This window comes from Lithobates pipiens, unplaced genomic scaffold (genome assembly GCF_037356315.1).
Source record: "Lithobates pipiens isolate NorthernLeopardFrog02 unplaced genomic scaffold, aLitPip1_a1.2 Scaffold_16, whole genome shotgun sequence".
NCBI classification, from domain to species: domain Eukaryota; kingdom Metazoa; phylum Chordata; class Amphibia; order Anura; family Ranidae; genus Lithobates; species Lithobates pipiens.
The window spans coordinates 593,879,356-594,023,534 of NW_027507748.1; the positions used below are offsets into that span (position 1 = coordinate 593,879,356).

At 44.0% G+C, this 144,179-nt stretch overlaps 1 protein-coding gene across 2 annotated transcripts; it reads left to right on the forward strand.

The window, feature by feature from the left end:
* The first annotated feature begins 11,080 nt into the window (after positions 1–11,080).
* LOC143983843 (keratin, type II cytoskeletal 80-like) lies at positions 11,081–90,883 on the forward strand. Of its 2 annotated transcripts, none has more exons than XM_077483941.1 (9): positions 11,081–11,620; positions 24,651–24,859; positions 38,951–39,011; positions 52,547–52,642; positions 57,598–57,762; positions 59,372–59,497; positions 76,681–76,901; positions 86,931–86,974; positions 90,074–90,883. In XM_077483941.1, exons 1-9 carry the CDS (start codon positions 11,351–11,353, stop codon positions 90,145–90,147), a joined length of 1,266 nt encoding a protein of 421 aa, XP_077340067.1. In that variant the 5' UTR covers positions 11,081–11,350; the 3' UTR covers positions 90,148–90,883. The 2 variants fall into 2 exon arrangements, with proteins under 2 accessions (XP_077340067.1, XP_077340068.1); XM_077483942.1 differs by having other exon boundaries at positions 11,082–11,620; positions 90,066–90,100.
* Positions 90,884–144,179: the final 53,296 nt, after the last annotated feature.

Here is a 144,179-nt window from a genome sequence, read left to right on the forward strand (position 1 = left end):
TCCGAACGAGCGGACCTGCCCACACACGACCGGACTTTTGCGGCGGGCTAGGCCCAGCGGAAAACCTGGCGGACTATGGCAGTAGTCCACTTTTGAAATGAACGGACTTGCCCACACACGGAGAAAAGTCTGTTCATTTTGGACGTCGCTCCAGGTAGATGGAACTAGCGAAGGAGGTCAATGTCGCCACCTCTATCAGCGAGATTGACACCTCGCTGGCCCCGTCACCTGGTATGGATTTAAAGGGGAAGCCCTACGCCGAAAAAATGGCGTGCCCCCCCCCAAAGTCCATAGCAGCACACAGCCCAGCCAGTCAGGAAAGGGGGTGGGGACGAGCTAGCCAGGATACCTGGATCTTTCAGCCTGCTTGGCGATATCCACAAGACCGGATTCACTCGGTTACTTCAGCCCTTCCAGGCTCTTGTTAAGAAAACCAATCCGTACGTGGTGTTCTTCTAAAGAGTCCTCCTCTGGAATGCTCGAAGTACACTGGGTCTCTCCCAAACCGGAGATGGCACCCAACCACCTCAGAATCCTCCTTTAGTTTCCTTGCCTTGGGCTAGCCAGCTCCAAGACATTAAAGTCGGGTGGATCCGCACCCCGGGCCATGGCCTTCCTGGGGGCTGGTCAGGAGGACCAGGACCATGCAATCAGCACATCATACTGGACAGGAACCCCGAACCACGTGACGTCCGCATCTTATGTACCCTCTCCCAGAAGCCCAGCGAGAGCGCCACTCCCACTGGGCGGGCTCCGAGAGAGAGAGTAACTTAAGCGCCTGACCAAACCACAGTTCTATGCCTGCCAGAAGAGACAGTGCCCCCTGTGGCCAGGCTGAACATCTCACAGTCCAGTCAGACTGATGCTGAGGTCCAATTTAGATAATTACACCCAAACCAAACTGCAGGTTAGGCAACTTTAATTTTAGAAAAACCACATAGCACGTGCTCTTCAGGAGCCACCACTACATGAGCAATACAAAGAAACATGGATGCTTCATGGCAACACAGACACATATCAGAAACATGAAATGTTAGGGTAAAATACACTTAAAGTATGTCCAAAGCGAAAACCTTCTGTACGGCTGTTTCCTTGCTGTGTTGATTTACCCTCTCACTATATATTTTGGTGACAATTGTCACTGTGACAGAAAGTGATGGGAAAATCAAACTTTTTTTTCAGTTATCAAGAAAATAGGAGGTAAGAGGAAATATTCAAATAGAAACACTTGTTCTGGTGACACATACGTGATATCTATTCACTATAGAAACATTTCCTCTTGCCTCCCATTGTGTCTGTGAGACAGGAAGCAAAGGGATAGTAGTAGGATACAGATTGCAAAAAAAAAAAGAGACTTATACCCATTCCCGATGTTACCAAAAAAGAATAAAGGTTTTTAATTAACATTTGTGTAATTGGTACACAAATATGAAGCCACTAGGTACCAAGGACCACTCGCCGAGAGGCCACATATTTGAGTAGGTGCCTAGGTGTTAAGAAAGACAAAAGTTCAGTTGTTAGGTGGAGTCAGGATAGGCTTCTCTCTAAAGAGATGAGTTTTCACGGATTGCCTAAAGGCAGACAGAGAAAGAGATAGTCGTACAGACTGGGGTAGAGAATATTGGAGGATGAGAGATGCTCTGGAGGGGAGCATGGGAGGAGGTGGTAAGCTACAGAACAGACAGGAGGTTTAATGAGGAACAAAGAGAATGGTTTGGGTGATATTTTGAGACAGGATTAGGGATATAGCTGGAGTTGTGGGTGGCTTTGCATTTAATTATTTGTATTTTTGGGTGATCGGAAAGCCAGTGGAGGGATTGGCAGAGAGGGGTAGTAGACACTGAATGGCTGGTAAGGTTGATGAGTCTGGAAGCAGCATTTATGAAAGACTGAATGGGAAGATGGGGAGGTAGGCCTATGAGGAGGGGATGCAAAAGTTGAGGTGAGAAATATTAAAGTGGTTGTAAAATCTTTTTTTTTTTTTTCATTAAAAATAACAAACACGCTATACTTACCTGTGGTTTTAAATGAACAAGAAGTGGCGCCAAACAATAAAAATTGTGAATAGTGAGTAGAGCCGCCCCTTTTGCAAGTGAATAAATCACCTAACAAATCATTGGAAACTATAAAAGGTTGGCGCTAACTCAAATATAGATATAACTTAGTATCTAATAGGGATGAGCTTCGTGTTCGAGTCGAACGTACGTTCGACTCAAACATCGGCTGTTCGTCCGTTCGGCGAAGTCCAAACATTTTGGTCCGTTCGCGCCAAATTCGTGTGGTGCTCACGGCCCACAATGCACTCCGATCGTTTTCGGCCGATTTTCGATCTTGCTGTTGTGTAGTGGTTATTGTCTGCGTGCCCTGACTGCAGTATACACCGCTATATTCACCTCACCTATATAGCTAGTGATCTATCTTTTATAATAGAGCTTGCAGTCAGTAGTGTTAGGAGATAGTGCGTGCTGTCTGCGTGCTCTGTACCCAGTACATACCGCTATATCCACCTACATAGCTGTTCTCTATTTGAGCCCACTTGCCATCTGCAGGAGTTATTGGATGTTGTGTGTGCCTCCAGCACAGCACAGTATACATCTGTATATACCCCTTTATCTCTGGTGTTCTATAATAAAGGCATCTGCAGGAGTTAGTGGGTGTTCTGTGTACCTTCAACACAGTACACACCGATCGTTTTCGGACGATTTTCGATCTTGCTGTTGTGTAGTGGTTGTTGTCTGCGTGCCCTGACCGCAGTATACACCGCTATATTCACCTCACCTATATAGCTAGTGATCTATCTTTTATAATAGAGCTTGCAGTCAGTAGTGTTAGGAGCTTGTGCGTGCTGTCTGCGTGCTCTGTACCTAGTACATACCGCTATATCCACCTACATAGCTCTTCTCTATTTGAGACCACTTGCCATCTGCAGGAGTTATTGGAAGTTGTGTGTGCCTCCAGCACAGCACAGTATACATCTGTATATACCCCTTTATCTCTGGTGTTCTATAATAAAGGCATCTGCAGGAGTTAGTGGGTGTTGTGTGCCTCTAGCACAATATACACTACCCAACAGCTTTTTTACCCAACTCCCTTCAGGCCATTACCATGTCTGGAAGGCCAGCAAGGAGAGGCAGACAGGCGCGAGCCGATAAAAGAGGGCAAGCAGGCTCTGTGTCTAGAGACAACAATGCTGGTCGTGGACGCGGTGCATTGTCATCAGCACGTGGCCATGGGACACGCTTGTCCTTCTTTTCGGCAGCTGGACATGTTGAGCCGCAACATGCCAACGACTTGGTAGAGTGGATGACCAAGCCCTCTTCATCCTCCTCATTCTCTCTCACCCAGGCTCAGGGTACTAGCAAAGCAGCTGCCAACGCATCGTCTTCCCTCCTCTCAATGTCATCATCAGTGACTCCTTCCCTAGACCCACCACGTTCTCCTGAGGAGTCTCCTGATCTCTTTGAGCACAGTGTTGGGTACATGCTCCAGGAGGATGCCCAGTGTTTTGTGGGCTCTGATGATGACACTCAGCTAGAGGAAGGCAGTAGCGTGAGCGCAGAGAGAGGGGATGCTCAAGAAGGACAGCAATCTGGCAGTCATGTTCCACAAGCTGCAGCATACTGCAAGGTTTGCTACAGCGATGAAGAGGGAGGGGATGATGAGGGCACTGACTCCACGTGGGTGCCTGGAAGGAGAGAGGAGGAGGAGGAGGAGGATGAGGCACATGTCCAACGAGGCAGGATGCCCTCCGGGGGCCAGCTTAGGGGCAGCACACCGACTGAATCACACCGCAGAGCTCCGCCTGTGCAGAGCGCTGCCTCTGCGCGTTATTCTAAAAGTTCTTTGGTGTGGGCCTTTTTTGAGACGAGTGCATCAGATCGCACCGCTGCTATTTGCAACATATGTCTCAAGCGTATCTCACGTGGCCAAAACATCAGCCGCTTGGGCACCACATGCTTCACCAGACATATGTTGACCTGCCATGCAGCTCGTTGGCAAGCGTACCTCAAAGACCCACACCAAAGAACAAAGCGGACCTCTCCTTGCTCCTCATCAGCTGGCATCTCCAACCCCACTAGACCTTCAGTCCTCTCTGAAACCTACTCTGAGAGGAATGAAGGTGTAGAATTAGGTGTGTCACAGCCAAGTGCTTCCGGGAACTCTGCTAGCGGTACACCCACGTCCGATTATAGCAGGCAAATGTCCCTGCCCCAGCTGCTGGACCGGCGGAAGAAGTTCACTCCCAGCCATCCACATGCCCAGCGGTTGAATGCTAGCTTGGCTAAATTGCTAGCACTTCAACTGCTGCCTTTTCAGTTGGTAGACTCGGCCCCCTTCCGTGAGTTTGTACAATGTGCGGTTCCTCAGTGGCAGGTCCCCAAACGCCACTTTTTCTCACGGAAGGCGATTCCGGCTCTCTACCGGCATGTGGAAGGCAATGTCCTTGCCTCGCTGGACAGGGCGGTCAGCGGTAAGGTGCATATTACCGCTGACTCATGGTCCAGCAGGCATGGACAGGGACGTTACCTGTCTTTCACGGCCCATTGGGTCACTCTTCTGGCAGCTGGGAAGGATGCAGGACAAGGTGCAGTAGTGTTGGAGGTTGTTCCGCCACCACGCCTCCAAAATGCTACTATTGGTTGTGATACACCTCTCTCCTCCACCCCCTCCTCTTCTTCTTCCTCCATGGCCTCTTCCAGTGCTCTGTCCTCAGAACCAGCGGTGCTCCGTAGGCGTTCCAGGGGCTACGCAAGTACGCAGGCAAAACGATGCCATGCCGTGCTTGCGCTGGTTTGTATGGGGGACAGGAGCCACACTGGGGCGGATGTTTTGTCAGCTCTGCAGGGGCAGGCCGAGAGGTGGTTGACGCCACGCCAGCTTAAGCCAGGAATGGTGGTTTGCGACAATGGCACCAACCTCCTCTCCGCCCTCCGACAGGGACAACTGACCCATGTGCCCTGTGTAGCTCACTTCCTTAACCTGGTGGTGCAGCGGTTCTTGGGCAGGTACCCCGGCTTACAGGATGTCCTGAAGCAGGCCAGGAAAGTCTGTGTGCATTTCCGCCGATCATTTAATGCCTGTTCTAGGCTGGCTGAGCTCCAAAAGGAGTTGAACCTGCCCAAGAACCGCCTTATATGTGACATGCCCACCAGATGGAACTCAACATTGGCCATGCTGCAGCGGCTGCACACGCAGCAGAGGGCCATCAATGAGTACCTGTGCGACTACGGCACCAGGACAGGGTCAGGGGAGCTTGGTTTTTTCTCACCACGCCAGTGGGGCATGATCAGGGATGCATGCACTGTCCTGTCACCATTTGAGGAGGCCACAAGGATGGTGAGCAGTGACAGTGCATGCATCAGTGACACTGTATCTCTTGTCCACCTCTTGGAGCATACGCTGCGTGGAATAATGGACAGGGCACTTGAGGCAGAACAGAGGCAGGAAGAGGAGGACTTCCTTGCCTCTCAAGGCCCCCTTTATCCAGACAGTGTTCCTGCTGTGCCACCCATCACACAGGAAGAGGATGAGGAGGAGGAAGAGGAGGAGGAGGATGATTGTGTCAGCATGGAGGTGGAGGCTGGCACTCAGCATCAGCATCAGCAGCAGCAGCAGCAGTCTTGTAGGGATGATTTACAGTCCCAAGAAACATGTGGACTTGTACGTGGCTGGGAGGAGGTAGCTGCGGATCATGTTGTCCTTAGTGACCCAGAGGACTCCGGACCGAATGCCTCAGCTATCCTACGCTGCATGGCCTCCCTGATCCTGCAAAGCCTGCGGAAGGATCCTCGTATTCTTTGGATCAAGGAGAGGGACCATTACTGGCTGGCCACTCTCCTTGATCCACGGTACAAGGGTAAGGTTACCGACCTTATCTTGCCATCGCAGAGGGAGCAGAGGATGAGACATCTCCAGGAGGCCTTGCAGAAAGGTCTGTGCAACGCGTTCCCAGAGACTAGGAGGTTACAAACTCCTGGTCCTGGACAACGTGTTGCTGAGGCATCGGTCAGAAGTAGCGGTGGAGAAGGTGGCCGTCTGACTGATGCTTTCAGACAATTTTTTAGTCCGCAGCCCCAAGATATGATCGGTTCCAGCACCCATCGCCAGCGTCTGATTTACATGGTGCAGGAATACCTAGGGGCAAGGTCAGACTTGGACACCTTTCCCACCGAAAATCCTCTTGCTTACTGGGTCTTGAGGATGGATCACTGGCCAGAGCTTGCACAGTATGCAATTGAGCTACTGGCCTGTCCTGCATCCAGCGTTCTTTCAGAACGCACCTTCAGTGCTGCTGGTGGTTTTGTTACCGATCAGAGGGTGCGCCTGTCCACCGAATCAGTTGATCGACTGACCTTCATCAAGATGAATCAGTCTTGGATCACCCACAGCTACCAAGCACCTAAAGCTGATGTAACAGAATAATTTTTTTTGAAATATCACATCCCTTCAAGACTGCCTATGCTGATGCTGAGTGACTGTCCTGTTATGTTGATTGTCTATCCTCTTCCTCCTCCGCTGATATGTTGGAAGAACATTTCTGGTTCTGGTTGATGCCATCAGCCCAATTTTTCTGCCCCTGTTTAACAGGGGCATTTAAGTACAATTTTTGATGCAATGCTTTGCAGCAGGGCTAATTCCTGCAATCAAACTAGAGTATATTGCAGAGGTTGCAGTGTGGTGGCACCAGCACCAGTGCCTAAGGCCCAATTTTTCTGCCCCTGTTTAACAGGGGCGTTTAATTACAATTTTTGATGCAATGCTTTGCAGCAGGGCTAATTCCTGCAATAAAACTAGAGTATATGGCAGAGGTTGCAGTGTGGTGGCACCAGCACCAGTGCCTAAGGCCCAATTTTTCTGCCCCTGTTTAACAGGGGCGTTTAATTACAATTTTTGATGCAATGCTTTGCAGCAGGGCTAATTCCTGCAATAAAACTAGAGTATATGGCAGAGGTTGCAGTGTGGTGGCACCAGCACCAGTGCCTAAGGCCCATTTTTTCTGCCCCTGTTTAACAGGGCGTTTAATTAAAATTTTTGATGCAATGCTTTGCAGCAGGGCTAATTCCTGCATTAAAACTAGAGTATATGGCAGAGGTTGCAGTGTGGTGGCACCAGCACCAGTGCCTAAGGCCCAATTTTTCTGCCCCTGTTTAACAGGGGCGTTTAAGTACAATTTTTGATGCAATGCTTTGCAGCAGGGCTAATTCCTGCAATAAAACTAGAGTATATGGCAGAGGTTGCAGTGTGGTGGCACCAGCAGCAGTGCCTAAGGCCAAATTTTTCTGCCCCTGTTTAACAGGGACATGTAATTACAATTCTTGATATAATATTTCACAGGGGGGCCCCTTCCTGTGCCCACCCAGAGTAACGGTGAGGACTTATAGTGTTGTGGCACCAGCACCACAACCACCAAAGGTCAATTTTTCTACCACTGTTCAACAATGGCATGTAATTACAATTCTTGATATAATCGTTCCCAGCAGGGCGCTCCAGCGCCCACCAAGAGTCACTTTGAGGGCTTAAAATGTTGTGGCAAAACCAACACCTTGTTCCGCCATTTCTGCAGAGCATATAGGGCAGGCCCCTACTTTCAAACATCCAATTTACAAACATCTCCTACTTGCAAACGGAAGGAGACAACAGCAAGTGAGATGAAAAAAGATGGATGACAAAACAAATTATACAGGGGTGATAACCCTTCCCCATGTTTTCCAAAAAGCTTAAAAATAGTTTTTTTGACTGGAGCTACACTTTAAAAATGTACCAGTTGAAAATTACAAACAGATTCAACTTAACACAACAAACCTACACAGTCCCTGTCTTGTTTGCACCGCCTGTATACTGCTGTTCTGAGTATATAGGGCCTGGGGGCCACACGCATTTCCTTTTTTTAATATGGGTACGGGGTTCCCCTTAATATGCGTACAAGACCTAAAGGGGCTGGTAATGGACAGGGAGGGCTACCCATGCCACTTTTCTCAATGATTTTCAACCATATTGCAGGAACCAGATATAACATTAAATCCACAAGCAGTTTTAAATGGTGTTATTTCCGTTTAATGTCATTTTGTGCAGGGACTGTTCTAAACACGGGAAACACGTGGCACTTCACAGGCATACTACAGACACCCCCCAGGCACCATATTTAAAGGAATATTTCACTTTTTTTTTCACTTTAATCGTCATTAAAATCAGTGCTCCCGCCAAAACGGACATTTTAGGCATTGACCCATGTCCCCTGGGGCAGGAGCCAGGTCCCCAAACCCTTTTTAGGACAGTATCTTGCATATTAGCCGTTAAAATTAGCACTTTTCATTTCGAACGTTCGAGTCCCATAGACTTCAATGGGGTTCTAAAGATCGTTCGAATTTGGGGTTCGTTCGAAAGTTCTGGTGCGAACCGAACCGGGGGGGGGGGGTGTTCGGCTCATCCCTAGTATCTAAGTGCATAAACAATAACCACACACATACACGTATGAACAGGTACTCTTAATTAGCCATGCTTCACCTTCACTCGTGCAGGGAAAAATGCAGACTCACCAGATGGCTAAATCATGGGAGCCTTCATATGCTCAGATCCTTTGGAAGGTATAATGTATCCCTTGATGCATCCTTATGCTCGTAAGACAATATGGCTCAGTTAAAGCAAAAAAATCACATAATGCAGGCATAACGCAGGCATATACAGTGCCTTGAAAAATATTCATACCCCTTGAAATTTTCCACATTTTGTCATGTTACAACCAAAAACGTAAATGTATTTTATTGGGATTTTATGTGATAGACCAATGCAAAGTGGCACATAATTGTGAAGTGGAAGGAAAATGATAAATGGTTTTCCAAAAAAATATATGAAAAGTATTGCATGCATTTGTATTTAGCCCCCTTTACTCTGATATCCCTAACTAAAATTTAGTGAAACCAATTGCCTTCAGAAGTCACCTAATTAGTAAATAGAGTCCACCTGTGTGTAATTTAATCTCAGTATAAATGCAGCCATTCTGTGAAGCCCCCAGAGGTTTGTTAGAGAACCTTAGCGAATAAACAGTATTGTGAAAGCCAAGGGACACACCAGACAGGTCAGAGATAAAGTTATGGAGAAGTTTAAAGCAGGGTTGGGTTATAAAAAAATATCCCAAGCTTTGAACATCTCACGGAGCACTGTTCAATCCATCATCCAAAAATGAAAAAAGTATGGCACAACTGCAAACCTGCCAAGACATGCCCATCCACCTAAACTGACAGGCTGGGCAAGGAGAGCATTAATCAGAGAAGCAGCCAAGAGGCCCATGGTAACTCCGGAGAAGCTGGAGAGATCCACAGTTAAAGTCGGAGAATCTGTCCACAGGACAACTATTAGTCATACACTCCACAAATCTGGCCCTTATGGAAGAGTGGCAAGAAGAAGCCATTTTTGAAAGAAAGCCATAAGAAGTGTCATTTGCAGTTAGTGGGAAGCCATGTGGGGGATACAGCAAACATGTAGAAGAAGGTGTTCTTGTCAGATGAGACCAAAATGTTACTTTTTGGCCTAAAAGCAAAACGCTATGTGTGGCGGAAAATGAACACTGCACATCACCCTGAATACCCCATTCCTACCGTAAAAGGTGGTGGCAACATCATGTTGTGGGGATGCTTTTCTTCAGCAGGGACAAGGAAGCTGGTCAGAGTTGATGGGAAGATAGATGTAGTTAATTTCAGGGCAATCTTAGCCCTTGTACACACGGTCGGACATTCCGACAACCAAATCCATTGGATTTTGTCCAAAACTGGGGTTGCATACACATGGTCGGACAAAGTTGTCAGAAAATCCGATCGTTCAGAGTGTGATGATGTTATTTCGTTACAACGGGACTACGTTCAGGCTAGTAGCCAATAGCTTTGGTCTAGGAATTTGATCTGAGCATGCGTGGCACTTTGCCCGATCGGAATTCTCTACAAACGATCGGACAAAGTCCGATCAGATCATGTTGTCAGAAAATTTTACAGCCCAGCTCTAAAACTTTGTCGGTCGGATATTACGACGGAAACAGTCCGATGGAGCCCACACACGGTCGGATTATCCGACAACAGGGTCCGATCGGACATTTTCCGTCGGACTGTCCGACCGTATGTACAAGGGCTTAGAAGAAAACTTGTTAGCCCTTGTACACACGGTCGGAGATTCCAATGGAATGTGTCCGATCGGACCGTTTTGTCGGATATTCCGACTGTGTGTGGTCTACATCCGACTGTTTCTGTCTGACTATCCGACGGACCAAGTTTTCCAACTTGTTGGAAAAAATTTCCGACAAAATGCTCCGATCGGACATACTCCGATCATGTGTAGAGAATTCCGATCGGACAAAGTGCCAAGCATGCTCAGATCAAATTCCTACACCAAAGTTATTGACTACTAGCGTGAACATAGTCCCATCGTAACGAAATAACGTCATCACGTCGGATTTTCCAACAACTTTGTCCGCCCGTGTGTATGCAACAGTTTCGGACAAAATGCATTGGACAAAATCCGACGAACAAAATCCAACGGATTTGGTTGTCGGAATCTCTGACCGTGTGTACAAGGGCTTAGAGTCTGCGAAAGACTTGAGACTGGGGCTAAGGCTCACCTTTCAGCAGGACAACAACCCTAAACATACAGCCAGAGCTACAATGGAATGGTTTAGATCAAAGCATAATCATGTGCTAGAATGGCCCAGTCAAAGTCAGACCTAAATCTAATTGCGAATTTGTGGCAAGACTTGAAAATTGCTGTTCACAGACACTCTCCATCCAATCTAACAGAGCTTGAGCTATTTAGCAAAGAATGATTTCTGAGTGGTGTCTATAGACTTGTATACCCCCATTTTCCATCCTATCAAACAAAAAAATGTAAAACATTCCTCCAAATTAAACAACACACATGAATGCACAATTTTTTCTTCGATGATTGATACACCATAAATAGTGTGATTTAGTTCCTGTAGAGATGAGATTTTTTTTTATAGTGCTTGTGAAATACCTCTCCCACTTGTCTTTTCACGCACAAGTGCTTTGTGTGAGTAGGTCTGTCTATCGGAGTGCTTATAGTAACGACTGCTTGTGTTACTGTTGCATTGCTCTAATAAAGAGCATATCACTCAAAGTGGGCATGTGTACATTAATAAACCGCTTGTGAGGGATTTTGTATATGCCGCATTAGCATACTGAACGGCTGACACCCCAGTGTATTTTTCAGTCCGCTGCTAATTGCAGCCTCTCCCTGTGTCAGGCACACCCAGACAGTGTGTTCTCCCACTCTGGAAGAAGCTGCTCATCACAAAAAAAAAAGATTTGGTTACCGCAGCTCACGACAAGCTTACTAACGAAGCTCAATGGCTACTTTCTCTAACGCCTTCGGCTATGACGTGCCCCCCTGGCAATCTCAAAATGGGGAGAATTCTCCATCTCCAAGCCCTGCGCTATCCGAAAGTTACACAACAGGATCCTGTACCACTACTACTAATGGCTCCTATTCATCTCAGACATTTGAAGAGGTGTTTACATCCAAGCTCACGCTGTCTTCTGATTCCCAGACTATGGTCGGCCTTCAGGATGATGCAGAAAACAAGCTAAGTTCTGCAGTGATGTCTTTCAGAGACAAGGTGAGTGCAGAGGGATGGGCAGATGGTGACAATACTCTACATTTTTCTATGCTGAAGTAATGCAGGACTGACATTCAGGAAGCCAGTGTGATGCAGTACACTACATATATTGTTCGTGTGTTTAGTGTATATTTTATTGACCTGATGTGCTAAATGGGTGTCCAACCTGTGGCCCTTCAGTCATCAGTCATTTTCCTGGATGACAGTTTGCTTAAAGGGTAACTCCACTTTCGTGGGGAAAAAAATAGCAAATAAAAAAATAATAATATAGTATATACAATTGTAACTCAAGTCATATTGTAACTGAAGGTTTCTTCACATTAAGAGATGTAAAAATGTTAAATAGATTCCATCCAGAGGTGGTTCTGGCCAGCTCACGAGATTGTTTTAAAAAAGGCCTGGATTATTTCCTAAATGTACATAAGATAACTGGGTACTAACATTTATAGGTAAAGTTGATCCGGGGAAAATCGGATTGCTTCTCGGGGGATCAGGAAGGAATTTTGGCAGTGTGAACTGTCGTGTATGCCGGGTGCGATGCGGGGACCCGCAGTTGATTCTCAGGGTTCTCGTATCGCAATAGTGTGAAGGTGTTAAGCGCCTGAAAAACACCTCACATGCCTCCCCAGTGTGAAGGCCCGAGGGCTTTAACACTGGGGCAGTGAGTTTGTGGGACGTTAGAAAAAGTCCTGCAAGCAGAATCTTTGGGGCGGTATGGGGGCACCATATACAGCGCTCCTAAACCACCCCTGGCGGCAAATCGCTTTGGCAGCGCCGCGATACTGGCGCTTTTAACCCTCTCTTCGGCAACTAGTGGGGGTTAAAAATACCCCGCTAGCAGCCGAGCAGTGCCACTAAAACTAGTGGTGCTTTAGCGCTAACGCCTCAGGCTACTTTCAGACTGAGGTGCTTTACAGGCACTACAGCACTAAAAATGGCGCCTGTAAAGAGTCTCACCTGTCTCTCCAGTGTGAAAGCCAGAGGGTTTTCACACTGGAGCATGAGCTTGCAGGACGGTAAAAAAGTCCTGCAAGCCGCATCTTTGCAGCGCTGTAGGAGCGGTGTATACACCACTCCTAAAGTGCCCCTGCCAATTGAAAACAATGGGGCAGCGTCGCCAAACCACCGGCAAAGCACTGCTGCCCCTTTAAAACCGCCCCACTAGCGGGTAAATAGCGCAGTTAAAATTACGCTAAAGTAGTGCTAAAAATAGCGCCGCTTTGCCGCCAGCACCCGCCCGCCAGAGTGTGAAAGTAGCCTAATGCCACGTACACATGAGCGGAATGTCCAACAGAAAAAGTCAGGCGGAAGCTTTTCATCGGATATTCCGATTGTGTGTATGTCTCATCTGACTTTTTTTTTTTTCGAAAATTTTGGCGGACCTAGAAATGGAACATGTTCTAAATATTTCTGACGGAACCAATTAGTATCAGGAAAACCGCTCGTCTGTATGCTGTTCCAACGGACCAAAAACTACACATGCTCTGAAGCAAGTACGAGACAGAAGCTATTGGCTACTGGCTATTGAACTTCCTTTTTTTAGTCCCGTCGTACGTGTTGTACGTCACCGCGTTCTTGACGGTCGGACTTTTGTGTGATCGTGTGTTCGCAAGACAGTTTCAGCGGAATTCCATCAGAACTCAGTCGGAAAAACCTTCAGAGTTTATTCCGACTGGAAAACCGGTCGTGTGTACAGGGCATTACATTTTTTTCCTTTAGACCCCTTTCACACTGGGGCAGTTTTCAGGCACTTTAGCACTGGAAATAGCCTCTGCTAAGCGCCTGAAAACTGCCTCCCATTCATTGAAGTGTGACTTTTCACACTGGGGCGGTGGGCTTGCTGAACGTTTTGAAAAGTCCTGCAAGCAGCATCTTTGGGGCTGTTTGGGCGCACTCTATTTAGCACTCCCAAAATATCCTGCCCATTGGAATGTGCAGCAACACGGGAGTTTTAACCCCTTCTTTGGAGTTAAAAGCGCAGCTTAAACAGCGCCAAAGCGCTGCTAAAACGAGTGCCACTTTACCGCAAGTGCGGTCGTGGCCCCAGTGTGAAAGGGGCATTAGGCTAGGTTTTCACTATTGCGGTCTGATTTTTTGCCACAATTTTGCTGTTTTTTTTGCAGCGATTTTGATGTGAATTGAAGCAATGTCTGTTTATTCTTGAGGTCTATGGAGTAATCAAAGTGGGACCAAGGTAGCAGGGACTACTTTGAAGTCGCACAGATATGAACAGTACTCATTGTAATTCATGGGGTACGACTTGTCATGCGACTTTGTAGTCCCAAGTCACATGAAAAGTCGCACTATTGGAAGCCAAGCCTTAGATTCACCAAAACCATATAACATGAGGCCAAACCTAAACGCTTTCAATTTATATGCAATCAGGCAGGCCCTTGCGCTACATCAGTGGTCTCCAAACTGTGGTCCCTTGCTTGCTATTATCCAGCCCTTGGATCACTTTCCTTCCATTGATACAAGACATTATTCCTCCCACCGATATAAACAATGGGGCACTATTTCTCCCATTGATTCTAATGATGGGACACTATTCCTCAAACTGACACCAAGGGAACTGATCCTTCACTTCCTGTCCCATAGCCAAAACAGGAAGTGAGGGAAAATTCCTTCAAATGGAGGGAAATCTCTGGTGGTTCCCAGGGTCACTGGAACTGGAGTTTCTAGTTGAAAGACGTCCCCTATATTCTAGTTCTGGAGACCACTCAAAATGTGGGATTTTCTTTCACTTTCACTTTTGGTGTCACCAAAAGTTGCTGTCTCAGGGACACTGACAGCAATAAAAATCTGATAGTTGTTCTAACCCATCCACTCTATCCAAAACCGAAAGAACGTTTTTCCATCAGTTACAGTGGGGTGACAACAGAGGATTACAACTGGGAGACAGGAAAAGAGCATTGTCCCCCCATAAAATAATACCCTATCGTTTCTGAACAATAAACTGGTATTATTTTAATAACCGCTGTAGATTTTAAAAGAATAAAAATTATCTTTTTTTTTATTCTCTGCCATTTAACTATCACATGTATTAATGTGTCACTGAGACTCTGGCATTTGACAACTTGACAAGCATGGGCCTAATATCCAAGGGGCACCTCAGGGATGCAGGGATGGGTGTGAAGTCTAACACAGATACCTGCAGGTCCTAAAAGGGGCTTCACGTCATCACTCTCATTCTTTTATGAACCCATTTTTTTATTTTTATTTTTTGAGAAAGGGTGGGGCCAAGCTCAATTTATATATAATAGTTAAAGTATATTACTAATCTCTCACATTTTATTTAAGCATGTTAGTGTAATTTCAAAAGATGTTTTCAATCCTTTTAAATCTTCAATTTCAATTAAAAGAATACCTAATAATCCTGCTGTTCCAGATGGGTAACCGGACAGAAAACCAAACAGGGAGTAACTGTAATCTGAGTTCATTAAACAAGTAAAAAGTTAGAAGTAACACTGTAAAACAAGTTTAGGATGTCTAGCAGACATACACTCAGAATTACTCAAAGCAGGTCATGAAAGCTGCACAAACATGGACTCTTTGCAGCAATGTCTATGTGACTCAATCAGGGTAACGTGCATAGCATAATCTGTTTAAGGCTCTAGTAATTAGTACATAATACATATGTCCGCTTGTGCCCTTATAAAGAGTGTCCCTCAAAGATGAAGTATAGAATGGCTCTTGTAACACAGGTGAACAGCTGGAGGGATCCCAGATTCAAGGACAAAGGGGGGTTACCCACCACAGTATTATTATTCTTCTTCTTCTTATTATTATTATTATTATTATACACAATTTATAAAGTGCCAACAGTTTACGCAGCGCTTTGCAATGTATAAGGGGGGATAACACAATTACAGTACAATACAAAAGGTACAGGAGGGCCCTGCTCATAGAGCCTACATTCTAAAGAAAGGGGGTGGTGGTACATAAGGTAATAGCTGCAGAGAATGATTTGATGGGGGTGGATCAGGCAAAGTTAGGTGGGTGTAGGATAGGCTTCCCTGAATAAATGAGTTTTCAGGGATCTCCTAAAGGTGGACAGGGTAGGGCCTGATTGGACAGACTGGAGCAGGGAGTTCCAGAGGATGGGAGAGGCTTTGGAGAAGTCTTGAAGGTGAGCATGGGAGGAGGTAACAAGGGAGCTAGAGAGCAGGCGGTCCTGGGAGGAGCTCAGTGGAAGATTTGGGCGATATCTGCAGATGAGGTTGGTGATGTAGATGGGGGCGATGTTGTGGATGGCTTTTTATGTTATGGTTAGCATTTTGAATTTTACACTGTGGGGTAGGGGGAGCCAGTGAAGGGATTGGTGGAGAGGAACAGCAGTCACGGATTGGTTAGTGAGGTGTATTAGTCTAGCAGCAGAATTCATAATAGACTGAAGGGGGATAGCCTGCTTAAGGGTAGGCCATTATGGAGAGAGTTGCAGTAATCAAGGTGGGAAATAATCAAGGAGTGAACGAGTTGCTTTGTGGTGTCATTAGTCAGGAAGGGTCAAATTCTGGAGATGTTGCAGAGGTGAAGGTAGCAGGATTTAGCCAGTGATAGATGGATATGGGGGCTGAAGGAGAGGTCAGAGTCAAGGATTACACCAAGGACCCTGGCATGTGTGGAGGGACCAATGGTTGTGTTGTTGATATTAATGGTGAAGTCACGGGGGGGATCGTGAAGGAGGAAATATAACAAGCTCAGTTTTAGAAAGATTGAGTTTGAGGAAGTGGTGTGACATCTATACTGTATCCATCCATCTACACAGTACTCTGGTAGCACCTGGGGAAGGGCTTTATGAGAAGCTGTATGATATTCAGATCTTCCCAGCTACTTTTGCCTCATCAGGTGTAGCTCATCTAAGCTGCAGAGTGAGGGAAGCTGAGAAACGTACCTTCCCTGGACCTGTTCAAAAAACTCAAGGAGTTGTAAGGCCCCTTTCACACTGAGGCGTTTTGCAGGCGCTAAAGTGCTAAAAATAGCACCTGCAAAGCGCCCTGAAAGAGCCGCTCAGTGCACTCCAATGTAAAAGCCCTGAGGGCTTTAACACTGGAGCGGTGCGCTTGCAGGACGGTCAACAAAGTCCTGCAAGCCACATCTTTGAAGCACTGTAGGAGCGGTGTATTTACCGCCCCTTCCCATTGAAAACAATGGGGCAGTGCTCCAAACCCTTTTTCAGCCGCTAGCGGGGGTTAAAACTGCCCCACTAGCGGCCGATCAGCGCCGCTAAAACGACTGTAAAGTGTCGCTAAATATAGCAGCGATTTACCGCCAGCGCGCTGAGCGCCCCAGTGTAAAAGGGGCCTTAGGGAGTTAAAGGAGTCTGCACCTGCACATGAACATAGCAAGTAAATGGGCACTCTGCTACACTGCTAAGAAGTAGACATGTGCAATTAGTTTTGTACGAATCAAAAATTTGTATGAATTTCCAGAAATTCCTACATTCGTACGAATCCAAAATATGAATTTTTATGCATACGAATTTTGTGCGAAATACGAAATTTAGTTTACGAATTTCGCATCCAAATTCATAATGAAAATTTGTAATTGTTACGAAAAGTTAACGAACCTAAAAGTTCAAAACGCAGGAAGTCAGCACAGCACAGGGATGGTGGGAACCCCTCATTATGATAAATTCATCATAACGAACTTTCATTATTTTAATGAAAAGTTTACCTACCTAACATACACTGACCTACCTACCTGACATACACTGACGGTAGTGACACACACTGACCTACCTGACCAGGAGAATTCATGTGCTCGGCAGCCCCATCTTCACAGCAGGCAGCCGGAGGAGGAGAGCCAAGCACTGATCTCACGCGGTGGCTGCATTGTCATTCCCGCCTTCTGGAGCCTGCAGCACCTATGATGGACGTCCCGCGGTCCCACCACAGGACGACTGGGACGTGCATCAGCGCTGCAGGCTCCAGAAGGCGGGACCTGCTATGTGAGTCGGCGGCACTCAGCGGTGCTCGGGATAAGATCGATCCCCGCTCAGTGGCGCTCGGGGCTATAAATAGAACGGTACCCACTCGAGACTCAGGGCTTTTTGGGACCCACTCAGGGCTTCAGACATGGTGACCATCCCCCCCCCCCCCGCCCTGACGCCACTGCACAGTGCTTTTTTATTAAACCAAATGTAAGCAAGTCGGGGTTTACATCTACTAAATGACCATTTATACTATACATAGCTGTAATACAAGCTAATTCATAGAGCACAGGACCTGATTATTTTTCCTGTGCAGTACACATGCTGTTCTGCATTTTTTTGTGTGTTGTAGTGCAGGTGCATAGGCTGCTAATGTTATAATGCATTGGCGTGTCTTTCAAAATGAATGTCACTGCAACAACTGAATGGGCCCAAAGTTACCTATAACTCTGATTTTCCTGAGCATTTTGACATGTGGTTATTACTGATTGCTGGTCATAGATATATCAAAATTTGGCCAGTTCTGCCCTGGCGGAGGGGAGGGGATTTTTCTATCCACCTCACTTATGTGGATGGAGGAGTCAATGGTGGAGAAGGATCTGGGGGTTTTGGTAGATCATAAGTTTAATAAAAGCATGCAATGCCAAGCTGCCGTTTCCAAAGCGAGCAAAGTCTTTTTTTGTATTAAGAGAGGCATGGTCTGCTGAGAGAGAGATATCATTTTGCCCCTGTACAAATCTCTAGTAAGTCCTCATTTGGAATATGCAGTTCAGTTTTGGGTACCAGTTCACAAAAAGGATATCAGGGAACTGGAGAAAGTGCAGAGAAGAGCAACCAAACTGATAAGAGGCCAGCTATGAGGAAAGATTAGAGGAACTGAATTTTGAGAAGAGGAGATCAAAGGGGGATATGATCAACATGTATAAAAACAGTGCTTTGAAAAAGTATTCATACCCCTTGAAATGTTCCACATTTTGTCATGTTACAAATAAAAATGTAAATAAGAAGGCCAGTATGGTGGCCTGAATTTATTTAAATACCCGGAGGGTATTTAAGCAGCCCCCTCACCCATGCTTTTTGTCAGTTCAGTGCGCGATACCCTCCCCCCTTCCCTTTTTCAGGGCACTTCTCAGCACATCCTTCTTTCATAAACTACCCATTACTTACATTGGGTATGCCCCCTTTTCTTGGCAAACCGACCCGACCATCAAGGCACATTTGAGGTCTATTTATGTTGTAAGACTTGTCGCATGTTCATGTGAGCCACATCTCTCTAGGGGGAAAGACCATAAACTTATTTTAGTGGAATTTTATGTGATAGACCAACACAAAGTGGCACATAATTGTGAAGTGGAAGGAAAATGATAAATGTTTTTCAAAATGTTTTGCAAATAAATATCTGAAAAGTGTGGTGTACATTTGTATTCAGCCCCCTTTACTCTGATACCCCTAACTAAAATCTAGTGGAACCATTTGTCTTCAGAAGTCACCAAATTAGTAAATACAGCTGTTCTGTGAAGCCCTTAGAGATATGTTAGAGAATCTTAGTGAACAAACAGCATCATGAAGGCCAAGGAACACCCCAGACAGGTCAGGGATAAAGTTGTGGAGAAGACTAAAGCAGGGTTAGGTTGTAAAAAAATATCCCAAGCTTTGAACATCTCACGGAGCACTGTTCAATCCATCATCCGAAAATGGAAAAGAGTATGGCACAACTGCAAACCTACCAAGACATGGCCGCCCACCTAAACTGACAGGCCAGGCAAGGAGAGCATTAATCAGAGAAGCAGCCAAGAGGTCCATGGTAACTCTGGATGAGCTGCAGATATCCAAAGCTCAGGTGGGAGAATCTGTCCACAGGACAACTATTAATCGTGCACTCCACAAATCTGGCCTTTATGGAAGAGTGGCAAGAAGAAAGCCCTTGTTGAAAGAAAGCCATAAGAAATCCAGTTTTCAGTTTGCAACAAGCCATGTGGGGGACACAGCAAACATGTGGAAGAAGGTGCTCTTGTCAATTGGGACAAAAATTAACCTTTTTGGCGTAAAAGCAAAATGCTTTGTGCGGCGGAAAACTAACACTGCACATCACCCTGAACATACCATCCCCACCGTGAAACATGGTGGTGAAAGCATCATGTGGGGATGCTTTTCTTCAGAAGGGACATGGAAGCTGGTCAGAGTTGATGGGAAGGTGGATGGAGCCAAATACAGGACACTATTATACCCCGTACACACAATCGGAATTTTGGTTGGAAAAAGCTCTGATGGTTTTCCTGAAGGAATTCTGCTGGGATTTCGCTCAAGTTGTCTTGCATACACACGGTCACACCAAATTCCGACCGTCAAGAATGTGGTGGCATACAACACGTACGACAGGACTAGAAAAAGGAAGTTCAATAGCCAGTAGCCAATAACTTCCGTCTCTTAGTTGAATCTGAGCATGCGTGAGTTTTTGCATGTCGGAATTGCATACACACGCTCAGAATTTCTGATAGAAACTTTTTCCATCTGAAAAATTGAGAACCTGCTCTCAATCTTTTGCTGGCGTAAATTCGGCCAGCAATATTCCTATGCAGCATACACACGGTCGCATTTTCAGACAAAAAGCTCTCATCGGTCTTTTGCTGGCTGAAATTCCGACCGTGTGTATGCGGCATTAGAAGGAAACCTGTTAGAGTCGGCAAAAGACTTGAGACTGGGGTGGAGCCAGAGCTAGAATGGAAGGTTTCGATTAACCACTTCCCGACCAGCGCACGACGATGTACGTCGACAGAATGGCACGGGCAGGCATATTGGCGTACATGTACGTCCAATATTCGTTGCCGCCGTGCCATCGGGAGCGCGCCGCCAGCGGCGCGCTCCCGCGCTGGTCGGGACCCCCGTGAGTCCGGTCGCGGGACCCGCGGACTCGATCACCGCGGGCATCCCCGCGATCGTCTCACGAAGCGGCCGAATGGAGGAAATGCTGTATAAACAACATTTTTCCATTCTGCCTAGCAACTAGTGATGCTGATCTCTGCTCCATGTGATTGGAGCAGAGATCAGTGTACACTAAATGAAAGCCCAACCCCCCCACAGTTAGTAACACACCCCTAGGAACACTTAACCCCTACACTGCCACCCACTGGTTAACCCTTTCACTGCCAGTGTCATTTACACAGGAATCACTGCATTTATATAGCAGTGATTACTGTATAAATGACAATGGTCCCAAAAATGTGTCAAAAATGTCCGATGGGTCCCCCACAATGTCGCAGTCACAATAAAAATCGCAGATCGCCGCCATTACTAGTAAAAAAAAAAATAATAAAAAATTATTAATAAAAATGCTATAAAACTATCCCTATTTTGTAAACGCTATAACTTTTGCGCAAACCAATCAATAATCGCTTATTGCGCTTTTTTTACCAAAAATATGTAGAAGAATACGTATCGGCCTAAACTGAGGGAAAAAAATGTTTTTTTATATATTTTTGGGGGATATTTATTATTACAAAAAGTAAAAAATAATGCGTTTTTTTCAAAATTATCGCTCTATTTTTGTTTATAGCGCAAAAAATAAAAAACGTAGGGGTGATCAAATACCACCAAAAGAAAGCTCTATTTGTGGGAAAAAAAGGACGTTAATTTTGTTTGGGAGCCACGTCGCACGACCGCGCAATTGTCAGTTAAAGCGACGCAATGCCGAATCGCAAAAAGTGGTCTGGTCTTTGACCAGCAAATTGGTCCGGTCTGAAAGTGGTTAAAGCATATTCATGTTTTAGAATGGCCCAGTCAAAGTCCAGACCTAAAACCAATTGAGAATCAGTGGCAAGACTTGAAAATTGCAGTTCACAGACGCTCTCCATCAAATCTGACAGAGCTTGAGCTATTTTGCAAAGAAGAATAGGCAAAAAATGGCACTCTCTAGATGTGCATAGCTAGTAGAGACATACCCAAAAAAAGCTGTAATTGGAGCAAAAGGTGGTTCTGCAAAGAATTGACTCAGGGAGGCTGAATACAAATGCACACCACGCTTTTCTTCCACTTCACAATTATGTGCCACTTTGCATTGGTCTATCACATAAAATCCCAATAAAATACATTTACGTTTTTGGTTGTAACATGACAAAATTTGGTAAACTTTCCAGGGGTATGAATATTTTTCAAGGCACTGTACATAAGTGGTCTATATAGTGAACTCGGTGTTGAGTTATTCACTTTAAGGTTGTCACAGAGGACAAGGGGGCACATCTAGTGGAAAAGAGATTTCATCTCTGTCTTGGAAAAACCACTATACTCTTGCGCTATTAAGCGCTCTTTCAGCCTTTTGGTATAATGCATCTTTAAACAACCTGTGTCTCCCACATTTCCCCATATAAACAGACATAATCACCATCCTGATGTTCTTAGCTCCATTGCTCGACCAACTGACCTGAACCCCAGAGCAATATTTATTCATATAACAAATACAGCCTCATGGTTTCACAATTGACCAATCAAGCAGAGGCATTCCTTCAAACAGGAGGGGTTATACAACAACCAAAGAACAATGAGTAGGGGAGTCTTATGGGTGTGGCTGGGCATGGGCAGCGTGTATGATTTCCTGCCCCCTGTCTCTGAGACAAAGGAAGCCACATAGCTGGTCTCGAAATCATGGACGCTGTCCAACCATAACGCACATAAAGTCTCCCGTTTTTACTGTTGGTGTGAATTCTTATTCTGCATTGTTCAGAGAAGAACGCATACCCGGATTATACTACCGTCCCTGTGGGTGAGAGATTATCTGCAGGGGCAGGACAGGGCCCCCCCCCCAAATGTGTTGATCTGGCACACAGGGGTGACACGAGCGAACATCCGCAAAACCGATAGCTTGCTCTTTACAGAGTGAACACAACCCCCCCATACGATTGTTCTGTGCATCGCACAGGGGCCCTTCACTGGCGGACATATCCTCATTCTGCAAACACTTCTCTACATCCCCAAAGAGCTTTTCACTACCAAACGGATCTCAACCAGCATCAGTCTGCCCCAGTAAGCTCTTTAGTGTGGGTTGCAGGAGAACTAACACCGGGAGACACTATGACAATACATATTAAATACATCTTCATAAAATTTCCACAACAATCTCCAAATACAGAAATGTTTCTTTACAATGAGAGCTGTGAAAACGTGAAATAGATTCCCTCCAGAGGTGGTTCTGGCCAGCTCAGTAGATTGCGTTAAAAAATGCCTGGATTCTTTCCTAAATGTTCATAATATAACAGGGTATTAACATTATTATAGGTAAAGTTGAGTCAGGGAATATCTGATTGCCTCTGATGCCGTGTACACACGTATCAGACTATCCGGCGGACTTAGTCTGGCAGACAAACCGCTGGACTGTCCGCCGGACTTTCTGAACGAGCTACCTGGTACTTTTGCGGCGGACTAATTTCGCCGGACTATCCGCCGTACTTTTGAAATGAACGGACTCGCCCACACACATGAAGGAAAGTCCGTTCATTTTGCGCGCGGCTCCAGGTAGCCGGGACCAGCGAAGGAGGTGTTGGGGAGGCGTTTAAAGGGAAATCCCTACCCCGAAATCAGACCCTTATCTGAGCACGCTATCCGGCCGGCCAGGAAAGGGGGGGGCGAGCAAGCCCCCCCCTCCTGAGCCGTCCTGTGCCCTCAACATGGGGGGTGCCTTGGGGAAGGGGGGGCCGCGCGGCCACCGGATTGTGTGATCGTGTGTACGCGGCATGAGGGATCAGGAAGGAATTTTTTCCCCTGCTGTAGCAAATTGGATTATGCTTTGTTGGGGTTTTTCGCCTCCCTCTGGATCAACTGTAGGTATAGGATTGTGTATATGGGATTGTGTGATTTTTTTTTATTTTTTTATTGGTTGAACTAGATAGATTGTTTTTTTTTTTTTTAACCTGACTAACTATGTAACACATTTAGCTTTGATAGCACTTTTGTGGTTTCAAAAATGATAATATTGTAACACACCAAATAATTAATTGGTGATGTTCATTGATGATGGAGGAAATTCTCCTCCAAAAAAGGGGAATAGGCTACTGGTTGCTGGCTGAAAGGGGAATTTTACACAGGTAGAGTGTTCATCTATTCTCTGGGATCTGAGACAACTAGTCGTTGTCTCAGACCCCAGATCACTAGATGATCCATGGAGGGAATATTTTGGATTTTTTTTTGTTTTACCATGCTTAAGTATGTGCCTGATCATGGTCTACTAAATTTTGTTCAACACACAATAAACTTATAGAGCGATGAGCTGTGGCTCAATTCCTGTGTCTCCAGTGGTGGGATAAAATAACTCGTGCTTAGGGGTATGAAATGATTTCCAATAAGGGAATGTAAGTTATGCCAGATCGCCAACCTAGCATGTACAGTATATCTTGTAGGCTGAGTGGCTCATCAAAAGCTCCACTGCAAAATCTCAGGGTGATGGCCATAGCTCATTACATTCAAGCTAATCAGTCATAAAAGGAAATTACTGGCTGCATTCTAGGCTGCAGCAACTTTTCTAATTTTTTGATTAGTAGCAGGGGTCACTTCTGACATGTTTTCAGGTACCTGGTATGAAAGAATGGTTACACAGGAGGTGAGAACCAATGTTTTTTGGTCTACTCAACTATTATGAGCATCGGAGATCTCCACTTCACACTAATGCCCCTTGGGATAACCTTCTTAGTAGAGGTATGTACCAGGGGACCATCTGGGGTTAAAGAGGGACCCCATCCAACCAATAGTAAAAAAAAAGCAAATAATGCATTATTAAAAGGAGTGTTGTCTGAATGAGGACATGAAGGCTGTATAAGGACAGCAGTGCACGGCACTAGTGATAAATGGTTAGTGACGCATTGAAAATAGAAGTGGATGTTATCTATCCGGAATGTGATGAGAAGTTTATTTACAGTATGAGTACAGCAAGTTATTTGGAAAATATGAGATAAAGGGATACATGTATACATCTGCTAGTGAAATCTGATGCAGATATGTGATATGTAGAACTGATGACAAGCATCTCACGGGAGGATAATTTATATAACTGACAAATCAAGGAGCGGCATTCACACTAATGTTTTAAATATGCTATCAACCCTTGTTTTACAGATTCTATATCTGGAAAAACAGCGTGAAGTCCTGGAAGACCGCTTGTCTACGCTGAAAGTAGATGATACTTCTGAAACAGACCTGGAGCCTCTTTACCTGTCCTACATCAGTAAACTTCTCAGCAAAGTCAACAATGTAACCAAGAAAAACAACCAGACCCAGGGGAGCCTACTGGAGATGATGGATTCAATCAATGATATAAAAGACAAGTTAGTGCTGGCTGTTGGGGTGTACTGATGGACGTTTTATAAAAGGCAACTCTAGTCAAGAAAAGACCCCAACTTTAGAACTTGAGAATGAGGGAATTCTCCTTCTCCCCAATGCACCCTCCCAGACTAAATTCTCTTCCTCCCCCCAAACCTTACCTCCCAGTACACCCACCATTCCAGTACAAATCCTCGCTCACCCAATTCTCCTCTGCAAATCCCCAAGCACAAATCTCCCTCCCCACAATCCCCCCTCCCAACACCACAAATTTCCCCAAAATTCCTCCTCTTGGCAAAAATCTCCCCCCCCCTTTAAGCACACATTCACCCCATCCCCCTTCTAGGACAAATCCTTTCCCCACTTCTAGCACAAATCTTCTTCTCCAAATCTCCCCTCCAGCACAAATCTTCTTCCACCCCCAAATCAATCCACCCCAGTCTTTCCCTGCTGACTTCTCTACCTTGTAAACTCATCTAAGTATCCTGGCCATCAGCTTACAGTGAAGCCCCCATCGCAGAGCTAATTTCAACTTTCAGCTATCATGCAACAGTATAAAGATGCATTGTAGATTTTGAGATAAATGTACTAGCCTAAAAATAACACTACTAGTAGACATTTTTCAAATTTGTATAACAACTATAAAAATTACACTTGACAATTACAAGTCACTCTGCCATATAACAACTTTTCTTTCTAGAAGCTTAATACACTCTATATACTCTCACGAACAGGGCCGTCCTGACCCTCTTGTCTAGATATGTATTGTAACTATACTGTTTTCTTTTATATTGTAAAGCCTTTTTTCAAACTGTTGGTACTATATAAATCCTGCATATTATTGACGATAATAATATTACCCCAGCAAGGCCCATTGTAACACCTGTCAATCTGATAGAGATAACAAAGCCGTATTCTCTACTCGTAGCTTTTGAAGAATGTATTTGACCTTCCCACAGCAGAGATCTTTTTATCTTATTGGAAAATACATCTGTCCAATCAGAAAGCAGGACCTTTGATACAATTATGGAGTGAGAAAAAGTGACAATTTCTGTAAAGATCCCTTACCAAGTTTATTGCATAATATATTCGCTCCAAAGAAAAATAGGAAATGATAACCTTTAATCCCTTCAGCTCCCTTGCCTCCATTCCAAACATGAAATTGAAGTAAGCAGAGTGTACATATATCCCTGACACCTTCCTTGTTCTCTCAGCCCCAGCCTGAAATCATGTCATTTTCCTACCAAGAGGCTACATTTATGCAGAGGGATTAGCTTCTAGCAGTTTTTGCTCTTCAGTGATTACACGATTGCACTGAAACCCTGAAAACATTATTTATTGTATCTGATTCTGAAGATGGGGCACAAGTGGCTGCATATGATGGGGCACAAGTTGCTGCATATGATGGGGCACAAGTGGCTGCATTTGATGGGGCACATTGGCTGCATTTGATGACACAAGTGGCTGCATATGATGGGACATAGTGGCTGAATTTGATGGGCACAATGGCTGAATTTGATGGCACAGAGGCTGCATTTGATTGGGCACAATGAGGCTGCAATTGATGTTTTTTTTCAGTATTCCCTGGTGGGCAGATTCCTACTTCATTGTCATCATCTTGCCTGAGCCGACAACGGACATCAGCCTGCTGTCTGCTGAAAATGGTTAGAACAAACTGTACTCCTGTGATCCATAGTATCATAAGTACAGCCAAATGAGCTTTAAGGCCCTATTCACATCTGAGCATTTTGTAGTTTGTTTCCTTACACCTGACTACACTCAACATTTAATTGTGTCTGTTCACTTTGCAAAACTCAGTTGCTTGCACACTACACTTGAAGTAGATGAGCTATTTTTTTTAGCATATTCAGACACATAGACTTTGAAGGGAGCTCATCTAAAAATGCACTATATGCTCGTTTTCTTGCACTTTGCCAAGCTCAAGAAACAATCTCCTAAAGCTTGATACATGTGCAAAATGTTTGCAGAAAGCTTGTAAAGCACATTAAGGCTGGGTTCACACTGAAGCGATGCGGGAACGCCGCAAATCTGCGGCGGGTTCCCGCATCGCATGCCTCCCGCCGGCAGTTCACACTGCCCTATGCGGACTGCTGGGAGTGTCAGTGAAACCTTAATGAGATCAATTCGCATATCGCAGTGCGATCTGCAAACTCGGACAGGAATAGGATCGCATGGTGTGAACACCCATGCGATCCGATTCTGCTGCGGACCAAAAAAAGGTCCTGTGCGAGTTTGGAGCGGGAGCGATGTGAATTCAGCCATACTATCTGTATGGCTGAACTCGCATCGCACAGAGATCGGATGTGATTTGCACTGCAGTGCGGTGCGAATCACATCCGGGTCTCCCAGCCGCACCAGTGTGAACCCAGCCTTAAACCACCAGGAATAGGCTCTGCTTGGGTATGAATACAGGCTAATAATCAGATTAGATTGTCTGACTGCAACATTAAGCTTTAGGTTCAGCTATTCTATAGTGAAACCATACCATGATAATAAAGGTTTAAGGGTCACATTTATTTACACTATAGGCTTATTCATATACTATAGAAAACTTTTTGTTGTGTGATTGATAAATCTACTTCACAAATTGTATCATATATTCTTTTCTTGACATATACACACAGAAATTGTTATTCAAACATACACAAAACACACAGACACACAAAGGAATTCTACCCGCAGTGTTTACCCAGAACTGATTTATCCATTTAAGTAGGGTATGGAGAGATCACTCCTAGTCTAGACAGCTTTTTGTTATATAATAAGATTGTGAATTTTTGCTACACTTTTGCTCTTTGCATGAAGCAGCCAGCCACACATAAAGGTGGGAAAAGATGGCAACAGGTACAAACATATTATCTAGGCTTACTATATAAAGGCACATAAAAGAAAAACAATTCAGACTATAGCTCAGCCTTTCTCAACACAGAGGAACCCTTGACATAACTTTTCAGTCTCAAGGAACCCCTGCTAAAATGACTAACACACGATCAAACAATCGGGTGGAAAAGTCCGGCAAACTCAAGTTCGCCGGACAATCCCTCCGTGTGTAGCCTCCGGCGGACTTTTTTTACCCGAAAGTACGGCGGACTTAGAAAGTAGTTTTGCACTCCAATCTTCCTGCCGGACTTGCATTTCGGCGGACAATCCGGCTGTGCATATGCCAGTCTGCCGTACTTTTGAAATGAACGGACTTTTACCGCCTGCAGAAAAGTCTGCTCATTTTGAACACGTTTCCAGGTAGGCGGGGCCCGCGAAGGATGCGTCACTGGCCCCGCCACCTGGTATGGACTTAAAGGGGAACCCCAACGCCGAAAAAACGGCGTCCACATCTGACCCTTGTCTGAGCATGCTACCTGGCCGGCCAGGAAAGGGGGGACAAGCGAGCGCCCCCCCCCCTCCTGAGCCATACCAGGCCGCGTGCCCTCAATATGGGGGGTGCCTTGGGGAAGAGGGGAGTGCGCGGCCCCCCACCCCAAAGCACCTTGTCCCCATGTTGATGAGGACAAGGGCCTCTTCCCGACAACCCTGGCCGTTGGTTGTCGGGGTCTGCGGGCGGGGGGCTTATCGGAATCCGGGAGCCCCCTTTAATAAGGGGGCCCCCGAATACCGGCCCCCCACCCTATGTGAATGAGTATGGGGTACAATGTACCCCTACCCATTCACCTGTAAAATAAAGTAAAAAAAAAACACAACACACAAGGGTTAAAATAGTTTATTGCACAGCTCCGGGGGTCTTCCATCTTTGGGGGTCTTCTCGCCGGACTCTTCTTCCGACTTCTGGGGTCTTGTCCCCCTCTTCGGTTCTTCTGCCGGGCCTTCTTATAGCTCTTTTACAGGCTGTGGCCCGGTCTTCTGTCGCCGCTGTCCCCGTCTTCTGTTCTTCTCTTCAGATGTTGCCTCGTCGCATCCTCCGCTCACAATGGCACCGACGCTACGTGCGGCGACTTATATAGGGACATCACCGGATGATGTCCCCGCCCATTAGGGTGTCACAGTCCCAGAGGATGCTGGGACTGTGACATCATAATAGGCGGGGACATCATCCGGTGATGTCCCTATATAAGTAGCTGTGCGCCTTGTCCCCGTCATTGTGAGCAGAGAGAGCGACGAGGCAACATCTGAAGAGAAGAAGAGAAGAACAGAAGGCGGTGACACTTTGGTATCACATATGCATAATGTGTAGTCTATTTTGTATTTTGAAATGCAGCGTATATATTTCATTTAATTTACAGGAGTGGATGGGCTTTCCCATATCTGCAGGAAGCCCTGTATATTGCTTAAACTTTGAGAGCAGAAGAAGGTCAGGGAATGGACCCCCTCTGCAACTAATGAACCCAGAAGTGACAGGCATTACAGTATATCACTTCTGAGTTCAGAGCTTTCATTCCCTGGTTACTGTAGCTGGGGTAGCAGTTAATCAAGCACAACCTGTGCATGATTAGCTGCAATTGAGGGCTAGGAAGACCTAAGATCTAACAGACCCTTGATTTCTCCTTAACTGCTTGCCAACCAGTGAACGACGATATACGTTGGCACAATGGCACGGTAGCCCAAATGGGCATACAGGTATGTCCCCTTTGAAACGCTGCATTGTGGGTGCACACTCCACTCCGTGACCGTGCTTGATGTCCGTGCCGTGTACTCCATGTCTGCCGGTGTCCTGCGATTGTGTCACGGAGCAGCAGAACGGGGAGATGTAAACAAGGCATTTCCCCATTCTGCCTAGTGACATGACAGATCTACTGCTCCCTGTTATTGGGAGCAGTGATCAGTTGTAGCCCATCCCACCATAGTAAGAATCACTCCGTAGGACACACTTAACCCCTGGATCGCCCCCTAGTGTTTAACCCCTTTCCTGCCAGTGTCATTTATACGGTAATCAGTGCATTTTTATAGCACTGCTCGCTGTATAAATGACAATGGTCCCAAAATAGTGTCAAAAGTGTCCCATGTGTCTGCCATAATGTTGCAGTCACAAGAAAAATCGCAGATTATTGGCATTACTAATAAAAAATAATAATAATGAAAATGCCATAAATCTATCCCCTAGTTTGTAGACGCTATAACTTTTGTGCAAACCAATCAATATACGCTTATTGCGATTTTTTTTTTTTTTTTTTACCAAAAATATGTAGACGAATACATATCGGCCTAAACTGAGAAAGAATTTCTTTTTTATTATATATTTTTTGGGGATATTTATTATACCAAAAAGTAAAAAAAATATAGCTTTTTTTTCAAAATTGTCGCTCTTTTTTTGTTTATAGCGCAAAAAATAAAAAATGCAGAGGTGATAAAATACCACCAAAAGAAAGCTCTACTTATGGGAAAAGAAGGACGTCAATTTTGTTTGGGTGCAATGTCACACGACCGCACAATTGTCAGTTAAAGCGGCGCAGTATCGTATCACAAATAGTGCTCTGGTCAGGAAGGGGATAAATTCTTCTGGGGCTGAAGTGATAGAAAAACGAAATTGTAAAAAAAATCGAAACATCCACTTCATCCTGTACATCACATTGCAAAGTGCAGTGCAGGGCACACATGTATGTAAACATCAACTGTACCCCACATGTGAGGTATTGCTGCAAATATTAGAGTGAAAGCAATAATTCAAGTGCCATAATCCATGGTTAATGCTAAACTGATAACTTGTATAGGTTTTAAAAACCTCACCTATGTAGAATTTTGGGTACCATAGTTATTTTTCCATTTCACAAGTGTGCAAAACTTTAACTTGCCATTTTTGGTGTCTGTTTACTTAAAGCGGAGGCCCACCCTAAAATAAAAAATGAAATTAAAATTCTACAAAAAAAATATAAAAAAAAAAATGTGAAAAAAAATTTTTTTTTTACTTACCAGAAACCCCTGTTGCTAGGCAGTTTTCCTAATCTGCCTCTTTCTATTCTGCGGCGCTGTTTTGTCACTTCCTCCTCTTTGGTGAGCTGGCCCGTTGTATTCTGGGACATGTGTGTGTCCCAGAAAACAACAGGGCCATTCACAAAGCGCTGTGCGACTTGCGCATGCGCAATAGGAAACGGGCAGTGAAGCCGCAAGGCACCACTACCTCTTTCCCTTAGTTAGGATGATGGCGCCGGCACCTGATCCGATGGACAGATCGGCCCTGGGGGGGGGTGACAGCGCGGGCTCGTTGGACAGGTAAGTGCCCTTATTAAAAGTCAGCAGCTACAGTGTTTGTAGTTGCTGACTTTTTAATTTATTTTTTAAAACGGCCAGACCTGCGCTTTAACGTAACTCCATCTTTTAGGCTCCATGCACACTGGATTAAAAATTGCTGCTTATACAGGAGTTTAGTGTTTTGCCTGTGTGTCCATGCATTAGGACGATTACAGGCATATTTTGAGTTCAATGTTTAGAGGCAGCAGAAATGGCCCTTCTGGTTTGCATTTTTGATTGGAGCTTTCTGGCAGAAAAAACACAAAACTCTCTTAAACTCGTCTAAACTTTGTACAAAATGCTCTATATGAGTGTTTTCTTCTGCCAAGGGAGCTGGCGTTTTTTTAAGTCCAAAAAATTGTATAATATTGTGTTTATTTGAACTCAGATTTATTTTAGTGATTTTTTTTCCCCCGAAAATATGAATTTGAAAAACACTTGTGCAAATATGTGGCACAAAAAAATTGCAATTGCTACTATTTTATTCTCCAGAGTATGTTTTTGGAAAATACGCACTTCTCTAAAGTAGCTTTTAGCAAATATGCAGCTTTTAGCATTCTGTATACAGTAAGGGAGAGTTATATCACTTGTAAGTTTTTTTTTTTTTTTTTTTTTTTTGCCATCAGTGTCCCATTGAGATTTTCATTCTCTTCCTGTGCCATAGCCAAAACAGGAAGCGAGAGGAAATCCCTCCAGAGTGAGGGAATCCCTGGTTGTCATTAGCATCACCAGAACTAGCACCCCATTAGAATATTTCCAATCTCATACTGTCCTGATGACATACCTCCCAACTTTCGGGGATAGGAATGAGGGACACCTATTAGAAAAAGTATGTAGACATAGGACACACCCCTTGCCACGCCCCTTAAAGGAAATTGTACAAAAAAAAAACGATTGGTTAAACCCATAAGTTCTTTTTTACCACTACTATTCCTTTATATTGGCTTCTGGAATTTTCAAATGCAGAAATTAAAAAATGGGATGACAGGTTTAGCACTGGGAAACACTTTTTGAAAGCTAAATAGTGCATTTTATATATAACTATATAGATCAGACCAAAATGAGGGACGAATGAGGGGGAATGAGGGACATTGCTCCAAATTGGGGGCAGTCCCTCGAAATCAGGGACAGTTGGGAGCTATGTGATGACAATCAAAAAATGTGGGGCTTTCTTTCACTTATAATGTAATAATAACTGTAAACAGGAAAAGTACAGAGGGTGAATCTCCCTAATAGCAAAGTTTTTTCATATGTATAGGTTCCTTAAAAATTATGCTTTAAAATTTTAAGTACCTGGTTGCAATACATACTGAATGCCAAAGTTACCACTGTCCTTATTGGCCCCTAAACCTTAGGTTGTGACGATGCACACCAGTGTCTTCCACCACCAGCCTCTCTACAACTGGTAATGTTGAAGATGGTTCACAATGCTACATTGGCTTGCTAAGTTTAGGAACATACCTTGGCATTCTGTATATATCCATGCTTAACCCCTTCAGCTTCGGTAGCTTTACCCCCCTTCATGACCGGGCCATTTTTTGCGATATGACACTGCGTTAATTTAGTTTCAATGTTTTTATTGGTGTTTTTCACAAAAAGTAAGTACAAAGGTACAAGGTAACAGCAACACTCTTTGTGCTATAATTGAACATATGAAGAATGGTCCATTGAGTAAACATCTTAACACAACTTAAGTCATACAGAAACTTTAACAATGAGTAGGTAGTAACCTTGAGCAAGCTGGACGGGTGTTGCCCCTTCACCCAGACACCCCTACTGGAAACAATCTGTGTCGGATGGTGGGGGAAATCACAGCAGCCCTTATCTTTGTTTCTGAATTAAATTCGCACAGACACTGCGTTAATTTGACCAACAATTGCGTGCTCGCACAACGCTGTACCCAAATAATATGTATGTCATTTTTTTCCCCACAAATAAAGCCTTCTTTTGGTGTTATTTGATCCCCTCTGCGGGTTTTTATTTTTTTCATAAACAAAAAAAAGACTGACAATTTTGAAAAAGTATTTTTTACTTCCTGCTATAAAACATGCCCAATAAAAATGTAATAAATCAAATTTCTTCATCAATTTAGGCCAATATGTAAGCTGCTACATATTTTTGGTATAAAAAGTTCCCAATAAGTGTATATTGATTGGTTTGCACAAAAGTTATAGCGTCTACAAGCTATGGGATATATTTTTAGAATTTTTTAATTTTTTTATTTTTTTTACAAGTAATAGCTGCGATCAGCGACTTATAGCAGGACTGCGACAAATCGGACACCTAACTGACGCTTTTGACACTTTTTGGAGACCAGTGACACTAATACAGAGATCAGTGCTAAAAACAATATGCGCTGTAGCTGTACTAATAACGCTGGCAGGGAAGGGGTTAACATCAGGGGCAATCAAAGGGTTAAATGTGTTCCCTGTGAGTGTTTTCTAACTGTGTGGGGAGTGTTTTCACTGTGGCAAGGCAGAGATCGATGTCCCTGCTTAGCAGGAAGACAAGATCACTGCCTTCCCTTGTCACAGAACGGCAAACTGCCTTGTTTACATAGATAGATCGCCATTCTGCCTGACTTCCAAACGCTTGGTGAATCCCGGCAGACATCATGCTGCTATCTGATCCGATCCTGTCCGTGAAATCCAGACGGATGGTGACCCTATTTTCCATCTGTCTGGTGGATCAGAAGAAAACGGACAGGCGGTCTGTTTTCATCCGATCTCCCCATAGAGGAAAGCGGGACTCTGACAGGTCCATTTCAGCACAGTGGGTGGAGACGGACCTGTCGTCCATCTGCTCAGCAGGGATCAGCAGATCGATCCCTCGCTAAACAAGCGGACAAGCCCGTGTGAAAGGACCCTAAAGCCCCGTACACACTATCAGATTTTCTGCTGATTTTCTTCCTTCAGATTTACCAAAACCATATAATATGAGGTCCAACCTTAGGAGTTTCAGTTTGTATGCAATCAGGCAGGCCCTTGCGCTACATGGTTTTGGTAAATCTGAAGACAAAAATCTGCAGAAAATCTGATAGTGTGTATGGGGCTTTACACTGATGAGTACATCAACAATAAACAATATGAAGCTCATTTTAATGAACTCCAGCAACAACTTTACAGCTACGGGTAATGTGGCCTAGTGCTTCTGATACCTAAAGTAGCTGATTGTTGGATGAAACTTGGTAAGGAAGGCAAGTATGGCTTTGGCTTTGTTCCAAGGTAAAATGTTAATAAATGTAATTGCAGTGTTTAGGGTGAGTATTGCTTGTAATTAGAAAGTGTGTTAATATTTATTCTGTTATAATTATACTTAGGTGATTCATGGTGTATTAGTTATATATAACTTCTAACTGGTGAATCTTCTATGTGAAAATACCAAATTAATGGGAGGAGCTGGTTTTGAAATGAATATTAAGTCCTGAATGAAATATTATTTTAATCTAAATTTCCATTATTAACATAATAACCATAATCATATCATGTATTTATAAACAGCTGTGTTACTCACTCTATAATAAGAGTGCTAGCTTTTTAATTTTTACACTAATTTGTATAATGATGATAATTATACCATTGCTTTAGAATGAACATAGAATTATTCATGCTTCCTTATAGAGAATGTAACCAATTGGCACTACTTCTGGAGATGGCATGTTATGTATAGTCACTAGCATGGCACAGGGGATTTATTTGACTGCTTTCTGACTCGAGAAGAGGTCCCTCAGGTGGTCAAATCAAATTTCAGAGATGAAAATGGCATACCATAGAAAGCATACAAATCCTGTACTTTTGTACCTGATCCCGCATAATTTTACTAATGCACAGGATTTAGTCCATCATGAAACTAACAGAAAAATCTTGAAAAAACATTGTCATAAACATCTAAGAAAGACAGGTGTATAGGTGCTACAACCTTCCCACATTAAAGCTCTGCCCGGTGCCCAGACCTTGAGGCTGATGACATCTCCAACGTACCAGAGTAAGGAGAGGGATGATCGGCACTCAGGATGACATCCAACATAGTATTTCTTGATTAAGTATACATGTACAAAGTTGCAAAACAGCCTATGCGTTTTGGACGTTAGTCCTTGTATAAGAATGACCTGGTACCTTGAGAAACAATCATTGGTATGTAGATATTTGTATCCTAGTTTTTTCAGGTGGAACACTGGAGTAATGTCAGCAGATTAACAAAACTGCATTGTATCAGGTCCAAGAGTGTAGAAACCAGTCCCATCAGACCCCTCCTTACAAGAGCTTACAACCTAAGGCCCCTGCTACAGTCATACAAAGACAAACATACATACGCACTAGAGTCATTCTGGCTAGAAGACAGTCACATCATATCTAACCAGTATGTTTTTTAGACTGTGGGAACCTGGAGTAGCTGAAAGAAACAATATAGATATGTATTCAAACTTCTGTGCTTCAGATTCGCAGTGCTTCCACTAGGCTCCCATGCTGTGCATGTAAAACCAGAAATAAGTATTCTATTGCATAGTTCAGTGAGTAATGGTCTAAAAAAGGTATGGACACTTTTACATAAGGGGTTTATGCAGCAACTTTACCCCGTTAGGTTGTAAGCAGCAGAGCAGATTTCTCAATCTATTTGATTGATGCCCTGGAAACAGTTAGCCAACTTTGTCTCCAGGGATTTCTATAGACAGAGAACCTCCCCCAAGCAATCAAAAAATGTATAGGTACCATAAAGCTAACCACACGCTCGTAAAAAATGTGTTAATTTTTGTTTTTGTTTTCAGAATCTTTGCTCAATTTTCTAATGGAATCATACATACAGTGGTGTGAAAAAGTGTGTGCCCCCTTCCTCATTTCCTGTTCCTTTGCATGTTTGTCACACTTAAGTGTTTCGGAACATCAAACCAATTTAAACAATAGTCAAGGACAACACAAGTAAACACAAAATGCAATTTGTAAATGAAGGTGTTTATTATTAAAGGTGAAAAAAAATCCAAACCATCATGGCCCTGTGTGAAAAAGTGATTGCCCCCCTTGTTAAAACATACTATAACTGTGGTTGTCCACACCTGAGTTCAATTTCTCTAGCCACACCCAGGCCTGAATATTGCCACACCTGTTCACAATCAAGGCATCACTTAAATAGGAGCTGCTTGACACAGTAAGGTCCACCAGAAGATCCTTAAAAGCTACACATCATGCCGAGACCCAAAGAAATTCAGGAACAATTGAGAAAGAAAGTAATTGAGATCTATCAGTCTGGAAAGGGTTATAAAGCCATTTCCAAAGCTTTGGGAATCCAGCGAACCACAGTGAGAGCCATTATCCACAAATGGCGAAGACATGGAACAGCGGTGAACCTTCCCAGGAGTGGCCGGCCGCCCAAAATTACCCCAAGAGCGCAGCGACGATTCTTCCAAGAGGTCACAAAAGACCCCACAACAACGTCCAAGGAACTGCAGGCCTCACTTGCCTCAGTTAAGGTCAGCGTTCATGCCTCCACCATCAGGAAAAGACTGGGCAAAAATGGCCTGCATGGCAGAGTTCCAAGGAGAAAACCACTGCTGAGCAAAAAGAACATCAAAGCTCGTCTCAATTTCTCCACAACACATCTTGATGATCCCCAAGACTTTTGGGACAACATTCTGTGGACCGATGAGACAAAAGTGGAACTCTTTGGAAGGTTGTGTCCAAGTATATCTGGCGTAGAAGGAACACTGCATTTCATAAAAAGAACATTATACCAACAGTAAAATATGGTGGTGGTAGTGTGATGGTCTGGGGCTGTTTTGCTGCTTCAGGACCTGGAAGACTTGCCGTGATAAAAGGAACTATGAATTCTGCTGTCTACCAAGAGATCCTGAAGGAGAATGTCCGACCATCTGTTCGTGTACTCAAGCTGAAACGAACTTGGGTTCTGCAGCAGGACAATGATCTTAAACACACCAGCAAGTCCACCACCGAATGGTTGAAGAAAAACAAAATGAAGACTTTGGAGTGGCCTAGCCAAAGCCCTGACCTGAATCCTATTGAGATGTTGTGGTATGACCTTAAAAAGGCCGTTCATGCTCGAAAACCCTCTAATGTAACTGAATTAGGACAATTCTGCAAAGATGAGTGGGCCAAAATTCCTCCAGGACGCTGTAAAAGCCTCATTGCACGTTATCGCAAACGCTTGGTTGCAGTTGTTGCTGCTAAGGGTGGCCCAACCAGTTATTAGGTTTAGGGGGCAATCACTTTTTCACACAGGGCCATGATGGTTTGGATTTTTTTTCACCTTTAATAATAAACACCTTCATTTACAAATTGCATTTTGTGTTTACTTGTGTTGTCCTTGACTATTGTTTAAATTGGTTTGATGTTCCGAAACACTTAAGTGTGACAAACATGCAAAGGAACAGGAAATGAGGAAGGGGGCAAACACTTTTTCACACCACTGTATTGTAAGATGCATGTTCTAAACACAAAATCTATTGAGTTAACTAATGACCCCGTGAAAGCAAAATTGAATGCTCTGACGGTTCAGAATTTCTGCATGAGTGTTCAAATTAAATTTTGCTAGTATAGGCCCAGCTTTGTTGTTTAGTTCATAAATAACTGTCTAACCACCCTAAAGCCACATGCACACTGACGAGGCTACCTAAATTCAAGGTAATTAGCCAAGGGTGCATATTACCCTAAACTTACATACTTTCAGCTCAGTGCACTATCCAGCCCTGTCCAGGAACATCAATGGCCAGCCTCCCATAGAGTTTGACAGGCTGCCAGAAGAGAGGCTTAAACCTGCCCTATAAGATCGCCTTGATTTTTTTTATAACGAACATGCAAGATAACAACAAATTATAGTGGAGCTAAACTCTGCTATACTTTCCTCTTCCAACAATATGAGCCCCCTTGCTAACACTTCCATCTTCACCTGGCGTCTTCTGGGTTTGACATCTTCGGCTACCTTAATAGACGTCCCTAGATGTGGTAACAGTTAGACATGGCACAGAGCTGGCTTATCTCCACACTAAGGCATATCAAGAATGTACTGTATATTAAGCTGCACATGCATGGCTCGGTGTACATGCAGAAGAACATTGCTTTTGATGCATTTTATTTCAGAAGAGTCACTAAATCAAGAATAGCTTGCTTGCCAGCATTTACTACAATTACATTTTAGTTTCTTGGGTATGAATGTTTCCATTAAAAGGACTTTTGAATGTTCTAATTGGAACCAGCTTTCCAACAACATGCAAAAAAATATAGATTCTCCTCTCATACATTAGTAAATGCACATCCTTTATTCAGTGCACACCAAGTAAAACTGTTGGGCAAGTATTCTATAAAAAGCCAAGGTAGATGTTTTTACATATCTGCACAGTAGGGAAAAACAGACAACCAAAAAATTTTAAAAGCTGTTTGTTAAAAAGCTGTTTAAAACTTATGTTTAAAAAAAAAGAAAAGCTGTTTAAAAAATCATATGGTCAGTTCTCTCTTCATAAAAGTACTAAGAGCAATTATGCTCCATGTATTAAATTGTATTGGAACTGTGCTGTCTGCCCTCAAGTTGTAAAACGCTGCGGAAACTGTAGGCGCTATATGTTGGTTTTTACACTATATAAATCCTGTATAATAATAATAAGAGTGTACTAAAGGATGCCCGTTGTATCAGAACAGAGGCTGCAGCAGGACCTTTCAGTAAAATAAGCCATAACAGCTGACATGGTGCTGATATCATTATACATTATCCAGGACATCCCTACTTTTTCATCAGGGTCCAGCTGGAATAGCTACACCACCTTTCTAACAAAGTGTGCCAGTCTTACATTCTACTTCACATAGCCCAAAATTAAATGAATCCCTAGCCCACCAATATATCACCATAGGGCAACTAGCCTGTACATCTCATATTATACCATCTGTCTTCCCTAGGTATGAAGATGAGTTCAATCTACGCACAGACATGGAATATGCATTTGTAGGACTGAAGAAGGTAAGAGTGATGTTGTGTATCTAATACAAGTTTTGTTATAACGAGAGTATCCAGCATCCGTTGACTCATCCAAAACATCTTTTATTAGATCAGCATAGAAACATACAGGGCAACCTGCTAAGACGTTCCAGCTTGTTAGGCTCTTAGTTGTAGCTCCTAATAAAATAAGTTTTGGCATTGTACAATCATGTCTTATAAGAGGACGAATGTCTATGCTGTGTGCTATGAGAGGGTAGAGGAAGTGCAGTAGAAGGTGAGTTGTATGTTTTTCTTTTTTATTGAGGTCAAAGGAGCTGTTCATAGCAAATAGTCTGATGAGAGTGAACATATAGGATTACTTGTTAAAGTTACCATCTGATTGGTTGCTTTGGACAATATCTCATGCTACCTTTACCAACCTTAACTAGGGGGAAATTCACAGGTATGAGCCTACCTCATCCACCAAATCTAACATATCTGGAGAGTATGTAGATGCAGCCAACCCACTTTGAGTAGAGAACAAGCACTACTACTTCTACTATTACTACTACTACTACTACTACTACTACTACTACTACTACTACCAGAAAAGGCAAACACAAAACAGCTGCAATCTCTAAATGGCTACCAAGCTATCACTCTGCACTGGCGTACAAGGTGTTTGAAAGATATTTCATTGAATTGTACTGCCAATATTATTGCAATATTATTGTATTAATCCTGACAAAGCTGCAAAACCTGTTTAACAAGTCACTGCTAGCACATGGGCTGTCTGAGTACCAGAAAACTTTTATACAGAGTAGCCAATGTACAAATTAAAAGGACATAAGGAGGAACTGGCACAAACTGATCTTTTGTTCCCAGTTTGTTTTCTCAAAGTCATTTAAAACTAGTCCCCAAGAGACTTTTTAACCTTATAAGAGAAGCTGAAACTCGTTAAATTGTTAAAGCTTGACCCAAATAATTTTGTAGTGTGTTATCTACCTGTATGAGGAGCTGAGGTGACAAAGGTGGCCTTTTGCACAATTCCCTTCTGAGCAGCCTTGGAAACGAAGATAGCGACTGAATGGGTGATAGAATGGCACAAGTGTTAAGGTGCAATATCTGGTGATTGGAACACAGGAGCACTGCTATCAGATTTACAGAAGTACAGCGCAGGTTTGAGTCAGTTACAGATAGGCAGAACCAAGGCCAGGAACATGCAGAGGTCAGCACTGTGCATATCTGAGTGTGGATCCCTCCTTACATCAGGGTCCCCAGAGCCTCCCTCATTGCATCAGGGTCCCCAGAGAGCCTCCCCTTACATCAGGGTCCCCAGAGAGCCCCCCCTTGCATCAGGGTCCCCAGAGAGCCCCTCCTTACATCAGTGCTCCCTGGAGAGCCTCCCTACTTAAATCAGGGTCCCCAAAGAGCCTCCCCTTACATCAGGGTCCCCAAAGAGCCTCCCCTTATTACATCAGGGTTCCCAGAGAGACCCCCCCTTACATCAGGGTCCCCAGAGAGCCCCCCCTTACATCAGGGTCCCCAGAGAGCCCCCCCTTTACATCAGGGTCCCCAGAGAGCACCCTTACATCAGGGTCCCCAGACAGGAGGGCCCTGCTCATAGAGCTTACATTCTAAAGGGAAGGGGTGATGGTACAAAAGTTTATAACTACAGAGAATGATTTGATGGCACTTGGCTTGTCTCCACTGTCTGTGTACCTCCAACCCCCAGCAAACTCTGTACCCCCACCTGGGATGAGGTGGGAAGGGGCGATCAGCCGCTCTATGGTGCCCGTGGACCATGCAGTCTCCATGGGGCTAGTAGTTCTCCTCCCCAGTGTATATAGTGGAGAGAAGAGGGACCTCTCAACCGAGCATATATCAGCAACAGTGTAGAAGCAGAGTGACTCACTTGTACACTGAAGAGTGAACTGATACCTGCCCGGGTCAGAGCCCCTCCCCTCTCCACTGTATATACTCAGGAGGAGAACTACTAGCCCCAGGGAGATCTACCATAGAGCTGCCGATCATCACTTCCCACTCCCCCCACTGCATCCCAAACTGACAGTAAGAAGTGCAGGGGAGATGTTGGGTCTTTCGGCCCCCACAGAACACCAGGGCCCAGTCGCAAGTGCGACTGCTGCAACCCTTAAAGTTCCGCAACTGCAATTAGATACAAAGCCAGTGAGCAAAATCTTGGTCAGAAGTCCAGGCTGAATTCAGTAATGGAGGTATTCAGCAATCAATGGCAGACAAAGAAAATCCAAGGGCAGACCAGACAGAAAGAGAGTCAATAACAAAGGTCAGGTAAGTCAGAATCAAAGATTAGGGGTCGCAGAGATACAGCTTAAAAACCATGTAGCACTGAACCTAGGCAGGACTTGGATTTAATTCTGAAGTTTAATCTGATAATATTTGTCTTCCCTTGTTCCTTCTCTCACCTAAAGCCAGCCATAGATGGTTCAAATCTTGCCTGGTTCAGCAGGAACCTGGACAAAATTTGAAGCATGTATGGGCATACTGAAGGTACCCAAGTCGAGCGATCGATCAACTTGGGTACAACCAGCCTTCTGGATTATTACTGTCTTCTCCAGGTGGGGGGTGGCTTTCCCCACCCTCCCATCGGGAGAACACAATGACTCTGTGGGAGAGGTACCCCTGTTGCAGGCCCAAAAAACCACCCCCCCCCAAACTCCATACCAGACCCTTATCCGATCATATTATTTGACAAATTCCAAGGCATCAATAAATGTAGAAGTTTTACTAATAATTCTTATAAATGCCTGAATGCTTTTACTTGCGCACCCATCCCCTCCACCTGCTTGCTGATTGATGGACATGCTAAGGATATTTAGCAGCAATTACACGCTCAACATTCTACTCAAACAACCTTGAATAAGAAAGAGATAAATCAATACTGTATCTGACATTATTCACATGGGTGATGCTAGTAAAACCCAATAAGTAAGCAAGATTTTGTTAATCTTTGAGTTTAAACCAATTAGATCGCCCTCTGCTTGCCTTTCAGTTATTTTTTGGCAGAGTTTCCTGAGGTGAATTTAATGCCGGTGCTTAGTACTTCCTGGGAATAGTACTTCCCATGTACATCTTCCTTCACAGGAGACTACATGGTCCCTTAGCGATAATGTAAGCAGCCGGATTTTTGGTTGGTTGTTTGTTTTTGGTAACAAAGTTTGATACAAAATACATATATATTTTTCGGCCCCACTCCGCTGACCTAACAGAGCTCACCTTTTCCATAGATGCATTCTTGCCAAGATCTCAGGCCTGTGGCCTCTAGGGATTGTTTACATTGTCTCTCTGCACATCCTTGCTGGGAGCTGGAGGTAGAGGAGCACCATAGAGGTTTATGGAGCCCCACTGCGTAGGTGTGGGATTTAAACAATCCACAGAGACATCAGGCATCACATCTCAGTTAGTAAACATCTTTAGACAGGGAAGGTGCGCTCTGTTAGATGAGTGTAGGGGGAAAAAAAGAATAAGTGCAATTTGTATGAAAGTGTGCCAATTCTTTGTTAGGCAGACCATGGCAAAATTTTGCTTTAACAGGAAAAAAACTATGGAATTTACATTAATGCCCCGTACACACGATTGGACATTGATCGAACATTCCGGCAACAAAACCCATGGATTTTTTCCGACTGATGTTGGCTCAAACTTGTCTTGCATACACATGGTCACACAAAGTTGGTCGGAAATTGCAAACATCAAGAACGCGGTGACATACAACACCTACGTCGAGCCGAGAAAAATTAAGTTCAATAGCCAGTGCGGCTTTTCTGCTTGATTCCGAGCATGCGTGGAACTTTGTGCTTCGGAATTATGTACACACGATTGAAATTTCCGACAACAGATTTTGTTGTCGGAAAATTTGAGATCCAGATCTCAAATTTTGTGTGTCGGAAATGCCGATGGAGCCTACTCACAGTTGGAATTTCCAACAAAAAGCTCCCATCGGACATTTTCTTTAAGAAAATCCGACCGTGTGTATGGGGCATAAGAGTGCTAAAATCTAATTTTAGGAATTCTAGTGGAAAGAAGTGAGCACAAGGATCCTCAATAGCTATTATTCGGAGGTACCTGACTAGCAGATGTAAGTACTGTTTGTAGTAGAAATCCATTTGAACATCAAAAAGTGTAACATTAAAGTTTATCTAACAATTATTTGCATTCAATTCAAATGAGGATATGATAAAAGACAAAGCATGGAGTACCTTTTGTTTTCAAATGATCACACAAATGTAAAAAAATATTAGCCGGTTTAAAGCTGAACTCTGGAAAAGTAAATATCACTTAAGCAAAAGAAGCATGTACGTTCCTAAAGTGGTTGTAAACTTTCACATATACCCAGAAAGTGCACACCTTCAGATTAGATACACAGATATGAAATAAATCATCCTACATAAGCTTTACTTGTTTATCTGCAGCCCTCTCTTCCCTGCACCCCTTCAAAAGGGCAGAAAAGTGTTAAAATCCTTCTTGATCTGTAGGTATTACAGAGGAGGGGCGGAGAGGCTGCAGTTACAGTGTGTGAGAGCTGACTGAAGGAAAGGAACACACCACCCTTCACACACCAGAAGAACCGTGTTGTGAACAGACAAGCTGTTTGTTGAGCTCCCTCTCCAACCCAAATTTATCTTGTGTGTCGGGAACACTTTTTAGAAGTGACTAATGCTGATAACAGAGGAACAATTTTTTTTAAAATATTTACAGAAGGCTGTGCTTAGGTCCAAACCCCCCTAGGTTGCAGCCTCCCCTAAAAATAAAGCTCCCCTATCGGAGCCTTACATACAAAAGTCTATACTAAGTTGGGGTCAGTGGCGCTACCTATTCTATGGACGCATATATTATACTCTAGATATTTTTAATTGAGCTGCACAGTACTATATGCCTATTATAGGAGAAGAATAAAATAAAATGAATTAGAAATAAAAAAAAGGTGTTTAACATGTATGCAATAAAGAACACCCCAAAGTTTTTTCCGCGAGTGTGTATATACTTAATGAAAAGATATGTGGTGGTTATAAATATATCTAATTTTATAGTAATGTGAGCCTAAACCCACAAAAAGTGCAAAGTACACACCAGAAGTTTTTTTTTTTCGAATCAAGCGGGTCGAACATAAAAAAGAGAGATCATCGTACAAGTGATGTTAGTGCGCCAATCTCACCCACTGTGCTTTTATGTTCTGAAAGGGGGGGGCTGCCCCTCCACCAGAACTCACTGGCTACCAGCACTGATCGGATGCAGCATGCTGGTTTTCCAGCATACCCATTCGACAAAAGCGAGACTGGCTTCTGCCGGTTCCTGCCGAATCAGCCAATTTTCTGCCTGTGTGTACAAAGCTTTACTAGAAACGTGCGTTGTATATTTCTCCCAGATCTGCACCGTAATCCAGTATGAAACTTCTATCTGCAAATACAGCATAGATTGCAAAGTTCAAAACTGGCCATAAGCACAGCAATTTTCTGGAAATTTTAACCATTTTTTATCAAGTTGGAATGAAAATGTCAAGCTTTTGAATATTGAAATTAGGGGTTTCGATTGGCCTCAAGGGCATAGCATTAAAATTGCCTTGATCTAACTATTTGCTTTCAGTGACTTTGCCATAGTTTTTCTAGTTTCCAAAGATTTTTAAAAAACCTGTACTGAAGCTGTTAATTTGTAGCCTGGTTCGATCAATTACTGGTAAATTTGTGGATGGTAGATTGCTTGTTTTTAGGCATCCACTTTGGATTGTATGTTCAGTTCCAGGTCAATTGAAAGTGGTTAAAATTGCCTGAAATTTTCCATGTGTATGGCCAACCTTACTTTCTGTTGTATGTAGCTGCAACAATGTTTAAGTCTGTCCCTCACCAGGACACTGTAGAAAGGACTGCTGCTATATATGTGTAATCAGTGACCTTTCTGTATCAGTCCTTGCAAACCTTTTGTTTTCTTTCACATTAAAGGGGAGCTTCAGTCAATTATGCAAAAATGCATAGTCAGCAGCTACAAAAACTGCAGCTGCTGAGTTGTAATAAACAGACGGTCACGGTCACCTGTCCAAGGATCCAGTACCATCTTCACCCGACCTGGTTCTTCACCAGTTCTCAGGTCCCCGATGCTGGTTAACTGTGGATAGCTGGCTGTGAATCCTTCCTGCTTCACAGCTTGCTGCTCACCCTGGATTTAGCACCCCCAAGCACCCACCTGCTCCCCCGCAAAAAAATAATCTAAATGTGTGAGGTTGGGGGAAGGAGGCAGAAGAGACTAACGTCTCCATTTGGGAGAAGTTTCCCTTTAACTTTTACATGAAAATTTAATAGGATTTTAAATGTGAAGGATTTAAGGTAAAGCTCTGCACAGTTGGCATACTAATCTGATATTTGCATGATTTACCAGTAAAAAAACACCTTATAGATCACCTGATTTCTTATTTCAAAAGTAATAATGATGACTGTCTGATGAATTAATTTCCAAAATGGCACATTACAGAAAGAGATAAAAAATGAATCAGGTTTCTTGAACAAGCCAAAATATCAGCACCTTCAGATATCAATGCAGTTGTGTTTTGAAGACCTAGCTAGTAGCTACCCTAAGGAAGAACAAGGACAGCCTCTTTACAGCCTGTTGTATCCATATACACTACAGTGATAACAGGCTGCATATGTTTTTTCACAACTTTTAGAATACTGTATTCTTTCTTGGGAAATGTGCATCATCACAGTAGTTTATACAGTAATTTCCTTTGAGAGAACATATGGCAGGGTCATTTACAGGCAGGGGGCTGTGGGAGACAATGGCACACTTGTAAATCTAACTCTGACAGAACCCAACACATTGCCCTCATCTCTCAAAAAGTGTGCTACGGAAATTTAAAAGAGATACCCACTCTGATAATGAGACTTCCTGTGAGCAAACAAGTCTACTTCAGAGAATCACCTTACAACAGTGTCCGTGAAACATCTCAAAATACTACTGACAGTTGAACTTTCAGTTAGTGTCCACAGATCTACTAATGAGATGATCTGAAGAGGTGCTAGCAAGCAAACAAACGGCTCTGATGCGCTCTATAGTTACAGCTGTGCCTTGAGTATACGCTTTTCTCGGTCCTCTGTAGTGGGGGATCATGGCTATTTGGTAAAGAGTGACTCCCTGTATAGTGGTTATGGAACACACACGTTTATGATTGGTTGAAGATACACCTTAGCAATTGATGGACTTTACTTCTGATTTCGGCACGGGTGGTTGTGACACTTTTTTTCACAGGCTGTCTGACCAGATATGAACTGAATTTTTGTTTATTATTTCACCATTTGCACTCTTTACTATGTTTTACAAGTGTTTATGATATATTATTCATTCATACATATACGTTATTTATATTGTATTTTAGGTTGATATGCACATTCATGTATGCAACTTAGTTTTCACATTTTTTTTTTTACTGTATCTTGATTGATTTGCATATTTTGAGCAACACATTTATGGTTTCTTCATTTGTAGCCACAGGTTAGCGCGATTCTAATTTTACCAATGCCAAGATCATGTACAACAATACTAGCATTCATCATTTCATGGACTGTGTAACTAGTGACTCTAAACCACTATCTCTTTCGGTGTATATTCACTGAAAAGCTGCAACCTCATGCTAGTCCTTTTATTGATGGAACTATACCTAGGGTTGCTACCTTTTCTTCAAGCCAAACCCGAACACTTTAGTGGCCTGGGGCACCTTTGAGTGCCCCAAGGAGAGTATTACTGCAATGCATATAGCCTGCTGCAGCGAACAGTGGGTGTGACCAAATTGCTCTTGCTGACATCATCACCCTGCATCCCAGAGATGTCGAACCTGCCCCCAGACAGTCGTCCGCAGCTCCCGGACAGCAACAGATTTGTGTGCGACTATCTTGGTTACATGGGGAGCCACAGCCCGGTCTGAATAATGTGTCCAGGTTTCAGTCTGCTTGAAACCTGGACACATGATTCAAAACCCAAACTGTCCCGGTAAATCCAGGTGACAACCCTAACTACACCTGGCAACTGCAAACAATAATGTGACTTCACATGAAGAGTCACAATGAAAACCCCAAAGACTTGACTCCATATTACTGCCTGTCTCTGACTTATGAGTCACAATGAAAACCCAAAAGACTTGACTCCATATTACTGCCTGTCTCTGACTTATGACTAATAGCTCAAGCAGCCAAGAGTCTTGCTAGCAGTTAGGGACCTAAAAAATGCATCCAAGTCTTCTACCCCAGTCTTCAAATCAGAGCATTCTCCACAGGCTTTAAGTGGTTGTTAAGCCACTCTAACCTGTATACACTATCAGCAGCCCCTCTTATTGCAGAAGCCCCCTCTGTGTGTGATTTAAAAAAATAAATGCTGCAAATACCTAATTTCACTGCTGAGATTGCGATCACATGACTGTCCAGCTTTCTCCTTTCCTCCTCTGAGAGATGCAGCAGGCTGGGTTGAGATTCCTCTGCTGATGTGAGTCTGGAGGGGAGGAGGAGAGAGCTGGCTGGTCATGCTGGTCTCAGCTTTACAGCATGCATAGTTATTAATCATTCACAGAGGGGGACCCTGAAATAGGAGGCAGTGCTGATGGTGTATACAGGTTAGTGTTATGAGAGCAGCAGGAGGGTGGAGGGGCGGCTCACACACAGACAGAGAGGGGAGGGAGGAAGAGGACACAGGGGAAGAGAGGAGAGCAGATAGCAGGCTGCTGATGACAGAGGCAGGTAAATTGACCATGGTGTCAGGGCTAAGCAGCCATGATACACCGTGGTCAGTTTATAGAGGGGTGGGGAGAAACTGGCAGGATCGACCAGGTTTTTAGGTGTTACAGGGGGCCAAATGACACAGGACAAGCACTGTGTCATATAACATGCTTTAAAGGAGCAGGGTCCATTTTTTGGGGGGTTAAAGTGGAGTTCCACCCACTTTTGAGAGGTGGTCTTAAATGAAAGACCACCTCTCCACCGCTTGTTTTTGACTAGTTAAAACATTTTTTTTCCCTGTTACCTCTTTATGAATTACAGCCTGTACTTCCGATCCATCCAGTATGCGGTGCAGGACGTCATATCCTCTTCTTCGGTGAGCCAACCCGATGTCTTCTGGGACATGTGAGTGTCCCAGAAGACATCCAGCTGGCCATTCACAAAGTGCCACGCGACTCACGCATGCACAGTAGGAAATGGGCAGTGGAGCCGCAAGGCTCCACTGCCTGTTTCCCTTAATTAGAATGGCGGCACCTGCACCCGATCCGATGGATGAATCAGCCTTGGGGGGGGGGGGGGGCATCACTGGCTCCCTGGACAGGTAAGTGTCCTTTTTAAAAGCCAGCAGCTACAGTGTTTGCAAAAAAATTTGAAGGTGGAACACTGCTTTAACAAACGCTTTAAAGCAGAGCCTCTGGAGGACAGAATCATCTGGAGTTCCTGATAGTGATACTAAAGTCTCTTGCTATGGGACATCTGCAGCTCCATTTGTCAGTTCAGACATGGAGCCACGGATAGGCCCTGCCCCCTCTCTCTCTGGCTCACTGACTTTTATTGACAGCAGCAGGAGCCAATGGGGCAACACTGTTGTCTCAGCTAATCAGGAGGAGAGGTCCTGGGCAGCCGAGTCTCTCGTGCAACATCGATTGATAGAGATAGGCTCAGGTAAGTATAAGGGTGGCTGCTACACACAGAAGGTTTTTTATCTTAATGCATAGAATGCATTAAGATAAAATAAAAATAAAAACCTTCTGCCTTTACAATCACTTTAAGATCAACAAGAGAGGCTTTTCCACGTCTACCTCTAAATGGTTACGCATGCTTTGCATCCATAGGTAAGTGACTTAATGCTTTGACTTGAAGAGATATCAAAATGATCCCAGTTTCTGATGTTTTCAGGCTTGTGCATGTTTTTCCTCTCATGTTTGTTTTTTATTGTAGCACTACCCCCCTAAGACTGGCAGATGAAAGGGATCCCCCACTCCTGCACAGCCAAGCACACCAAATCTTCACAAGCATCCAGAGTCGGAGAACAGTCCATGTTTATTTATTTTTTATTATTCATTAGAGGGTTAATAACTTGGATAGGGGTGGGAGGTTATGGGGTGCCCACTTGATTTCAATAACTTCAGGGACAACTCCCTATATACAGTCTCTGCTCTTCTTTCCTCCTGCACGGAAACTTGCTTTTGCCAGCTGAATCACTCTTGAGATGATCTGACAGGCTCCCAGTCAGATTTAGCAAGAGCCCATTACAGGCAGGAACTCACAGCCTGTCATGATTATGCTATAGTTTGTCTGCTTACCTGTTCCCATGTGTTCATCTAGAGACCTGCCGACCCTCACCTGTCTGCTTTTGTAATCCATCCTCTGGCATGGCTCCACCCTAGCTCCTATCAGGGAGCTAGGCCATCCCTGCTGATCAACCATTGTGTGTTAGCTTCCTGTTACCTGCTGTGTGCTCTTCTGTTGTTCCGTTAACCGACTTTGGCGTGTCTTTGACTATCCCTGTTTGCCTGCGATCCTGACCTTTTGGCGTATCCCTGACTATTCCCGTCTGCTTGTGGCCCCGACCTTGGCTTTGTCCCTCACCATCCCTATCCTCCTGTTGCCTACTGTGGGTGTAAGCTGGGGGACCCTGGGGGTCGCGACCTGGAGCCAGTTGCAGCCAAGTCCATCCTCACCACTCAAGGCGCTGGTGAAAACCTGCTGGCTCTTAGACTCCGCGCCCCAGGGAATCTTACGCTCTAACCCCAGTGGGATCTGTCCCCCGTCTGCAGCAGTCAGCCGTAGGGTCCACAACCATGTGGTGCACTCCTGATCTCTACGCTCTACGGGGTGCATCTGTCACCTCGCCTCAAGGTGACCTGACACAGCCCTCTTGAGTGTATCTCTGATATAGTGAAACAGAATATAACTTCTTCCCTGTGGCCACTAATCCAACCAACCTGGCTGAATCTGCCCCTTTCATCACCCTTTCCGGCTGTCTGTCTACACCAGCTCATCTGGCTGACTCTTCACCAGGCGACCTAGCTGACTCTCAGAAAATCTCTCCGGGAAAGGACTGAAGACGTAGGCACACCGCTGTCTTCAAGGGAGACTGGCTACATATGACAGTCTCCCCCCTTGTTAGTCCCAACAGTGTTGACTACTCACTCTGTCCTCTCTTGCTCCCCTGCCTCCAGGAAGAATTCCTCCTCTGTGTTTTATCAGGATTCTTCCAACACCCGAGCCCTGGCCCACAGCAGGACACCCCCCCCCCCCCCAGACTAAGGGGCATCCCTGAGGGCCACTGACAGCCTCCTCAACACTGTATCTCCATCTTTCACCCCACTGGCATGACTCATCAGTGTTTAAAGGCTCCCTGCCAAGCCCACACTCGGGGATTGGCCAGAGACCTCCAAATGGGCTGCTCAGCTCCTAGTCTCCACCCACTATCTTTCAGAAAGTTATTCAACATTCTGGAAACAGGGGGAGGCACCAGAGAGCTGCTGAGATGAGTCATTCAGACCTGACCTTTAATTAAGCCTGACACAATTAATGCCCTGTACACACGTTCCGATTATCTTAAGACCGATCGTTCACATTTTGTTGTATACAACTAAGATTGAATACAACAGTGCAAAATGTGTGTAACACTTTTGTCGTACGATTCTGGAAAAATCTTCCGTCGTGCGTAGCTACGTATTTTAAATGATGTCAAAAACGTGTGACCTGTGTGTCCTTCTGGTTTATTTTCATGTTTCCGATCATGCGTGGTGTTTGTCTAATGACTTTTATCGGACGCATACTGTACTGACTACACGACTGTCGTACGATGGGCTGTCATCTGACCAAAGTTTTCCTGTTTGTTCCTTCGGATTTAGTTGGACGGACTGTCGTGATCGGCTGTCGAAAGCTGCGTACTAACGATCAGATTATCGAACGATCTGTCCGAAAGCGACTTTTGTGGTCCGATAATCGGAACGTGTGTACGGGGCATAAGACTCACCACCAGCTTAAATGTGAGTCATAGTATGGTTTGCCTACACTTACTTCTAGCACACACTAGAGGGTGCTACATTATGTCCAGGGATAAGTCATACTTTATCTATTTTACTGGGTTATAGCGAAATCTAAAGATTTCAAGCAGATAATATTCTGCCCCAATTATGTGTATTGTTTTCTGTGTAACTGTATCAGGCTGTCTTTGTTTGATATTTGCCTTCTGTAGGGGTGGTTTTGGGCCACTACATTTATGTGAATTGGCTTCTAGCTTTGTCCATCTTTCCTGTTGGTAGAAGCTAGATTCTCCCTGTTGTTATTAAGGTTCCCTGTGTATCTGCATTTTACATATACAGGACTTCGGAAAGTCATTGCCTATTTGCACTTCAACGTAAAGGAACAACATCCTTTGTACTATAAGTATTTGAAGTAATATTGCATTGCAATCAACACCTGTCTTATTGAAGAGTTAAACTGCCTGTGGATGGCGCCAAGTCAACAGTTGACCATGCTGTCCATAGTATATGGAGGTATGGTAATACAAAAGCAGTGAAATAACAATCCAAAATTCATATATGTGCATTAATTGATTATGTGAATATTGACTTTGTTTATTATAGCACTTTATTTGAGTTAGCGCCACATTTATTATATTTAATTATTATTGGGTACATTCAGCCTTTCCCATACATGGCTCAAATCTTGGCCGGTTCAGCAACCATTTATGGCCTGGACTAACACAATAGACAGATGACAAACCCCCACAAGACAAATATGGGCACATTTGCCCATCCCTAAAAGCCTTAAAAAAATGCTAGAGATATACAGTGAAACCTTGGATTACGAGCATAATCCGTTCCAGGAAAATGCTTGTAATCCAAAGCACTCGCATATCAAAGCAAGTTTCCCCATAAAAGTCAATGGAAACTAAGATAATTTGCTCCACATTGACTTTTATTACATGCAATACTGCATATGGCCAGAGGTGGGGGGCGCCGGAGAGCCTCGGAAATACTCGGGGACAGCTCGGCTGAACTCGGAAATGCTCGGGAACTGAGTATTTCTGAGTGTTTACGAGTATTTCCAAGTGTTTTTGAGTATTTCCAAATGGCTCCGAACTGTTCCGAGTGTCCCCAGCGATCCCACATCTCTGGCCAAATGTGGTACTGCACACCCCATTAGTTTGCAAGTGTTGTCTAGCAAAACGAGCAGGATTCAAGCTAAGTCAGAAAAAAAGTTGCTCGTCTTTCAAAATGTTTGTTTACCACGTTACTCGTAAACCAAGGTTCCACTGTACAGCAGGTGATCTAGAAGGCTATTACAGGGCCTCTTTCATGGAGCAACAATAGATCGCTCATCCAAGTCACCCAAATGTGTAGTTAGTTTATATCATATGGAAAGTACTATTGTTTTTATCTGTGTCTGTCATCTAAGCAAAAAACGTACTGCCGTGTACCAAAAGCACAATACCAACCTGGCTATAAGCCTATAAAGATGAAGTGGTCTGTAGTATTGTAAATAGTATTATGGCTAATTTAAAAGGGTGATTTTTATAATCTGCTTACATTTCTTATTTTACAGGACGTAGATGCTTGTAGTTTGGACAAAACTGAACTCGAAGTAAAACATGGTCACCTGAAGGGAATTATAGAGCTGCTGACCAATGTCTATGAGCAGGTAAATAGAAATGTTTCCTAAATTCTATGTGTCTGTAACCTTACCTTGTCCTTTTCTTGTGTTCTGCCCCTGAACAAAACTCAGAGTGTATGCTATGATCTCCTCCACTTTGCATTTCTATACTGCATATGCCTGGCTGTATTTTCATTTCTGTTGCTTTCTGTAGACAGTCACTGAGGATTCTATTGCATTTCTCCCACTACACCAGGGGTGTTAAACTCAACTTCATTGTGGGCCACATCAACATTATAAATGCCTAAATGTCCACAGCACCCCATTGCCACTTACATCAGATGTCAAGAGCCTCCCCACCATCAGAAATCAAGAGCCTCAAACCTTACATCACAGTGACCCCCACCCCCCTTTACCTTGTGCTGCTTCTGGGAAGGAGCTGGGGCAGAGCTGGGAAGCAGAGAGTGCAGGGTCTGGAGGAGGACCAGAGGAGGGCTAGAGTAAGCTGCAGGAGTCTGCTGAATGTGACTAGGGGAGGCGAAGACAAGGGGGTGCTACGCCTGCTCAGAGAGGCACAGGATCTGTAAGAGTTCTGTTATCCTCTCTGCCTCCTACTGCTGAGATGGGGAGGGGGACAAAAAGAAAAGCCTCCTTGTGGCTGCACGGAGAAGTTCATGATCTGGTGGAGGACGTCTGTCCTCTTCTCTGCTGCTGACTGCTGAGACAAAGTGGAGCAGGAGAAGCTTGGGTGCTGCAGCTGCCAGAGACGTGCAAGGGCTTCCATGAAATGACCTGGTGGGCCAGAGTCGACCCACGGTCCTTGTATTGACACATGCTCTAGCACAGGGGTCTTCAAACTATAGCGCTCCAGTTGTTCAGGAACTACAATTCCCATCATGCCTAGTCATGTCTGTGAATGTCAGAGTTTTACAATGCCTCATGGGATGTGTAATTCCACAACAGCTGGAGGGCCGTAGTTTGAAGATTCCTGCTCTAGAATATCCCCACTTATCTTATGTCTGTCTACATGTCTACAACTGACTGCCCTTTAGAAATCATAGTCATAATTCCGTTAGTCACACCAGTCCATAATTAGAAGGCAAAGCTATAGGGTTACAGGATACAGGAGATTCACAGCTAGTTTTATGTATGTCTTCTGTTTGGTACAACAAGAATTCAACTAAATTCCAAGAGCTTTTTTGTTTTCCTGCTCTAGTGAATAGGAAACAAATAACAGCCATGCTGTATTTTCTTTTCCCAAAAAGTCTTTAGCGAAATGCATGTAACCTCATCCATCCACATGTACTGTAAGTATCCTATTCCATCTACATGGATTTTTTCTTTTTACTTTTTAGTGACAGAAATATTTATTTAGCATTTTAGCCATGTTTTGATCCTCGTCTCATTGAATCAGACACCCAATATCCCAAGTACACTGTTAAGTAAAACATAAAAAAAATGTATACAGTACATCATTATTATTTCAGTAGAGTAGGCCAGCAACTAAAAAAAAAATGTATCCTCCTGTAAAAAGAAATATGGAAGTAAAGGTGTCACTGAAAGCATTTAATTTTTGAGTGCCACCCCCACCCACAATAGAAGTACTGGGCTATCAGCAGCATGAAAATTATGCTGTTTCCAAGCATGTTACAATACACCAGCAAACTAATTCACTGCCTGCCAAGAACCTTGCATTGTCAGCTAGTTTGTACTTCAGTTCCAACAAAGTGATGAGAAAGTGCCCTAGCGCGCCCCCTGTTGAGTTGCAGTAGTGTGTTGAGTGCAGTAACACTTGCTGCACTCCAGCACCAGACACCGAAAAAAGCCAGAACCATCAGGTGGAGTGATCTCTTCCCAACAGTCGTGCGATGCAGGTAAGTAAGCCACTGAACACTAATGCTTGGGGGGGGGTTATTGTAATGTCACAGCCTGCCACTGACCACAAATGCAATGGGGAGGGCAGTTATTATTACAGCTCGGGCATGCCACTGACCACTAATGCTGGAAGGGGGTAATAATTACAGCCTTCTACTGGCCACCAGTGCTAAGGAAGTTTAACATTACTGCCTCTGACAACCAATGAAGCTTGGATTATTGTGACCACTTACACAAATGTTGAACATTAATATCACTGCCACCAATGATGGGGCTTATTTTCTCCCACACTACAAGCTATATACTATAAAGTGAAACCCACTTTATTTTCCAGTTTTCCAGGTGCTAGCCCTTGTACACATGGTCGGACATTCCGATGGACAATGTCTGATAGGACCATGTTGTCGGATAATCTGACAGTGTGTGGGCTCCATCGGACTGTTTCCGTCGGAGTATCCGACGGACCAAGTTTTCCAGCTGGGCTATAAAATTTTCCGACAACATGATCCGATCGGACTTTGTCCGATTGTGTGTAGCGAATTCCGATCGGACAAAGTGCCACGCATGCTCAGATCAAATTCCTAGACCAAAGCTATTGGCTACTAGCCTGAATGTAGTCTCGTCCTAACGAAATAAGGTCATCACGTTAAGTACGATCAGATTTTCTGACAACTTTGTCCGACTGTGTGTATGCAACAGTTTCGGACAAAATCCGTCGGACAAAATCCGACGGATTTGGTTGTCGGAATGTCCGCCCGTGTGTACAAGGGCTTAGGCAGGAGGCATTCTATGTGCCATAGATTATTCTTCTTGATCCCTTCGAGGCATACCTCTTGAATATTTTTAAATTGTAAGTTGTTAACTATGCAGGAGATAGCATTCCTGAGCTTCTGCACATTGGACAGATTGATATGCTAATGTTGGCTGGCCATAGATGGACAGAATTTCGAACAAAAAGTATTAGGAAAATTGGTACGACAATTTTTAGAACATTCTCTAAAAAACATTCAAATGTCTTTTTGAAAGACTTAATTTGTTTTTACATTTGATTTGGAATGAATGGACTTACAAATTAAACCACATACTCTGTTAGAAATGTCATTCAAGAAAAACTTTTCAGCTTGCCCCTTCAAATTTCCTCATTACTATGGTCAAAAATGAATGCTCATTAGAAAAATGAACAAACTTTCTTAGAACACTCTTTTCCTAAGAATTTTTGTTCGAAATTCTACTCATCTATAGCAGCTTAAGTTCAGTATCTCCACATAAAATTGCAACTGTACTCACAGCTGCTGCTGTCCGCTCTCCACTGGACAATTCTATTCCCACCCCAGCATGCATGACATCTAATTTCATGATTATTACTAATAATTAATTTTGATTTATTGTGTGGGTGGGGGGGGGGGGGTGTTTAGTGAGTACAAGTTATGCTAGGTACACCACTGGTTCACTTAATTCTCAGCTAGTCCCTAGCTATGGTTGTTTCTGCTGAAAGCAACAGCAGCACTGTTTCCTTGAGATTAAAGTAGGTCATAATTGAGAAACAGGCCTGCGTAGATAAAACATGGAAGACAGATGACAAAGAAAACACACAAAAGTATATGCGGAGAGGTCTGCTTCTATAATGACAGGTTTTCTTGTCTCCTTTTATCCAGCCTTGTTGGGAAGCAATAGCATTGAAGATCTAAAGGCTGAACTTTGGCCATTTTTAAATTCCAATATTTTTATTGAGTTTTTATTCGTTTAACAGAACAGAGCCCCCACGAGGGGGAAAAAGTAAACAGACGCTTGCGTACAGATTACCTTCATGGGATTACTAATATAGCAAAGACAGAGCATTCAATTAGCGCACAGATGAGAAATACAGTACCATTTTAACAGTTGCTAGAATGCTAGAGGAAAAAGCAGGTTCATCTTTCTTTTTCAAAATTCTCATCTGCTGTTTTACTTGCACCAAATCCCTAAACAAAAACAAATTACCATCAAGTAGAAATTTTACTTGGCCACCCAAAAGAAGGAAGAAGGAGGTAGAGCAAACTGGGAGACAAGAAGAAGGTTAGAGAAAGGACAAAGGTAAAAAAGATGTGAGCAAGATCCCCAGGCCTCACCAGATTCTCTCCAGGTGCTGCGGCAAAGGCTTCCAGGACTTTTCAAACTTTGGGCATTATTGAGGGTACCCAAAAGTTAATAGTTAATCATTATCCGGCTTAGTTTTTGAATAACGTATTCAAATGAGATCCAACACCTAGCAATGGCAATTCTAGCAGCCATGATAATGTATGATATACATTTTTTGCGGTCTAGTTTCCGAAAAAAGGCAATTTCAGATCTTCTGCAGACGTACACCTCCATTACTGAGTGTATTAGAGTGAAGATCCTTATTCAAAATCTAGTGATTTGGGGGCATTGCCACCAAATGTGACACATGGTTCCCAGTTATAAACATTGCCTAAAGCAAGAAGAGGAGTCTTGTGGACATGTTTTATCAACTTTGGTAGGGACCATGTACCACCTTAACGGCATTTTGTAATTGGATTCTACCAAGGTTGTGTTAAGAGATACTTTAGCCAGATTTTTAGCTACTTCTTGCTCTAAGGTACTTTCCAAATCTCATTCCCATTGGGTCATGCAGGGAAGTTTGTGTGTTGGAGTAACTAAAAGTTCATATAAGGTAGACACCTGGATCCTCGGGAGTGTGGCAGCCTTGCAAGAGAATTCAAAGGATGTTAGAGTAAGCTGGAGAGTTGTCCCTTTTAGTTTGGATGCTAGAAAGACAAAATCTAGCAGTATCGAAACCTTTGGCCATTGACAATCATCAGCAAAGCGAATGTAAAGCTTTTTGTTCATCCTTCGAATCAGTTTGGTGGTCAGCAATAAAATGAGTATTTTTTTCAAGTAACGAAAGCAAACACAAGGAACACACTTCCCCTACAAAGGTAAGGTGGATATATAGTGATTACCAGAAGGTTAAAATGTTGTTGCCTGGAATTTTGCTTTAAAGCTACCACCTAATTAGTTATTTTGGGTAACACCTCCACTACAAGAGCATGGCACATACGGTTGGAATGTAAAACCAACACTGTTCAAAAAAAGTAAGAATCCATTAATTGTGTCCCTTTTTGTCCTAGGAGCTGAAAGAAGTGATGGCGGAGTCTGGAGACATATCAGTGCTGTTGAACATGGACAGCAGCTGTCCTTTGAAATTTGAAAAATTTGTACAAGAGATAAAGGAACGATATGAAAGTATTGCAGCAAAAAGTCGAGAAGAAGCAAGGGCTCTGTCCCAGAAAAAGGTAGATATATAAATATATAACGGTCACTGCATTTGTATTGAATCATTATAAAATTAAATTATGCCCCATGTTATATTAAATTCTTAAGCAATAGTATATTAAACATTAATAAATATTCTTAAACAATAATAATAAGATAGGTAGAAATGGAAAAGTTCTCCTACCGTCTGTACCTGCAAAGAGTCACATACGCAATAAGATATCATTCATCATCAGAAAAATCCCATTAATTCCTAAGGAAAGTTTTACATTTGGGATACATGCTAGACCACCTCTCTATAGGAATACATTGGCATGCACAAAATAACTACAGGACCTGCTGGCAGAGTTTGCTGCAGTACGATTGTGGCTTGGCGTGGACCTGGCAGGAGCATGGAATAAATGGGCATGCACCAAATAATTACAGGACCTGAGAGTTTGAAAGTTAAAAAAAATAAATAAATAACAGTAACTTGGATAGGACAGACTGGAGAGGGGTTAGAGGCTTTGTTCTTGACTAAGTCTCAGTGGTACAGAAAATCTCACTAACAGGGACGGAGGCAGCAAAAAAAAAAACTTCCACCTGTGAAATGAACGAATGAAAGAATGCCCCCCCGTTGCCTTATTGTGTTCTGTAAGTAGTGAGATCTTACTTTGCTCAATCCCCAAATGTCTCCACCGTGTCTCCACCGCTCTACATCCAGACATTCCCCATGTGAAATTCAGTTTATGTGGGAAGTGAAAAGTGTGACTTGATTCCATTTAGTATTTTCAAAGCATTGCACTATAGAGTGTTGGGTTTCTACGGGCAAAGATGGATGAAAGACTCTGAAACATCAAAATAAAAAAAACATGGCACGGCCTGTAGTTCTTTCTGGCACTTTAATTGTTGACTAAAAAATATTATAATAACATGTGCAAGCAATCAACGGATTGTTTAACAAAATCACCAGAGAATTGACATCATCACCTTTGTGATACATCAGAAGTCTTAGCCCCTGTACACACGGTCGGAGATTTTGCCAACCAAATCCGTTGGATTTTGCCCGTCGGATTTAGTCCGACGGATTGTGTCCGAAACTGTTGCATACACACGGTCGGGCCAAGTTGGCGAAAAATCCGATCTTTCAGAACGTGATGACGTAATTTCATTACGATGGGACTACATTCAGGCTAGTAGCCAATAGCTTTGATGTAGGAATTTGATCTGAGCATGCGTGGCACTTGGTCCGATGAAAATGCTCTACAGATGATCGGATTAGGTCCGTCCGGCCCAGTTGGTCAGGAAATATTTTCAACATGTTGGAAAATTGGGTCGGACGGAGATTCGGATGGAATCAGTCTGATGCATACCACACACAGTCGGATTATCTGACGACACGGTCCGATAAGACTCATTCCGACAGATTCTCCGACCGTGTGTACAAGGGCTTACCATTGGACATAATGATTGACATGTCATAGAATTGATATATTGATAATGTATACTGCAGAGATGAGCTTTATGCAAATAATTATGCTTTTACAAAATAGACATTAGTTAAACAGAAAGTCATACCCATCAATCTATAGAGAGGTCTTATTGTACTTGATAACAATGAAACATCACCATTGTGTTCCTTTCATTTAGTTAAAGCAAGGAGTACTCCAAGCTGGACGCTATGAAACCGAGTTGGAAAACAGCCGCAGCCACATTACCCAGCTCAACAGTCAGATCCAGCGCCTGCAGTCAGATATCTTAAGCATTAAAACCCAGGTAAATTTTTGGAGTAAAGGGCAGTGTTTGCTGTACGTATTATGAATTATGATAAAACTATGCTGAAAAATATACTGTACTTTGAGGTCTAGAAAGCCAAGATTGCAGCAATTCTTAGCTGAACTAATGTTAAAACAACTCAACAATTTAATGTGTATCTGTAGCAAAAACATTTTTTTAGATTTGGAGAGAGTCAGGGATGGATTTGGAAAGATTCCTCTTCACGTACTTTTCCAAAGCCACAGCCGGAAGCCAAAGAAAATCTCTTCCAAGTGAGATATTCTGTCACCAAAATGTGTCCTAATTTAACGCCTTCTCCTTTATTTCTGTTCCAGTAACAGCTGTAATTTTCAATTTAAAAGAGTGGGTGAATCTCTTCAGTGGGGGGATACAGAAAGCAATACAAGCCTTGACAGAAGTTCTAACCGTTCCTCGCTCTATACAAAACTAAAAAGAATATGTTTTACATAAACCAAGCTGAGATATTTGAATTGCAATTCTTGGGGTTTCACACCCACTGCAGCCATTATGATGGTTTTCCACTGTTCCTGTGGGATTTTTCAATCATTTTAGAGAGACTTTGGAATTATAGCAGGGAGGCCTCACTGATGGAGGAGCCAAAATGTAAATGAAACCAGAGGCTGATTCAGCAATCAGGCTCCACATATAGGACCTAGCCATGCCATGTCCATTGGGCTGTGTTGCTTACCACAGGTCCAACACAATGACAAGCTGAAATCCATTGGTCCAATAGGCCCAGTTCAGACCAATGCACTGCATTAATTTACTAGAACATGCTGCATTTAAATGCAGCACAATGATTTGCAATGCAATAAAACCCATCATAACACAATTGCATTAAAATAAATGTCAACATAAGTCAACTAAAGTGCACTCAATGCATCTTAATCACAACACGGTGTGACTCTGAAGTGTCACCTTACAATGGGTATAGAAAAGAATAACCCAACCACATTTTGTTGCTTTGTAGCCTGAAATTAAGACAGACAGTTTTTGTTTTATCCAGCTGTATTTACTAGGTGCAACTTATAACATCCAAATGAAAGATATAACACCAACATGCTAGAAATTCTTTTTTTTTTTATTCAAAAACAGAATCACTGGGTTGGAAAAAGGATCACCCCCTTTTGTTGAGCCATCTTTTGCTTTAATTAGAGCCTTTAGTTTGTTGGGATAGGTCTATACTAATTTTGCACCTCTAGACTTTGCAACTACTCAAGTTTAGTTAAATTTGATGGTGACCAATTTTGAATTCATCCAAGAATGTTCTCTTGGATGACTCCATGAAATTAACGTTGAATTATATAAGGAGCTGTTTCCTGTGTCGCCTCCGTCAGTGATCAAATGCAGGGAGCAGTGGGTGGAAGTGGTCCCAGATATGGGTGGAGAAGTGTGGGACAATATGTTCCCTCCACTCACTAATGCCCTGTACACACAGTCGGAAATTCAGACGGAAAAGATCCAATCGGATTATGCTGTTAGAAAATCCAATCGTGTTTGGGCTCTATCAGACTTTTTCCATCTAAGTTTCCAACGGAAAAAGTTTGAGAGCTGGATCTCAAATTTTCCGACAACAAAATCCGATCAGACTTTTTCTGAACGTTTGTAGAGAATTCCAACGGACAAAGTGCCACGCATGCTCAGATTAAATTACGAGACCAAAGCTATTGGCTACTAGCTTCTACGTAGTCCCGTTGTATGCAACGAACGTCACCTCCTTCCGAACGATATGATTTTTCAACAACTTTGTCCGACCGTGTGTATGCAACGCACGTTTCAGCCAAAATCTGTTGGAAAAAATCAGATGGATTTTGTGGTCCGAATGTCCGACCATGTGTACAGGGCATTAAGCCGCGTACACACGGGCGGACTGTCTGGCCAACTTAGTCCGTCGGACAGTCCATCATACTTTGGAATGAACGGACTTGCCCACACACGGCACTTTTTGAGCGGACCAATACGGCGGACTAAGTCCGCCATACTATCCGCCCTACTTTTGAAATGAACGGACTCGCCCACACATGCGGAGGAAAGTCCGCTCATTTCGAGCGCGTCTCCAGGTAGGCGGGGCCCGTGAAGGAGACGTCGCTGACCCCGCCGCCTGGTATGGACTTAAAGGGGAACCCCAACGCCGAAAAAAATCGGCGTGGGGGTCCCCCCCAAGTCCACAACAGACCCTTGTCCGAGCACGCTACCCGGCCGGCCAGGAAAGGGGGGCGAGCGAGCGCCCCCCCTCCTGAGCCGTACCAGACCGCGTGCCCTCAACATGGGGGGGTGCCTTGGGGAAGGGGGGCCGCGCGGCCCCCCCACCCCAAAGCACCTTGTCCCCATGTTGATGAGGACAAGGGCCTCTTCCCGACAACCCTGGCCGTTGGTTGTCGGGGTCTGCGGGCGGGGGGCTTATCGGAATCCGGGAGCCCCCTTTAATAAGGGGGCCCCCGGATACCGGCCCCCCACCCTATGTGAATGAGTATGGGGTACAATGTACCCCTACCCATTCACCTGTAAAATAAAAGTACCAAAAAAAACACAACACACGAGATAAAATATTTTATTGCACAGCTTCGGGGGTCTTCCGTCTTCGGGGGTCTTCTCGCCGGACTCCTCCGCTATCTTCTTGTAGCTCTTTTGCTAGCGGAGGAGTCCGGCTTTCTTCCTCGCCGCCGGCCTCTTCTCCCGACTTCGGGGGTCTTGTCCCCCTCTTCGGTTCTTCTGCCGGGCCACCGCTCTTTTACAGGCGGTGGCCCGGTCTTCTGTCGCCGCCGCCTTCCGTTCTTGTTCTTCTTGTTCTTCTTCTCCAGGAGATGTTGACACGACGCTCTCTCCGGCCTTAATGCCAGGGACGCACTCCGCTGCCACTTATATAGGGACAATGGGGCGGTGTCACATGGCTTTATGTCACATGGGTTGGTCACATGGGTTGATGTCACATGGGGACTATGACATCGTAAGGGGGCGGGGTCACCATGTGACCAACCCATGTGACATAAAGCCATGTGACACCGCCCCATTGTCCCTATATAAGTGGCCGCGCAGTGCGTCCCTGGCATTGTGGCCGGAGAGATCGTCGAGGCAACATCTCCTGGAGAAGAAGAAGAAGAAGAAGAAGAAGAAGAACGGAAGGCGGCGGCGACGGCGGCGGTGACAGAAGAACCGAAGAGGGGGACAAGACCCCCGAAGTCGGGAGAAGAGGCCGGCGGCGCGGAAGAAAGCCGGACTCCTCCGCTAGCAAAAGAGCTACATGAAGATAGCGGAGGAGTCCGGCGAGAAGACCCCCGAAGATGGTACTTTTATTTTACAGGTGAATGGGTAGGGGTACATTGTACCCCATACTCATTCACATAGGGTGGGGGGCCGGTATCCGGGGGCCCCCTTATTAAAGGGGGCTCCCGGATTCCGATAAGCACCCCGCCCGCAGACCCCGATAACCAACGGCCAGGGTTGTCGGGAAGAGGCCCTTGTCCTCATCAACATGGGGACAAGGTGCTTTGGGCTGGGGGGGCCGCGCGGCCCCCCCTTCCCCAAGGCACCCCCCATGTTGAGGGCACGCGGCCTGGTACGGCTCAGGAGGGGGGGGCGCTCGCTCGCCCCCCTTTCCTGGCCGGCCGGGTAGCGTGCTCGGACAAGGGTCTGTTGTGGACTTAGGGGGGACCCCTACGGCGATTTTTTTCGGCGTTGGGGTTCCCCTTTAAGTCCATACCAGGCGGAGGGGTCAGCGGCATCTCCGTCGCGGGCCCCGCCTACCTGAATACCCGCTCGAAATGAGCAGACTTTTCTCCGGGCGGGAAAAGTCCGCTCATTTCAAAAGTAGGGCGGACTGGCACACACACGGGCGGATTGTCCGCCGAAATGCGAGTCCAGCGGACAGTATTTCCAACATTCCGAAAGACTTAGTCCGCCAGACTGTCCGCTGAAAAAGTCCGCTCAAGCCCACACACGAGCGGACTGTCCGCTGAAATGTGTTTCAGCGGACTAAGTTGGACAGACAGTCCGCCCGTGTGTACGCGGCCTTAGTTTCCTCTAGAGATTGATTAATTCAATTTAAATTCCTGCACAGGATGTATTACACACATCATAAAATGTACCCGGCTATATCGGCTGAATGTTGGCCTGGCTTACTGTCCCTGGACAATTCTAGTCACGTCTTTTGGCATTGCCAGGTGGTCAAGGAGTTTTGGTCTGACGTTGGGCGCTGTATAAGGGAGATTACATCTATACCTGTGCCCTTGATGGTGGCGACATACTTACTTAGCTTGGTGGAGGCAGGGCTGCTGATAGAAATCATGGGGCTCCGTACAGCCTACCTGAAGGGGCCCCCTTCAGCCCCACCCCTGGTCCCCCCTTCAGCCCTACCCCTGGCCCCGCCCCTATAGAGGGGCCAGGGTATAAATACAGGCTAAATTGTGGGCATGGCTAATTTAAAAATATGCGCTACACGGAGCTGGAAAATGGACATGGTTTAAATTACACTTAATTATTAGGTGTGGTTAGTCTAAGATGACTGTGTGTAGGATGCAGATGATACTGTGCTGCATTCATAACTGCACTGTCCGAAGTAATATGTCTAAGGGAGCGGTTCACGCCATGGCTGCATCTGAATTGCGAAGAAATGTGCTGTGGATTCCTGTAAAATTCAACCTGCACGCAATAATGCACTGCTTTTGTGATCTGCACCAGGTGTCAATGAAAAGTCGTGCATACACTACACTAGATACACTACTTTTTGCACTACTTTTGATGCATTGCAATTTTAGCCCATTCAAAATGAATGAGCTTGAAATTGCACTGAACAGACCTGCATGTGAATTGCACATGAACACACAGTGCGTTCCTGTGCGATTCAGCTCCAGGAATGGTGTGATCCAGTGATTTAAATAGAAAAAAAGTGGGGTTTGCTGACATTGATGGCATCTCCTTTTTCATGCAGCACTTCTGTGAGAAATATGGCAGTGCAGTATAAAACCCAATTCCTCACAGTCAGGACTGCTGTGCTACATGAAAAGCAGACATTAGACTTTACATTGCAGTTAATGTGACTGGGCTAACCTGCAGTCCCCTGAGAATCCAGATCCACTGCCACCATAATGCAGCTCATGTGTGCACACCAGAAGAAGCCAAGAACGATCATCCTCCAAGCCAGCCACACCCCCTCCCACCCACTCAAACTACAAGATCTCACAGTCAGGCTCCACATTTCTGCCTCTGAGAAGTGTAGCCCGAGTGAGTGCTCATTGAGAGCAGTTGAACAGCTGCTGAGGGAGGAGCGTGGGGGGAGTTGGAGAAAGACTTTTTTTTTCTTTCTTCTACAATCTATTCAGATTGCTCGGGCCCCCTGGTGGCCGGGCCCGGTATAACAGGGCCAGTTGTACTGGCTTATCAGCGGCCCTGGGTGGAGGGCTTGGCACCTACTTGAGCCCAACGTACCTTACTTAGCATGTTGTTGTTGTTGTTTTATGCATGTAAGGCACTGATCCTTTGTTGGAAAAAAACTGCAACTTCCTCACTATCATACTGGAAAGGGTTTGCAAACAATGTTATTCAGTTCTATAGAGCAACATACCTGAGCAGAGGATGTCCAAGGAAATTTGACAACATTTGGAAAATTTGCTTGGACAGTGATCTTTCTGTAGCCTAATGACTATATAGACTTCACTGAGCTGGAATGGGAGATCTGCCTGGGCATGGATATTGGAGTATAGGGCTCTGTCGTTCCTGCATCCCTGCTGGGATTATTTGGGGACTGCCTGCTGTTTCAATGGCTGTATGTGGAAATGATTGCTGGACTCATGACACTATGAGAACTGTACACTTGCTAAGTTAATGTCTTTAATGTGATGTTGGTACATGCACCCCTACTGTTCTGGGGACCTTGCATCCAGGAGGATGAATTTTCTTAGGGGGTGGTGAACCTGGATGGGGGGGGGGGGGGGGGGGTGTTATGTTATGCTGTTTATGATTCCCGTACTGCGTGGTGAGGTGTGTTTTTTTTTATTTTTTTATTTTTTTATTTATATACTATACAAAACTAATAAAAAAAAAAATTGCAAAAAAAGAAATTTAATGAGGACCGTTTGTGGACTGCAGAATTTCATAAATTTTCAGTGAGGTTTAAGTCTGGGCTCTGACTAAGCCATGCAAGGACATTCACCTTTTTCTCCTTCAACCACTGTGTGGTAATTTTTGCTTTGTGCTTTAGGTCATTGTCATGTTGGAAGGTAAACCTTCTTGCCATTGACAACCTTCTTGCAGAGGGCAGCAGATTTTCCAATAATTTGATGGCATTTTGCCTCATCCATTTGTTCTTCTATCCTGACAAGTGTTCCAGTCCCTGCTGCAGAGAAACACCCCCATAACAGGATATTACCACCTCCATGTTTTACTGTAGGAATGGGGTTATATGGATGGTGAGCTGTATTGGATTTCCACCAGACATATTGTTTGGTGTTGTGGCCAAATAATTCAGTTTTAGTCTCATCTGACTATAACACATTTTTCCATGTGACCTCAGACTCTTCAAGGTGTGTTTTAGCAAAGCTCAGTCATGAATGCATGTGGCCCTTTCTTGAGGGGTTTCATTTTTCTTGCAACCCTCCCATGCAAGCCACATTTGTGGAGAATGTGTGATATCGTTGTCACATGAACACAGTGACCTTTTTTTGTCAGATTACTGCAACTGCTTCAGAGTTGCTGTAAGCCTCTTGGTAGTCTCTCTGACAAGTTTCCTCCTGGTTCTTTCATCCAGTTTGGAGCAACGTCCTGATCCAGGGAGGGTCTGGAGTGTACCAAATACCTTCCACTTTTTAATAATAGTCTTCACTGTGCTTCTAGTCATTGATATATCCTTTCAAAAAAAATGTATATCCATCTCATGACTTGTGCCTGTCCACACCTTTATCCCGGAGATTCCATTGACAGTGTCTTGCCACCCATAGTTGATTGTTTGCTTCGGTTGAATTACCAGAGACTGAAATGTGCGATTAATCGTCAAGAATCGTTATCGTGATTTTTTTTCCACGTTGCTATCTTGACAAAAGTTTTTCACCATTCTGGCTATGCAAAGAATTTTCTCTGCTCTTCTGAAGCCACAGTCGTCAAAAGAATGGAAGAAAAAAAACAGGCAGTCTGCCAAGAATCACAACATTCTTTAGCAGTGGAACTAAGTCTAAACATTGCAACAATTTGTCAAAGGAAAATACTTTGTGTGAGGAAGTGAGGAAAGTTAAACCTCTTAAACACTAAACCTTTTTCTGACATTTGTTGGTTTCAAGTTAAAATCTTTTTTTTTTTTGCTAGAAAATTACTTAGAACCCCCAAACATTATATATATTTTTTTAGTAGAGACCCTAGATAATAATATGGTGGTTGTTGCAATGTTTTATGTCACACTGTTTACAAGTTTACACGTCATTTTTAGGAGGGGGTGATCTTTTTTTCCAAATCATTATTTATTTATTTTTGACAAGTTGGTGTTGTATCTTTCACTTGGATGTTAAAAGTTGCGTAAATGCAGCTGGTTGAAACAAAAACTGTGTCTGTGATCATTTCAGGCCGCAACAAACAATGCAACAAAAAAATTTGATTACTTTAAAGATGGGGGGGGGGGTGATTTTTTCCTAAACCCACTGTATTTGGACCAACACATTAATCATTTCAATTCTTAATATTAAGTATCAATTAATTAATAAATCATATACAATGTACACAAATAAAAATACAAATTTCAAACAAATACAGAAGTCCACCACCAAAGATGAAAATGTCCAAAATAATTCAAATAGCCATTTTTGTGAAGGGGTTTCCATCACCACTCCAAATTATGCACTAAGCTCAGTTTGTTTTGTTTTGGTTTAATGAGACATCATTTGCTATCATTTTATTGGAGAAGCACCTTATATCTCCATGTATTCCCTTTGCACCTTGGAAGCCCCAGTCCACAGGCTTATAACCTGTCTTAAAAATAAGCTTATGTACAGTAAGTTTATATAAGCAGCATACTGTATGTTGCCTGCAATTGGATGCCTCATAACCATCTTTTCTTGTATTTTTCCTGTTTCTTTTGTAACCAAAGTATAAACTAACTGTGCAAATACGAATCTGTGATTTAATAGAGTGCTTTAGTTCTGCCCATGGGGGTACAGTAATAATCTCTTACTAATGTGCATTTCAATCAGTGTTATTTTAACAACCATCACAAAGGTGGCGGAAGGACCACATCATAATTATACTGTCACTCACCACCATAAAAGAACTTAAATTAGATCGCCCGAGGAACTGTGACATATAACTTCTTTTTAACAAGTGTCTGCTGAAATAACCTTGTCCAAAAGATAAAAAAATAGCAATGTCTTAACAAAAATTCCAAGCAAAGACGAACACATTTACTTCATATCTTTGTGAAACTGACAGATGCAAGTTGGATAAAAGCATCTACATTCTTACAATTAAATGTAGCTTACTTGTTAAATGATAACAAGCTTATTTAGTAATTCATCATCACCAATAAATTGAACTTGTCCTGTCCTAAAATAGGTGAATCTATGCAAAAACAAAAAAAAAAAATTACTTTACTCTCTGCTCTTTCTTCCTGTGGGTGCCCCTATACCAAGTTGTGTGCTATAGCGGGCAACGGAGCCCGTGTCTCCCCAAGCCAGGCTGCGTGTGTCTACAGACACACACAGCGCAACTCGGCCCCTGTTACCTCCTCACAGGCTCTGACTGACTGCAGTATTTAATTGTAATGATCATGGCAACATGACAAGCATTCACCCATGCAGGGGTATAACATATCACACATCAAACATGATGAAAAGTAGGGATGAGCCCGATGTCCGAGTTGAACGTATTTGAACAGCGAACAATTTGGGGTGTTTGCAGCAAATTTGAAAGCCGTGGAACACCCTTTAAAAGTCTATGGAAGAAATCAGAAGTGCTCATTTCAAAGGCTTATATGCATGGTATTGTCATAAAAAGTGTTTGGGGACCTGGGTCCTGCCCCAGGGGACATGTATCAATGTAAATTTTTTTTTTTTTAAATGGCCGACCGGGCCATAGCTGAAAGACGGCTACAGTGCGGTCGGTTTATTCTGGGAGGGCATCCATGGATGTCCTCCATGGACGTCCTCCCAGAGTCTTGCTCCCGCGCACCACCTGGGGCGCGCACCTGGGAACATCTGTGACAGCTGATTGCGGCCGTTTACCACGTGATTGCTCCATCAAATTATGGAGCCCTCACTTGTAAACAAACTTGTAATCACCTCATGATGCCAGTTCCTCCCTCCCCTCTCTGTACCGATCGGTACAGTGAGAGGAGAGAGGGGGAGAGGGGGAGAGATTGCAGTAGCGCTCTGGGCTGGATGTGAAGTGCCCACAGTGCTGCTCAGTGCCAATAATCTGCAGTACTCTGCCCATACTGTGCAATAATCTGCCAATAACCTGCAACACTGTGCAATACTCTGCCAATACTCTGCAACACTGTAATACTCTGCAATAATCCGCCAATACTCTGCCAATACTCTGCCAATACTCTGCCAATAGTCGCCAATACTCGCCAATACTCTGCCAATACTCGCCAATACTCGCCAATACTCTGCAATACATTTTAAAAGAAAGAAATAATTTTTTTTTTTACCTAATTTTCAGTCTTTTTTGATTAATAGCGCAAAAAATAAAAAAACCCAGCAAGGATTAAATACCACCAAAAGAAATCTCTATTTGTGTGAAAAAAAGGACAAAAATGTAATTTGGGTACAGTGTTGCATGTCTGAGTAATTGTCATTCAAAGTGTGAGAGCACCGAAAGCTGAAAATTGGTCTGGTTAGGAAGGGGGTTTAAGTGCTCAGTGGTCAAGTGGTTAAAGTGAAACAATAAAAGTGAAATATTCCTTTAAATTTTGTACCTGGGGGGTGTCTATAGTATGCCTCTAAAGTGGCACATGTTTCCCGTGTTTACAACAGTCCCTACACAAAATGACATTTCTAAAGGAAAAAAAAGTTATTTAAAAGTACTCGCAGCTATAATGAATTGTCAGTCCCGGCAATACACATAAAAGTAATTGAAAAAAATGGCATGGAATTCCCCCCCAGACCCTTATCCGAGCACGCAACCTGGCAGGCCACAGGAAAAGAGGGAGGGATGAGAGAGCACCCACCCTCCTGAACTGTACCAGGCCACATGCCCTCAACAAAGCAAAGCATGTTGATGGGGACAAGGGCCTCATCCCCACAACCCTTGCCCGGTGGTTGTAGGGGTATGCGGATGGGGGGCTTATCGGAATCTGGAAGCCCCCTTTAACAAGTGGACCCCCAGATCCCTGCCTCCCCCCGTGTGAAATGGTAATGTGGTACAAATGTACCCCTACCATTTTGCAAAAAAGTCACAAGACACGGCTTGGGACAAGTCCTTTATTTAAAAATAAATAAATAAAAATGCCCCACAAAGTCCATTCATCTTCTTCTTCTCTCGCTCCGATGGTCCGAAAAAGAAAAAATGAAAAAATGACCGACCTGCCGTATGACGCATCTTCACAGGTGACAGTTCTTTTATAATGGTGACGTCCGCGGGTGACCCCGCTCCCCATTGATAGACCCCAGAGTTCCCTATGGCTTTCCTGGGGCGTCAAAGGGGGGCAGGGTCCCTCGGTGACGTAACGGGTGACCCAGCCCGACTCTGACGCTACAGGGAAGCCATAGGGAAGTCCCCATGTGTCAGAGGGGAACAGGGTCACTTGGGGACGTCACCGCGTGGCCTCGCCCTCAGTTATAAAATAACTTTCACCTGTGAAGACACATCATACGGCGGGAGCCTCCCATGGAGGCAGGTCGGTCGTGGCTTTTTTTTTTCCGGTCCATCGGAGCAAGAGAAGATGATGAATGGATTTCGTGGGACAAAGCACCCTCCCCAAGTTGAGGGCATGTGGCCTGGTACAGTTCAGGAGGGGGGGCACTCTCCTCCCCCCCTCTTCCTGCGGCCTGCCAGGTTGCGTGCTCGGATAAGGGTCTGGTATGGATTTTTGGGGGAACCCACATGCCATTTTTTTTTAATTTTGGAACGGGGTTCCCCCTAATATTCGTACCAGACCCAAAGGGCCTGGTAATGGACTGTGGGGGAATACCATGCTGATTTTTTTCAATGACTTTTATGTGTATTTCCGGGACCAACAAACCATTATAGCCGCGAGTACTTTTAAATTACTTTTTTACATTATTTCATTTTGTGCAGCGACTGTTATAAACATGGGAAACATGCGCCACTTTACAGGCATACTATAGACACCCCCAGGTACAAAATTTAAAGGAATATTTCACCTTTATTGTTTCACTTTAAGCATTATTAAAATCAATGCTCCTGAAAAAAACAGTTTTTAAAACTTTTTTTACATGTCCCCTGGGGCAGGACCCAGGTCCCCAAACACTTTTTATGACAAAAACTTGCATATAAGCCTTTAAAATTAGCACTTTTGATTATTCATGTTCCTGTCCCATAGACTTTAAGGGTGTTCGTGAGTTCGAACACATTTTTTGCCTGTTCGCATGTTCTGCTGCAAACCGAACTGGGTGGGTGTTCGGCTCATCCCTAATGAAAAGGCATGTGATGAGAGAATGTAAACAGATAACTTTTGTAGGTAATGAATAGGGATGAGCTTGATGTTCGGTTCGAACATCAGGTGTTCACCGTTCGCAGAACAGCGAACATTATGGGGCGTTCACGGCAAATTCCAGCACCGCGGAATGCCCCATAATGCACTTTGAGATCGTAGTGTATTGCTGTATGATGATTGGCCATAGCATGGACCTGACCTGCATGCTTGGCCAATCACAGCACCCTCTGCTAAGAGAGCCATAATTGGCCAAAGGCAGGGTGCCTTTGGTCAATCATGGTTCAGGGGGACTGAGTCCACGCCCCACACTATATAAGGCTGCTTACACGGCGGCTGTGTGTAGTGTTGGTGTGGACAGAGAGATAGCTTGAGTTAGATAAAGCAGGCAGGTTATTCAGTTAGTGGCAGTGTATTTGAGGTATATATATATATATATATATATATATATATATATATATATATATATATATATAAAACATTTGAGATATATTCACTGGGTTTTCTATCTGTGCAATATTTGTTCTTCACACTTTGCATGCCTGTTTCCTGCCGAGGATTTATTCTCTTAAAGAGGACATCTGCCCTTTTGATCTGCCATCTGGGAAGGAGGTCCTCTGTGTGGTGGTGGCAGGGGCGTTGCTAGGTCTGCAAAGGATCTGGGGCTAGAACCCATAGTAGCAGTGGAGGGGGGGCACGCCGGTGGTAAGCAATATTTCGCCAGGCAATGGCTGGTATTGGCCCTTAAATCATCCCGGCACCCTGGTTGATATGGTGTCAGGATGATTGAAGCGCATTGTTTCTATTGTTACATTGTAATATATAATGAAGTGGTTCAACTCAACATAATGCAGAATCAGCGGGAGTGCTGGGCGTGTCACTTGCCACATCTCCTGCCACCAGATGCAGTGTGTCACTTGCCCCCATTGCCTGTCACCAGATGCAGTGTGAATTCATCTCCAGCTGTTCAATAATTTGGAATACCATATATATCATAACGATTCTTTGTACTGTAATAGCGCAATTTTCTCTTTCTCATTATTATGGAGGTGTGATTGTACTGACCCTAATAGAGGATGTATTTGTGACAAAGCCAAGGCCACATGTTTTGCATTGAAATATAGGAGTTTTTATATTTAGAAAAAATTGGAAGATATAATTTGTGGAAAAAACTGAGGGCGGGAGGGGGGGGGGTTGCATTTACGCTATTATAATAATTATGAGTAATAGTAATTGTGATACTACGAGCAAGAGTATAAACCACAGAAACAGGGCCATGTTTGATGATGGCATTAGGTATACAATTAATACAGATTTTTTTTTTGTATGGAAACACTAATGTTTTAATTGATGCATAAAAAACGTTAGCGATTGATCTTCAAACAATTGCTGCTTTTCACCATTAAGAAACAAAAAAAAAGATTTATTAAAAAAAAAAAAAAAAAAAGTTTTAGCTGGAGCTCCATTTACATGTTAGAAGATTGTCATCTTGTCAAGGCAGAAAGATGATCAGGAACAGAGTGTTTCTGTCTACTGGAGTGGAACATATTGGTGTGTCTCCAATAAGATGTCACTATTTAACGCAGATCCAAATCTAGTACGTTAAATGAAAGAAAATAAATTTTGAATCCATTTTTGGAGGGTTTGTTTGGATACAATCACTTTTGATCATGTTTACAAACCTTTATGCAGTGCAAGAGTTATTTGGGTGACTTAAGCTAGGCTCACACCTGTGCATGCGGGGACCGTAGGTACAACAACCTCTTCCTTTGAATAGGCTAATGTACCCATGGGAAACGCGAGGAAAAAAATCTTCAACCCTTTTTCAAAATCACGCCACATGGAACCACGTGGTGCTGCAGAAAAAAAAGCAGCTGTTTTGCCGGTGCAAGGGGGTGCCATTAAGAATTAATGGCACCCCAGCGCATCTACTGAGAGCAGCACATTTTGCTTGCAGTTGAGGAATGCGCACAAATATGCATGTCACCACACATACTGTATGTGAGCCTAGGCTTAGGGCTCACACCAGAAAACTGTCCTAAACACTTGACTGTTAGTGTATGCTGTAAGACAAAGTATTACTGCACTGATCCCAATGCATCACACTGTTTATTTATTACAGAGATTTATAAACTCTGAAACTTGAATGAGATTTCATTACAGTACTATTCACCGCAGTGGTGTTGCAATGTAGTGGTTTGCGTCGTAACCCACTGTGCTAAAAAATGAAGTAATGCACGCAGTACTTTTACCAGCCCACACCACCGCAACACTGTGGTATTAACTGACACCATTGGAAACAAGGCATTTCGTTTTCTCTATACACTGGGGCTGTGCTGGCCGCTATTTCTGCAAACAAGACCCTATTGCATAAACATACTCTTAAACAATCCCCTCTAGATTGTTTTTTCAGGCAGGTGGCAAACTTGTAAAGGCAATTCAATAGATCAGTATTTGTATAAGAGGGGTTTATAATTCCTAATTGCACTGGCTATCAAAATAAGTGGGAATTTTTTTTTTTAGTAAGTAATAACTTTATCTATAGCTAAAATAGGACCTATCCAATCCTCTAATACTACATTCACATGGAATTTTGTGTGTGAATAATTTGCTATGTTCAAAGGCGGCAGAACACTGCCTATGGGTACAGCAACTACCTCTATTAACCCCTTCCCGCCGAGCGTACGCAGATCTGCGTACTCGGCTTCCGGGGGGTATACCGGGATGATGCCCGCACCTGCAGGCATCATCCCGGTACCGTTTTTTACAGCGGGCGATTGGCTTTCCAGCCATAACAACCGATGCGGCTAAAAGCCGCTCGGCTGTTATGCCGGAGGAGCGGGAGGGGACGTCCCCCCCTCCCGCCGCCTCTCGCCGCTGTTACCGGTGCTCCTGCTCGATCGGGAGCACCGATTCCCTGTCCGACGCCTCCGGCTGCTGCGGAGGAACTGGAACGAAGCCGTAATCGGCTTCGTTCCAGTCTCCTCATCGTAAACACGGAAGCGACGTCATGACGTCACTTCCCGTTTACTCGGCTGCCAATGGCGCCGGTTTTAAAAAAATATCCGGTATTCAGAATCGCCGTTTTCGGCGATCTGAATACATTGAAGTGTAAAGGAGGGGTGGGAGGTCTTTTAGACCCCCGATCCCTCCATAAAGAGTACCTGTCACCACCTATTACTGTCACAAGGGATGTTTACATTCCTTGTGACAGCAATAAAAGTGATCAAATTTTTATTTATTTTTTTAAAACAATTTAGTCGTTTTAAAATAAATAAAATAAATAAAAAAAAAAAAAAAAAATTTTCAAAGCGCCCGCCGTCCCCGCGAGCTCGCGAAGCAAAGAAAACGCATACGGAAGTCGCGCCCGCGTATGTAAACGGTGTTCAAATCACACATGTGAGGTATCGCCGCGATCGTCAGAGCGAGAGCAATAATTCTAGCACTAGACCTCCTCTGTAACGCTAACCTGGTAACCGTAAAAATTTTTTAAAGCGTCGCCTATTGAGATTTTTAGGTACCGTACTTTGTCGTCAATCTACAAGTGCGCGCAATTATAAAGTGTGACATGTTTGGTATCTATTTACTCGGCGTAACATTATCTTTCACATTACGCAAAAAAATTGGGCTAATTTTACTGTTTTGTTTTTTTTTTATTCATGAAAGTGTCCCTTTTCCCAAAAAGTTGCGTTTAAAACACCACTGCGCAAATACCGTGTGACATAAAATATTGCAACAATCGCCGTTTTATTCTCTAGAGCCTCTGCTAAAAAAATATATATAATGTTTGGGGGTTCCAAGTAATTTTCTAGCAAAAAATATGGATTTTAACTTGTAAACACCAAATTCCAAAAATAGGCTTAGTCATGAAAGGGTTAACTTCATCCAGGATCGGTACTGCTTATATTATAGATCTGGCTGCCACTAATACCTGCTAGACATGCACTGAAAAAAATATTTGTTAGTTTTTGCTTCATGCGTTTTGTTTTTTTTTGCTTTTTTCGGAAATTCGACAATCTAGAATTCAGAAATTCGAAAATTTGGATTTTAAAATTTCCGAATTTCAAAATTTTCTAATTTCGAGTTTCCGAATTTCGGAAAATTTGAAAATTCAGGAATTCGAAAATGTGCAAATTTGAAATTCGCAAATTTAGAATTTCCGAATTTCCAAATTTTCACATTTTGAATTTTCAAATTTCCGATTTAGAATTTACAAATTTTTTGAATTTTTGAATCTTCGAATTCCGAATTTCCACATTTTCAGAAATTCGTAAATCTGAAAAAAAGAGAGGAAATCAGTAAACTTCAAAATAATAACTAACTAATAATAACTATTATTTCCTTTCAAAATGTGGCTGTTTGTAAACGTAACGAATGCAAATTTATCTAAAGATGCGAATTATCTGAAATAACGAATGCCGCATCTAAACAAATGGGATTGAACAAATTAGTAATAAATAATAATAAAAAGGTTTTATCATTATTTATTTATTATTATTAGATTGTTATGTTCCATTCATTTAGATAGGGCATTCGTTGTTCCAGATAATTCATAACTTCGGATGAATTTGTACTCGTTACGTTCACTAACAGCAAAATTTGAAAGGAAATTCCACTACCTATAATTTAATATTGATTATTAGTTATTTCAGAATTTCGGGTTTTTGGATTTTTAGATTTTCATTCTTTTTAATTTTGTCAGATTTTTATTCTTATGTTTGGATTTTCAAATTGGCAAATTTTAGCATTTTTGAATTTATGAAATTTCAAATTCTTGAATTTCCTAATTTCGAATTTCCGAATTGAAATTTGCTAAATTTTCGAATTTCCAAATTTCGAATTTCTAAAATGTTGAATTTCCCAATTTCCGAAATTTCGAACTTCCGAAATTTGAAAATTCGGAATTTGAAATTCAGAAATTTGGAAATTAAAAATTTCAGAAATTGAAAAATTAAGATATTTCGGAATGAACAAATTTGTTAAAATTCATTAAAAAACGGATTTTAAACTAAATGAATTGCACATGTCTAATACCTGCAGCTATTCGCTAACACAACAGTGTTTACAACCACCAGCAAGAATCTACTGATGACATCTTCCAAATGGCCGGCTTCTGTCGGACCGGCTGCCATACACGCGGGCCGAAGGTCGGCCGGTATTTTTGCTTCATAATTCAGACAATCAACACTACTATTAATAATTACAACAGGTGTTTCAGATAACAGATCCTAAAAAGATAAAGCTGTTGTTGCAAAGAAACTAAAGAAAGGGAAAAAAATGCAAAAGTTTTCGAACATTCAGGAGTCTCCTTAATTTATATAAATATTAAACAATATTTGTGATTGTTCCTCATGGGCAACTCCAATTTGGTGCACATTTTCTTTTCTCCTCTTTCAGTACATTCACTCCAAATTGCTGTGGGTACTTGCAAATTGGGGTTGAGAACCCTACTATGTCCTACAGATAACCAATCTCGGATAAAATGCGCACTGCTTATCATAACATGTTTGCAGCAATTTCGCAGTAGTTGAAATACGATTCTCATTCATTCTCTTTTCTGGCACTACAGTGTATGAATTTGGAGCAGGATGTGTCTGTGGCCAAGACGAACAGTAGTGCCACCCTTAAAGATGCCAATGCAAAGCTTGCTGAAGTACAGGAAGCCCTACAGAAAGCCAAACAAGATGTTGCCCGGCAAGTGAAGGAGCACCAGAACCTGATGAATGTCAAACTGGCTCTGGATATTGAGATTGCCACCTATGATAAATTGCTGGAGGGAGAAGAGATCAGGTAAGATCTTAGGATATGTATCTTCTAAAATCATCCTTAGGACCTTCACCTGAAAATGAAAGTAATCAGCATCCTCTCCTCCCCCATAGCCTGTTCCTGTTACATAATTATTTTTTTTAGTGGTACTTGCTTCCACTTCCTTAACCCTTGCCTAGCCAAGGATAACATCCACTTGTAGGTGATTTATTTATTTATGTATTTAAGTTTTCTTTGCCATAGCTGGGTAAATATCCTCTTCAGAGAAGTATCTTCCCAAGTCCAGTACTGGATCCATAATAAAATAATGAATTGTCATTTTGAGTAGTATGATCTGAAGTAGAGCAAAATGTAGCAAGCTAGCATACATATAGCAAAACTCAAATATTTCCCATTTTATTTTTTTATTTTTTTCATTTTTGTAAAGAACTGTTATTTTACTCAAGAGAAGGTGCTAGAAAAGTTTTATCTTTTTGGTATTGCAATGGTCAGATATCTCCACCAGATTTTCAGGCTCTGCCCACAATATAGATTCCACCTTTTGGCACCCTGTCAACACCAAACAATTTAATGCAAATCAAAACCCAAGAAATTCCCAGTTCAACTTACCAACCAGACTGCAACCAATCAAAATATCCTATTGAAAGCCCTCGGGGCTTTCACACTGGAGACACAGCAGCGGCTCTTTCAGAGCACTTTGTAGGCACTATTTTTAGCACTGTAGCGCTTGCAAAGTGCCCCAGTGTGAAAGGGTTCTAAAGGTACAGGGGTGCACTGGACACCCAGCATTCTAAACAATTCAAAAAGCTCAAGAAAAGAGCTTCTCTTTAAAATCAATGAATGTTTTCACACTGGGGTGGTGCACTTTCCTTGTGGTCAAAAAAATCCTGCTTGCAGAATCTTTGAAGCATGCTTGGGGTGCTAAAAAAAAACCAAAAAAAAAAACACACACACCATAAACAGTGAATGGGAAGCAGCTCAAAAGAGGCTCAAAAACACTACCACTAAGCATTTTTGATGCATGTCCTTTTAAAAAGTGCAGCAAAAGTGCTCCATTAACGCATAGGCATTTTTGAAGCACGCCAGTGTGAAAGTGCCCCTATTCTAACCTACGTAAATTCATATTCAAATTCAGGGGCCTGCATTACATATTTTGCATTTTTCCAGGGCTATTTTAGTCAATGAGGAAACCCATCACACTGGGTGAGGTGTGGGGGCTGAAAGCCAAGGTGCCTTAGATAAAGATGGGATTTCCAAAATAAAGCACCCAGGGTCTTGAAGCTTCCAAGAGGCTCTGGAAATTTGTAAGTGTAATGCCGCGTACACACAGTAGGATTTTCAGATGGGAAATGTTGGATGTGAGCTTGCTGACGTAAAGTCCGTGTGTATGCTCCATCGAACATTTACTGTCGGACTTTCCACCAACAAATGTAGGCTAGCAGGTTCTCAAATTTTCCGCCAACAAAACTTGTCTGTCGCACAAAAGTTCTAGGCATGCTCGGAATCAAGCAGAAGGAGCCGCACTGGCTATTGAACTTCCTTTTTCTCAGCTTGTCGTATGTCTTGTACATCACCGTGTTCCTACGTTCGTAATTGTTGCCCAACATTTGTGAGACCGTTTGTATGCAAGACAAGTTTGAGCCAACAACCTTCGAACTAAAATCCATGGTTTTGTTGGCGGAAAGTACGATTGTGTGTACGGGCATTCGTTTAATTAGACTGGAAGTGCTCTTTGAATTAGGGTGTAAAGTAAATTATATTGTATGGGCTCTTCAACTTTCTGCCATTTATTGCCATGAACTAAACTGTAAATTGCAGTTTAAAACACAGTTGCACTGGCCACAGATGGATAGATTTATTTTATTCAGACAACTGGCTGAACAAAAAAAAAAACAGATTCCTCCATCCACACGAACGAGGTGGATAGAGGCTTAATCTCACCAGGACATTCTTTTCTGACAGCGATTCCTGCTGCTGTCAGAATACACTGATCAGTGGTTGTAGCCAACTGGCTGGAGCCAGAGTTCGCTAAACTAGTCAAAGTTCTATCTGTCTGTGGCTAGCGTTCAAGAAAAATGAAAGTCTACGTGACTATAAGTGGATTCTTCGATTTAACCACTTAAGGACTGGAAGGATTTGCCCCCTTAATGACCAGGCCATTTTTTGCGATACGGCACTGCGTCACTTTAACTGACAATTGCGTGGTTGTGCAACGCTGTACCCAAACAAAATGTATGTCCTTTTTTTCCCACATATAGAGCTTTTTTTTGGTGTTATCACCTCTGCGATTTTTATTCTTTGTGCTATAAACAAAAAAAAAGTAACAATTTTGAAAAAGAACACAACATTTTTTAACAAATCTCTTTTTTTTTATTTCATTTTATCACAAAAAATATATATAATTACAATTAACCAAATATCGTCATTCATTAAAACAAACATTTCTATCTTATTTTTTGTATCAACAAAGGGATCTCAATTTTGTCTATTAACTTTCTTTGTTAGCTTTCCTGTTCCCCTTACCTTCTTCATATTCATTCTCACCGCATTCATAGGAAGAAAAAAAAAGATAAAATTATATATATTTATCCGACCTTCCTCTCCCTCTCCCCCCCCTCTCCTCCCGTACCCCCTATAATCCCTATGAGCCAGTTGTTCCCCTTCTATTTATAAATATTCTATCATACTTCTTGAGGACCGAAATTCTTCCCATTTCTGCCATATTTCTGGTATTTGATTTTTTATGTATCCTTCTTCTCTTATCTGCTTTTCCATTTATTGCATTTTGTTCATTCTTCGTTCTTCCCATTTTTTCATTCCTCAATTCAACAATATTTTTTACATTTTTCTATAATAAATATCCCTAATTTAAAAAATAAAAAAATAAAAAAAGTCTTCATCAGTTTAGGCCAATATGTATTCTTCTACATATTTTTGGCAAAATGAATCGCAATAAGCATATATTAATTGGTTTGTGCTAAGTTATAGCGTCTACAAAATAGGTGATAGATTTATGGAATTTTTATTATTTATTTATTTTTTACTAGTAATGGCAGCAAACTGTGATTTTTAGCAGGGCTGCGACATTGCGCCGGACAGATTTGGACACTTTTGACACTTTTTTGGGGACCAGTGACATTTATACAGCGATCAGAGCTAAAAATAGCCACTGATTATTGTATAATTGTCACTGACAGGGAAGGGGTTAACACTAGGGGGCGATCAAGGGGTTAAGTGTTCCCTAAGGAGGTGTTTCTAACTGTGGGGACTGGGCTGGCTGGAGGAGGAGAGAGATAGCTGTTCCTGATCACTAGGAACAGCATATCTCTCTCTACTGCCCTGTCAGAACGGGGATCTGTTTGTTTACATACACACGTGTGGGAATGGCGACCAGTCACACAGCTGAAGTGCGCAGACCCAGAAGGAAGATGGATGTGGCCTCCCGTGGGGACGAGGAAGGCTTCATTTGCAGGTAAGTTTCACATAATGTGCTGGTATGCAATGCATCAGTGGTGGCCCCTCTGGCTTTAATCACGTGCTTAAAAAAAACCCTATTCAATGCGTCCGGCCCCCTAATCTACATGCGGGACACCGGATGCATGGATTCCAATGGGGTTCCCAGAGGCTCTAATAGGCTTCCAAAAAGGGTGGGCTCAGGGGGCAGAGCACTGCCCCCCCCAGTTGTGTGACAATAGTGAATTAATATTCGTTATTGTCTTCCTGATTCTCCTCCCATCCAATCAGGAAGTGGGTCACCTGGTTGACCTAGAGGAGAAGTGATCCTGTTGGCTGCTGATGAGGGAGGGGATGCAGAAGAAGCCACCGTGAAGCACCAGGAGGAGGAGACGCCGCCTGGAGGAAGTGCTGCCCGCGACCTAGATGCGGTTAATGCGAGGCTGGTGACACAGCCTGGGGGAGGGGGGTGGCAGCCAGGGAATTGATCGCCGCCCCCCCAAAAAATATACCACCAGCCGCCACTCCGATGCATACTAGCACATTATGCCTTTACTTTGCAGGTAACCAATACACAGAGAAAAAAACAAATAACCAAGTACCTCTAGTCACCACATACAACCCAGCACTAGAAGGGATCAAAAAGATAATCAAAGATTTACAACCCATTATAACAGAGGATGAAACTCTAAAAGGAATATTCCAACAACCCCCATTATTGGCTTTCAGACAACCACCCACCCTCAGACACAAACTAATCAGCAGGAAACTTCACTGATTATGAAGTCACAAATAATGGAAGAAAACCCTGCAATAAAAAATGCTGCCAACTATGCAAACAGATCAATCTATCCAAAAGTGTCCCACCCACAAATGGGACCTTCAATATCATGGGATCTTACAACTGTACCTCCAGTAATATTGTGTACCTCATACAATGCAAAAGGTGAAGCAAAGGATCTTATGTTGGTGAAACAGGACAGAAGTTGCAAGCGAGGATGAATTTGCACAGACACACCATCAAGGAACATAAAGAAGACGGTGTATGCACATAAATGGGACATCACTTCTCACAACCGGACCACACTATAGAAGACCTCAATGTTTTAGTTCTTAAAGGGAATTTCAGAACTATCCAGGAAAGGAAAACATTTGAGCTAAGAATGATTATTCTTTTTGACACAAAAAATAATGGCCTGAATTTAGATATAACGGAAAATTTATATCAAATACTTACCGTAATTTTCCTTTCCTGATGGACTCCATGGCAGCCTACGTGTGGGTTTAGTCCCGCCTCCATTACCCTATAGGACGATACTTCCATAAATCTTTGCTCCCTGCCAGAGGCCGTGTTCGGTAACTATCCTACTCCAGCCATTTGGGAGGGAACTCCTGCTGCCATGGAGTCCATCAGGAAAGGAAAATTACGGTAAGTATTTGACATACATTTTCAGTTTTCCTGACAGACTCCATGGCAGCCTACGTGTGGGAAATAACTCGCCAAGACACACCCGGGTGGGCAAAAATGCTGCTTAACAAAGATTTATTTGACACCTTCAACCGACAAGACTTTAACTCCAAAGTCAACTGAGGATAGAGCCGCCGGCTCAACACAATAATGAGACATAAAGGTGTGAATCGAAGACCACGAGGCTGCCCTGCAAATCACGTCAGGAGCCACGTGGCGAGAGGCCGCCCACGAGGTAGAAAGACTTCTGGTCGAATGCACCGTCACCGCCTGAGGAGGAGCCAAGCCCCTTACTCTGTATGCCCACTGGATCGCTTGAACTATCCATGCCGCAATTGACCTGACTGATGCTCTAGTGCCCTTGTTCTTCCCACAGAACAGAACGAACAGGAAGTCCGACTGCCGGAATGGAGCTGTAGCTTCCAAATAGAGCTTTAATGAGTGCCCAACATCAAGAGGATGAATTTCCGAGGAATCCGAGGATCTGAATAAGGGTAGAGAGATTTCTTGATTTTCATGAAAAACCGAAATGACCTTAGGGTTTGACCCCAACATTGGAACTAGGACCACTCTGTCCGGAAAAAAAGTTAGAAAAGGCTCCTTGACTCCTAGAGCTTGAATCTCTGATACTCGTTTCGCTGAGGTGACCGCCACCAGGAATGCAGTTTTAAAGGTGAGTTCTCTGATGGAAAGAGCCTTACTGAGAAGAGAAAAGAAGTCCAGAACTAGAGGCAGATCCCATTTAGGGAATCAGTTTTTTTTTCTGGGGTCTCAATCTTACTGCGCCTTTGAAGAACTGCTGGATAAGGGCATGCTTAGCCCACTGAACCCCTGTAAATGCAGAAATAGCCGAGACTTGAACCCGAAGGGAGCTAACTGACAAGGGTAAGTCCAAGCCTGATTGCAGGAAACCCAAAACGTCTTGAACTGTGGGTGAAACGTAGGAACTGGTTTTGGAGGACACATAAGATACAAATTTGGCCCAGATCCGTTCATACACCTTATTAGTACTTCTTCTCCTTGCACTTAAGAGAGTGGAAATGGCTTCCTTAGGGCACCCTAGTGGAGAATCGACCCCTGGGAGAGCAGGCCCCGTCTGGGTGGAAGAGGAACTGGGTCCCGAAAGCTGAGGAGGGATAGGAGAGGAAACCAAGGCCTGTTGGGCCAATGCGGAATTATTGCCAACACCTCCACCTCTTCCCATCTGAGTCTCCTCAGGAACTGAAAGATAATTGGAATTGGAGGGAAGGCATATGCCTTGTGGAACCACCACTGCTCTGTTAGGGCATCTATCCCGTAGGCCTGCGGATCCTTGAACCTTGAATAGAACCTCGTTAGCTTCCTGTTGAAACGGGAGGCAAAGAGATCCACTTCTGGAGACATCCCCATGGATAGAACCCACTGAAACACATCTTCGTGAAGGGTCCACTCGTTGTTGTCCAAGTGGACTCGTGATAAAAAGTCCGCACGGACATTGAGAATTCCAGGCACATAGGCTGCTGTTAGGTTTGCCAGATTCCTCTGGGCCCAACGCATTATTGGATCCACTTCCCTCAGCAGAGACCGACTTCTGGTGCCCCCTTGCTTCCTTACGTATGCGACCGCCGTCGTATTGTCCAGCCTGAGGACTACGGATGCACCCACTATCAGATGCGGAAATGCCAACAGCGCTAGGAAGGCTGCTCGTAGTTCTAACACATTTGATACTATTTCCCGAGAGGAAAAGTCCCAAATGCCCTGAGCCACTTCCGATAGACAATGTGCCCCCCAGCCCTTGCTGCTGGCATCTGACGTCACTGAGATCCATTTGATTGGAAGAAGAGAGTGGCAATTCAATAGGTTCTCCCGACGAAGCCACCAGAGGAGGGAACCTCTCATGGTCTGAGTAATCTCGATGGACTGGACCTTTTCTCCCGACCATTGGCGAAGAAAACCCACTTGAAAGGGGCGCATCCTCCACTGTGCCCACTTCACCATCGGTATAGTGGACACCATGGTGCCTATGATCTTTAGGCAATGAAGAGCACTGAGACGAGATGAAGAGAGAGCCAGGTGGATCCTGTCCCGTACTACTGCAATCTTCTCCTCGGGCAGAGAGATGGTACCTTTTGCCGTATTGAACAGGGCGCCGAGAAACACAAGGGACTGTGTAGGAACTAACTGGCTTTTCTCTAAATTCAGGAGCCACCCGAATTCCTTGAGGGTTGCGATGACTTGATCCCTGTGTTTCAAGAGACAATCCTTGTCCTGAGCAAGAAGAAGCAAATCGTCCAGATAATGATGAATCCGGATTTTCCTGACTCTCCATAATGCTACGACTGCTAGAAGTACCTTCGAGAATGTGCGAGGGGAAGTTGACAGACTGAAAGGAAGGCAGGTAAACTGTAAATGAAGCTGGCCAATGGAGAAACGAAGAAACTGTTGGAACTCTGTGGCCACTGGGACGTGAAAATAGGCGTCTTTGAGATCTATCGAGACAAGCCAGTCCCCTGGCTGCACTGATTGATGAATCGTGGACAGCGTTTCCATTTTGAATTTCTCCTTTCTTATGAAGCGATTTAGACGCGTCAAATCTATTCCCATGCCGCGTTGGTTGTCTGGAACAGGAATAGCGGCGCTTGATCCAACAAAGAATTTATGTAGGATAGAAGAATTTGTCTTTTTTCTTCTGACTCTGGAATGGATGTGGGAACGCACCTGAGTTCGGGGACACTGCTGAACGACCAAGTGTGCCCGGAGGAAACCGTCTTGACGGTCCAAAAGTCCTGGATCAAGGCCGCCCAGACGTGCCGAAAGTGGAACAAATGAGCTCCTACCCGGTCCGCCTGGACGGGCTCGATCTCAAAAGGACTTAGTAGGCTCCTTTTCCCCCATCGAACTGCCCTTTGCAGATTTTTTGAGAGATGTCTGTCTGGACCTCCAAGATCTGGAAAATTCCCGTCCAGGCCTGTAAGTGCGTGCCTCCCTGGCACGATCTTGACCCTGCTTTCTTGGGAACGATCTCCTTTGATTCTGCAGGCGCCTATCCTGGGGGGGAAACCCCGACTTACCCCCAGTGGCTCGAGTTATAGCACTATCCAGCTTATTGCCGAAAAAGGAAGAACCATCAAAATGAATATGGCACCAAACTTGCTTAGAAGCGGGATCGGCTAGCCAAGGACGGAGCCACAGGGCACGTTTGGCAGTTACAGACGAGAGCATAACTCGAGCCACCAGTCGGATAATATCGATCGAGGCCTCTCCTAAGAAAGCTGAAGCCAGTCTTAGTTCTTGAATGGGAGAACTCTTGGCCAGATCTTCAGAAACATTCCTGAGTGTATCATCAACACTATCAGACCAAACTTCCATCGCTCTAGACAGAGCCGCTAAGGCTAGGGCCGGCTTACAGGCCATGCCAGCCGTAAGATAGATCCTCTTCAGGTCAGAATCAATTCTCCTATCCAGAGCGTCCTTAAAAGAGACTGTGTCCTCGAGAGGAAGGATCACATGTCTGACCAATCTCATTACCGCTGCATCCACTAGAGGGGAAGACTCCAAATTTTTAACTTCTTCCTCCTTAAAAGGGTAAAGTCTCTGAATCTTAGATAGAAGAGAATTCTTTTTCTCTACCTTACTCCACTCATCCGAGATCACTTCTCTCAACTCTGAGAGGAAAGGGAAGCTAATATGCTCCTTCTTTAATTGCTTAAAATACTTTCTTTGTTTTGCCGGTGCCACTACCGGCTCTTCCCAGTTCAATGTTTCCTTGATGGCTTTGACCAAGGGAGGGAGCAGAGCAAAGTCAAAACCCGAACCAGACTCTTCTTCCTCAGATTCACTATCTGAGGGGACAGCGGTCGGATGGCTAGGCAACGAGGAATCCCATGTGTCCTGGGCCTGAGCATCCCTCCCCGGAGACCTCCCAGAATCACTACAAGTTGTTTTCTGTTTTTAAATCTGCCGCCATAATAACATCACGAATTTCGTCATGACAATGCTAGTGCGCATGCGCGAAGCCCGCAACGCGCATGTGCGAACCAAGCCTCGTCCTCGCGCCGGTCCCGCGCATGCACAGAACGACCGAGCGGCGAACGAGGAAGTAACTGGGCGGCTGTAACGCAAGGAAACCAGCCGCCCAGCAAGCCAGATACAGCGCACAGCGCTGAAGGGGGAAAGAAAAAACACTGCAAAAAAAGGAAGAAATACACAGAAAAGACACAGAAAGGCTGCCATGGAACAAACAAACAGCTCACCACTCCTGTAGACGGACACCAGCCGAGGTAGGTTCCCACACACATGCCGGACTTCTGGGAGGAGGGGGGGCAAAAGTCACCTGCTAGTAGCTAGGCTCACGACTAATCACGCGGCTTCACCTGTCAGTGACCAGGCATATACCTCTTCAGCGCCTCTTCCATATGCCCCTTTTCCATACTCCGCTAGTAGCTAGAGCTTATTGGAAATATGCGACTCCAAGTCGCTCGGCCGGTCCGTATCGCAGAAAAAAAATGCGAGTCTTCAGGGTAAAAAGACACATGCTAGGTCCTATGGAGGAGGACAAAAAAAGAACACGGCCTCTGGCAGGGAGCAAAGATTTATGGGAGTATCGTCCTATAGGGTAATGGAGGCGGGACTAAACCCACACGTAGGCTGCCATGGAGTCTGTCAGGAAAGGTTTCCTTACCCATTATACTAAAGTTTTACAACCCCCTCTGTGACTATCACCCCTCCCCCCCCCCCCCATTCCATAGCTCTCCCTCTGTCTTATCTCACTAACTCTGCTTTTATCTTTATTGCCATTGATTTGTATGTGTTTTTTTCTTTCTGTCAGAGATGTGTTTGTTTGTTTTTTGTTGTTGTTGTTGTTTTTACATTCTGCATAACAATGAGTAAATCAGTGCTGCTTGGACCTTGAAGAAGGGGACATACCCCGAAAGCTTGACCTGAAAAATTGTATGTTAGTGCAAATAAAAAAAAAAGTATCACGGACAGTACCCAATTTTCTCTGTCACAATTACACTAATACGGCTACAATCACATCAGGTAACCATAAAAAGAGGCAGTGTTTACTTCCACTTTAAAGCCTTCAAGATATGTTTTTTTTTGTTTTGTTTTGTTTTCAATCGGTAAAGTCTCCCCTTTATTTTGTTTTTCAGGCTGCAGTCTCCTACGGTTGTAAATGTCCATTATGAAACAACTGGTAGGTTTCTTTACTAACTAAATGAACATTGCTATATATATATTAGAAGTTGTGACATGTTTAACCTGTCAGGGCATAGACAGGGAATCTGGTCACATGACCAAATGTTGGGGAACACAAGGCAGCATTACTGTGATGCAAATCGGCATCTTCCCTATCTATCATGAATTAAAGAATTTTTTTTTTTTAATTGCAATTTTTTTATTGATGAAGAGACATATTGTGCCTCTTTGGCATTAAAAGCTTCTAAATGTCCTGCTTGCTAGCATATTTAGAAGGTACATTGAGCTAAACATGCATAGGAGTTACATTATTCCAGGCCAGCCAATCTAGGTGACTGAAGATGGTGAACCCGGACGAATACCAGGCAAAGATGTCAGCACTGGGAAGGGAGCTTGCGGATGTCATATCTCTGGAGGGGAGGTGAGTATGGCAGATCTACAATAACTCTTGTCAGCATTACTTCACTTTTGCTCTGCATAATTGTGAGGATCATTATGCAAGGCAGCAAAGTTTGCTTTTATCAAACAATTAAAATACCGTGCAAAAGAATACTTTTTATACTTATCTGGCCCTCAGAAATGCGTGTTTGGAAAATCTGCCTGCAAAAATTTGCATCTGACACACTTCAGAATATGTTGGATACCTCAATACCCACCTCATGCTTTGGTTCAATTGGTTGGCTCTATGCCACTTCTGTGTCCTTTAGTGACGTACGGGTTAGCGGATGGAATACAGCGTGCCAAAGGGTATTTAGATCACCTGGAAATGTGTCAAATGCATAGGGATGAGCAGGGCATATGTGCAGGAACTCCCCTTTTGGCAGTTACCCATTGTTTTTGCCCCTACCTACCTCTGAGCTCCAGTCCTTGGTTCCACCCCCTACCCACCTCCCAGCACTGCCCCTTTTAGAGAATACAGAATCAAGTAACATTTGTGGTACTAAGTAATTTGTATGGAATTTGCTATTGATAACAATAAAAGCAGTAAAATAGACCCCCCCACAGCCAACAACAATAGACCCACCAGCAACAATAGATCCCATCCGCAACAATGGACCACCTACAACAAAATACCCCCCAGCAACAATAGACAGTCTAGCAGCCAGCTATAATAGACTGCTCCCTTAACAGTAGATCCGTCCAAGCGACAACTAACCCCTCAGCAACATAAGACCCACCCCAGCAACAATAGATCCCCCACCAGCAACAATAGACCTCCCCAGCAGCAATCAACCCTTCTGCAGAAATAGATACCCTCTAACAACAATAATTCCATCAGCAGCCAGCATCAATAGACAGTGTAGCACAACCCAGCTCTCCTTGCCATTACATACATTCAGTGGTGGAGGTGCTAGAACTGCATTCCCCCGCGTTCCCGCTCAAAAAAAGCCCTGGGGATGGGTAAATATAATTATTAGGATATTTTCTAGTTTTATTTAAAATGCTGACATAGTCCCTTTAAAGCCACTAAAAGTGTGTCTTTAAGCCCTCATTCACACCAATGCAATTTGACAGTTCAAAATCGCATGACAAGTCACTATTTTTGGCAATGGAACTGTTCAAATCATTGCCACAGAGACTTTGAAAAAGGTTCCTCCATTATTTTTCTGCGATTTAATTGCACTGACTTCTGTTAAATGAAGTCATAAGTTGTAATAAAATCACCAATCCAAATTGCACTGATCTGCAGCTTTAAAATCGTTCTGAAGTAGCGTAATTTCACTGGTGCGGACCAGGGCTTAACAGAGAAGTATGGGTTTGGGGTTATATGTACCTAGGTGGATGCAGCATCGGCCCGATACTGCATCTGTCCCCCGGTGCCTCTACACTTAGAGCCGAGCGATCAAACATCGCCGATGGATCGGTTCTCACAGCTCCCGAGCAGAGAGCTGCTGACTGTCAATCAGCAGCTCTCCGCTCTGCTCCTCCATGCTCACTGGAGCACTGAGCTGTGGAGGGGCAGGGAGTTCGCTGAGAGGTTGAGACAGGTGTCAGTCCGTTTCCTGTGATGTTAGCAGAGAACAGACTTCAGACCGATCTCTGCTGAAAACGGGTCACAGGAGTGCAAAACAAATTGCACTCCTGAAGCCCAGCCAAACGAGCTTAGGTTGGACTTCTCCTTTAATCAAAACTGTGCTTTGCTCATGCAGATAACAGTAATGCTGCGTACACACGATCAGATTATCCAGCGGACTTGACACGCGACATTCACTTCCTTCGTTAGTCCCGTCTACCTAGAGCCATGTTCAAAATGACCGGACTTTACTCCGTGTGTGGGCAAGTCTGTTCATTTCAAAAGTCTGGCGGGTTGTCCGCCGGATAGTCTGATTGTGTGAAAGGGGCCTTATGCCACGTACACACGAAGGGTCCAATCAGGTTCACCTGTCAGTTTTTTCAGGCAGACCTAAAAGGACCCTTCATTCACTCCTATAGACCGATGGGTGTAAACAGACTCAATAAGTGTATATGCTGGTAGGGAGAGAAATTAAAGCAAACTTTTTACCTTGCCCGGCAAGTTTTCTTTTAATTGTTGCTTTGCTCTGCAAGTTTGCTTTAAAAACTTTTTGGAAGACATTCAGTTTAAATTCATCTTGCGCTTACTGATAGTTTCAGTACATGGATGGGGAGCAAAGTGGCTGTATGTGGCCTGAAACACACTAAGCGGACTGTTTATAAAAAATGTTAAATTGCTGTACGAATGTCACTGCATTTGAACAACCTTCACAAATAATCCCAGTAATCCCTGTGTCTAATACATTTCCCATGATTTTCAGCTCCACCTAATGACCATAATGCAATATTTTCCTGGAACACCTCAATCAGGAAAATACCATGTAATGGCCACTAGATGGAGCTGGCGATCAAAGGAAATTAGACACATTACAAGGTTTATTCGGGACGGCTGTGCAAATGCTGTGGCATCTGTAGAGCTATTTTTTTTTAAAAACAGACCCCATAGTTTTATGTCCCTGACCTAGAGAAAACAAATCACAAGCAGAAAGGAGAAGGGTAGCAAAATGTAGATTTTTTGTTATTTAAATATATGAATGCTTGAGTTTTTTCACAATAACATGAGGTTTTCTTTTCAACTTTGCAGAAGTGAGAAGGCCGTCCAGATCTCAGAGCAGTAGCAGTTCCTGGAGTATGCACAGCAGTAGATCAGATTACTAAATCATGCCTACTTTAGTGAATCTTCCTCTTTTTTTTTTTTTTTTCCAATATATCTCCAAATAGCTGCCATATTCAATGCAAGCATTTTGTTATGTTAGGGAAATATTTGAGAAGAAATGTATACAGAAAAACTTGAAATAAACACAGGAGTCTACCTAGATTCCATTACATCCCAGTATTGATTATGTATACCAGGACACCCAAGTCTGTAAATCCCTGTGATTGGTGGTAACCTAATGTCCTGGAACAACCTCATACATTGTCATTTTAGAACATCAGAATTGTAATAGCAATACAAAGAATAGATATTTTTGACAATACAAAATAAGCTTACCTGAAAAATCTGATTTCATGTTGTAAATATTGCTTGTCTGCTGGCAAACTCTTTCCACAACTTTCTGGATTCCCTGCATGATTTTCAGCTTCTGCTCCGCTCATTCCTTTTGGTTTACTTTTGATCTCTAAGGACTACATATCCCATGGTACTTTGCTGCCCGCAAGAAGACATGATGTGGTGTGTTTCCAGTACTGACTGTGCCTCCTGAACTTCCTCCTCTTCAGCTCCTTTGTAGTTCAGACAACAGTATCTGTGAAATGTGTGACACAGCAGTGCATATTCAGAGGGAATTATGAATGGGTGTCACCGCATTAAAGGAAGTAAATATTCATATTATTGGAGCAGGGTAGAAATAGTTGAAATTTAATATTAAAATGAATATATGTTTTTAAAGCTGAACTCCAACTTTCTTTTCACTAGTACTGAATGGGATGATCAGTCCCAGCATAGGTCATACCTCTGTACCATGTTGTTCTGATGTCTGCAGATCTCCTGATATTCTGGGTTTAGTTGTGGCTTTGTACCATGTGACACTCTGTATAGTCTGATGTAGACTGAATGCCTTCCATAGCCACTTCCTGCAACATCTGTAGCCTAAACCCCTCTATAGTCTTTGAGACTCTGCAAATAATGTAACTTCCTCCACAGCTCTGATGGTGGGTGGGATGGCATACTTCCTAATTAGCATTTACCCGGGCCTAGTCACTCCTACAGGAAGAGTCCAAACCCCCCAAGTCCCGCCTCACAGATCACAGCTTTATTCAAGAAGGAAAGGCCTTCATGCACAGCCTGTGCTGCTGCTGGACAGGACTGAATGGATTACAATTATGCCCCATACGCACGGTCGTCGGATAATCCGATTGTGTGTAGGCTCTATCGGACTTTTTCTGTCAGAATTTCCGACGGAAAATGTTTGAGAGCTGGATCTAAAATTTTCTGACAACAAAATCGGATCTGACTTTTTCCGATTGTGTGTAGAGAATTCCGACGCACAAAGTGCCGCGCATGCTCATAAAAAATTTTGAGATGAAAGCTATTGGCTACTAGCCTCTACATAGTCCCGTCGTACTTTCCGAACATCACCTCGTTCCGAACGATCGGATTTTTTGACAACTTTGTGCGACCGTGTGTATGCAAACTAGTTTCAGACAAAATCCGTCTGAAAAAATTCAACGGATTTTGTGGTCGGAATGTCCGATCGTGTGTACAGGGCATTCGAATTCAGTCCTGCCCACTTAAATATGCTGACCAGTGTGAAGAGGGGAAGTGCCACCCCTCAGTTCCCTCCCGGCGCCCTGCTCTCTGTGAACTGATTCATTTACATATGAAAGAAACACCTTTCATAAAAGTCTACCATAGCCCTTCCTCTGTAGTCTTGCAGTAAGGCAGGAATGACACATTTGCACCTGCTTTGCAAGCTGAAGAGCGATCTGCATTTGGATCACTCTTCAGAGAGCATTTGACAGGCGATGAAAAGGAGTTGTACCACCTCCTCATCACCTATTTTAACCCCCTAAATGCTGCAAAAGTACTGCACTGCAAACACGCACATTGTGTACAATTGCAATGTGGCTCAATTCATTAGAATTGGTTGTGTCTGGCAGGCCGTAGTGCCCACCAAGAACAACAGGAGGTAGAGTTCCCACTACAGCCATGAAGCAGAATATCGCAGTCGTGGCATTTCTTTACCCCCAGCCACTGCCCCTTCAGCTAAAGGGGGAGCAGTTGAAGGTGGTAAAACCTTGTGGTCGTGCTGCATATTTACACCATTCATTTAAACACGTCCTAAAGGCCGGTACTAACAATACGAAAATCGGAAGTAAAATTTTGTCCAACAAATGATCTGCCGATTTTCAGATTGTTAGTGCAATGCTTTCGACCGGCGACTCCGGTTTCTCGTCAGACAAAAGCCGGATGTACAGACAATACAATTTTTGTCGTATGTGAACTCATCATCCGATTTTTGTTTAACCACTTCAATACCAGGCACTTAGACACCATCCTGCCCAGACCAATTTTCAGCTTTCAGAGCTGTAGCAATTTTAATGACAATTGTGCGGTCATATAACATTGTACTCAAACAAACTTTTTATCATTTTGTTCCCACAAATAGAGTTTTCTTTTGGTGGTATTTAATCACCTCTACAATCTTTATTTTTTGCGCAACAAATAAAAAAACAGCAAATATTTTGAAAAAAAAAAAGTTTTTCTTTGTTTTTGTTATTTTTGTAAATAAGTAAGTTTTCTTCTTCAATGACAGACACTGATATGGCTGCACTGACAGGCACTGATAAGGTGGCACTGATGGGCACAGATGAAGTGGTACTGATGAGGTGGCACTGATGGGCACTGATAGGCAGCACTGGTAGGTGGCACTGGTATTCAGCACTGATGGCCACTCATAGGCGGCACTGATGGCTACTTATGGGTGGCACTGCTAGGTGGCATGGATGGGCACTGATCGGTGGGCACTGATGGGCATGGATGGGCACTGATAGGTGCCACTGCTGGACACTGATGGGTGGCACTGATGGGTGGCATTGCTGGGCATCACTGATTTTATTTTGTACATGATGGTGCCAGTAAGTGCCCATTTGTGGGCACTGATTGGCACAGATTGGGCACATGTGGATGACCATGGGTTACATACTTGGCCATCCACATGTTGCCTACATCCCTGGGGGCTTCAGTGGTGGTCTAGTGTGGGCATTCGAGGGGGAGCTGCGCTGATAAACAATCAACGCAGACCCCGTTGTCAGGAGAGACGTCGATCGGCTCTCCTCTACTTACGTCTGTCAGATGCGAGTGAGGAAAAGCTGATTAATGGCTTTTCCTGTTTACATCATGATCGGCCGTGATTGGACATGGCTGATCACGTGGTAAAGAGCCTGCGTCGGAGGCTCTTTACCGAGATCGGTGTAGCGGTGTGTCAGACTGACACAACGCACCACGGATTGCCGCGATTCACGCCCCCCACGGGGGCGCAGCGGCATGTTATCCTGAAGGACATCATATGACACCCAGTCAGGATAACTGAACCACTTCCCGGACGTCAATCTGCTATTGACCAGGTGGGAAGTGGTTAATTAGTACAGTTTTCGTATGAAAAAAAATCGTAAGAGCAAAACTACGCATGCTCAGAAACGAAAGAATACATAAAAAAACTAGTCAACACATTACGTCACTTCTGAAGTTGTATTCTGTCATACGAGAATTTTCATTGGTGAGTAACCTCTTCACTTTTGACATGAGACTAGCATGCAACAAAAAGATGGACGAAAGGTCGTCCGAAAATCTGATCATGTGTACGAGGCTTAAGACTGTAATGATAGTAGGGCTGAAATAACTAATCGATTAATCGACAACTAATCGATCATGAAATTAAATCGATTGCTATTTTCATAATCAATTAATCTGCCAGTAACATAATGGGGTTAAAAAAAACTAAAATGAGCCCTTTATAGTACAAAAAGAGCAAATAATCGCTACTGTAAATATTACTTACACAGTTCTACAGTAAAAAAATTAACCCCTTACAGTAGTGATTATCTGCTTTTTTTTGTACTATAAAGGGCTAATTTGAGTTTTTTTTAACCCCATTATGTTAGTAAATGTCTTAGCCCTTGTACACACGGTCGGACATTCTGACAACCAAATCCATTGGATTTTGTTCGACGGATTTTGTCCGTAACTGTTGCATACACACAGTCGGACAAAGTTGTCGGAAAATCCGATCGTTCAGAACGTGATGACTTTTTTTCATTACGACGGGACTACGTTCAGACTAGTAGCCAATAGCTTTGGTCTTGGAATTTGATCTGAGTATGCGTGGCACTTTGTCCGATCGGAATTCTCTACACATGATTGGAACAAAGTCCGATCGGATCATGTTGTCGGAAAATTTTATAGTCCAGCTGGAAAACTTGGTCCGTCGGATACTCCGACAGAAACAGTCCGATGGAGCCCACACACTGTCGGATTATCCAACAACGCAGTCCGATCGGACATTGTCCATCAGAATGTCCGATCGTGTGTACAAGGGCTAAAAGCCCTTGCACACACGGTCGGACATTCCGACGGAAAATGTCCGATCGGACAGTGTTGTCGGATAATATGACCGTGTATGGGCTCCATCGGACTGTTTACATCGGAATATCCGACCGACAAAGTTTTCCAGCTGGACTATAACATTTTCTGACAACATGATCTGATTGGACTTTGTCCAATCATTTGTAGAGAATTTATTTGGTATTTAATCACCATTGTTTTTTTTGCTAAACAAATTAAAAAAGCCTGAAAATTTTGAAATTGTGCTATATTCATTTGTGCTATAAAATTTTGTAAATAAGTAAATTTTCTCCTTCACTGATGAGGCGGCACTGATGAGGAGGCACTAATATGCAGTACCGATGAGCGGCACTGATATGCAGCACAGATGAGCGGCACTGATATGCAGCACTGATGAGCACTGATAGGCGGCACTGATGGACACTGATAGGTGGCCCTGATGGGCAGCCCTTTTGGTCACTGATGGGCGGCACTGATGGACACTAAAAGGCATTACTGATGGGCACTGATTGGCATCACTGGTGGGCATTGCAGATAGGAGTGCACAAATAATCACTGCGCTGATCATCAGTGCAGATCCCCCCGTCAGGAGCGCTGCTTATCGGCTCTCCTCTACTTGCGCTTTGCTAGCGTGAGGAGAGGAATTTTGATAACCGGCTCTTCCTAGTTATGCTGTTATTGGACACAGCTGATCACATGGTAAGGAGCCTACCCAAGAGGCTCGCTACCGTGATCAGAGATGCGGTGTGTCGGAGTGACACACTGCACTACCGATTGGCGCGTTGCATGAGTAGCTTGTTTAAAAGGACATCATATGATGTCCAGATAGAATGGGAGAGCCACCACCCGGTTGTCATTTTTGCTACAGCCTGGGCGGGAAGGTGTTAAATTTTTTTTTACCTCAGGCTACCTCTGATCCACCATGTTTAGGTCCAGAAAAACTTTGACAAACTCTGATGTAGGCCACAAGGACACAAGGCCATTTACATAAACCTACCCATAGAGCTGCAAGGAGCTTCCGAGCAGGTCCACCTGAAAAACTGAAAGGGCCCTTAGCTGTCTTTCTCTTAGTATGCTGCATATTTGTGTGCTATACTCGTGAGCAGGTGCAATAAACAATCAATGTGTGATTTTTTTCAAAAATTTGTATAATTTCCAACTGTAGTTTCCAATTCTGCCCCGGAAGGATTTGCCCCCTTAATGACCAGGTCATTTTATGCGCCATGGCACTGCGTCCCTTTAACTGACAATTGCGCGGTCATGCCACGCTGTACCTAAACAAAATTGACATCCTTTTTTACTCACAAATAGAGATTTCTTTTGGTGGGATTTGATCACCTCTACGGTTTTTATTTTTTACTCTATACACAAAAAAAGACCAACAAATTTGAAAAAAAAAAAATTCTGCTATAATACGTATCCAAAAAAATTAATAAAAAAACAAATTTATTAATCAGTTTAGGTTGATATGCATTCTTTTACATATTTTTGGTAAACAAAACCGCATTAGGCATATATTGATTGGCTTGCGAAAAAGTTATCGTGTCTGCAAACTACGGAATAGATTTGGGGACTTAATTTTTATAATTTTTACTGGTAATGGTGGTGGTCTGCAATTTTTTGCGGAACTGTGACATTGCAGTGGACAAATCTGCCCCCAAATTACACTTTTTCGGGAACAGTGACATTATTACATTGATCAGTGCTATAAAAATGCACTGATCAATGTAAAAATGTAACTGATAGGGAAGGGGTGAACATTAGGGGGCAAAAGGGGGTTAACTGTGTTCCCTGAGTGTGTTTTAACTGTAGGGGGGATGGGCTCACTGGGACATGACAGAGATCACTTTTCCCGATCACTGGGAACAGAAGATGTCTGACATGTCATTAGGAAGAACAGGGAATCGCCTTGTTTTCATAGGCAATTCCCCATTCTGCCTCTGTACACAGCAATCGCATGTCACCGGCAGACATCGCGCCCCCGCTCTCCTCCTTGCACAGACCGATGTACAGGTACGTCAGTTCACGCAGGGGAGCCGACCTGCTGCAGTAGATGTACGTGAGCAGGACTGCAAGTGGTTAAAATGTATTTATAACACTTATGCCGCAGACTTTCCGACAGAAAATGTGCGATCGGAGCTTATTGTCGGAAATTCCAACCGTGTATAGGCTCCATCGGACAATTTCCATCGGAATTTCCCTGGCACAAAATTTGAGAACTGGTTCTCAAATTTTCCGATAACAAAATCCGTTGTTGGAAATTCCAATCGCGTGTACACAATTCTGAAGCACAAAGTTCTACACATGCTCGGAATCTAGCAGAAGAGCCGCACTGGCTATTGAACTTTAATTTTCTCGGCTCATCGTACGTGTTGTACGTGACAGCATTCTTGACGTTTGGAATTTCCAACAACATTGTGTGACCATGTGTATGCAAGGCAAGTTTGAGCCAGCATCCGTCAGAAAAAATCCCATGGATTTTTTTTGTCGGAATATCCGATCATGTTTACAGGGCACTAGAATTTGGAATTTAGCATGAACATTCCCTCCAGGTGTAGATGAGAGAGCTTTCCAAAACTGGTCTAAAGAAAGAGGGCCCACTATGACCAAATTATGTTACTAAAGTCAAAGCAGTTAGACTCCCTTCTAATTGTGCTTTTTTAACACATTTTTTATGCATTTCCAGGTGCATTCCAGATACTTTTTCCTTCTTTTTTTCCTGTTTTTTTTTTTTTATTTTTTAACTGTGCTGGGTAGTGATGGACAAACTTCCGATGAGACGTTTCGCAAACGTGAACCGCGAATGTGGCCAAAAGTTTGCGAACCGCAAGGTTCGCGGCGGACCCCAATGACTTTAATGGCAGGCGAACCTTAAAAACCTCCAGGTCATATTTTCAGCCACAAAATACTTACTAGTTGTGCACACATAGTCCCACAACATTGACACTGACATAACAAAAGTATTAAGCTAATCTGGGATCGACAACGACAAGCATTCTTTTTTTATCTGTGAAATTTTGACAATTCAGGAGCGCATAAAGGCCATGGAGGAGAGGCAAGGTCAGGCCAGGCTATGAAGGGGGTGCAGGAGATGATCAGTGCCACAGTCAGGGCAGCGCAGTTCTGTGCCAGTGTCCTAGTGTGCCAACCTGTGCTTGAGCCCCTCCCTCTGCCCGGCTCTTACCCCCACCTATGCAGGGCTCCACTGCGGTGGTCCAGAGGTGCCAGTCCAGTGCTGATCCTCAGCCATGGTGCTGGCACTGCCTGCTGATTGGCTTCTCCGCTGCTATCTCCCTCACTGTCTGAAACCAGCACCGCGATAGAGACTGAGCACTGACACCAGCACCGAGATAGAGAGCACTGACACCAGCACCGTGATAGAGAGCACTGACACCAACACCGAGATAGAGAGCACTGACACTACACCAGCACCGAGATAGAGAGCACTGACACCACAGCACCGAGATAGAGAGAGAGCACTGACACCAGCACCAAGATAGAGAGAGAGCACTGACACAAGCACTGCGATAGGGAGCACTGACACCAGCAACGAGATAGGGAGCACTAACACCAGCACCGTGATAGAGAGCACTGACACCACACCAGCCCCAAGATAGAGAGAGGGAGCACTGACACCAGCACCGAGATAGAGAGAGAGAATTGACACCAGTACCGTGATAGAGAGCACTGACACCACACCAGCACCGTGATAGAGAGCACTGACACCAGCACCGAGATAGAGAGCACTGACACCACACCGGCACCGTGATAGAGAGCACTGACACCAGCACCGAGATAGAGAGCACTGACACCACACTAGCACCAAGATAGAGAGAGAGCACGGACACCAGCACCGAGAAAGAGAGAGAGCATTGACACCAGCACTGTGATAGAGAGCACTGACACCACACCAGCACCGTGATAGAGATCACTGACACCAGCACAGAGATAGAGAGCACTGACACCACACCAGCACCGTGATAGAGAGCACTGACACCAGCACCGAGATAGAGAGCACTGACATAACACCAGCACCAAGATAGAGACAGAGCACTGACACCAGCACCGAGATAGAGAGAAAGCACTGACACCAGCACCGTGATAGAGAGCACTGACACCACACCAGCACCGTGATAGAGAGCACTGACAACAGCACCGAGATAGAGAGCACTGACACCACACCAGCACCATGATAGAGAGCACTGACACCAGCACTGATACCAGCAATTTGCTACGGGACCCAAAAATATGACACCGCTCAACCTCTTCAAACAGGAGGGTACGGGCATATAGTACGGTGTGCTTTTCTTGTACAAGGAAGTGAGCCAAAGGTAGAAAAAAGGTCCGTGTGCTAGATTATATAAATCCTTTATAGAGTTATGCATATACATGGTCTACTGATAACATGTGTTGAATTCCTCCAAGATCCATGCCTCATTCATTTTTATAAATGTGAGGTAGTCAACACTGTCATGCACTTATCGGTCACAATCCCCCCTGCTGCGCTAAACGTCCTTTCAGACAGGATACTGGACGAGGGGCAAGCCAACAGTTCCATTGCAAATTGTTCAAGCTCTGACCAGAGGTCAAGCTTGCCCACCCAGTAGTCCAGGGGTTCATCACTTCTCAGAGCGTCCACAACGGCCGTTAACCCGATGTAGTCGGACACCTGTCGGTCTAGGCGTTCCCTGATGCTGGATCCGGATGACACCTGTCAATGGGTCGGCTGAAAGAATAATCTTATATCAGAAGTGACCAACACATCTTCAAACCGCCCTCTTCTTGCAGGGGCTGTTGGGTTGGTACCCGCAACTCTTTCTCTGGGAGTGGGAATTCCTCTGCCAGCGTACGCAAAAGCAGAATGCAGCATTTCTCTAAGCAAGGCCTGGAAGTGCTCCATTCTGACAGCCCTCTGTGATGGTGGTAACATTTCCGCCATTTTGTGTTTGTACCGGGGGTTTAAGTATGTTGCCACCCAGTACTGGTCCTTGACCTTTATGCTTTTTATACGGGGGTCCCTGTTAAAACACTGGAGCATGAAGGTCCCCATTTGCACTAAACTGGAACCGGTGTGGTGGCCTGGCTCCTGCTCATCATCCAGGATAATGTTGTCCTCCTCGTTATCCTCTCCCCATCAACGGACAACAAGACGGATCACAGAAAGGTTTAAAGCATGCTCTTCTTGCTCCTCCTCATCCGCCCTGACACCATCCTCCTCTGACTCCTCTTCAGACTCCTGCTGTTGTTGACTTGTCTCAGATAGAGTAGCCCCCCCTGGGAATTCATCCAGCATTGTGACTTCCTCATCTTCCTGTTCCTGCTCCTCCATGGCTTGATCAATGACATGATGCAATGCACGCTCCATAAAGAAGGCATAAGGTACGATGTCACTTATTGCGCCATGGCTGCGACTGAACAGTTTGGTGATCTCATCAAAGAAGTCTGCATGCGTCGCGCATGAAAAAAACCAACCTCCCCAGAACCTGTTCTGCCGCAGGGTTCGTACAGGTAGTCGTTAACTGCATGTTTCTGCTGAAGCAGCCTATCAAGCATATAGAAGGTTGAGTTCCATCGTGTCGGGCAATTGCAAATAAGACGTCTGACCGGCAGATTGTGTCGCCGCTGAATGTCAGCAAGGTGAGCCATGGCCGTGTAAGATCTTCTGAAATGGGCCAAGATTTTCCTTGCCTGCCGCAAGATGTCCTGGACCCCAGGGTATTTGACAACAAATCGCTGCACGACCAAGTTTAAGATGTGTGCCATGCATGGCACATGTGTATTTTTGCCCTGTTTCAATGCGCTAAGCAGATTGGCACCGTTGTCACACACCACTTTACCAACTGTCAAATTGAGCGGTGTTAGCCACTGATCTGCCTGTAAACGCAAAGCTGAAAGGAGTGCAGGGCCAGTGTGGCTCTTGGCTTCCAGGCACAACAGATGCAGCACAGCATGGCAACGTCTCACCTGGCATGTCGAATAGGTTCTGGGGATCTTGGGCGGCGCAGCGGAAGAGACGCTAGCAGCAGAAAAGGAGGAGTCAGCCGAGGAGGAGAGGGAGGAAGGAGTAGGATGAGGAGAAGAGCCAGACCTGCATGCAATCCGTGGCGGTAAAAAACCAAATCTACACGGGTGCCACGCGTTACATGCTTGACAGCCGTCAGAAGGTTCACAAAGTGGGCAATAAAAGTTATATACCTTATCTGGCCGTGTTTGCTAGACCACGTGCCTGTGGTCAGATGTATTTTGGCACCAACACTGTTTGCCAGAGATACATTCACTTGCCACTGAACATGGCCATATAGCTCTGGGATGCCCTTCTGTGAGAAATACTTCCTTCTTGGGACCTTCCATTGTGGTGTTCCAATGGCCACAAATTTTCTAAAGGCCTCTGAGTCCACCAATTTATATGGCAGTAGTTGGCGGCCTATCAGTTCTGACAAGCCACCCGTCAACCATTGGGCAAGAGGGTTATCCGGCGTCATCTTTTTTTTACGCTCAAACATTTGGCCCACGGAAGCCAAAGGTGGAAGGTGGAGTGGAGGACAATTCTGAGGAGAGAGAAGGAGAAGTAGAAGAGGCTGGATGGTGAGAGCCTGGAGTGTGGGTTCCGTTGCTCCCAGTGGGCTCGGTGATGGCAGCTCATGTGCCTTCTTAAGGTGGTCGTCCCTAGGTGAGTGTTGGGCTTACTGCGACTTATGTGTTGACTGCAAAGGCTGCAGATGGCAACACTATTGTCAGCAGCGGACACGTTAAAAAAAGGCCAGACTGCGGAGCCATGTGCTGGCGCCCTGGTAGCGCCAGATGTGACCGTACATGGTTGATGCCTCACTCCTGATACATTAGCAGTCTGGTTTGTCCCTCCTGCGTAATGTAAGTTTCGCCTGCTTCTCCTCCCTATCTGCTGATCCATATCTCCCTCTGAACTCCCCTCCTCTTCCTCTCTTGTGGGCACCCACGTGACATCACTAGACACGTCATCATCTACGTCACCTTCCCCACCACTATAATTAGAGATCTCGGAGTAGGCAGCAACATCGGGGACCAACCTCCTTGGGCTGATCTGGGTACTGTCGTCAGACTGCTGAGTGGCGGTTGTTGCTACCTTCTCTTCCTGATCCAATGCCAATAATGGCTGCACATTGGCAATGTCTTGTGATGGATCGGAAAATAATTTCTGTGACTCAAGCAGAGGGTATATGGTGGTGGTGGTGGTGGTGGTAGTGTTTTTGGGGGTGCGCACAGCGGAGAGTGAAGAGGGTGCAGATCGAGAGGATGAGGAGGGTGCAGAAGAGTAAGGCTGAGTGAGCCACTCGACCAAGTCTGGTGCGTCCTTTGACGTAATCGAACGCACCTTCTGCAATTTGCCACTTTGGGTCAAGCCTGTTGCTCCTGCCCTACGCCTACCACCCCTGCGGAAGGGACTGCCTCTTCCTCTGCCTGTCATTTTTAAAATGACTCTGACAAAAGTCTCTAGAGAAATGCAGTATATGTGGAAGAAGGTATATAACACCCTGCTTCAATCTGTCATTTTGGAGGGCCACTGGTCTATCACACCAGTTATAATATTTTTTTCTATTTGCGTTTGTCACTCTTTGTAGTATCGCTGCAGAACCGCTCAGCAGTCACAATGCTGCACAGTGGAAATGCACTATACTATGCTTTCTATATTTGAAAGTATTTTATACGTGTATTACACCCCTAAATACTGCACACCAAATAGTACACCTATACCAGTCCTTAAAAGGACCTTTGTGGACCTAATAGTAGCTAGCTAGTAGCTAGTGAATTACAGACTGTCCCTGCTCCAAACACCAAACTGTCCCTACACTGAGAAACGACAGCTCACAGAATCGGTCAGCAGCACTGCATGCAGTGCACTATAATATGCTTTCTATATTTGAAAGAAAGTATATTATATGTGTGTTACAACCCTATATACTGTACCTATACCAGTAATTAAAAGGACCTTTGTGGACCTAGTAGTAGCTAGCTAGTAGCTAGTGAATTTCAGACTGTCCCCGCTCCAAAAACTAAACTGTCCCTACACTGAGAAACGACAGCTGCAGAATTGGTCAGCACTGCATGCAGTGCACTATAATATGCTTTCTATATGTGAAAGAAAGTATATTATACGCCTATTACAACCCTATATACTGTACACCTTTACCAGTCCTTAAAAGGACCTTTGTGGACCTAGTAGCTAGTGAATTGCAGACTGTCCCTGCTCCAAAAACCAAACTGTCCCTACACTGAGAAACAACAGCTGCAGAATCGGTCAGCAGCACTGCATGCAGTGCACTTATAATATGCTTTCTATATTTGAAAGAAAGTATATTATACGTGTATTACAACCCTATATAGTACACCTATACCAGCCCTCAAAAGGATCTTTGTGGACCTAGTAGTAGCTAGCTAGTAGCTAGTGAATTGCAGACTGTCCCTGCTTCAAACACCAAACTGTCCCTCCCTGCAATGAGAAACGACAGCTGCAGAATCAGTCAGCAGCACTGCATGCAGTGCACTATAATATGCTTTCTATATTTAAAAGAAAGTATATTATACGTGTATTACAACCCTATATACTGTACACCTATACCAGTCCTTAAAAGGACCTTTGTGGACCTAGTAGTAATAGCTAGTGATTACACTGACTGTCCCTGCTCCACACAGCGTCCTTTCCCTACACTGACAAAAGACAGAATGTAAAATGGCTGCCAGATCAGGTCTATTTATAAGGTAGGGGGTATGTTCATGTGCTGAAATGTCTCAATTGGCTGTCCTGTACCCCATGATGGATGTGTCATGGGTCAAAGTTCTTCACAATGTAAACAAATATGTCAGCGCCAGAAGTCCGCTGGTTTGGCAAAACGCGAACGAGCAAAGTTCGCCGCGAACCGACCACCGGGCGAACTGCAAGGCCATCTCTAGTGCTGGGGTCTGGTGTTTTTTTTATACCATTTACTGTGTTCTAGTACAGTTCTGTGCAGGAAAACAGCAGCATGTTGTACTTTTTTCCTGGAACTGAAAAGCACTGGAAACACACTTTGCTGGTGTTAACTATGCCATTAGAACCCATATAACCTACTTTTCAAGCTTTCTTTTCCAGAAAAAAAGTACAACATGCTGCTTTTTCCCTGCACAGAACTGTACTGGAACGCGGTTAAAAGCATCAATAATGCATAAAAATGCACGGGGCCCCAGTACAATAAAAAAAAAATTTCAGGCAAAAATGAAGGAAAAAAACATCTGACATGTATCCAGAAGCATATAAAAAACGTATTAAAAAAATGCACTGGAATGCATTAAAAAGGGTAAACGCATCCAGATCTGGAGGACTTTTTTGTAGTGTGAATGGGCACTAAAGCCTTCACGTCTAGGGGTGTCCCGTGGTACGTGGCCTAGTAACTCGAGAGACGGACAACAGATCCACTTGAATGGATTTGATTTGCAAAACATAGACAATGAACAGTCTCCTAAATTGGGATTAGAGGGTTGGAAAGGAAATTCAGGTACTCTCAATGTCAAAGTCAAAATGTTGTAGAACTTGTTTACTTTGACTGCACCCAGAGACTAGCCATTCGCAACTGGATGTTCACTCAAGTTGGACAGTCCCTCTCTCACAAAGCCTAGCAGCCAACAAAGTGCTTAACTCAGGAACAAGTCTCTGCCACAGACGTTGTTGTAGAGCATACAAGATAATGTCTCTGCCTCAGACGTTGTTGTAGAACACGTAGGGAAACTAAACTTGAAGAACACTCGTGTGATACCTAGATCTTTCAGCCAGCTTGGCAATATCCACAAGACCGGATTCTCTTGGGTACTTCAGTCCTTCCAGGCTCTTACTAAGAAACCAACCCGTACGTGGTCTTCTTCTGAAGAGTCCTCCCCTGGAATGCTTGAAGTCACTGGGTCTCTCCCAAACCGGAGACGGCACCCAACCACCTCAGAATCCTCCTTTAGTTTCCTTACCTCGGGCTAGCCAGCCCCGAGACATAAAGATTGAGTGGATCCGCACCCCAGGCCACCCAGGCCATAGCCTTCCTGGGGGCTTGTCAGGAGGACCATGAAGTCAGTACATCATTCTGGACCGGAACCCAAAACCACGTGCCGTCCGCATCTTAAATACCCTCTCCCAGAAAGCACAGCGAGAGCACCACTCCCACTGGGCGGGCTCTGGAAGAGAGTAACTTAAGCACCTAACCAGACTATAGTTCCATGCCTGCCAGAAGAGACAGTGCCCCCTGTGGCCAGGCTGAACATCTCACAGTCCAGTCGGACTGATGCTGAAGTCCAAATTTAGACAATTGTAGCCAAACCAATCTGCAATTTAGGCATAAACTTAATTTTGAAAAATGCATAGCGCGTGCTCTTCAGGAGCTACCGCTACATATAAATAGTGACTCTTTAGAGGAAACTAATTTTAACTGCAACCTGCACCCACTTACCTCCAGCTAAAATAAATGACGTGATATATCCTTCTTGTAACTTGCAGTATGCTTTATGCATGCATGAAAAAAAATAAAAATAGCTAGAAACTGCCAGACTGGTTGTATTATAAATTTTCATTCATGTGTAATTTATGGCTGTGAGAATCTGAGAAAGACCCACACCTCGGGGCTAAAACTGAGCATACCATCCTCTGATTATAGAAGCCCTCTGACAAGTAAGAATGCTATAAGAGAGTAGATGTTTGTTATTCCGTCACTCAGTACTAGGTTGTCACTTTTTTTGAAGTCAAACAATGAAAAAAATCTTGCATAGCACAAGAATTCAGATCTGATGAAATATACATGTGAAAGTTCAATGGGCTTATTCAGCAAGGCCAAGAGCACTGAAGGTGTACTTATACAATGTGTAGTGGCTTGCAACAACCAATCAGATTTCATTTAATCATAGCCAGGCTAGTAAAACATGGCATCCTGCTATGTTCCTGCCCTTTACAATACTTTTTGCTTTCAGGTATATTATGTTAACTTACAGTGGGATGTCCACAGGAAGCTTACCTTGAGCTATTCCTGAGCTTTACACATGTAAAAAAAAGGCCAAAATCTAGAAAAAGTGACGAATAATTCCAGGTACTGTATAGCAATTTGTACAAAGTGGACCAACCTGGCACGTGACATATCTGTGGCATCCCCGTAAAAGCTTGAAATCCTTGTAGCAGGCTTCCTTACTACACTGACTGCCTGTAGGTTCCAAGTCCCTTGCCAAGCAACAGCACTGTTGCTTACTGAACATAGGAGGTCACTGGCTCAGCGCAGGTGCAATTCAGAAAACATTTTCCATTTTCTCAAGAAATGCAAAGTGTTCTTTGGTTGAATGAGGTGAGACATCACCGTTACAGCCCTTCCCGCTGGTCCAATTAAAGAATACTTCATCATAGTGCAATCATAGAGAAAATGCAAAATGTTCCCTGAATGCTGCCTATTTCGAACAAGCAACCTCATGTGTTTAGAATGCAGCAGGGCAGCCACTATGCAGGGGACTGGGGTATCCACAACACTTGGTTCAAGAGACAAGCACTGTGTGCATCTGTTCTAGTCACCTGTAGCTGTACAAGTCGGCCAATACTGTGTGGTTCACTCAGTGTTGGAGAGTGCTTAGGGCCAAATTACAGCTTCTGGCTTGGCACATCTGCCTCAGTGGAAGCACTGATGTTCTTACACTTGACATGGATGGTTACTTCAGATTCTAGTCATGGTCAACCACTTTACCAAATTTGCAGTGGCAGTATCGACTTGCAACCAGACCACCAAAACCATGGCCCAGATGTGGGAGCACTTCTGCCTTTCTTATGTCTGTCCACATAAGATACATTCAGACCAGGGGTCCTGTTTCAGAAGCAAATTCTTCCAAGAATTGTGCCATTCACTAGGCCTAAAGAAGTCACAAATTGCCTTGTATCACCCGCAAGGCAATTGGGCAAGTAACAGGTTCAGTTGCACCATGATACAACTGTTGAGAGGCTTAAATCATGACAAACAATGGAAATTGACCCATTAGTCAAAGTGGTCTGGAAATACAGCCATACAGTACATTGCTCAGCAGAAAGTTCACCCTACCATGTTAGGTTTGGCTGAACGCTCGGGAAGGGAGCCCACAGATCTATGGACCACAGTGTCCAAGGAAGAACTTGAACATATCCTGACTTTCTGGACTCGGGAGTGGCAACAACATCTATATGAACTCCAACACTTGATTAAAGGAATGACAGAAGGAATGACCCCTGCTTTGCCTCTAAAGCAAATGACTTGAACTTTTTTTCTAAACATTGCTGTTTTTTGCTTCCTTCTGTATAACACAATTCCATGTTTACACCTATCATAACTGTAGGTTTGCCTTTTTTTCCAGACCAGTAACACATCTATCATTCATATTCAAATCCCATGGTGGATCTTTTATTTAACACCCCCAGCTCTATACAACAAAATGAACTCCAGTTATAATTAAAGGGGTTGTAAAGGCAGAAGTTTTTTCTTCATGTTAATGCATTCTATGCATTAAGATAAAAAGCCTTCTGTGTGCAGCAGCCCCTACTCAGCCCCCCCCCCCCCCTAACACTTACCTGAGGTCCCTCTCTGTCCAACGATATCCACGAGTGTCTTAGCTGTCAGAGATTCTCCTTCCTGATTGGCTGAGACACAGTAACAGCGCCAGTGGCTCCTGTTGCTGTCAATCAAAGTCAGCCAGCCAATCAGGGGAGAGAGGGGGCTCTGCCAGGTCGGGCCTCAGTGTCTGAATAGACACAGGGAGCTGTGACTCGGGTGCCCCACAGCAAGCTGTCTCTGGGGGCACTGAACAGGAGGGAGGGGCCAGGAGCACCGAAGAGGGAACCAAGAAAAGGAGGATCCCGAATGCTCTGTGCAAACCCAACTGCAACAGAGCAGGTAAGTATAATATGTTTGCTATTTTTATAAAAACAAGACTTTACCATCACTTTAAGATTAGTAAATAATAATAAAGGCCAGAATGAAAAGAAAATGGTTAAAATTGTAGTGTACCCTTATGCCCCGTACACACGAGCGGACTTTATAACATCCAAAGTCCGAAGGACCGAGTCCGTCAGACTATCCGATCGTGTGTGGGCTGCAACGGACTTTTGATTCGCCAAAGTCTGACGGACTTTAGAAATGAAGCATGCTTCAAATTTTCCCGACGGAACTCCGCCGGACCCGGTCCCCTTCGAAAACTCCGCTCGTGTGTATGCTACTCCGACGGACTAAAACCGACGCTAGGGCAGCTATTGGCTACTGGCTATGAACTTCCTTATTCGAGTCCAGTCGTACGTCATCACGTTCGAATCCGTCGGAGTTTAGTGTGATTGTGTGTGGCCAAGTCCGTTCGGCCGAAAAGTCTGTCAGAACTCCGTCGGAATTCCAGCAGAACTCCGACGGAACTCCTTTGGAAGTCTGTCGGACTTAAGTCCGCTCGTGTGTACGGGGCATAAGGCAGCCCATAGATGATTCAGTGCTCTTTCCTTCCACCGCGGGTCGAAGGAAAGAAAATTGCTTGATTCCCTCATCAGCACTAGATGCCTCAAGCAGCGCTGGCTTCTGTCAGGAGGGGGTGGGGCACAGGAAGCCTTCTCAGATGGCAGAACACAATGATTACTGCTAGCAGCTACATCCTCTGGCAGTGACCCCATACTGTACCAAAGTTGATCGATGGATCGACTTGGGTACAATCAGCTTGCTCCTACATGGATCAAAATTCATCTGGTGCCTGCTGAACCAGCTGAATTTCAATCCATGTATAGTGTGGCTGGCTTAAAGGAGAAGTAAGGTTTATTTTTGCACAATAATGCTTACCTAGGTGGATGAAGCATCGGACAGATGCTGCATCTGTACCCCGGTGCCTCATTACTGAGAACCGAATGATCGAACATTGCGATGGTTTGGTTCTCACAGTTTTCCGAGCAGAGAGCTGCTGACTGTCAATCAGCAGCTCTCTGCTCTGCTCCTCCATGTTCACTGGAGCGCTGATCTGTGGAGAGGCGGGAAGTGGCTGTCTCAGGCTCTCAGCAGCTTGCTGAGAGGCTGGGACAGGCATCAGTCCAGGCACCTGGTGGATCCAGACTTTATTGTCGTGATGATGCGATGCCTGGACTGATTCCTGTGATGTCAGCAGAGAGCAGACTTTAAAAACGGGTCACAGGAGTGCAAAACTAATTGCACTTCTGTGACCCATAGGAGAAGCCCTTTAACATTCATTATCAAGGATAAAGTGCTCCCTTACATTGGTGGTGATTGGGAGAAATAAAGTCCTGTTACATTTGGTGGTCATCGAGTGACATAACCCTTTTGTGGTCATTGGGAAAAACAATAGCTCTTACATTGGTAGTCATTCAATATTTATTATAGATATTTATTTAGCACTGACAATTTTTATGCACACACTAGTGCCTATTTAGGCAGGAGCTAACTAACCTAATTCTTAGGGGGGCAGGAAGAAACCAGAAATAGGAAGAACTTACAATCTCCATGCAGGTAAATGCTAACCAGTATGCCACTGTGCTGTCCTAAATAAAATTGCTCTTACATTGGTGGTGATTGTAAGAAAAATGTCCTCTTACGTTGTTGGTCATTGTAAGAAATATACGTTGGTGGTCATAGGGTAGAATAGCACTGACGTTAGTGATCATTGGTAAGAATGTCCCTTACATTGGTTGCCATTGGTAAGGGTGCCCTTTACATTGGTGGTCATTGGTAAGAGTGTCCCTTACATTGGTGGTCATTGGTAAGAGTGCCCCTTACATTGGTGGTCATTGGGAAGAATAGCACTTACATTAGTGGTCATTGGTAAGAATGCCCCTTGCATTGGTGGTCGTTGGCTTTCAATAGGACCCAAACGCATGCATCACTGTATTTCCAGTCTCTGGACCACACTCATTGCCCCATCCTTGTTATGCAACTTTTCTAAGGCAAAAGAAATGAACCCTCTGCCAACTGAACTCACCTGGTATCTGCATAGGCTGGCCCTGCCATGTTAAATCCTGTGCATTTACAGGAGCAAGTTCTGACATAGTGAAGGGAATGCTGTAGGGCTCCTTGCTTCTGGGGTAAGGCCAGAGAAGGACCCACAGTAAGTGTCCATTCACACTTGTGCGATTTGTCATGCGACTTTGGACATCAAAGTCACATAAAAAGTCGTTCCCATGTTTTCCATAACCATACATATATGTGCTTAAAGTTGTAGTAACTTCAAAATAGTTCATGTGCTACTTTGGTCCAACTTTGTTGCAACTTGAGGGCCATAGACTTCAAAGTTGCATGAAAGTCACACCTGAATGCTATACAATGCAACAGTTGTCCATTATCACTGGTTAAAGCCAAAGTCGTATCCTAGTTGCAACCATCCAATGTCGCCGTTGTCAGCGCAACTTTGGAGTCGTATAAGTGTGAATGGAGCGTATAGATGGCAGTGGATTGTAAATGGATGGGCATGTGGGGAGGGAGAAGTGCCATGAAAATAGCAAGTCGATTATTAGAGCTTTCAATGAAATTCCAACCATTTGATTTAACGTTAAGCCAGAGAAATCAGACTTCATTTGCGTCTCTTGTAAAAGTGAGTTTATGAATTATAGAATTATAGTTGTCTTTTCAATGCAGCAAATAATCACTTTGGTTAATTAAACATAAGTGACAGTTAAGATTGCCAACTTTTCTGGGGGAAAAAAAAATGCCTTATGATGCTTCCTAGCAATAATTTTGGCAAGCAGTTCCATAATTTTACTGGCCAGTTCAGAAAAGTCTTGGGCAGGTGTCGATTCTAGTTTCAGCGAACATTTAGTAAGGGCAAATACGAGAGGCTTCTGGTTGAAAAAATCATTTTAAAAAAAGACTCTGCTGATAAACAGCTACGACAATTGCTGAATAGCATTAATCCGCAAAAATGGCTGCAGGCACACCTGGTGACACGTACACTTTAAGTGAGAGCAGACATGGCAGCTGTATTAATATCTCTGTGTTATTTGAAAGATGCTGTATATTTAGTAAATAGCCGTGTTGCCAAGTGGTGCGCAGTTAGCAGATGAGTCACATTCTTTGTTCATCAGGTAATACCACCTCCATGAGAACACAGCATAGAGGACTGGGACTTTTCCTCCCTGGGAAGTTCTGGCACAGGGGGTGTGTCAGCAATATGATAGTGAAGACCTGTCAAGCTGTGAGCTGCACTCTTCTCTGCCTATCCTGATGTGAGATAATAATTCTGAAGAGCCAATAAGAATAAGACAAGTGTAATTTATGCAGGTTGCCTCAAGCGAGGGAGCGACAACAAGCAAGTGTACCTAGTGACAGTGCATACACTGTTCCTAGCATCCTTTTAACTGGATGGCAGTGTGACATCTGCTGGCCAACAGTATGAAGTACAGATCTAGAATTAGAATTCATAATAGCAGTGCAAACAACAAAATGACATACAGATGTAGCAACCCTTCCCAACCAATCATATTTCAGTAAACTGCAGTTTAATCAGCCAAATAAATGCTTGTTATGAGCTACTACTGTATTCATTAGTAAATAAATACATTCATGCAGGGCATTTAACTCTGAACCACAAAGGTCGCCTTCATTCATGAATCTTTAAAGCGAGTTCGATTTATGGGGAAAAAAAAACAAAACAAGACCTACTCAACATGTTTACTATATACATTGCAGTGCAAACATTTCAACAGACTTTATTGCAGCTCTTTAGCTGCTTATGTTCAGTTAATACTGACATTGGCCACTCCAGTGCGCGTGCTGCAATTTTTATAAAAGTACTAATGCCCTGTACACACGGTTGGACTTTCCAAAGAAAAATGTGCGATCGGATCTTGTTGTTGGAAAATCCGATCGTGTGTGAGCTCCATCTGACTTTTTCCGTCGGAATTTCCGACACACAAAGTTTGAGAGCAGGATCTTAAATTGTCTGACAACAAAATACGATCATTTAAATTCCGATCGTGTGTAGACAATTCCAATGGACAAAGTGCCACGCATGCTCACAATAAATTACTAGGCGAAAGCTATTGACTACTAGCCCGTTTATAGTCCCGTCGTACGTGGTTTACGTCACCATGTTCGAAATGATCGAAATTTCCGAAAAACTTTGTGCGACCGTGTGTATGCAAGACAAGTTTGGGCCAAAATCCGTGTGTACAGGGCATAAGAGTTCTTTAGAGATAATGCCGTTTTCTGCGGACTCTTAAAAAAATGCATTTATGTTCTCAATTTGCATAGATCAGTGCTTTTAGTACATACAAATATCCATGCAGAAGCTCCCTAACCAGACTAAAGAGGAGCTCCAGTCAATGTTGTGTTTATTACAAGTCAGCAGCAGCAAAAACCATAGCTGCTGACTTTTAATAAACAGACACTCACCTGTCCTAGGATCCAGCGATGTGCTCACCTGAACTGTCCCTTCCCTCCATCTTCTGTCCCCATTGTCAGCATCTCAACTGTGGGCACCTGGCTGTGACAGCTTGCTGCCCACTGTGTTGCATGTGCAATCCACGCTGTGCCTTGTGACTGGTCCCGCAGTCTTCTGGGACCTGTGATGTGTCCCAGATCAGTGCAGGGAGGGAGGGGGAGAGGACAAATTCCTAGCTTAGGCGATCCAAGTGAAACTGGGAGCAGGTACCTGTCAAAACCAAGTACCCTCTCCCCCCCCCCAAAAAGTGCCATCCGGGGAAAAGGGGGAGGGCCTTAAAGCAGACCTCCCCTTTTGGGAGCTCCGCTTTTAGATGGTTACACATCTTAAAATACGTGTAATCATCTTCAGCTTTACCAAGAGTTAAGTAGTATACGGCCCTTACACTACACATGAGTAGCATGGTGTTGCAGCAATAATCCACACAGTCAGAAGCAATGGAAAACTTGCAATGAAATTATACAGCAACACTTCACAACAAACCCAGTGGGAAAGCTGCCCCAAATGGGTACACTCATGGTTTCCAGTAAAGTGAAGAGAATAGGTATCACCTTGACCGGCAGCATCTTTTAAGACAGCAGAGTGTGGCTTGACTTGTCTCTTGTCCAAGCGGAATGATGTCCCAAGTTTTTGTGACCCTACGCTTTCCCTCCTCACCAGGAACCTTCCCCTTACTGCTAGTACTGTCCCTAACAGATGGATTACCTTTCCCTACTCTACCAACTCAACAAACCTGGGATCCAGGACATAAATAGGCTCTGCCTGTCGCAAGATGGCTGCTAGAGTCACATGGGTCGGCAGAATCCAATAGGATAGCTTTTCCAGTGACCCAGAAAACCATGGAGGAACCTTGTTCTTCTTGATATCCTGCCCAAAAACAGTGCCACTGTGGAAGAGTGCCACCTGCAGTGGTGAAAGTAGACTGCACCTGCCTACACACAGTTGTTGGTAAGCCTGAAGGAGATGCTGTACAATGAGACTGTATTGTGTCGGAGCAACTTAAGGGCCTGTGTCCACAGGCTTTGAGCTATGTCAATGGTAACATTTTGAGAAGTTTCTAAAATCATTGACAATTAATCGACAGGTGCATTTGTTCAGAAGTTGACTTCCATCTGACCTGCATTTGATTACCTTCGAGTGGTATTTGCATTCCCATCGACATGTTTTGTATGTAAATCCCGTTTGCAGTGAAAAAAGCCCAACTTCTTGCAATCATCCTGGGAGAGGGAAGGTCAGCACTCTGAGCCAATCACACTCCTGTACACATGTGCTTACAGGAAACATGCTGACAGGAGGACAGAGTGACCTCCTGTCAGCATGAGTGACCTCCTGAACAGTGTTGTTGTGATGTTACTCACCTATTTTTCATTAAGTTAGCTTGGAGTTTTCTCATGATCAACTTTTACTGCTACTGCAGCGCAGGTCAATGATTGGGTTTTGCCATCTGCCAGGGGGCCTGGATTACATGACTGGTTGAACAGAATTACAAATTCTTTGACAGGTTTGATCATTCCCATGTCTACTTAAAATAAATATTTAGCTTCTTGCTTGGAGCTTAACTTGAATCAAAAACTACCAGTGACATAAAGGAGAACTCTACCCAAAGTGGATATCTTTGTGTTGTTGCTAACAAGTTTAACCATATTATATCTTTTATCCAACTGCTGCAGTAAATCAGGGATTGGATATTTTGGCACACTCCAAAAGCATAGTGAACTGGATGAACTGGTGAACTGGTGTCTTTATTCAACCTTACTAATTATGAAACTATGATGGGTTATTTGGCTTTAACCAAATTGATTGAATTTTGCTAATGACAGTAGATTGTAAATGCCTTCTGGCCACTTTGACTAAGGGCCTGTGTTGACAGGATGTTCTCTTCAAGCAAGTTTTACATTCCTATACAAGCCAATGGTAATTCAAACCCACTTGAAGGTCAGAAGTTGGTCAGCTGCAGGTTGATTTTTATCTGGTAACGAATTCTGAACGGTCTCTGAAGTTTCTCAAATTAATGCCATAACCAAGGGCACTAATGCAAGCAATTAATTGTCGTGACTAGAGGTAGGCCGAGCGCTTTCCCCCTGTTTCAGTTTGCGCCAGAACTCTTGATTATTGTGAAAGTTCAGCGCTGAATAATGAACTCCACTGAAGTCTATGGGACCAGACTTAGAAAAATCAAAAGTGCCCATTTTGAGGGCTTAGATGCAATTTATTGGGCATACAAAGAGTATGGGGGTCTGGGTACTGCCCTGGGGGACATGTATTGATGAAAAAAAAGTTTGTAAAAAAAAACATAATTTTTAAATGAGCAGTGATTTACTGATGCTTAAAGTGAAACAATAAAAATTAAAAATTCCTTTAACCACTTCAGCTCCGGAAGAATTGGCCCCTCTGGAATCGACCAGAGCACTTTGTACAATTTGGCACTGCGCTGCTTTAACTGGTAATTTCGTGGTCATGCAATGCTGTACCCAAATGAAATTTGCGTTCTTTTTTCCCCACAAATAGAGCTTTCTTTTGATGGTATTTGATTGCCTCTGCGATTTTTATTTTTTGTGATATAACTGGAAAGTGACCAAATATTTTTTTTTATTATTATTATATTTTCAAATTTTTATTATAAAAAATCCAATAAACTCAATTTTAGTCATACATTTAGGCCAAAATGTATTCAGCCACATGTCTTTGGTAAAAAAAAAAAAATGTCAATAAGCGTATATTTATTGGTTTGCGCAAAAGTTATAGCGTCTATAAACTAGGGTACATTTTCTGGAATTTACGCAGCTTTTAGTTTATGACTGTTTATGACTGCCTATCTCAATTCTTGAGGTGCTAAAATGGCAGGGCAGTACAACCCCCCCCCCCCCCAAAATGACCCCATTTTGGAAAGTATACATCCCAAGGAAATTGCTGAGAGGCATGTTGAGCCCACTGAAATTTTTTTTTTTTTCACAAGTGAAAAATGACAAGCAAAAAAGAAAAATTACACAAAGTTGTCACTAAATTATATATTGCTCGCACATGCCATGGTTATATGTGCAATTACACCCCAAAATACATTCTGCTGTTCTCCTGAGTATGAGGATACCTCATGTGGGAGACTTTTTGGGAGCCTAGCCGCATAAAGGCCCCCGAAAACCACCTTCAGGATTTCTAAGGACATAAAGTTTTGATTTCATTCCTCACTACCGAAGGCCATAAAATGGCAAAATAGCACCCCCCCCCCAAATTACCCCATTTTGGAAAGTAGACACCCCAAGATATTTGCCAAGAAGCATGTTGAGTCCATGGAATATTTTATATTTTGCACAAGTTTCGGAAAAATTACAAACTTTTTTTTTTTGCAAAAGTTGTCACTAAATGATATATTGCTCAAACATGCCATGGGCATATATGAAATTACACCCCAAAATACATTCTGTTGCTTCTCCTGAGTACGGGGATACCACATGTGTAAGACTTTTTGGGAGCCTAGTCGGGTATAGGACCCCGAAAACCAATTACCGCCTTTGGGCTTTCTAAGGGCGTAACATGGTGATTTCACTTCCTACTAATCACAGTTTTGGAGGCCATGAAATTTCAAGATAGCACAAAACCCCCCAAATTACCCCATTTTGGAAAGAAGACATTTCAAGCTATTTGCTGAGAGGCATGTTGTGTCCATGGAATATTTTATATTTTGCCACAAGTTTTGGGAATTTATTATTATTATTATTTTATTTTTTTACACAAAGTTGTCACTAAATTATATATTGTTCAAACATGGTATGGGTATATGTGGAATTACACCCCAAAATACATTCTGCTGTTTCTTCTGAGTACAGGGATACCACACATGTGAGACTTTATTTGCAGTCTAACCTTGTACAGGACCCCGGAAACCAATCACCGCCTTCAGGCTTTCTAAGGGCATACATTTTTGATTTCATTCCTCACTGCCTTGGTGAGGAGTTTCGGAGGCCATGAAATGCCCAGATAGCACAACCCCCCCCCCCTCAAATTACCCCATTTTGGAAAGTAGACACCCCAAACTATTTGCTGAGTATTTTGCAGATCTCGCTTTTTGTCACAAAGTTTTGAAAATTGAAAAAAGAAAAAAAATAGCTTGGGGTGTCTTTCCAAAATGGGGTCATTTGGGGGGGGGGGGGGGGTTTGTGCTATCTGGACATTTCAGGGCCTCCGTAACTGTGATAGGTCGTGAGGAGTAAAATCACAATTTTATGCCTTTAGAAAGCCTGAAGGTGGTGATTGGTTTTCCAGGTCCTGTACACAGCTAAGCTCCCAAATAGTCTCACACATGTGAAATCCCCCATGGCATGTTTGAGCAATATGTCATTTAGTGACAACATTGTGCAAAAAATAAAACAAAAGTCTGTAATTTTCCCAAAACTTTTGGCAAAATGTTAAATATTCCATAGACTCAACATGCCTATCAGTAAAAAGCTTGGGGTGTCTACTTTCCAAAAAGGGCTCATTTGGGGGGGGGGGGGGGTTGTTGAACTGTCCTGGCATTTTATGCACAACATTAGAAGCTTATGTCACACATCACCCACTCTTCTAACCACTTGAAGACAAAGCCCTTTCTGACACTTTTTGTTTATTTTTTTTAAATCAAATTTGCGCAGCAATTTTTCAAATGCAATTTTTTGGGGAAAAAAACACTTTTTTAATTTGAATGTTCTAAAAAACACTATATTGCCCAAATGTTTGATGAAATAAAAAAGGATGATCTTATGCTGCGTACATAGATACCAAACACGACATGCTTTATAATTGCGCACAAACATGCAGCAGCAACAAACTACATACATTTTTAAAAGCCTTTAAAATCCTTTACAGTTTATCTCTTTAGATTTACAGAAGAAGTCTACTGCTAGAATGACTGCCCACGATATGAGCTGCGCGGTGATACCTCACATGCATGGTACAATTGCTGTTTACATATGACACCAAATCAACGCTTGCTTTCGCCTTTGCACGTGAGCACGGGGGGACAGGGGTGCTTTTTTTTATTTATATTTTATTTTGCTTTTTATTTTACTTTTAACTACTTCAGCACCGGGAGATTTTACCCCCTTCCTGACCAGAGAACTTTTTGCGGTTCAGCACTGCCTCACATTCACTGACAATTGCGCGGTCGTGCGAAATTGCACCCAAACAAAATTGATCATCCTTTTTACCCCACAACTAGAGCTTTCTTTTGGTGGTAATTGATAACCTCTGCAGTTTTCATTTTTTGCGCTATGAACAAAAGAAAGCTAAAATTTTGAAAAAAAACTCAATATTTTTTACTTTTTGCTATAATAAATATCCCCCAAAAATATAAATATATAAAAAAAATATTTTTTTCCTCAGTTTAGGCCAATATGTATTCTAATACATATTTTTGGTAAAAAAATCACAATAAGCATATATTGATTGGTTTGCGCAAAAGTTATAGCGTCTACAAAATAGGGCATAGTTTTATGGCATTTTTATTATAATTTTTTTTCCTAGTAATGGCAGCGATCTGTGATTTTTATGGGGACTGCGATATTATGGCAAATACGTCGGACAATTTTGACACATTTTTGGGACCATTGCCATTTTTACAGTGATCAGTGCTATGAAAATGCATTAATTACTGTAAAAATGTCACTGGCAGTGAAGGGGTTAACCACTAGAGGGCAATCAAGGGGTTAATGTGTTCCCTATTGTGTGTTCTACTGAACGGGGTATGGGACTGTGCAGGGGAGATGACAGATCGCTGTTAATACTTTGTATGAACAGACGATCCGTCTGTTTTCCCCTCAGAGAACCACAAACTATGTTTACACACACAGATCTCGGTTCTCCGTGTGCCCTGAGCAATCGTGGGAGCCCGATGGTGATCACAAACGATGGGCACTCACATCGGCTCCGCGGGCGAACAAGGGGCGCACATGCGTGCCTCTGGCAGTGCGCACGCGCCCCCCAGTGGCCACAGGGCAAAGTGACGTTGCCTAATGCCATTTCACCCAGCCGTGCCATTCTGCCGCAGTACAACTGCGGCGGATGGTCGGCAAGTGGTTAAACTATTTCTTTCATTTTTCTATTTTTATTCATTTTTATTGTTATCTCAGGGAATGTAAATATCCCCTATGATAGCAATGGGTAGTGACAGGTACTCTTTCCTGAAATAATTGGGGTCTATTAGACCCTAGGTTTCTCCTCTGCCCCACAGAGCATCTGACCACACAAAGACTGGTGTGATAAAATGCTTTCCCAATATCCCAATGGCACTGTTTATATCCGGTGAAACCTAAGTCATGAAATGCTCATAGGTTCCGGTTTCTTAGGCCATAGAGATGATTGGAGCCATTCGGGTCTCCAATCAGCTCTATGGTCAGCTGGCGGAAACACCGGCTGCATTCTCGGGTTCCCTGTTGGGACAAGAGAGCCCGATAAAAACCATGGAACAGGGCGGGGGCCAGGGGGGGGGGGGTAACGTTCCCTTCCACTGCTTGTAAAAACAGTCTAGAGGCTAATTAGCCGCTAGGATTGCTTTTACATGAAAGTGACCGCTGGCTGAAAAGAATGATACCAAGATGATACCTAAACCTGTAGCGATCTTTCTGGTATAACCACTCAGAGTCCAGAAAAATACCAGTACATTGCTGGTCCTTGTTGGGCATACATTGTAATTTACTTTTTTTCATGCAGCCTGTGGGCTGCATGAAAAAAAGAGATTGATCAGTGGGTATGTCCACCATTAGAATACTGCCCTTCATCCACCCACTTCTAATGATGGGCATACATACACCTTTTTTTTTTTTTAACTGTGGTGGTAAAATCACCTCCTACAGCGCTGTTTTTTTGCTGAGTTACATATTGTGAGAGCAAACTCTGTTGCTGTTGAGATAAAAGTGCTGAAGCTGAATAGTGTATCTGAAAAGCAAACGATGTTAACAATAAAACATTAACTCAACAAAACAACTTGTTTTTTTAATGCAATTTGTGCCTAAAAAATATATGCCAAAGCATGGGGGCAGTCCGCCACTATTGTTAGGAGCAAATCGCTCCTCCAGCCCTGCCCCCATGCTTCAGCATATATGCTCTTTTTTTTTTAACTGTGGTGGTGAAATCTCCTCCTACAGTGCTGGAGTCACAGCTTTACATATTGTGGGAGCAAACGCTGTTGCTGTCAGAATAAATAAACCCGTGCTGCAGCTGAATGGCGTACCTGCTAAGCAAATGATGGTTAAAAATAAAACAAAGTAACATTACAGTATAACAGTAAAAATAAAACATTACAGTTCTAAAATACAGTAACAATAAATAGAGAACAATAGAGAGCAAACAATAGAGCAGACAATAGAGAGCGAACGTAGGATAGAGAACAATAGAAAGAGAAGACAAATAAAACCACAACTACTTTTGGATTTTTTTATTTTTTTGTGTGTGCGTGTTTTTTTTATGCACTTTTATATAAACTGTAAACATTCCAGATTAGGGTCTCTCAAAATGTGATGGCCATCTCATCTTTTGAGACCCTGTGTAAGTGTGCCCTAGGACTGTGCAATGCTGTACCCTACAGTAATACTTCACTAGTGTGTGGTAGCATTTGAAACAGTCACCGATGCAGAGACCAGGTTGGTCAGGACAGGAAGGACAATAAAAGCGGGTGTCATCTGTATTTTCTGCAGACACGACATCTTCTTTGGGGATTTCTTTGGGTAGGGGCACCAGGGAGGACATACAGAAAATGCCTCTCATGCAGGCAGCTCACTGCATTTGCATTGGAAGGTGGGCCACAGCACTGTCTGGAAACAGAAGGGCTGTGATGAACTCTTCCTGGAATTTAAGGAAGGCTCCAGTTCATTCTAAAGCTTTGTATAGCACATAAGCATTCAGCAGAGCCAATTGGAATAAATATACAGACAATTTTTTTGTACCAGCGTCTGGCCTTACGGGCAGTTAGGTACAGTGCCAACAACTGGTCATTGAGGTCCACCCCTCCCATGTTAAGGTTGTATTCATGGACACAAAGCGGTTTCTCCACAACACCAGTCACTGTAGGAATTTGGACATCCGTATCTGTGTAAAGGGAGGACAGAACAAAACATTCCAATTATCCCTCCACTTCACTGTTAACAAATTATTACATTTCAAGCAGGCTCTCTCCCTCCGTCTAAGTTGGGATTCTACAAGTTGTTGGGGTGTAGCCCCGGTGATTAGATCGCACGGTGCCACATACACCAATTCCACAATCAAAAAGGTGAATAAAAAGTGGCACTAATTGTCCGCGTACAAGTTGTACCCCTTTCTGAATGAGGGTGACACCAAGTCCCACACAATCTTACCAGCGCTTCCTATGTAGTCTAAGCAGTTCTTGGGCTCCACTATCTCTTCCCTCATAAACCATAAAATCTATGTATAACCTGTTGCCCAGGGCATCTTGCTCCCATATCTGGCACACTTGCTGGGAAGATACTGTTTGATAGACAAGTGGCCAGAAAACGTAATCAGGGACTCATCAACGCAGATAACTTGATCAGGAGTAAACAAGGCTGCAAACTGTTGGTTGAAAAGATTTACGAGGGGCCGAATCTTGTGGAGTCCATCGTATCCAGGGTCACCCCAAGGATGACAGAGTCCATTGTGATTAAAATGCATGAACCGCAAGAACTGCTCATATCGTGTCCTGGTCATGGAGGCAGAGAACACGGGTATATGGTGAATTGGGTCAGTGGACCAATATGACCGCAAATTACTTTTTTTAACTATGCCCATGAGGAGGGATAGGCCTAGGAAGGTCTTAAATTTGGAAACCGTAATAGGTCTCCAATCTCTGGAAGGGCCAACTGGGGATTAGTGGTGATGAACTGACAAGCATACTAATTGCTTTGGTCCACAACAGATCTATAGAGATCTCTTGTGAAAAACAGCAAATAAAAATCAAGTGATGTCAAAGCAACTGTTTCCACTTGAATTCTGGGTTGGCCGGCGAATGGGGGAAGTACGGGTGCTGCAGAAGTGGTGGGCTCCCAATTCGGATTGGCAAATGAAGCAGGAAGGGCACTATGGGCTCGACTGGCCTGTGTTTGTCTTCTTGGTGGCTGCAGGACTCTACTTGTGCTAGCCACCTCACTGGCTTGAACTGCACTTTTGGGACTTGCCAGGTCACCAGTGTTACTGCAGTGCTGGATGTACGACCAGAATGTACTAAGCCCACCACTTTCGCTGACATTAATACGGTGATCACTGGTGACAGGGGGTGATCAAGGGATTACACCTTTATTAGAGGGTTTTAGGGGGGTCCCTAGACCTGGGGCTACTACTAAGTACCCTAACACTGATTATTGTCACAAATTACACCAGTACAGTGATCAAAGAAAAATATGAACACTGCACTGGGTGACACTGTGGCAGGGAGTGAAGGGGTTAACTGAGGGGGGGAATCGGGGGGTGATCAGGAGGTGTCAAGTGTACGTCTGTGTACTGGTGTTAGTGTAGTGTTTGTGCAACTTACTGTGAGACGTCTTCTCTCCTCTCTCTAGAACGGAAAAGAATTCCCACGAGGGGAGATGACATCACTTCCCCTGCCTGTGTTTACACTTACAGGCAGGGGAAGGATTTAGTTTGCCAGAAACGATCACCAGGTCCAGGCCAGAAATCATTGGCCTGGGCATGGAGACTGATCAGTTCTGAAGCGAATCCGATCGTAGCGGCCAACGTACAGCTACTTTGACCAGCTGAGCCAACCTGCCACAGTATAACTGGGGTGGCTGGTCCTGAACTGGTTAAAATACAGTGCCCGGGGGGGGGGTCCTCTTACTCTGCCTTTAAAGTGACACATCTCTACCGTGCATAGAAACTGATGCAGCAAAATTTTTATTTATAAAAGGCAAAAAAATAAAATGTTCCCTGCAAGGTTTCTTTATTTTATAAATAAAGGCTTGGGGAGCCAGTCTGTATGATGAGGCCACAATTTAGTGCACTTGGAACAAGATTAGAGTTTTTTTTGGGTGTTAATTGTGCCCATGAAACCCATACCAAAAAATGTCTTCCAGATCAAATCAACATCCACAAAGCTAGGAAGTGTAGACAGTCTTGCAGAGATTCCAGATCCAGAAAACACTTAATTGATGACATCGGCATCAGGGGCTTGATAGCTGTAGCTAATCCAGGACTGATTCATTTTGATAAATGTCAGCCAGTCAACGGAGTCTGAATAGATGCGCTCTTTTATCTGTCACAAATCCTCTGCGTCACCTAAATGCTCATTCGGAAAGCACGTTGGATGCAGGGCAGTCCAACAGCTCAATTGCATCCGGGGCAAGTTCTAGCCAGTGGTCAATTTTTATGACCCAGTAACCCAGTGGATCATCAACTGGAAAGCTCTCCATGTCTGTTATCACCCCTAGATAATCTCCCACCATATGATGCAGACGCTGCCTATGGGATGTGGAAGCTGACAACCTGGGCGCCGAGGAACTTTTTATTTTAAATGCATCACTGATGCAGCCCCCTTCTTCACCGCTCCTATCTTGACCAACAGAAGCCTCAAAATGAGCTTTTCCATGAGACTATACCTAGCAGAGTCTGGAAAAGCATTACATAAACTCCTCTTTAAGGTGCTCGCAAGATTTTTCGTCCTCTTCTCCCTCTGTGAGGACAGAATGAGTTCCGTGACCTTTTCCTTGTAGCGGTGTCCAGGGAAGGTTGCCAACCAATAGTGATTCTTCTCCTTGATGCCAAAAATTCTTGGGTCCTTTCGCAGGCCTTGAAGAATGAGGGAGCCCATGCACTGCAAGTTTGTGGAAGCATGATAAGCAGATTCCTCTGGGTCTCTGAGGATTACAGTATCTGGAACTGCCTTCATCCAGCCACATACTACTCCCAAGGGTTCTGCGGACTCAAAACCATCTCTTAAGGTTTGACGTATGTCTTCCTCTGCTTTAAAGCCTCCAAAACTGCAAGAATTCTCCTTCTCCTCTTGTATGCTCTGCCATGAGTGCCCTGTCCATAATCTCACGCAGATTCTGCTCCAGCAGGAACACAACGGGGATTGTGTCACTGATGCATGCATTGTAACGGTTCACCATCCTTGTTGCCATATCAAATGGCGACAGAGCAGTTAATGCATTCTTTTTCAGCAGCCATTGAAGTGGGGAAAAAAAGCTGAGCCAGCCTGAGCCTGTCATTGTGCTATACTGACACAGGTACTCGTTGACAGCCCCCTGCTGCACGTGCAGCCACTTCAGCATTGCCAAAGTCAAGCTCCACCTTGTGGGCATGTCATAAATCAGGCGGTTTATGGGCAGGTGGAATTCAGCACTGAAGCACTCACTGGCTGTGCATGACTGCCTGAAATGTTTACAGACTCATCTGGCCTGCTTAAGAAAATCTTTCAACTATGAGTGCCTGTTTAAGAAAAGCTGCACCACCAAATTGAGGACATGTGCCCTCCGGTGGCATGTATCCCAAGCATGCCCTTGGATAACGGATGACAGCCCAAAGGAAGGCTTTGGCTAAGGTGGCCTGGGACTGTTGTACATGAAGCTGATAGGGGACCCTAACTTTGGGAGTGATTTGGAGTGGCAGTTGGACGATATCATAGATTTCAGAGAAGAGATACTGAACATCTTGGAAGTGCACAGGGCATTGGAAAATTTTGAGTATCTGGCCATTCAGGAATGGGAGCTGGAGATCTCCTACAGATGGCAGCTAGACTCTGCTCAGTGCCAGTGCTGGGCTCCCTTTGCCTGAGACTATCCAGAAGTACCAGCCGACCATCCTGAAATATCGGCTGAAGTGTCAGCAATGTATTTATTTGACTTTTTATCAGAGGATGTTATCGATGATGTGTCAGCTGCCAAAGTGTTGGCACCGGACCCAAGGGCCACCAGCCCATGTCCTGGACTTTTAGCAATTCCAGAGACTGGGGATTTAATAGAATTTCCTGTAGCGGAGGAACCACCTAGTGAACCCCCAGCAGAAGTGCTGGCAGTAGGACAGAGTACTGCAGACCCCTGCTCCACACCCATGGCAGTTTCGAAGGCCCAAGGTGAGGGGGTGGTGTTTCTTTTTCCCCAGTGGATTGCAGAGATGCAAGGAAGGGAAGCAGTCAGTCCCCCTACCGAACAAGGATTTGCCCATCTGGGAGACAGTACCAGAAAAAGGACGTCCCAGCAGCAGACTGTGCCGCAGAATAATGACATTATCCCAGCTGAAGTGCTGGCAATCGGACAGAGGGTCCAAGACATCTGCCCTAAACCTGCGGCAGTTCTGGAGGCCCAGGGAGAGGAGGTTGTTGTCTTCCCTCCCCAACAGTCAGCTAGAGTGGAGGAAACTGCCTTTCCTCCCCAGCAGTTAGATATTCTTTTCAGCAGTTGAAAGGACTCCAGTGAGAAGGGCCAATACACACTTCCCCCCAGCAGTGGGTATGTTCTACAAGAGAGGCAGAGGTTGGCTGGGGGCAGTGGCGTAACTAGAACCGTCAGGGCCCCGATGCAAGAAACCATATTTTTAGGTGCCCCATTGGGGGACTGTCCCTAGGCAGGATGGGGTCCCCGTCCCCAGAAGAGATGAGGTCCTTTTCTCCAGGGCAGATGAAGTTACTGTCCCCAGGTGAGAAGGGGTCCCTGTCCCCAGGGGAGATGGGGTCCCTATCCCCACGTGAGAAGGGGTCCCTGTCCCCAGGGGGAGATGGAGGGGGTATGTAATGGTGTGTGGGGGATGGGGTCCTCGCACTCACCATGACCAAGCTGTAGGCCGCGCACTCATCCGTGTTGGCCTGGGCTCCATCCAGTGTGCTGGACGGGCGATCAACATATCTCCCAGAAAGACCTTTCATCATCTGTGTATGATGGGGGAGGAGGGGGGCTGGCAGACAAGCCTGCAGTGTCCTCCGGGGGGCTCTCATAGGGCTGCACTGCATCTTTGTGCTTAAAGTTTGTTTACCCGGGAGAAGTATGCAGTGCAATGTGGGCCGGACTCGGGGGGGCGGGACTCTGGCTGGGGAGAACAGACATCGGACTGAGCGGCAATGCATGGAGCAGGAGAGGGGTACTCTGAGGAGCCGGCCGAGGACACAGGTCATGTGGGGAATGCACAACTAAAGAGCAGCCAGTGTGATAGTTGAGCGTGGAGCTCTGCTAGTCACCCTCCAGCCACCCGTGTGCATGGGGCACTGGTACCCCTAGCTGCCTATGCTGCTGCCAGCCATATGTAGAGGGGGCTGCATGGGCCCCCTGCAGCATAGGGCCCAGTTGCGGCCGCAACTGCTGCACCCCCTATAGTTACGCCCCTGGCTGGGGGAGTAACTCTTTGTTTGGAACAATTTGTTTGGGGTACTGTGTGGGTACAGGCATTGGGGGACTGGAACTACGGACTAACTTCAGAGTCAACCTGTGTGGGGTCTCCTCCTGTTTTAGTCTGCTGCCAAAGGGGGAAATATGTGATGGGAGTTACTTTGGGTGGGGGGCGTGGAACACAGAATCCCTTAGAGAGTTAAATTGGAAAACCCTTGGGAAAACCCTTGTTACAGCTCCCCATGCACCTCCTATGTCTAAGTTATGCTGTGTCCATTAGGGGCACAGGGTGACTCACGTAAATTCCGAATATGTGAAGCCTAGTCCGACGCGCAAAGTGACATGCATGCTCACAATAAATTACGAGACAGAAGAGCTCGGTCTGGTAAAACTAGCGTTCATATGGATATAGCACATTTGTCACGCTGCAATGTTAAAAATTGTTTAATGCAGCGCATTCTCTTTCTCTTTATAATGCTAGAAGAATGAAGTTGTTTTGCTGCTCTTATTCACACAGACTTCTCACAAACTTCTTTCTTTATTCTTTCTCCTGATTTCATGAATAGAATATTTTTATTCGTCAGATCTCCCAAATCATTTTTGATTTTTATGTTTTAATATTTTAAATTTTGTGGTTGCTTTTTTAATCAAGATCTTCTCCTTTTTTTAAAATTTTGGTCATTTTCATTAATTTTTTGTTGTGTGTTTTGTGTGTCAACGTACCACAACACGTTTATTATCCTTTTATTTTATTGTTTTATTTTGTAATCTCGAGGAGGTTGTTTGGTGTTGGTGCCCCTTGTTAATTTGACTTTGTATTTTTGAAATGTACCTGCCTACTCACAAATAAACTGTCATTTTTTAAGTAAAACACATAGGCAAGTATTTCTTTAACCAAAAAAAAAACCTTTAATAGGTGTCATAATCAAATAAAGAGGAAGGCAAAGCTGGAGAAACTGGTGAAATTGGCGAAGCCTTTGGCCCCCAGGGCACACATCAACTATTTAAAGGCAACATTGGTGGCCTGAGGAGTCCATATATAAGGGAGTACAGTCTGGTCCAGAAGTCCCAAGAGATCAGGAAGAGCAACAGATAACATCTATGTCCCCAGGCTGTGATCATATAACAGCCTGCATCTTTTGTCAGACCAGGCTGAACCCAGGTCATCACTCTCTGGTCTTCCTTAGACACTTCCTTCCAAGCGTCCTTTCAGGCTGTGGCTCTTCTGTTGTAGTTGTGGCAGGAGGTTGGGGAGGAGGAGGGTGATGTTCGACCTCCTGGCTGCCACTTACCCCTGCCACCTCCTGGCTGCCACTTGCCACAGCCTCCTCCCAGCTGAGGTCTTCCTGTGTATGAAAATGGGACATGGTTTTAGTTTTTTGTTCATCAATCACACAATTTTCAGCTCATGACTGTTGTAAATTGAATGTTAATAAATAGAACAGACTATCATTCTGAGCCCAGCATTTTTCCTTCTTGTCCCAAATATTTTTGGTCATTACTGTCTATTGATATGTAAACCACTTTGTTAAATCAGAACTTACTGATTAATAATAACACCTAGTTAACATCATTACAATTATGACAAGAAATATGTTGAACAATGCTATACCTGACTCAAGCTGTCCTCCACATGTTGCTGCCTGGAGGCCCAGGTCGGACATTGGAAGCCTCAGCTGGGGGGGAAGGAAGGCTTGAAGGAAGACTGTAGAGTGCTGACCTGGGTTCCCACTAGTCTGCCAGAAAATGCAGCCTGTGACAGTACCACAGCCTGGATACATAAATGTCACCTGCATCTCCTGATCTCAGGGAATTCTGGACCTTCTTGTGCTCCCTCAGATATGTACACTTCAAGCCACCAATTTTGGCCTTCACATAGGTGATGTCTGCTGTGGGGATCATCGGCTTCACCAAACCAAGCAGTTTCTCCAGCGCTGCCTTCCTCTTTCTTAGGTCCCTATAAAAGGGGTGGTTCACCTGCCACAGGCAGGGCAGCTCCCTGAATATATCAATGAATATTGGTAGAAATTCTGTGTCCTTGAATGGATCCATATTCTCTGCAAGACACAACACAAGACAAACCCTAATGTCAGGCTAAACTCTTCTAATCTTGAATTCGAAAATGCTCCTCCCTGAAAGATGGGATTTTTAGGCAGCAGAATTATGGGTCAAGTCATAGTTTTATAAATACTCCCAAATTTATTATTTAAAAAAATTGTATAGACAAAATGGTTAAAATATAAGCTCCAGCAGACAGTAGTAAACACATGTGTCTATGGGTATACAAAACAGACTGAAATGTTCATACAGACAGATAATAGCAGTGGTCCGCCATGTAGAAAGGACCTAACGCGTTTCAACCCACACTAATGGGGTCTTCTTCAGAGGGGCAGTCTGCTGGGTAAAACACATTGTAAATACATGTATCGGCTACTGAATACACACAATACATGCACAGACATGACAAATATTTCACATAGTTACCCCAGGATGTATATCCAAAGCATGAAATTGAAGGAGAAATTTTAGTCCTGCATAGCGATCTCTTTAAAACGGAAGGTTTACTTCTTTCCTGTGAGGGGATCCCAAAAATGCTCACCAGCTAGCCATCACAACTCGGAAAAGGTGTTAGTTCAGAGGCACGTCTCACGAGAGGTCACACTAACAATGAGACCCCCCGACTCGGCGAGAACTGCCGGTAATTGGAACACAGCTGGATTGCGCCTGCAGCAGAGGTCAATCAAGGAAAGACATAATGTAAAATAAACTATATCTCAAAAAATTTATTTTTGAAAAAATTGTTATTGTAATATTGGCCACCACCGATGTATGTATCGCGACACCACATGTGTAGTGAATTACTCAGATTCCTATGTGTGATGACGCGTGAAAACAGGGAAAATAAAAGACACTAAATCAAGTTAGTATAGGTATCTATATATAGTAGACCTTGTGTATACTGTAATAAAGGTTAATAAACACAGGGGGAAAAGAGGAAAAATAATGGTTTATTAGAATAGAATTATTTAGCTTATTATAAGGAAAGTGAAAGTGTGCTGAAAATGGAATATAGAATAAAGTGGAGTGTGAGAAAACAATAGAGAAATTAAAAGATGAGAGGGCAAGGAGGGAGAGTGGAAGAAGGGATGACAAGATGGTGGAGGGCTGAAGAACACCCGGACAGTGTGCATGAGGGACTGGCAAAGGGCCAGGAAATGAGATGACAGGTGACTAACAATGTGCGGGTTAGGAGTGTGTTGGACCATAGAAGGAAAAAAAAAAAAAGTGCTCAACACGTGACTAAACCAAACAACTACAAACATAAAAATTCAAAAATGAAATATAAAATAAAATATGAAGTAAAGTGAAGGTGAATTACATGATTAAGGTGAAGGTGCAATGACTCAAAGTGAAAGGGGGTGGAAAAACAATATGGAACTAAAAGGGAGTAGGAGAAGTAAACTAAACAATGATCCTAAAGGTGATGAGGTATGAAAAAAGAAAAAAGAATTTGCATGTGTACAGAAAAAGAAGAGAGGGTAAAAGAGTGAGCGCACCCTGGTGATATTGTGGTGACACAAAAAAATAAATAAAAAAAACCCCGAACAAAGTAGAAAAGAAAAGAGCCAATACCTAGAGGTCACTATATATTTTGTTAATTCAAATATTATTATTACCCAGCCTTAGTTGGTATGCATATTGTTGAATCACAAGCCCAAGAAAAATGGATTGACAAGGCCCTTTAGTGTGGCCCTTAGGGAAGGGATGTCAGGAAGTTACTCCAAGGAAAAACATCCAACCAGAGAAGATGGAGAAAGCATGCCCAATCTAGAAATAGATAAAATATTTACACACTATATATGATTATATGGGTGGTTAGAAAAGCACCCCCATATATAGTTATGTGCAAATAATAGCCAATCACCATGCGCAAACAGTAACTAGACAATATATACCAATCACAGGCTGGGTGTACGTCTTAATCCTCCTAAGGTAGCAATAGGAATGGTCCACTCCTGATTGTGAACATCTTATACTGTATATATGGTGTGTGCCAATTATGTAGTTCCTGAGTGCTGCAGCAGGTGCAAACAATCGTGAGCCTTGTGTGGCCTCCCCGACGTCCCGGAAGGCCGCAGAGCGGCCCCGCAATTGCAACATTCAGGTCGAAACCATGTGACATGCGCATGTCACAACGCACTTGCAGGGCCCCGCGCATGCAAGTTCGGCATCCGTGAACGTCCAAGGATGTCGCCGGAGAGGAGGGAATTGCTCCCGGCGCCGGCCATGGGACCCGCCCTGATAGTCAGCACATGGGGTCCATTGAGAGGAGCCATGAGATGGACAGTAGCTCCGCCCCCCTTGCCGGGGAGAAGTACCACATGAATCACCCCACTGGAAGGGGAGTAGCAGGGCGAGCAAGTATGCAGGACAACCCAGACGGGGAAGAGGAAAAAAGAGAAAACCATTAAATAGAGCGCACAATGGCAAAAAAAGAAAATTAAATAAATATCTGAAAAAAAAGAGCAAAACATTGTAATATAATAGGGAGACTATCCCATCCTGTATCTAATTAATACATACTTGCAAAAGGGGGTACAGTGTCCCCAAATTGGCTGGTCATAATTCTAAGTATAAATACATATACCGTATATACTCGAGTATAGGCCGACCCGAGTATAAGCCGAGGCCCCCAATTTACCCCCAAAAAACTGGGAAACCTATTGACTCGTGTATAAGCCGAGGGTGAGATATGCCTGTCCATCCCTGTGTGTGTGTGTCCATCCATCCATCCATCCCTGTGTGTGTGTGTGTCCATCCATCCCTGTGTGTGTGTGTGTCCATCCATCCATCCATCCCTGTGTGTGTGTGTGTGTCCATCCATCCATCCATCCCTGTGTGTGTGTCCATCCATCCATCCCTGTGTGTGTGTGTGTCCATCTGTGTGTGTGTGTGTGTGTGTGTGTGTGTGTGTGTGTGTGTACATTTTCTACATTCCCTAAAAGAGAGAACATGCAAATAAAGCATTGCATAGGGGGAGGATGCATGAAGTTGAGAGTTCCTGGGACATTAAGGCAGTGGACTGTGGAACTGGAGGAAGTAGGAATGTCAGCAGCACTTGCCAAACAGGTGTGGTAGTGATCAAAGTATGCAGATGGCACATAATGTGTGTGTGTGGCCTTGTGTGTCCAGCCTACCTGTGTCCAGAGCCTCCGTCCGGTCCCGAGCCTCCGTCCGGTCCCGTCCGGTCCCGAGCCTCCGTCCGGTCCCGTCCCGTCCCGAGCCTCCGTCCGGTCCCGTCCCGTCCCGAGACTCCGTCCGGTCCCGTCCCGTCCCGAGCCGAGCCTCCGTCCGGTCCCGTCCCAGGATCACCGCTCTTCGTCGGCGCCCATTCCCCTGTTCAAATGCCGCGCCTCCCTGTCTGTGATAGGCGGAACACAATTTCCCAGCAGTCTGTGTTCCGCCTATCACGGACATCCTCTTATCCTCGTCCGTAGTATGATGATGAGCGGATGTCCGTGATAGGCGGAACACAGACTGCTGGGAAATTGTGTTCCGCCTATCACAGACAGGGAGGCGCGGCTTTTGAAAGTTAGAATGGCCGCTGTCTGTCTGCTCGACACGCTGTTCGGGCAGACAGACGGCGATGACTCGAGTATAAGCCGAGGGGGGCACTTTCAGCCTCAAAAAAGAGGCTGAAAATCTCGGCTTATACTCGAGTATATACGGTAAGATAAATATCTATATGTACATACGAGACATTTGGAAAAAGTCTTTGAATAGTCATACATGGTATCGATAGTGACATTTTAATGGGGGGAAAAAGCTTATCTTTCCCTATCCCTATTAGTGATGGACGAACTTCCGACGGGACGTTTCACGAACGCGGCCAAAACTTTGCGAACCGCAAAGTTCGCAGAGGACTCCATTGACTTTAATGGCAGGCGAACCTTAAAAACCTACAGGTCATATTTTCAGCCCCAAAATACTTACTAGCTGTGCACACATAGTCCCACAACATGGACACTGACATAACAAAAGTATTAAGTGAATCTGGATTCGACAACGACAAGCATTCTTTTTTTATCTGTGAAATTTTGACAATTCAGGAGCGCATGAACGCCATGGAGGAGAGGCAAGGTCAAGGCAGGCTATGAAGGGGGTGCAAGAGATGATCAGTGCCACAGTCAGGGCAGCACAGTCCTGTGCCAGTGTCCCAGTGTGCCAACCTGTGCTTGAGCCCCTCCCTCGCCCGACCCTTACCCCCACCTATGCAGGGCTCCACTGCGGTGGTCCGGAGATGCCAGTCCAGTGCTGATCCTCAGCCATGGTGCTGGCACTACATGCTGATTGGCTTCTCCGCTGCTATCTCCCTCACTGTCTAAAACCAGCACCGCGATAGAGACTGAGCACTGACACCAGCACCATGAAAGAGAGCACTGACACCAGCACCGAGATAGAGAGCACTAACACCAGCACTGAGACCACACCAGCACCGTGATAGAGAGCACTGACACCAGCACCGTGATAGAGAGCACTGACACCAGCACCGTGATAGAGAGCACTGACACCAGCACCGAGATAGAGAGCACTGACACCAGCACCGAGATAGAGAGCACTGACATGAGCACTGTGATAGAGAGCACTGACACCAGCACCGTGATAAAGAGCACTGACACCAGCATCGTGATATAGAGAGCACTGACACCAGCACCGAGATAGAGAGCACTGACACCAGCACCGCGATAGAGAGAGTGCACTGACACCAGCAGCGAGATAGAGAGCAATAGGTGTTTGTGGTAGTGTCTTTGGGGGTGCACACAGCAGAGAGTGAAGAGGGTGCAGATCGAGAGGATGAGGAGGGTGCAGAAGAGTAAGGCTGAGTGAGCCACTCAACCAAGTCTGGTGTGTCCTTTGAAGTAATCACATGCACTTTTTTGCCACTTTGGCTCAGGTCTGTTGCTCCTGCCCTACTTCTACCACCCCTGTGGAAGGGCCTGCCTCTTCCTCTGCCTCACATTTTTTAAATGACCCTGTGACAAAAGTCTCTAGAGAAGTGCAGTATGTATGTGGAAGAAGGTATATAACATCCCGCTTCAATCTGTCGTTTTTGGGGGCCACTGGTCTATCACACCAGTTATAATACTTTTTTTTTATTGCGTTTGCCACTCTTTGTAGTATCGCTGCAGAAACACTCAGCAGTCACAATGCTGCACAGTGGAAATGCACTATACTATGCTTTCTATATGTGCAAGTATTTTATACATGTATTACACCCCTATATACCGCACACCAAATAGTACACCTATACCAGTCCTTAAAAGGACCTTTGTGGACCTAGTAGCTAGTGATTTGCACCGTGATAGAGAGCACTGACACCAGCACCGTGATAGAGAGCACTGACACCAGCACTGAGATAGAGAGCACTGACACCAGCACCGAGATAGAGAGCACTGACATGAGCACTGTGATAGAGAGCACTAACACCAGCACCGTGATAAAAAGCACTGACACCAGCATCGTGATATAGAGAGCACTGACACCAGCACCGAGATAGAGAGCACTGACACCAGCACCAAGATAGAGAGCACTGACACCACACCAGCACCATGATAGAGAGCACTGAGACCACACCAGCACTGAGATAGAGAGCACTGACACCACACCAGCACCGTGATAGAGAGCACTGACATCAGCACCGTGATAGAGAGCACTGAGACCACACCAGCACCAAGATAGAGAGCACTGGCACCACACCAGCACTGAGATAGAGAGAGAGCATTGACACCAGCACCGAGATAGAGAGCACTGACACCAGCACCATGATAGAGAGCACTGAGACCACACCAGCACCAAGATAGAGAGCACTGACACCACACCAGCACCGAGATAGAGAGAGAGCATTGACACCAGCACCGAGATAGAGATCACTGACACCAGCACCGCGATAGAGAGAGAGCACTGACACCAGCAGCGAGATAGAGAGCAATAGGCGTTTGTGGTAGTGTCTTTGGGGGTGCACACAGCAGAGAGTGAAGAGGGTGCAGATCGAGAGGATGAGGAGGGTGCAGAAGAGTAAGGCTGAGTGAGCCACTCAACCAAGTCTGGTGTGTCCTTTGACGTAATCAAACGCACCTTCTGCAATTTGCCACTTTGGGTCAAGCCTGTTGCTCCTGCCCTACGCCTACAACCCCTGCGGAAGGGACTGCCTCTTCCTCTGCCTGTCATTTTTAAAATGACCCTGTGACAAAAGTCTCTAGAGAAGTGCAGTATATGTGGAAGAAGGTATATAACACCCTGCTTCAATCTGTCGTTTTTGGGGGCCACTGGTCTATCACACCAGTTATAATACTTTTTTAAATTGCGTTTGTCACTCTTTGTAGTATCGCTGCAGAAACACTCAGCAGTCACAATGCTGCACAGTGGAAATGCACTATACTATGCTTTCTATATGTGCAAGTATTTTATACATGTATTACACCCCTATATACCGCACACCAAATAGTACACCTATACCAGTCCTTAAAAGGACCTTTGTGGACCTAGTAGCTAGTGATTTGCAGACTGTCCCTCAGTCCCTACACTGGTCAAAGACAGCTGCAGAATCGGTCAGCACTCAGCTCAGCAGTTAAGTATAATAGGCTTTCTATATTTGAAAGAAAGTATATTATACGTGTACAACCCTACATACTGTACACCTATACCAGTCCTTAAAAGGACTTTTGTGGACCTAATAGTAATAGCTAGTGATTAAACTGACTGTCCCTGCTCCACACAGCGTCCTGTCCCTACACTGACAAAAGACAGCCACAGAATCGGTCAGAAGTGCACTCAGCAATCAGCAGCACAGCAGTCAGCAGCAGTGCACCAGAACCCTATATACTGATACCAGTCCTTTAAAAGGACTTTTGTGGACCTAATAGCTAGTGATTTGTGACACTACAGTCTGTCCCTGCTCCACACAGCAACCTCTCCCTACACTGACAAAAGACAGAATCTAAAATGGCCACTAGATCAGGTATATTTATAAGGTAGGGGGAATGTCCAATTGTCCATGTGCTGAAATGTCTCAATTGGCTGTCCTGTACCCCATGATAGATGTGTCATCATGGGTCAAAGTTCTTTCGCAATGTAAACACATATGTCTGCCGCACGAACACCGCCAGAAGTCTACCGGTTTGGCAAATCACGAACAAGCAAAATTTGCCGCAAACCAACTGCCGGGCGCACCGCAAGGCCATCCCCAATCCCTATTAATTCTGCGGGGGCAAAAAGAAGAAACGCAAGAAAATAAAAACAGGAAAATATAGATACATTCATGCTAGCTACTGGAATCAGACTGGGCTATTGTGTTTTGCCAGAACAAAATCCCTTTAAAAATGGGGCAAATAAAATAGACTCATTGAGTCCAGGGGGGAGGTGGCATTCAATTTGAAAATCCACCTCTGCTCTCGCTGGAGTAAAGTTTTATTACAATCACCGCCACGGTCTGGGATATGAATCCGATCGAGTACGGTGAATGAGACTTGGGGCATTTTGTAGTTGTGTGTCTCCACTACCTGTCGCCCAAGTGTTGAATAGTGGTTGCCAATCTGCATGCTGTAGATGTGCTTAGGCATGCATCGGTGGAATTCCTGCTTGGTCTTCCCAATGTAATATGCCCCGCATTCACAGAACATGGAGTACACGACCCCCCGAGTTTGACAGTTCGAAAAATGCGAGGGGTGGAACGTTTCTCCGTTGGGAAGGTGAAAGTTTTTTTCTCGCCTTATTTATTTGCAAAATGAGCAGTGCCCACAGGGGAAAGTACCAAGGTTTGAGCAATGCCTTGATCTCTTGGATTCATCTTTAAATTCACTTTGAACTAGTCTATCTTGCAGCGAGGTAGCTCGCTTGAAGATGATAGATGGCCTATCTGAAATAAATGGGTTAACCTTTGGGTCATCCATGAGAATGGGCCAGTGCCTCTGGATAATATTTCTAATTTTGTGATGTTGCTTAGAAAAACGAAGGATGATCCTAATAGGGTCTAAACCATTATTACCATTAGTCTTTTTTGTGGATAATAGTGCGTTGCGTGGTTGTACAGAGCTTTTATTGTAGGCTTTATGCAAACATGAATGGCTGCAGCCTCGTTTCAAGAGTCTAGTCTGAAGTTTGTAGGCTTCCTGTTTAAAGAGGGAGTCATCAGAGCAATTTCTGCGCAATCGCAGATATTGCCCATAAAGAATGGATTGTATGAGTGCCGGTGGGTGAAAGCTTGTCGCATGGAGCACAGTATTACCTGCTGTGCTCTTGCGGAAGAGGGTAGTAGCGATTTTATTGCCAGGGGTACGTCCGAGTTCAACATCCAAAAAGGTCATTTTTTAATGGTCATATGTCATTGTAAATTTCAGATTGTACTCATTCTGATTGAGACGGGCATAAAACTCCAGCAGTCCCAATATAATCCTCAATCTAGAAGCAGTATAGGCCAGTGATGTACCAAGTTAAATTTATACCTTCGTTCCAATGATCGGCACTTCCGCTAATCCTTCCTCTGCTCCCAGATTGTACAAATGACGCATGTGTGTTATGTTTTATATACAGTGCGCGTGAAACTCCACCCGCCCCTGACGTTCTTTCTAGTCTATTACCCGCCCCTCCTCTTTTGGTGCAGTGGGGAGAATACATGGTGGAGACACAGCAGGTGCGTGCTAATTATTCCAGTAATGAGGAGGATGAGGAAAGCCCAGAGCCAGAAACGTCCCGGTCCCGGAGGAGAAGATTTAAGACCTCAAATATGTCTTTTGTAGAGATGTTGGAGATGGTGGACATATTAAAGAGGAACGACTATGATGGGAAGTATGGACCTTACCCAAACGTCAGAAAAGCCAAGATCATGACTAAAGTTGTGAAGAGTCTGCAGAAGAATTTTGGGGTACGACAATCCAAGGATCAACTGAGGAAATGCTGGTCAGACCTGAAACTGAGGGAGCATGATCAGTACGGAAGGATCAAGCGAGTTCTTCTAAAAACTAAGTAGTTGTCGTGTTTTCATATTATTATTATTGCTTGCATACTGCTCCATGTGCTTTTCTTTAGTGTTGTACATTTTAAAATGCCCACTTTCCTGTTCATGGGTTCAATCGTTCGTAGTAAACATCATTCGTTCACCCACTTAAAATATGATGTTTTGGAAAGTTGCAGTTAACTACATTTGTTCAGGCCTATTTCTAGTCAAAGGAAGTTTGTTGTCTAGAGGGGTTTGTAACTAGAATGAAATGCAAACTTGATTCAGTGTAAAGGAGAGGACACTTAGTAGCTGTTTACACATCTGGACTCAGGAGCACTAGGGTGGGACACCAGAACACCCTTTGTATTAAGGTGCCCTACACACATGCTCCTGTGGATACTATAGAGGTGTCTCCATCTGTGAAACTTGCACAAAACAGGTAAGTATTCTAGCTTTAGAAAGTCTCAAAAATAATGTTTTCAGCTTTGTACTCTGCCAAAAAAGACAATTGTACGACACTTCCAAGCAATGTTTTATATTCCTATTTCTGCCCTTAAATATCCGTGTGCCATTCTCAAAGGGTAGAGAAGACTCAGGACATCTGAGGACAACAGGGACCCCACACCTCATAAAGCAGGGGAAATCCAAAAACAAGAAGCAGGGGAGGAGGAGGAACAAGAGGTTGTTGAAATTTGCACCACAACAGGTGAGTGCCTGAGACCACAACTTCAGGTAATAGATGCATGCCTGCATTTGTATAATACATGGTGTGTTTTTTGGTCTATTTTTAGGTGATGTGGATGTTGTGGAAGAAGAATCGCATTTTAGCAGTGAAAGTGCCCAGATCCTCATCGGGGAGATAATGGGGTGCAATTGCGATTTAGATAATCTCAAGAAAAACATCAATGAGGTTCAACAAAAAATGAAGAACATCATTAATGTTTTAGGGAGAATCTGAAACACACAAAACTAGCTAGCATTGATTTTATCTTTTAAAAAACAGTTTTATATTTTGACAAAAGCAAAATTTGGAAGATGCACACAGTGCGTCAACATGTGCTATCTCCCATAATGGGGGATCAATGTACGTGTTTTGTGGGTGCAACCCCTTCCTCGCTGCTAAAGTAGCTGAGATGAAGGGGTTGCACCCCCAAAACACGTACATTGATCCCCATGATGGGAGTACATGTTGACATTAGGCATGGGATCAGGAGGAAAATGCCCAGTTTGAATCACAATTTGTGTGCATCTTCCAAATTTGGCTTTTACAGGGGTGACACCCCATCTGATGAAGGCAATATCAACACAGTTTTGACATACTCATGTGTGATATTGTCTTCATTTTTCAAAGTTGAACTTTGTAAGTTCCAGAGTTCTGTATGTTATGCTTTGAAACATGCCTGTTTTCTAAAAAAAAAAGGCTAGTAATATTAATGTTACCAAAAATGTATGTTATATACACCAAAAATGTGGGTTTTTTGTAAAAACCCTTTTATAAATGCACATGTGTGAATGTGCTTTGAGTAAAAAGTTTTATTATCAACAATGTGCGGCTTCCTTTTTCAATGAGCAAAAGCAGTATTTGTTGTAAAGTTGTTGTTTTCTATGACAATGGGTGTTATTTATTAAAGACAAATCCCCTTTGCACTCCAAGTGCAATTTCAAGTGCACTTTTGCAGAGCACTTGTAGTGCATAGTGGATTTACCTTTAGTAAATAACACCCACACTGCTTTTTAATTTGCCCCAACCATGCCATTTTCACACATTTCTGTCATGGTGCTGAAAATGAGGAATATTTTTGTCAGTAATGCACTACATACATTAACAACAAAAACAAGGTGTGTGTGTAGTAGATCCACAACATAATAATATTATCTGAAGAAGAGGCTGTCACCTCATGTCGCCCAGAAATTTTGTTTGCACTGTTGAAGAAAACGGTCCAAAAAACAACAAAAAAAAACCTAGGAGACACCTAAAACAAACCCAACTAGTAAATTAAAACAAATATTATTGCAGTTTGAAAGATACATTTATTTAAAAAATGCCTCTCAAACATTGTCTGGCATATCAATGCACCCCTACCCTCAAAGTACTCCATGTATTGGTTTCTGACCTTGCGGGCGCTTTGGGGGGGCAAGCCAGGATGACCTGCTTCAAGTGCCATCAGGTTGGCAAGTTCCGGAAAGTCTGCTTTAGGCCCAACTGAGGCCACATAGTTTGGTGAGTATTTTTTTTTTTAATTATGCAAAATGCAGCAGGAAAGCGCTATATGGTTCAGTTTATATTCCGCCATGTGGATGGGAGCCAAATAATAAGCGGAACCAGCTGGCCATTATCCCGAAAGTGTACTACATTACTCTTCTGGCTCTGGCCAAATGGTAATTAAAAACCCTCTGGTCCGAGGTGAGGGTCCTTATCGGGAATGGTCCCCCAGCGCAAACGCTTCATCCGCGACGAAGCCGAAGGGGAGTCCTTCCACATTCTCCTCTGGAGGTGGCAAGCCCAAACTGCCACTCTGGAGACGCCAGTAGAACTCTGTCTGCACAATCACTCCACCATCCGACATCCGGCCATTTTTTCCCACGTCCACATACAGGAACTCGTAGGTAGCTGACAGCACCACCAACATCACTATACTATTATACCCCTTGTAATTATAATAGTAGGACCCTGAGTTGGGGGGTGGGACGATGCAGACGTGTTTCCCATCAATTTCACCTCCACAATTGGGAAAGTCCCAAAGGGTGGCAAAGTGGGAGGCCACAGTCTGCCATTCCTCTGGCGTTGAAGGAATCTGTGGAGTCAAACAAGAAAAAAAAATAGTCATTTTGCACATGAACATTGCAAGAAGATTAGACACAAACATTTTTGTCCAACATAAGTATAACCTTTTTTGAAATGAGTATTTAAAGACAAAAGTATAAGGTCCCCTGATCAGATTCCTCACCCCATCTGATAGCCTATTGCAAAAAATTAGGAGATGGGGGGGATGTTTTGGACAGGTAACCCTCTCCACTTCATTGAGAGCTGAATGCCTAAATAATGTGTGTTAACTTTGGCCAGCCCCTCCTTACTTACACTATTGGCAGCCCACTGGACAGGTAAGAAGTGTCATGATACAAAAAATAAAAATACACACTGAACAAATTGAAGCACGTTTTTACATTCTGCTATTACCTATCAAGATAATAATAGGAGAAAAAAACTTTAAACAGTAGCATTTGAAAATATTCAGGCAAGCTCTTGCACTACATGTTTTGGTGAATTCATCCATAAATCTGACCACAAAAGAGGTAGGTATAGTGTGTATGGGTTGCCAAAGTCAGCAGATAGAGGATTGATATCAGCAGTTGGGGGGAGGGAGGGTTCCAAATGAGTTTGACTCAACAAAAAAAAAGCCTCTGTCACTCTGCATGAAGAGCAGTAATGATCTGAAGCACAAGTCTGAAAGGCGAGAATTGTCTCTACCCAAACTTCTACTAACACGCGATAAACACAAGATCAGCAGAAGGAGCCCAAAGGGTGCCGCACGTGGTGCTGAACTTCCCTTTTCTAGTCCCATGGTACGTGGTGTACGTCATTGCGTTCTTGACGATCGGAAATTCTGACAACTTTGTGCGACCGTGTGTATGCAAGACAGGTTTGAGCCAACATCTGTTGGAAAAAAAACGATGGATTTTCTTGTTGGAATGTTCGACCGTCTGTATGGGGCATACGAGTTTTGTAGACTGCATGTCGTCTGCAATCCCTGATTAATCAAAGCATAGCTTGGATGTGGATTCCAGGGTCTAACATATAAGAAACAGACCGTCTGCTAATTCTGGGACCTTCTGCTATTGTGAGAAGGTGTCCTGTGTCTATATTTATGATAATGTGTGGTGTGTCTTCTGAGCTAAAATATGGCAAGGCTGACCTGAAAGGTCATACCTCTGAGTCACCTAGGCTGGACAAATGATTAGGTAATTAGCTCATGTTAATTTATGTTTCTGCTTACAGTTGTAATGTTAGGATAATATGATCAGGAGGGGGGAACCTCCTTCTGAATTGTATAGAAGACTGTATTCTTGTTCTAAGAATCAGTTCCATGTTCAGTTTGTAACTAAGCTAGTCTCCTCTGGTTCTTGATTACAATATGTGGCTGTAATATCTGATATCTGAGGGATGCAGATTGGAGGAAGCAGTGTACTGACGGAAGCACTCAAGTGAAGTGCCATGGGGATCAGTTACAGGGGGCATGGAAATGGAGGAGGAGGGGGTGAAGCTGACAAATTTTGCATCATCACCACCAGCTGTATGGAGACGTGGCAGCAAAAAAGAGCTGCAGCACTGAGCCCTGTCCTGCATCCTTTCGAGTTGCAAGCAGAGTTACCCAGTGTGCTGTGAACAAAAGATTTCATCCCTGACCATGCTTGCTGGACCACATTTCAGCAGTAACGTGGACCTTGCAGCTGACTGCCTTGCCAAAAAATGCCACATCATTGCCTTCCACGTGATGGTACAGAGCTGGAATGGCCTTACGTGCAAAGAAATAATGACTGGGAACCTGCCATTGTGGTATAGCATATTCTTGAAAATCAGAAGCTGGCAGAATCCACCAGATGGAAAGGCAGGAATTGTAAAGCCAGAAGCTTTGACAAGCTTAAATTTTGACGCTGGGTGTGTGGGTGGCACTGACTGTATTTTTTTTTCACTGCAGTAGCTGGGGCAGTGTAATTTGCCTGCTATAATCTACAGCTGGTGTTGTGCTGCTGGCAGATGTGGTGCAAGGACCTTTGACACCCTTCGCTATACCATCATCCCTGTAAGTGTAGGCTGCTGAGAGGTCATGAGATATAGCGGGGGTAGACCTGATAGGTGAGAAGTGAGGAGGAGCAGAATTGCATGTTTTTTGTGTGGCTTTCGGGTGCTCTTGCCAACTTGCTAAATGGTGGGAGGTTAAATGCCTTGTCAAGGATGCGGTACCCAAATAGCTGGTGTTTTTACCATGCTTGATTTGCTTGAGGCAAAGTTTGCAAATTGCAACAGTGTGATCAGTTGCACATGTGCTAAAATAGGCCCAGACAGCTGATCTGTGGCAAGTGGGCTGGGAGATAACAGCTCCACAAAGTGATGGAATATGGTGGCTCTTCTATCTGGCACTAGGGTAACCACGTGTCCCAGATGGCCCGGGATATTCCCGAATTTTGCAGGTCTGTCCTGGATACCTTCATTCCGGGACAATACAGTGTGAAAAGCTACCCCCTGGGACAATCTGGTGCCCCCCAAAAAAAGGTCGCCATATGACCGCTTTACTCACTGACAGTACTTGACCTGGCTGGGAGTTTCTGGAGGAACACAATCCCGCTTGTGATTGGGAAATTATAATTCCTGCCTCTTGTGTCTAATCACTGCGCTGTGATTTGTTACAGCACAAGCTGATTTTTTGAAAGTGGAGGGGGGGGGGGGGGGTCCCTGAATGGCAGTTTGGAAATATGGTCACCCTATCTGGCACCCAAGTCATGTCAGGGACCTCATTATCAACATCCCCTCTATCCTCATCATCACTGGAGTCAACTTGGCAATATGCTGCGGCTGGGGGAACATGACTGCCAATTTGTTGTTTAACACTGTTTTCCTCTCTGTAGGCTCATGTTCCTACCTTTTTCAACCTCAGAACCAAGATCTGAATCAAGAATGGCTGTGCATCATCAAGGAGCTAGAGGCTGACGCTGTTTTCAAATAACTCAGCTGACTCCTCCATGCATGATGCTGGGTGGGGATGAGCCAAACACACCCCGGTTTGGTTTGCACCAGAACATGCGAATAGGCAAAAGATTTGTACGAACAAGCATACCACTTAATATTCATGCCAGACCCAAAGGGCTATTGGCTTGGGGGGGGGGGGGGGGAACCCATGCCATTTTTTTCAATGATTTTTTCCTATATTGCTAGGATCTGACAATACATTACATCCCTGATCAGTCTTAAATTAACTTTTTTTTCCTTTAGAAATGTCATTTTGCTGTGATATTGTTCTAAACATGGGAAAAATTTGCTAACTTACAGGCATACGAAGGGGGCCCCTCAGACACGATATTTAAAGGAATATTTAATTTTTATTATTTCACTTTAAGCATTAATAAAATCACTGCTCCTGAAAAAACTGATGTTTTTGAAACCTTTTTTTGCATTGATACATGTCCCCTGGGGCAGGCCCCAGGTCCCCATACACTTTTTATGGCAATAACTTGCATATAAGCCTTTAAAATTAACACTTTTGGTTTTTCATGTTAGGGTTTCATAGACTTTAAACGGAGTTCTGTGGCTTTTCGAATTTGCCGCGAACACTGCATAATGTTCGCTGTTTGGCGAACAGGCAAACATCCGATCGGGTGGCTCAACCCTAATGCTGGGGCTATGGCAGGAGAAGATGTGGCTAAGGATGCAGAATAAGCTGCTCTGGCAGCTGTGATGGACTGTACAGTTGTCTCTGCTTGGGTGAAAGAGGATGAGGAGGATGAGGATGGTTTAGCACAGGCAACATCACTAAACAGGGGAAATAATGCCCTGCCTGAGGACAGACCACCTCCACCTTTGCCTGTGGACAGAGATGCTGATGGCCCCCTCACAGTGGCATGGGAACATTTGCCTCTCCTTGTTGGCCTCCCAGACATGATGGGGAGGGGGCTTATTACCAAAATGTAATGAAGACGGGAAAATGTGTATTTGGATGCACTTTAATCAATGGAAAGTGGTGTTTGTGCACTTTAACTTGAGTACTCACTAAACAGACAGTCCACGGACACACTACAATATACTGCAATAAAAGTGCCCTAACGCACTTCAATATGCTGCCATAAAAGTGCACTAATGATCTTCAACATACTGCCGTAAAATTGCACCAACGCACTTCAATATACTGCAGTAAAAGTGCACTAATGCACTTCAATATACTGCAGTAAATGTGCACTGATGCACTTTAATATGCTGCAGTAAACATGCACTAATGCACTTCAATATACTACAGTAAACATGCACTAACACACTTGACTATACTGCAGTAAATGTGCACTAACACACTTCAGTATTGGCTCTCAGCCCTCCCTTCTCAGCACTCAGGTTGCTTAGCTGTTGGTTAATTGCCAGCACTCATCGTTCCACTGTGGCTCATCTGGTGATCATTTCCCGCTTGTCACTCCAGCCTACAGCCAGCCATTTCTGGCTATTTAAACTGCCTGGTCCATTTCTCCAGTGCCTTCAGCTAGAACAACATATCTAGAGACTTTCTGCTGTGTTCCTGTTATAGACTGTCCTGGCTGATGTCCCTCCTGGTTCCTGATCCTGTCTGCTGCCTCCGACTATGTTGATCTCTGGCTTCCTGATTTACTGAGTTGTTCTGTTCTGTTTTGGCTACATTTTCTATTTGTACCATTTTTTACCATTATATTAAAAGGTGTGATTTTAACTGCATCTGATTCATGATTACTGACAAATATACTACAATAAATATGCACTAACACACTTCAATATACTACAGTAAATCTGCACTAATGCACTTCACTATACTGCAGTAAAAGTGCCCTAATGCACTTCAATATACTGCGGTAAAAGTGCTCTGACGCACTACTATACAGCAGTAAAACTGCCCTGACACTCTACACTGACACACTTCAATATACTGCAGGCAACCTGCCCTGAAACACAAAACTGACACTACAGTAAAAATGAACGGTCGCACTAAACTCACATTGCACTATCACTATGGTAACACTAAACTGACACTAAAGTTAAAATGAATGGTCAGACTACATTTGCGCTGCACTATCACTATGTTTACACTACACTAATACTTTACACTCACAATAGAACTACAATAGCAAACTATAGCACACTAACTCACTAGTAGCAATGAACAGAGCCCTGTTCTATCTATCTTCACTCCAATATCACACTGCAAATGACTGC

Bases quoted from the DNA above. Each gene is read 5' to 3' on its own strand.
- LOC143983843 (XM_077483941.1), top strand. From the start codon at position 11,351: ATGGCTACTTTCTCTAACGCCTTCGGCTATGACGTGCCCCCCTGGCAA. The intron at 52,643-57,597 runs GTAAATAGAAAT...TTTTTGTCCTAG, and splicing joins TGACCAATGTCTATGAGCAG to GAGCTGAAAGAAGTGATGGC. The intron at 76,902-86,930 runs GTAAGATCTTAG...TTTGTTTTTCAG, and splicing joins CTGGAGGGAGAAGAGATCAG to GCTGCAGTCTCCTACGGTTG.